The following is a 102,626-nucleotide window of genomic DNA, read 5'->3' on the forward strand; positions in this document are numbered from 1 at the left end:
ACCACAGGGTGCTATTGATCCTGCACTCCAGGCGCCGGCTTGCAAGAATCATAGAATAATAGAATCTCACAAGGGTTTGGGTGGGAAGGGACCTTCCAAGCTCATCGAGTCCAGCCCCCTGCCACGGGCAGGGACACCTTCAGCTCCATCAGGTCGCTCAGAGCCCGTCCAGCCTCACCTGGGATGTGTCCAGGGATGGGGCATCGACCACCTCTCAGGGCAACCTGGGCCAGTGTCTCACCACCCTCAGCGTAAAACATTTCATCTTTGTACCTAGTCTGAATCTCCCCTCTTTTAGTTTAAAACCATCAGCCCTTGGCCTGTCACAGCAGGCCCTGATAAAAAGTCTGTCCCCATCTTTCTTATAACCCTCTTTAACTAATGAAAGGCCAAGAGGACGCTGCTTCTTGGAATTGCACCGTGCAGGTTTCCCAGCAAGGCTTAATGCTGCAAGATCATGGAGATAAATGGCTTGTGGTTCTCCAGAACCAGTTTCACTTGGGGAGCCATGGTGACAGTCCTGAAATTACTGAGGACATTGCTGTCACAGAAAGGAAGACTGAGGATGTATGACAAGAGGAAGGCAATTAAGATGCTCCCGAGCTATCCGAAAGTGTGATGCTCCATTCATCTGTGCCAGGAGCCCTCACATTTGTCAAAGCTTAAAGAGAATCAGACATAACTGACCTGGGGGAGAAAACCACCGCTGAGAAGCAATTGACAGTTGTACAAATGAAACAGGTCAGATTCAATTCTCTGTTCACAAAGGAAACCATGAGAAATCACTGAACCCAAGTTTTTTGGTGATGATGGAAGGAACTAATGAGTCTGGAAGTTTTATGAGCAACTGCCTGGGCTGTTGGAGCAGGTTGATTATTGGGGAGGGCATACTATTTGTCATGATAACTATACCATATATTTGAAGATTTCTAAAGGAAAAAAAAAAGCTATTTAGAAATTGCACCAAATTTTATAGTCTTAGTCTGCTTTTGCTCAAGATAAAAGATTTCTAAGGGACAACATTTACATTCAAGCTAAGCTTTTTGTGGTGCATTCAGAGTGTGGTAAAAGCCCCATATCACTCAGTGCAAAGCAGCCGTCTCAGCGGGCTCTTGGAAGATTTTGGCTCCAGCTGAAATTGTGCATTTATTTCTGGAAATCCCCAGTAAAACTGCTGACACGTTGGCCCCAACATGGGCCAGTGCCCAGACGCAAAACTCCCTACAAACCTCTTCCTCACCAATATTTCTTCTTCTTTCTTTCCACTAATCTATAACAGAGATGTTATTTGCATTCAGAGAAGAGACCTGCTCAGAGCTGGCTGGAGACATGGCAGAGAGAAGCCAGGAAGATAATGAAAGCAGGAGGAAATGCTGGCTGAGGAAGCAGAGGGAGTATTTTCATTCTTGCAGTGTCACAAAGCCTCTGACTCCCACCTGGAAGCAATGAGGTTGGTCTTAAGGATTTAATACAAAGACAAAAAGGTCACCTGGGCTGGAAAAATCTGTACAGGATTGAGGATTTAGCTAGACCAGCTTTGGCCTTACAGCCTCTAGGGTCATCGCCATTCCTATTCACACCCATCCAACCATGAGCACCACAGCTAGGCTCTACTCTGTGTGATTCACTTGGAAACAAAGAAAATCATTAAAAAGGTGATAAAGTCTCAGGAGAGTGCATATATCCTGTGACAACCTCCCTCTTCTTAAAGCTGGACACAAAAAATTGCCCATATCACAGCGGCTGAGACAAAGACCGTTCCAAACCAGCAGGAAAAAGAGCTGTGCCTTCCCCCAGTTAGCCAAACGCAGTGGGAAGGACATCCCTGTGCCTGTAGCACCACACGCATACAGAGCTGAGGGGACCCTGGAGATTGCCTAGCCCGAAATCTGCACCAAGGGTTGGTGGGAAATGGCTTCCCTTCATCTCTTGGGTCGTGAGACGGGCTCTTCAACAACTCTGCTTGCCGTAGCTCCTTGCTTGACTCTGCGCCCAGAAATCACCAAGCAATCTCGTGCTGGCAAAGAACATCATGCTTTAATGTGAGTGAACAACGTCACCTGAAGGAAGGACAGAGAGTTCTTCTCTACCCTCCAAAAAGGGAATCTTTCCCCATTCCTCTTGTTCTTTTTTCTTCTCTACGCTCATCACTGCCCTGGGGCCTGCTGGCTTGGATTTCCCCATGAACCCCTCTCAGATGTTAGGATTGACCCTGGAAGACATCGTAGGGCAGGAGAACCAGGTCCTGTCCCAGCGAGGCCCCGTTCACACCTGGCACCACCTGCAATGGCACATGGATGTCTCCTTGGCCTTGGATGGAGTCCTTCAGGCTGGACCTGCAGGGCCAGGAGACACACATGGACCTCACCGAGGGGGCCCTGGGCTGCAGGCTCGTGACTTTTTGGAGCATGAACCTCTTGGCAGTGCAGCCATGTAAGTTCTAATGAAAAGTTTTCTGTTTCCCTGGGTTTTTATTTCAGAAAGAAAAAAAAAAGCAGTTTTCTGGTTTTAGTTCTTGATATGCTGCCTTCCTCTTTGCTACTTTATGGTGTTAAATAGCTGCCACGTTTCACTCCAGGGGAGAGCAAATCCCTGTATTCCTGCCCCAAAAGGGCAGAAATCAACACGGATGTAGTCACAAGTGAAGCCACTCATTCTTTTTCTGTCCTCCTTATCTCTGGTTCTTGAATAAGATTTCTCCTTTGTCTTTCCTGCCCTTGATCTCATGTTTTTCTGTTCCCATCATCGCCTTATCCTCTTTTCTTGCTTCCTCGGGTTTCTGGAGTCCCTATCTTTTATGCACAGAACTAGCAGCTCTCTTTAATCAAACACAGCAAATAAGAAACTCTCAATTACAAGTGTCGCCTATGTCACAATTTATTCCTGGCTTCAGGATTTTGAATGCACTTATTCTTTCTGAGGCTGAACAAGTCTATGGGGAATTAGGCACAGAGGATTGGATTGCAGAGAGAAATCACCCCAAGGAGTAGCATCACCTGTCTCCAGCAGCCCCAGATTGTTATCTCTGGGGATTCACCAGCTGAGAGTTTTATCCCGATGCTTTTGCAAGCCGACAGGCACCAGATGCTTAACAGCTTGCTGGGAAGTCTTCCCTGCCCTCCCTGCGGTACATGAGGAGACTAAGCAAAAAAGAGGATGAATCTTCCCTGGTGGTTTTCACATCCTCATTTTAGTACAGAGAAAAAAAAAGATGATTATGGAAGTCATGAAGAGAAGAGGTTGTTTCGTACAGGGTTGGAAACCAGCTCAGGCAGCCATGCCAAAGCTGTCTTGGCAGAGTCAGACTGTCTTCGGCATCGCCTGTTCCCTCTGTATGTGCTTCAACCCTCCTCCTCCTCTCCGGCCTGCAACAACAGGGCATGAATAGATGTGCCAGGAAACGCTGTCTTCTCTGAATTCTTGGATGGCTGATGGATGGGGATGTGGGAATGTTGCCCAGAGGGAGAGGTGGCCACGCACACGCCCTACCTGCTGGGAAACTCCTTTAGGGCAACAGGTCAACCTCTCAGATGGGTCCTAGTGGCCAAGAGGGATGAGGGCTGTCGGGGGTCTGAGCCATCATTTGAGACTCCTGCTCTGGGAGGATGCTGATCCCAACCTAGAAATGCCATGTCCTCTCTGACTGCAGGCTGCCCCACAGACAGTGGCCATCAGAGATGTGTCCATGATGTATTTGGTCAGATGAACCTCCCTGCAATGCTGTGGCCATGCTGTCCAAGCCCACCTGCAGCTGGTGATTTTGTTTTAACCAAAAGAACTCATTTTGCTTGATTTGGAGGGAGACTAGCTTACTTCTGGGAAGGAGGTGATGCCCAGAGGAACCAATGCTGCGTTCTAGAAGAGACACACAGCAGTTTCAGGGCACAACAGAAGCATCGCCCTTTTATTTTTTTCTTCAGAAATCAGGTATCCTTGATCTAGCTTCTTCCCTTCATGGAAAGCAAACATGGAAGTGAAATATATTGTCTGAAAATTAAAACTCTAGCTCTCTCTGCACTATCAACTAGCCAGGGTCGAGCCACAAGCTCCAGGCTTTGATCATTATCTTCTAGATTGCTTCATTGTTTGCTCATTCCTGGAAAGCTGTCGTGTTTTTTCCCAAACTGTGCCTGAGCGTGGTTTGGAGGACAACACAGGCCAGAGGTCTGATCCAAACAAGCAGTTTGGATGCAGCCCATCAGCTAGGGAAGGGTGCAAGTTCGTCTCTACAGACATGCGGAGGCTGTGCTTCTCACCCTCCCCTAATTCACTAACAGAGATACAGCCTTCAGCAGTAAGCGCAGTTGCACAGGGGCTTACCGCAGAATAAACAGCTTGCTGTACGATTTAGTTCAGTTCAACCGCTCCTGAGCAGCAAAGTGGGTTGCAGTGAAACCAAGCTGCAGAAAGATATTGTAAATCTGTGGGCTGAGAGGCTGCGGAGAATTCTCCGATGCTGCCTTTTGGGCTGTAACTACCAAGCATGTGCTTTCATCCCTCGGGGCCTCAGATTCCCCTGCAAAAATGATACTGGTCTAGTTGCCTACCAGAGGTGTCCAGTGCAGTTTGATACGCCCTTGAGCATCCAGGCAGGACCCCAGCTGCCAGCCGCCGAGGGCAGAGGCTTCTTGTAGGTCCTGTATCATGGCTGCTCACTCCATTCAAGTGGATTCACTCTTGATCCAAGCTGCTCTGTGCTTACATAAAGCTTTTCATGCACACTCATGTTCATGTAAGGCTTCTCATGCACACACGTCCGTAAACCACAGCGCCAACGACGTCTGTGCAGCCACAGTGCTTCAGTGATTCCCTGCACTCAGGGTGAGGGCTGGCCACGGCTGAATTTTGGGGAAGGGGAAAAAGAAAGGCCACTGGACTGCTGGCTGTGGTATGTGATCAAAAAGGTTCTTTCCCGCTTCATAGGAAACACGCACACATCTATTCTATCCCTTGTAAATCTGCCCTTTCTCAGGGGCTGGACCCAGCACACTGGCACTTTTATTTGCATTTTGTTCCTCTGGGCAAGAAAGAATAAAACAGTCATTAAGAAATGCCAGCGAAGGAGAGAAAATAATCTCGTAGCAGAATGACAGCTCTTTGGGCCCGAGCTTCCCCCAGCCGAGGTTGAGGATGGATGTCTGCAGCCCTGTCTACTCATACCTACTGCACCAGGGCAGCAAGGGGGTCTGCAGAGCAGGGAGACTGGGATCTGGGCTTCCTTCCTAGAAGATAAGCCTTGGGGGCTTGCACAGTTCCTGATAGAGCAGGGCTCCAGATCTTCTCTCTTGACGGTGAGTTTGCAGGTGCCCAGCACCACAGCTGGAGTGATAGAAGAGGTTAGTCGAGAGCAAGGGGGTCCAATTCCTCGCTAGTTAAGCTCAGTCTCATTAAAGTTGCAGCAAGGTATTTTGGTCCCTGAAGGCTCCCAGGAGTTTGTTGCCTGCAAGGCAGCATATGTGCAACCCCTGGGAGATGGGGAAACCTTCTAGCAGGCACCCACCTTCCCACAGACCAGGACATGGTGGAAAACAGCCAGGCAGGTGGGCTTGGGGTACCCAGACCCGAGGATATATTTTCGTGAGGATGGTCTAGTTTTCAAAAAGCCTGGATTGTCTGGCTCACCCAGAATGTGCTGCATGACTGGGAAGAACTGTTATCTCCATATTTACACAGGAGGCTCTGGAGCCATCAGGGATGAAGGGACTTATCCAACGACAAGGTGACAGCGATGCAGATAGGGACAGAGTCCCAGTCCACCCCTTACACATGACTCCCTCAAGCCCCACAGAGCCTTTGCCCTTGCTCTATGCAGTGCTGTAAGCCGTGATTGCAAAGCCATTATCAACACTCTCCAGAGAATTTAATTTCTTATTGCTATCTGTAAAGAAATCAGAATACAATTAATATTACCCCAACTCCTTTCTTGCCTTCTCTGCTGAGCTTTTCTCCCACAATCTCCTTGTGTGCTCTCCTCTCACGGCCACCTCAGTTTATTATAGCCCATTCACTTGATGGATGCTGAGGCTTAATGATGACATGTACATGACGGAGAGACTGGGAAGCAGTTGGCAATATTCACTCCTAGATGGAGCCCCGAGTCCCCTTGAAGCTGAATGTTGGAAGGGAGCAGGGAAACTGTAAATACAGCTCTGGTATTGTTTCCTATGGGAATTTCTGGATATTTCACACTTTGGGTCACTCAAAGCAGTCCAAGCAAAATCTAGCCTATGGAGATGTTGCCCTATGAACATCCAGTGAGATTTGGGTCGCCTCAGTGCTGACATCTTGACTCATCTGCCTCCTTCTCCTGGGCATGGGGAGGGGCAGAGAGACCTGGAGGCCACTTCTTCCTGCCTCAGCATCATTTGTGTAGACAATCCTCTGCTTATCCCTCTCTGCGGACTACAGGGGAAGCCTTGGCCCTAGCTTATCAGATACTGAACACGCAGCCAGGTACATCACTTGAGGCAGTCTTGGCTGAGGCATCTGCCCAAGCACAACATCCTTCCACTCGCGTTTCCTCTCCTACTATAAAACGTCATATATGCATTAGCATAGAAGAACTGGAAAAGGGTTAATTTTACTGGCACGATCTATAGGCATGAGAGACTGCTTGTCTGGCTCTCCTCTGGGTGATATAAGGAAGAAGTGATGAGGCCAGCAAGACTTCTTATTGCTTGAGTGTTGCTTTTTTGCATGTCTCTGAATGTCCTCACTCTTGAGGTCTGAAGCAATTGAGAAGAGCAAGCAGTGATCCTTGTTTGGTGGTAGGGGTGATGAGAGAGGATGGACCAGGGTCTGGTGGAGGCTGAGAAGACCCATGCCTCTCATGACGCTGCAGCAGACCCACCCCACCATCCATGCTGTAAGATGAATAGACCCCAAAGGCAGCAGCCCAGATGGTCTTGGGAGCAAAGGGACACCAGAGTGGTCAGCGGAGAAACATCGGCCTCTGCTCCTGGCCATGAAGCCACCCCCATCAGGGATTTTACACAAAATCATGGCAGGGTTTAATTTTTAACCAACTTTTCCCATAGTCACAACATTAAACCCATCATTCCTTATCCCTGAGAGGTGCTGGTAATGGATAGATAGAGAAATCTTTGTAGACCTGTCTGGGTTTCACTTGGCTTGCTCCTTCTGTCATCCGTCCAGCAGTTTAGCTGTGGCTGTAGCTGATCAAACTGCATTTCTGCCTGCTTAATCTAGTAGAAAGTAAAGAGATATTTTTTTGCCCTGGCCTCAAAGCCTCTGACTGTGACCACATTAACGTCAAATGCAGGTGGATTCAGGCTGCCCAGGGCATGCTGGTTTCCGGCAATCGCTCTTCATAGCAAATCTGCAAGCAAAGTGCCGAGCATCCCAGCCTGCCCTCTGCAAACGAGAGCTCCCAGGGCCCTCAGCCACGATGAGTGACTTCTTTCTGGGAAGCTCCAAGATTGAGCCCAAGTCCTTCACTGAGTATTTAATATAACTGAAGCCTTGCACAGCACAGGAAATTCAGACTTGCTTTTGTTTTCAAAGACTTTGTTTTTTACAGTGTCAGGCCAAGGACCTCAGCTTTTGGCTGCCGAATCTTACTGGGAGAGGTGGCTACTTATTGGATTCCCAGCATCTCTCAGAAGCTCCAGGCATGTTCCATCCCTTCTCTGAAAGATCCTGGGTTCTCTGGATTTGCTGAAGGTGATGCTGATTAGCTTGAAAGGAAAAATCCTTCCCCCCCAAGGTCCTCTGGCTTATGGGGCCAGGATTCGCTGTAAGGTGGACCATGTTGCTTAGAGTGTTGGATTGTCTTGAAGACCCTGCTATGGCCCTCTGCTGACCCATATAACTATTTCCCTTGGTCCAGAGGGCAAGGTCACCCTGGCGAGCCGTTGCAGTGCTCAGCCCATCACTTGGCTCAAAGCCACCTTTTCCGTGCTGCTTCTCTTACAGCGTAGCCCCAGGATTCCCACTGTGCCTTCTCTGCACGTGTCCAAGGGACCCTAAATCATTTTCTCTGCTGCAGGGTGTGGGTTTAGAGGCCATACAGTGATCAGGCAGCTCAGGAGGTCATTTGCTGAGGACTGCGTGACAAAGTCCCCAAAAGCTTGGCTGAAGAGCACGGAGGAGGCACAGTAGCATCCTTCCTCGTCTTAATGTCCTTCTCAGGCTCGTACAGTGCCTTTCTCCAAAGCTGGATTGATTCTGAAGACTAGTAACTAGGGTCTGGGGCGGGGAAGGACGGTGTCTTCAGCATGTGCAGGCACTTACACACAAATTCACAACATTGTGCTCCTCTGAGGTCTTGTGCAAACCAGCCGCTTGCTCTCTTTTACCCCCGGCACCCGTGCCTCTCCCTCCCATCCATCTCCACTGAACAAAGCGCTCCACCATACATCGGTCCCATGTTGTGCTCCTTCCCAATCTCCTCTTACTCTACGCCTGGGATTTCCCTGAAGGTTGCCATTTCTCCTTGGCTTGATTTATACAGCTGCATTAGATAAACAGCGCTCGCACCATCTATCCTTGTTATGACAGCCACGCGACATGCACCGTGCACTCATTTCTCTCCCCGCTGACCTCGCCAGTCTTCGCTGGAGCGTGCTCGGATGAAAAGCAAAGGGGGAGAGCTGCAGTTACGCTCTGCATCGATCGGGAGCATCGTGAAACAGCCTGGAATCATAAGCACTGCAAGTGCCCTGGCGAGGGGTTGTCATTCCTGCAGCTAAGGAAAAAAGTGGGGACGGACTTTTTAATAGGGCCTGCGGTGACAGGCCAAGGGAGGGTGGTTTTAAACTAAAAGAGGAGAGATTCAGACTAGGTACAAAGATGAAATGTTTTACGCTGAGGGTGGTGAGACACTGGCCCAGGTTGCCCCGAGAGGTGGTCGATGCCCCATCCCTGGACACATCCCAGGTGAGGCTGGACGGGCTCTGAGCGACCTGATGGAGCTGAAGATGTCCCTGCCCATGGCAGGGGGCTGGACTAGGTGAGCTTTAAAGGTCCCTTCCCACCCAAACCCTTCTGTGATTCTCTGATTGTGGAATTCTCCATCCACTCCAGAAGGCCACACTTTTAGAATTGGTGTAGAATCATAGAAATATAGAAGGGTTTGGGTTGGAAGGGTCACAGAATCACAGGCTGGTGGGGCTGGCAGGGCCCTCTGGAGCAGGTACCCCCAGAGCAGGGGCACGGGGCCGCGTCCAGGCGGGGGGTGAATGTCTCCAGGGAAGGGACCCCACAGCCTCTCTGGGCAGCCTGTGCCCCTGCTCTGGCACCCCCACAGCAAAGGGGTTTGTCCTCATGTTCAGGGGGAACTTCCCGTGTTCCAGCTTGTGCCCATGGCCCCTTGGCCTGGTGTTGGGCACCGCTGAAAAGAGCCCGGCCCCATCCCCCTGACACCCGCCCTTCAGATATTTATAAGCATTGATGAGACCCCCCTCAGCCTTCTCTTCTCCAGGCTGAACAAGCCCAGGTCTCTCAGCCTTTCCTCACAAGGGAGATGCTCCAGCCCCTGATCCCCTTGGCAGCTCTGCGCTGGCCTTGCTCCAGCAGCTCCCTGCCCTTGAACTGGGGGGCCCAGAACTGGTCCTTTAAATCTCACCTACCCCAACCCCCTGCCATGGGCAGGGACACCTTCAGCTCCATCAGGTCGCTCAGAGCCCGTCCAGCCTCACCTGGGATGTGTCCAGGGATGGGGCATCGACCACCTCTCGGGGCAGCCTGGGCCAGTGTCTCACCACCCTCAGTGTAAAACATTTCTTCTTTGTATCTAGTCTGAATCTGCCCTCCTTTAGTTTAAAACCATCACCCCTTGGCCTGCTGCTACAGGCCCTATTAAAAAGATTATCCCCAACTTTTTTAGAAGCCCCCTTTATGTACTGAAAGGCCACAATAAGGTCTCCCCAGAGCCTTCTCTTCTCCAGGCTGAACAACCCCACCAAGAAGGGAGAGGTTGAGCAGCCTTTCCTTCCTCAGCCCAGAAAAAAAGTCACATGGTTTCCTTTTTTTCCTTTTCTCCCTTGAATGATAGAAAGTGACAGAGGATCTCCTCCTGCCCCAAATGAAGCTTTGAGTATTCGCATGTGCTTTGCTTCCTGCCGTGACTTCGATGCTGCGCTGCAGATGTGCTCTGGGTACACGGTCGGTGGCTTTGTCAGGGTCCCGAACCCCCACCCGAGGGAGGGGGGCGTGCGGCACACGGAGGCACCGTCAGCACAACAGGGTCTCTTCCCAGTCTTTTACTCTCCGACCCTTCCAAGACAAATCCCTGCTACTGTGACCCCCTTCACTATATACAGCACCGATGCCCTGGGGCCCAGGCTCATTTATACCCGTGGATCGTCCTGTGGTAGGGATTATCACTCTGCTACCCCGCTAAATGGTTGGGTTTGGGTTTTTTTTTTTCATGCAGAAACCACCAAGCATGTGGAACCAGGAGGGCTGCTTTGCCCTGTGTTTGCAATGCATGTTTCAGCCATTCTCAGCTGTTCCTGGTGCTTTGGTGCTGATGGAAGTGGATGCTGAGGGTGCTGAGGTCACCCCAGGGCTGGTGATGCTGGGACTCTGATAACTTAAACTTCTGCCCTGCTGTGTAAGACAGAGAGCTCTGCCTTGCAGGGATGAGCCCACTTTGCTGGCCGACAGCATGTGGAGGTGATTAACAGAGGGAGTAAAAACCACTTGTACAAAGAGGAAAACGTGGCACTCATCCTGCAGCTGTGGAGGGACATGGGATTTAAAAGCCAGATGAGGTTTTCCCAGCTCCTATTCTGTCTAGTGCAAGGAGTCCCCATGGTATAACATGCATGGTGGTTGCTGCACCTGACCTCAAATAGCACCTGCAACTCTCCAGTTCCTGACGGAGCCCCAGTAGATGAAGCCAAGGAGGGCCTCGAGCCTTCTCCTCCACAGCTGTCTGTGGTGTCCTGGGTTCCTTTCCACTTCACATTTCATCTGTTTGTTTCACTCTTGCCTTTGCTTTTGTTCAATTCTTTCTCCTTCCCTATTTATTATTAATATATACATTTGCTGCCTAATTTTCTCCCTTGTTTTCTATTATTTAACTATAGCCAGACTACAAGCAGGGTCCCTCAGCTCAAAAGATGCTTTTAAATTAAAGCCGCAGCTCTATGTGGCCCAGAAGAAATTAGAGATGTGTTTGAAAGCCTCTGTCTCCTTCCAGGCCCCCCCCCGTGTTGTGCTTTCCAGCATCCCCAACACGATGGGGTCTGAGGGTGTTCAGGATCTGCCGTGTTTTACAGAACCGTATCCTTTAAGTCTTGGCCATTTGGTTGGTATGTGTCAAACTAAACCTACAGCAGGTCTGCTGTCTTTGGAAGGTTTTAATCCTGCAGCCTGCAGGGATATTTTGCTCCTCTGAGTAGTTTACATCCTGCCTGACTCGGTGGAAAGGGGAGCGCGGGAGGGGGCTGTGTGGAATGGGGGGGTGGGCTGGGGATCCCGCAGCGGGATGTGCTCCTGGTCCCACAGCGACGTGCTGAGGAACGTCCCCTTCCCATGCGTTTCCCAGCACCTGCACAGCCTTCTTACTTCCCAATCCAGAAACAAGCAGAAGGAGCTGATTCCCTCCAGGAACCCAGAAAATATTTATTATTTTACATTTCTGGAGAAAAATAAATATAAAATTTCTCAGTGGAAGGAGGCAGGGCAAGCCCCACATTAACCCTTGTGCATCCTCTTCCCATTGTCCTCTCCCAGAGAGGCTTCATGTACAGAAACCATCGTGGTGCTACCAGACCTGGTCCATCACAACCTCTCTGGGGCCTCTCCTTGGTGGCCCTGCAGCAGTGCCAGGTCCTGTGTGTCCACCATGATGTGCCAGCCTGTGGGATGCTCTTGCTCAATGGGGTATGCAGGAACATATTTTAAACCTTGAGGACTCCAGTGTCTTAAATAACACTACACAGCTGTGTTTGTGTCGCCGAACCTAGGCTGTAATGGGAGCTGAAATGCTCAGTGCACAGGGAGGCATGTGGACGGCTGCATTTAGGGGGTTTAATGTGCAAGATGAGTTGCATCCCAGCATCTGTACGGGGGGTGAGGAAAGGTGCTTGTGGCTTGAAAATCTTCATAGGCCTCATCACTCACTGGCTCGTTTCTCTGCCCTGTGCAGATCTTGCACTTTCAATGTCTCCCAGCCTCAGAAAACCGGGGGTGTGAGAGCAGTACCCTCGGGACAGGCCCAGAGGGTGGGAGTGGGGTGATGGAGACCACACAGGAGATCAGGCATCGCACTGCTGGGAGATGTTATTGCTTTGCAGGATGCTCCCTGCAGCCAGTACCTTGCCTGAGCTGCCATTTTCAGGGCATGGTTTAGGAGACATGGTATTGTTGGGTTGATGGTTGGACTTGATGATCCTAGACGTCTCTTCCAACCCTAATGACTTTATGATTCTATAGATTCCTGGCTTTTTTTAGATACCCCTCACTCCTGCATCCGCTGTTCCCAGTGTTGCGTTAATGGTAGGAGTCTGAGGAGTGGCTGGGGAGAGACCCTACCGTTGAGTCATGAGGTTCAGACAGGACCCCCTTGCTTTCTAAACACCTTCTCAAAGAGGAGTCTAAGTGCGGCTAAGTCCAGTCTTAGTCTCAGACTTGGTCAACGGTTTATTTTCTAAGGGTTGTAGAAGTGACCGCTCATCAGAGTATTTGTTGTTATTAACCAATTTGCCAGATGTCCCGGCCGGTCGCGTTCAGTGAGAACGATCACGGCTAGATTAATGAATAGTGCAATTTATTAAAGCAACAGACACACAGGCTCTTTGGATTACCGGCGATAAGATTGCTGGTTACAAGATGCACACAAATACTAAGAAGATGAGTTAACACTGCTAGGCTACAAATACATTAAGCAAATATGAAGCACTGGAGATTTAAAGTGAAGCTATAGAGAGGTTCCTAAGCCTTCCCGGGGAAACCGTGGAATACCCAGAAGTTTTGATCTTACCCAAAGGCATCTCGGCGCGGGGGAAGGAGGCTCAGCCCATCAACTGGTCCCAGAAGTCAGAGTGGTACGCGATGGTGTCTTCGCCAACACCCTCTTTCTCTTCACACATTTTATACTATTTTTTACCTTTCGGGTGGAGCTGAGTGACTCTAGTCATGCATACCTTTATTACGATTGGTGTAAAATTTCCTCGCTTTACTTTTAAAAGCATAAACTGGAAGAAATTCAAAGCGCGTGCCCAGTGAGGGGTGGTCGCGCCTTAGAGGCAGGTAACTTTTGGGATGGAGGTGTGCTTTGGTATTATAATATAATGAGCAAAGTTCACCAAAAGGACAGCCTTTTGTCAAAAGCATGATGGACTGTTGGCCCAGGGTGGCAAATATGCAGCGTACCAGCTCCATGGTACCGCGAGTTCCCATTTATCCCAGAGCCTGGCCATGATGCCTCCGCACCGCTCCACCCTCCAGACAACTCCTCTTAGAGTCAGTACGCCAAGTTCTCCTGGCGTTGCCGACATCTGTGGTTACAAGGGAATTTCCATGGAATGGATTCCTCACATGTCAGCTGCACTTCACCCTGACAGCTTCTTCAATGCTGTACCTTTTCTAAAAACAAGTTTAATTTCTAAGTCACCTCCAGCGATTATTTCATACCCGGAATATCTGCAGTTGCTCCCTTGAGGTATGAGGAATCCAGGAGACTTTGCAGCTGGGATTTCAAGGAATGACATTGGCACACCAGGCTGTTAATCACAGCTTTTCTCCAGTTTTCTGGACACAGTAAAGCTGTAATTTCCTCTGGGCTCGCCTGTCATTATCACCAAGGTCCAAGAGCAATGCTTTGCCCTGTGTGCCTAAACATCTTCAGTCCGGGATGAACCTGGGACACCCGGCTGTGTCACATCTCTGCTAGAGGGGACAGTCACAAGAGCTGTGCCCCTTTCCGCTCTGGATGTAGGAGATCCAACAAGAATCCATGTGAGACCTTCTGGAAGGGACAGCAATACTTGTTTTAATCCAGATGGGTTTCAGTCGCTTGCTCCTAGATTTCACTCTCTCACCCTCTGCTACCGACACGTCTGCCAGCACCAAGGCGTGCGTGCCTCAGTCTGCTCAGGACCATCTACATGCAATGAGGAAGATCAAGGCTTCAAAATGTCTGGTCCTCCCTGTCTCTCTTGGATTCCTCTTCATTGACGATGGCAAACATTTTTTTGGAAAGGCATCTGTAAGGAGTATCTTTTGCCTCAAAATCTTGCTTATTTTGGCATCTGTGAATCTTAAGCAAAGCTGCTGCATCTCCTTGCTCAGGGGCTAGGCATGGTTCCAGCCTGTCTCCCCATGGGACAGCAGGATGAGGGCAGCCCATGGGGCATCAGCTGTCACCTCCTTTGCCAGCTTTGGTCTGCACCAAAGGGTGGTTGTGTAGGAGTGTGCAGGAGTGTGTCCATCAGGCAGGGTGGGAATAGGGCTTTCCCCAGTGTTCCCAGTTTGTTCGCTGTCAGTGGTGTCCCCATTTGTCAGTGTCTCATCCATACCCACCTGGCTTCAGTGTTGCTACAGGTGCATTCACACACAGGCGTTTCCCATCTGCCTCCACCCAGACCAACCTCAGCACCTCTGCCACAGACCCCTGGGAGGCCCACGGTGGGATGCACCTGAGGGCATGAAGCCAGCTTCTCCTGTTCCCACGCTGGAAACTCTTAGGGGATGAAGAGAGAAGATCTTTCCCCATGCCTTGCTTCTCTAGAGACTTTCAGAAAGCAAATAGACACAACAGCTGATAAGAAGGCTTGTCCTTGGCTCTCATAACCCATTCCTCTCCATCACTTCTTCTCCCCTCCATCTCTGTGGGGTTTCCATATGCTCTGACATGCTTATCTTTCTCTCTATGCCTCTGTCTACTCACCCCTGGAGGTGTAGATACCATCTCTATGCTATCAAGGTCTTTCATGTTGCGTTCTTGTCCACCATGCCAGCCTCTCAGCCCCCAGGTCACTACTTTACCCATGTCTCTGTGTTTTCTCCAGGGTTACCTGATGGAAAAATCTATCTGGAAATATTTTCAGATATCTACCTGCATGTCTCTTTCCACCCTCACATCCCACCTTGAAGGTCTCCCTTGAGAGCTACCTACAAACAGAGCTGAGACTAAAGGAGCAGGTGATGTGCAAACCCACCGTGTCTCAGCCTGGCCAGACCCATGTCCTCCCTGTGTGGTTGCCTGTCCTCCTGCTTGCAAAGATTTCTGAATATCTCTGTATTCGTGCTCTGCTCCAGAGCAATCCTGCAGGCGTAAGAAACCAGAAGCTGGGGGGGGAAACAGGCTTCTATCAGCCCGTCACTAGAGATCCTAGAATCACAGAATCATTAAGGTTGGAAAAGATGGGTGCAAAGTCCCCAAAACTACATGAGTGCAATTTGGCTACATCCAGTCACCAAAGTATAGTGAGATCACGGCACTGGGAGAAGGAGGAGGCAAGGAGGGTGGAAAGGGAAACCTGTCTTTAATAGCACGTACAACAGCAAGAAGGTTGCAATAGCAAGCTTAGCTGCGGAATGTGTTTTTTCACAGAAGTTTGCTCAGAAATTTGAAATGGTGTGCATAGCTTGGAACCATCTCAGGTTCTGGTCTCTTTAGCAAATGACTTTTTAACTAGAAAAGCGAGGTGAGAGGGATTATAATTTTATGGCAGCCTTTATCAGCACCGTCTGAAAGCACTTCTGTCCTTCAGTGCCCTGAAAGCAACAGATTAGGATGAAGCTGGGAATATGCTCAATGATGCAGTGTCGGCTCTTATCAGATCCAGAGGATAAAGGATGTTGTTCCCTCACTACAATCATTTCAGAGCCTTCTACAATGAGCTCCCACACAACTTCATTATAAGTACATTAAGCCCCAAGATGAATTTCATATTTCATGAGTAATCATTACTCAACCTGTCTCTAAACACAGAAGAGACTTCCTGATTTATTCTGCTCTGTTTGTCTTGGACCTTCAAGTAAGCACAACTGGAAGAGCAGGGGGGAGGGGACTCGGAAATCAGTGGGAAAATGCATTCATTTTAGCAACATGGGGAGATAATTTTATGTCTCAAAGTGCAAGGGATCGTACCTTCTCCACAAAGGACAGCAAGTGAATGCTGGTGAATGCCAATTTAATTTAAAGGGATGTTATGAGTTTAAATCTCTTATAATGAAGGCCCAGAATCTTGGCCAAATCCCATAAAATTCTGCCTTTATATTTATTCTTGTGCAACCAGGCAGTTGCCATGTCCCCCACATCCTGCCATGCCCTTGGCCAAGGGACAGAGAGGTCACAGAACCACAGACTCCCAGACTGGTGGGGGCTGGAAGGGCCCTCTGGAGCTCACCCCATCCCACCCCTGCTGGAGCAGGCACCCCCAGAGCAGGGGCACAGGGCCGCGTCCAGGCGGGGGGTGAATGTCTCCAGGGAAGGGACCCCACAGCCTCTCTGGGCAGCCTGTGCCCCTGCTCTGGCACCCACACAGGGAAGGGGTTTGGCCTCATGTTCAGGGGGAGCTTCCCGTGTTCCAGCTTGTGCCTGTGGCCCCTTGGCCTGGCGTTGGGCACCGCTGAAAAGAGCCCGGCCCCATCCCCCTGACACCCGCCCTTCAGATATTGATAAGCACTGATGAGACCCCCCTCAGCCTTCTCTTCTCCAGGCTGAACAAGCCCAGGTCTCTCAGCCTTTCCTCCCAAGGGAGATGCTCCAGCCCCTGATCATCCTGGCAGCTCTGCGCTGGCCTTGCTCCAGCAGCTCCCTGCCCTTCTTGAACTGGGGGGCCCAGAACTGGCCGCAGCCCTGCAGGTGTGGCCTCACTGGGGCATAGCAGAGGGGGAGGAGAACCTCCCTCGCCCTGCTGGCCACACGCCTTTCCATGCCCCCCAGGGCACCGCTGGCCCCCTTGGCCCCAAGGGCCCGGTGCTGGCTCAGGGTCACCTCGCTGCCCCCCAGCACCCCCAGGGCCTCTCAGCAGAGCCGCTCTCCAGCAGGTCCCCCCCAGCCTGTGCTGGTGTGGGGGGTTGGTTGTTCCTCCCCAGGGGCAGGGCCTGGCACTGGCTCTTGCTGAATTCCCCGAGGTTCCCCTGGGCCCAGCTCCCCAGCCTGGCCAGGACTCGCTGGATGCCAGCACAGCCTTCGGGTGCATCAGCTGCTCCTCCCAGCTTGGGACCATCAGTGAACTTGCCGAGGTTACGCTCTGTCCCATCATCCAGGTCACTGATGAATGTGTTGACCAGGCCTGGACCTAGCACAGACCCCTGGGGAGCACCACCAGTGACAGGCCTCCAGCCAGGCTCTGCCCTGTTGATCACGACACTCCAAGTTCTGTTGTTGAGCCAGTTCTGTGTCCGCCTCACTGTCCTCTCATCCCACCCACACTGCCTTAGCTTGCCTGTGAGGAGGCTATGGGAGACAGTGTCGAATGCCTTACTGAAGCCAAGACAGACAACATCCACTGCTCTCCCTTCATCAGCCCAGCCAGTCACGCCATCGTAGAAGGCTATCAGGTTGGTCAAGCATGATCTTCCTTTGGTGAATCCATGTTGACTGTTTCTGATAACCTTCTTTGCCTCCACATGCCTGGAGATGACCTCCAGGATGACCTGCTCCATCACCTTTCCGGAGATGGAGGTGAGGCTGACTGGCCTAGAGTTCCCCAGCTCCTCCTTCTTGCCCTTTTTGAAGATTGGAGTGACATATGGTTTACTCCAGTCCTCGGGCACCTCTCCTGTCCTCCATGACCTTTCAAAGGTGATGGAGAGTGGCTCAGCAAGAACATCCACCAGCTCCCTCAGCACCCGCGGGTGCATCCCATCGGGGCCTGTGGTCACCCTGGTTCCCCACATGGTCACCACAGTCCACCCCAGAGCAGGCTGCATCCCATGGATGGGATGGTTGTTCTTCGATACACAGCTTATTAATTCATTTTTTTTCTGAATGTATTTTGAGATCCAGCTGAATGAAGAAAGGTTTGAAAATGGCAGGTCCTCTGTGACCCTCAGTGTCACAGATCTGTAAGGAAATGTTGACCCAAGTAACTAGGACTGCAATCTATGAACCTCTTGAAAAGGACAGTCAAATGCCACGCAGCACTTCAGAGCAGGAAGCGAAGAATCACAGAATCACAGGGAGTCATTGGATAAATACCTAACAGGGATGATCTTCTTGGTTTTGGTCTGAAGGTACAACTACTGCTACAAGTAAGGCCCACCCAAGCAAGCAGTAGCATTTCACGGGCCGTGAGATATTTCTTTCTTGCCTCCTGTGGTCTGAAAAAAACCACTAGTTTGGAAAGCAGAGCTGTCTCCTACCTCTCCCTGCCATGCATCAGGCAGACCCCAAATGGTGGTGGGTCGATGATCAAACCCAAGAGCAAAGCCAACCCTTAAATGAGAGCAATATTTCCTGCAGGGCATAGTCTTTTCCTGACGATCTCCTGTCCAAATAGCAGTGCAGCCCCTGGCCCTACTTGTGAGCTCTCCCAGAGTCAGTGTGTGGCTCCAGCTGTTTGTAAATCTGCAGTTTGCTTGCAAGGCTGAAACTCTAAATTTAGAGACTCTGTAGAAAGTAAAATTTGTGGGTGATAACTGTTCTGCAGTGGAGAAGCATCTGTGCCTCTTCTTTAAGTGGGTGCAACAAGATACGGCCGCAGCACAGAGAAGCAATTCAGATTCCTCCTGAAGCCATGAATCCCTTGGCGCTCCTGCTCTTCCTTTCATTTGGCATGATGGAAGAGGCAGGTGGCCCTTTCTTTGCAATAATTCTGTTGGGGTGCAGCTGCTTCAGTGTGAGACCATCTGGAAAGCAGCATCAGATGATGCCACGTAGGTGTGATTCAGTGATTCTCTGTCTGCTACAGCATTACAGGGTCTGTGAGCCTCATATTGCCTTGTTCATGGGTAGTCTCTGTCAATTTAACGGTTGGACTCAGTGACCTTAAAGGTCTTTTCCAACCTAAATGATTCTATGACTCTGCAGGGCCTGTACTACTCGGGTGGCAGGTCTCAGAATCTGCTCCCACTCCCTGTGCTGGGGTGGGAAGCTTGGCTGAAACCCTGGGGTCCGCGGGCTTGCAGAGCCCCCCAGGCTGGTGGCTCTGTTCCTACCCCCAGACCCAGATGTGTGGTCAAAACCCACACAGCAAGGCAGCGAATCAACTGGTGGCTGTGCCAGAGGCTAATTTCATGCTTGCCTGCACAGTCCAGTGATCTCCAACAAGAAGCATGATTTTTTCTTACTCATTTCCATGTCAGGGTCTGCTTTCTTTCATGTCAGCAGCTGGGGAACAAGGCGCAAGACCAAGACACGTGTTGTTGGACATGGGTGCTGCCAGATCAAATCACAGCAGCGCTTTGCATTGCTCTATAACCTGTCTCAGACACTGGACCACAGCAGAAACCCCAAAAGCAAGTTCTCCTGATCTCCATCTGCTTTGAAGCATAAGACTTTCTTCCCTTTTGCATTTGCAGCCATGCCTGATGTAATTCTGGGCATTATCAAGATCTATATGAATTTTACATCCTTTTAACACCCAAATAAAGCCTTGGCTTTAGCTCTCCCGCCCGCCAGCGAGATGCGCGGGTGAAAAAAGTTCTTCGGGATAATATTTCGTACTGAACGTGTTGCCTGCCAGGTTCACTCACCATCACGCAGCTGGCAGCACCGGCACGGCGGCGATCCTGGCAGTGCTGCCAGCTCCTGAGCAGTGCCAGCTTGCACAGCTTCCCTGCGGGGTCCCAAGACATCCCCCCCGTTTTGCTGCTCCTCGTCACTTCAGTAGGGACTGGAAAGGGCAGCTTGGAAGAGGCTCAAGAGCTTCATATCTAAGAAAAGCCTTTGCCTTTATTGCAGTCTCCTTGTGCTTTGGATTAGACAGATGGATATTTGCATTTCCCATTCCTAAACCCTTCCGCTGGTGGGCCCAGGGATTTATAGTCTGCTTGGGCACCTCACTGCAGCTGAAGATTTTTTCCCTGCTCCTCCACCTACATCTTTTACCTAAATGACACATTTTTCTCCTAGAAACAACCTATTTTTCCCACCTCCTTACAGCTATTCTGTATAAGAGGTGGCTACCACATCCCCGGTCTCACAGGCCAGATTGTGCACCTGAGCCCTCCTCCCTTGGCACATCCATTTTGCTCTCGGCGTTGAATTCCAGCGTTATCGATTTCAAGCCATTTCTCCAGTCTTCCATGAACGATTTGAATTCTAATCCTGCCATCCGCAGCACTCGCAACCGCAGGCAGAAATTTTATTAGCTCCTCTTTCTCGCATCATCCGAGTCATTAATTAAAATATTGATTAGTGCCAGAGACAGGACAGACCCTGGTGAGATTCTGCTAGATAAATTCTTTTGGGTAGGCAGTAAACTACCCGTAACCCCTGGAAGTGAAGCTTTCCAATTAAGCATGCTCTTTCCCCTTCTTTCTTCTCCTCTCTGCACAATAATTTCATATGGCTGATGATAACTAGCTTATGAGAATATGGTGGGATAGGGTCAAAACACTTACTTAAGCCAAGAGGTAGCACAGCCTCCCCGGATGGGCCAGTTACCTGCCCAAAGGAGAAATTAAATGTTTGATACGGTCTGTGACAACCCATGACACTATTACCCAGCGATTGTACATGGATTAGCAACTGCTTCAGCATCTTTCTGGTGCTCAGGGCTGAGCTGGGTCTGGATTGCCGGATTTCTCCATTTTCCCTTTCTAAGATCCTCCAGAAACCCCCAACCTCTGTGAATTATGGGGTTAATCGACAGCAGTTCAGTGACTCCTTGGCTGATCTTTTCAGTAGCCTAGTGGGAACTTCCCAGACTTCCCTAAACTGAGTATTTCTACCTTTCATATATACATATATGAATTATTTGATTTCCTCTTCCCCAGCTGGGAGGCTGAGTTTTTCTCTCGCAGCTCTGCCTCAGTCCTAGGCTACAGCCAGGAAAACAGATTCTCGGTGGTTTTGCTACAAACCGGGTCTCTTCAATAAGCATTTTCTGGGAACAGATTTCAGATTGCTGGAGGCAGTTTGAGTGAATTTTAATAGAAACATTCAGTGGGTTTTGACACACATCTTTTGTTGGCATCCTGCAAACAGTCGCCAAATCCGCATGAGACCATCCCTATCCCCTCTGCTAAAAAACCTGCTCCTTTAATAACAGATGATGACCAGGAGAAACCCTTTGGGCTTTAATTGCAGCAGAGAGGTGGCCAAGAGCACACCAGGGAGAGATCTAGCTGAGATAAATAGACGAATGGGATGCTAGGTTATTTACAAGCTTTAGCTTTGCTCTTTTCCAGAAGAATGAGCTTTGTGCTTAGCTATAAAGTAGCTCTCAGCTCCATAAACGCCTTGGATCCTTCCCCACTCAGACAGACAGCAACAAACCAGGTTCGCTGAATCTTTGGCAAACTCTGCTGATGTTTTCGTTCCCCAGCCTGCAGAGATTTGCACCAGCAGTGAATATTCACGGGCTGAAGACTACGGCCCAGCAGATAGGCCGTTCACTGGGGGGGGTTGGTGTTAAAATGCCAGGACCGGCACCAGCACAGTTGTCTTCAAGACGCAATGTGCTGAAAACCCTCATGGAGCAGGAGGTTTGGAATCTGGGTTCCTCTGCCCCAAGCAAGGGTTCTAATCACAGGGCAACTGGATGAAAAAAGAGAGGTGCAGTGTCTTTCCAGGCAGGGATCTCCCCCCCACTTCCCTGGTGTTTATCTCTCCTGGGTTCAAGCAGCTCCCAGTACTGCACCTTGACTTCTCCAGTTGGAGGTGCTGGTCTCCATCCTTGCCTTGTGTAAGAGACTGTAGGGAAGGTTGTCCCAGCCATGAGCAGGTCCCTGCTGTGTCAAGCACTGAAAAACGCGGCCGTGCCCCTTTTTGAGCTTTCATTTATGCTTGGTGGGACTGCGAGGCACCCAGCTCCCCCTCTGCTGATGGATGGATGGAGTCTGGGTGTTGCCTAGGGACACTCAAAGAACTGCTGCATTTAGCTGTCTCAATTTAATACAGTTGGCAAGAGCAATTACTGAATTTGCTGCTCTCACCATTTGCACTGCCATTTGTCACTCCTCAGTAACGAGGTAGGCATCGTTCCTGGCTGGAACGCTGGTGTCACATCTTCTACCCGAGTAATCGCTGGCCTCTGGCAAGAGGGCTGGGAAGGGCTGGGTTATCGCTCATCAAGGCTGGAGGAGGTGGCCTTGGCCATGCTTTGAGGAAATCAGACGATCCTGGGAAACTTTTCAAATTCCTCCCTATCCTTTTTTTTTTTCCAAGTATGCATCTCTGCCGAGTGCTGTGTTGATCCCCACCCCCTCTCTCATCCCATTTCTGCCATTTCCCCAGCTCCTATACAGCTGAGCAGTGCCTTGGACACACAGACCTTGTCCTGGACACAGCCATGCTCCAGACCTGGGCATTCTCCCAGTTGACGGGGGTTTGAGGAGGGAAACTGCCCTCCACGGGTGTTAGCACCGAGCACCATCACTTTCCTGCTCTGGCCAGCCCTAAGGAAGACCCGGCAATGCCTAACTGAGCTCTGCACTTTCAGAGATGTATGAAGGAACCAGAGACCAGAGGAGATAGCAATGGATTTATTATGGGTTTAGAGACCACGATCTACGAGGGAGAGGTTGAATCTGTTGTGTTTGTTTACTCCAGAAAAGGGAAGGCCAAAGGGTAATGGAAAAGTAAAAAAAAAATAGCAGGTTGCTGTCAAAAGGCTAACGATCAGGTTTTCCCCTGTGTCTCCCAAGGAAAGACAAGAGGAAGTGTGTTTATTTTGCAAAGGAGAAGATTTGAGCTGGCTGCTCCAACCACTGGGCCAGGCAGGGTGGGCAAAAGGGGAAGGCCAGCTCTGAGAGGGTTGGTCTGGCTTTGTTTTAGTGTCTCAACTCCATCTGGTTTGCAGGTGCCAGACAATAACTTGCTGAGGTACTTTGGGATGGGGTCTCACTGTCCTGGGTACCGTCGCTCTACCAGCATCGTGCTATCCTGCTACTGAAGGATGCTGTGCAGCTGTTGGCACAGAAAGCTTGTTGGGGCTGGATGAAAAATGCATGGGTCTGGGTTAGATCTGCCAAAAAAAGATGGATTCAGGGCTGGTTGCAGAGGAGGAGGAACTGGGTCCATCAGGGGAAGGTTCCTGGCTGGAAACCTCAGGCTGTTAGGGACCTCAGGTCACTGCAGCAGCGGTGCTGGTGGTTGAAGGCTCCTCTGCAGGACAGAAGCACCTACCTGCTGGCCAGACCTGTTGTTTAGGGAGGTTTGCTGCTTGTCTGGAGCCCAGATCCATGATGTTACAGAACAATTGCTAAGGCTCATCCAAACCTCCGGCTTCCCTTGGTTGGTTCAAGGAAAGGGAACAGCCGTTCAGGGCTTCAGGAAAGCAGATTTTTGCTTGTTTGGACACTTCCTAGGCAGAATCCTTCATGGAGGACTGGGGTTCCCAGGAGAGTGAGGCAGTTTGAAAAGAAAACTTTTTAGAACCCAGAACAAGCCATGACCTTGGGTGGGGAGAACAATAATTTCAGGGGAAGGCCATTGGTAAGGGGCTTATCAATGAGGTAAAACACAAGAAGAGAACAGACCACAGGAGTGAGAACAGGCAACAGAGGAGGAGTGCAAACGCATTGCCTGGTCTCTTAGGGACACAATCCAGCTGGAGACAAGGCCAATGAGGGACAAAGTGGTAACAAGAACGGGTCCTGTGGATATTCTACCTGTCAAGAAAAGATCAGTGAAAATGCGGCTTCATTGATGGATGGGGAAAACAGCTGGTATCAGATGCTATGGAAACGACTGAGACTCTCAACACACCCTTTTAGCCTCTGTCTTTACAGAGGAAGCCATCTCCTAGACCTTTGTGTGCCCCAGCATGGTTGGGGAAGTAAACAGAGAGCCCAGGGGAGTGGCAGGACTGCTCAGAGACGCTGGAACATTTACATCCACAGAGTCAGGTGGGTTTCACCAGAGGGTGATGAAGAAGCCGGCCAACAGGTTTGCTAAGTCGCTATCGTCTATGAAAAATTGTGATGATCTGAGTCCCAGGCAACCAGAAGAGGCTGCGAAGGTGTGGGCTTGTGGACAAAGGGATGTTAGACAGGCTGAAAACTGGTGGGACTGCCAGCCTCCGACAGTAGTGATTGGTGGATCTACATCCAGCTAACGGCTGGTAGCAAGGGGAATTATTGATCTTCAGGAATCAATACTGGGGCTGATATTGTCCAATATCTTTATCCACCATGTTTACGATAAGGCAGAATGCATCTCAGCAAGTCTGAAGGAGTTACTACATTAGAAGGGGTGACATGATGAATGGGACAGCTTCAACCCAAAGGAATCTTGAGAAACGTGATGGTTGGGTCAACAGAAACCTCTGGAAAGTTCATTAAGAAGTGTGAGGTACTTTGCACCTGGGTCAAAATAAACCCACTCATGGTTACAGGCGGGGAACTGCCTGGGTGAGTAGGGACCCACCGAAAACGATTACGGAGCATGCCAAGTTGAATTTAGGCCAACATGCCTCTCTCATCATGACAAAGGCAAACCACATGCTGGCCAGCATCAGAAGGATCTTGAGGGGTGGTTTTTTCCCCTATACTCAGTCCTGATGAGCCCACACCTGGAATATATGTGAAGTTTTGGGCTCCCCAGTTCAGGAGAAATGGGGAAAAACTGGAGAGGACCTGGGGAGGACCTGAGGCACATGGTCCATGTGAAGAGGTTGAGGGAACTGGGTTTGTTCAGTCTAGCCAAAAGGATGCTAAAGGCAATCTAACAGTATCATAGAGCTACCTGAAGGGCAGAGAGATGGAGTTAAACTCTTCTCAGGCACAGCAGCCAGCATGACAAGGGGCAACAGCCACAACGTGGAGTTTGGGAGCTTCAGGCTGGACACTAGGAAAAGCAGTTTTCACCAGAAATGTGGGGCAGCCCAGGCACAGGTCACCAGGACAGCTGTGGCATCTCCATCCTTGGAGGTTTTTCTAGGTCAGGTCGAAGTTGCGGCTGCCTTCTGTGAATCACAGAAGGGTTTGGGATGGAAGAGACCTTCCAAGCTCATCCAGTCCAACCCCCTGCCATGGGCAGGGACATCTTCACCTCGATCAGGTCGCTCAGAGCCCCGTCCAGCCTCACCTGGGATGTGTCCAGGGATGGGGCATCGACCACCTCTTGGGGCAACCTGAGAGTGTTGGTGATGGTCTTGCCACTAGATGACCTCCAGACATCTCTCAGAATATTTTCGTGATTCCTAACCCTCAAGGCAGGATGGCTGAGCTCTTGAGGGGCTCCTACAAAGCTATATTGAGTGACTGCTTAAACTAGAAGCTGCATTGTACTGCAGACCAGCCACCACCACTACATTGAAAACATATGTATGAAGACTGTCAGCATATGATGAAAAGATGCTGTAGACCACAGATGAATTTGCAAAGGATTGACGTGAACAGAGTGATTTGAAAGTGATAACTCTGAGCAAAATCAGCTCCCAGCCTTGGAAATAGTTTCCTGCAGAGCTATCTGTCTCCGCTAACCAGCTTGCTGCCTTTGCTGGAACCGCTGCCACCCATCCAACTTTACTCACACCCTGCAAAGCCTTCATGTAGTTGGGGAAAATAGCCTTCCCTGCTGTTTTAATTCATTCTCTTCATCTTGTGCAATTGTCACCAGCCCTAAAGGCACTGTTTTACCTTCACTTCTGTGACCCCTGGCACTACAAAGTGCTGCCCAGAAGCATCCGGTGCATTCACCTCCTGGTCTGGCAATCTTTGCTATACCTGCCTTGCTGTAGGTTCTCTCCTTTAGCCTTCCTGCAGCACAAAGGAGCAAGGCTGAAGAAAGCCAGTGGACTTATGGCACAGCTGGATTGACTCAACCTCCTCTATGCAATTTACGGCTGTTGCCTGAGGTATATCCTTAAGTGCTAAAATCTATTTTAGACTATCTCCAGGGGAATATCTCCTCTGGAGAAAGCCTGGCAAAGCGTAACAGCGCAGGGTGGATTTTGCTGACGCTACACCTTCCTCTGCGTCTTTTTTTTATTATTTTTTGCAGTCCTCCTACCTGCCTGCCCTTTGCTCTCCATCAAACGCTCCTCCTCCCACCTTGGTGCTGACAACCTTTTCATATTTCCTGGTTTTTATCTCCCTCCCTGCTGACAGCGGGAGCTAGCCTTTCCAAACTGCCTCTTTTTAATCTTCTTTTGCAAGTCAGTCCCTTTCAACACTGCTCTTAAAAAGCACAGAGGAGGGGAAGGGGAAAAGTGATTTTATTTCTCTTTATAGAAACTCCAGCCAAAATTAATGGAAATTACCACAGCAAAAGCATAATAACAGGCCTATAGTTGACCACAAAGCTAAGACATGCTGCTTGCAATTGCCTTGGATGCTTACCAACAGGAAACTCTCCTCTGCTGGAGTGGTAACGAGGAAAGGAAGAATTCAGGCTGTACCAGCTTGTGCATTCCTTGAGAAAAATCTCTATATATGTGATAGGCGTTTTCCAAGTAGAAAATGGGTGCAGAGTCCCAAGCCCAGCAGTGGGAACAGTCCATGCTGGGAAAGAGCTGGGCAGGACATCCTGGAGGTTGCTTCTGCACCCACTGCGAGCCCAGCAGAGATGGCCATCATTCCAGCTGGACAGCCGAGGGATGGTGCAGCCCGCCTGCCGCACGAGATAGCACAGCGAATCCAAGAGGGGGAGTTCACCTCTCTGTTTATTTTTGCTGATGTTGTTTATGAACAAATTTACAAGTCAAATTGCTGCAGGGCGTGTCCCCTTTTCTTCTCCCCCTTTCTATAAGCAGCACCACTGCTTTGGAAATCATAGAATCATTAAGGTTGGAAAAGACCTCTCGGGTCATCAAGTCCAACCCCCAACCCAACACCCCCAGGCCTCCTAACCCATGGCCCCAAGTCCCACGGCTACACGGTGGTTGAACCCCCCCAGGGACGGGGACGGTGACTCCCCCACCTCTCTGGGCAGCCTGTGCCAGGGCCTGACCCCTCTGGCAGGGAAGGCATTTTCCCTCACACCCAACCTAAACCTCCCCTGACGCAGCTTGAGGCCGTTCCCTCTCGCCCTGTCACTGGTGACTTGGGAGCAGAGACCAGCCCCCCCCTCACTCCAGCCCCTCTCAGGGGGCTGCAGAGAGCGAGAAGGGCTCCCCTCAGCCCCCCCTTCTCCAGGCTAAACCCCCCCAGCTCCCCCAGCCGCCCCCCAGCACACTTGTGCTCCAGACCCTGCCCCAGCCCCGCTGCCCTTCTCTGGACACGCTCCAGCCCCTCAAGGCCCTTCTTGTCCCGAGGGGCCCAAACCTGAGCCCAGCACTCGAGGTGGGGCCTCCCCAGGGCCGAGCACAGGGGCCCCATCCCTGCCCGGCTCCTGCTGGCCACACCAGTGCTGACACAAGCCCGGGGGCTGGTGGCCTCCTTGGCCACCCGGGCACTGCTGGCTCATGCCCAGCCGGCTGTCAGCCAGCACCCCCAGGGCCTTCTCTGCCGGGCACTTCCCAGCCCCCCTGCCCCAGGCCTGGGGCGCTGCCTGGGGTTGGGGTGACCCAAGGGCAGGACCCGGCACTGGGCCTTGTTAAACCCCACACAACTGGCCTCGGCCCATGGATCCAGCCTGTCCAGGTCCCTCTGCAGAGCCTTCCTGCCCTCCAGCAGATCGACACTCCTGCCCAGCTTGGTGTCACCTGCAAACTGACTGAGGGTGCACCCGATCCCCTCGTCCAGACCATTGATAAAGGAAGAGTTGCTGCAATGTGGGGGGCTTTCAGAAAGGCTGTACTGTCATCCATCTGAGGGTCTCCCTCTGATTTATAACAGGAGGCCTTTGCAAGAGCACAGCTACCCCCCTGAACCTGTCCCCACTGCTGCTCAACAGTCTGGCATGGCAAACCCACACAGCACAGGACACGCAAAGGGTTGGCAGCAATTTTGCAGAAGGATTGCACTGGCAGACCAAAACGCAGAGCCCAAGACTCCTTGGACCTGTGCCATGGCCACCAGCCAGGCTGTGCTACTCCGCTGCTCAAGCATGGTCTGGTCACCATCTGAAGTCAGCTGTCCTAGTGGTAGGGAGGTGCAGCCTTTCCGACTTTATATAAAGTCATTCTGCAGCCCAATGCAGGGGTATTCCCGGCAAAGCACACTGCAGCGCTTGACTTTTCACACCATACGAAACAAATCGTGTTGTTGTTAGTTTGTTGTGGTTTGGAAAGTACCCGAGAGTGACTTGAGGTTGTGCTGAACGAGGCAGGAAACAAGTCTGTGAGCCGAGGGCTTGTGCTTAGCCAGGAAAGAACCTTCTTCTCCACCGGATGCAGCGAGGATGCCACAAATCCATGGGCTGCCAAGAGCTGGAGGCACCACTGCGAACATCACGGCCCATCTCGTCCCTACTCTTGTGCAATGAACATCATTCCTATTCCTAGCCTGTTTTAGAAACAGATGCTCCCTAGTCATGTCTTAAAAACCGAGACTAGGGCACAACTCCCCCAGGTTTGGCTTTCTGATGCTCATGGTTAGCATATGCTACTGGTCCTTCCTTGAATGGGTACACCTACAACTCCACAAGCATCCACATTCATGTCTGTGTTTGAACACCTTCTTTTAAGCCAGAGGTCACTTCTGTGTGTAGGTACCTGTGAACAGAGCCGTAGCCTCTCTTAACCTTCTCCTCAGTGAACAAAAAGGCACTGCACAAAAATATGCAGAAAACCCTAAAGAAAAAGAATAATAATTAGCCTGTTACTCTGAGGGATGTTAACTGGGTCTCTCAAAATGGCTGGGCAAAGAGTCTGGTGAAATATCTAAACCAGCCACCGGCCTTTCCACCCTCCACCACCGTACCTCTGCAGACCCCAGACCTCATCATAGGAACACTTGCCAGGGTGTGAGGAGTTAATGAGTTTTCTCTACTGTGTATTTCCTTCCTCTTCTGCATATTTGGGCTGAACTTAGAAGTTTTGGTTTCTCTACTGAATTCCATTCTGGAGCCAAAAATTACAGGTTACCCAACAGTCTGTGGTTGCACGCTGACGGTATGAGACCAGCAACACGATTTGTGCTTGGGTGGAAAGGAGCCCCAAGATGGAAAGAATGCAGAAAATAACACCGGACTCGACTTTCACCCCATAATTACAGCTGCCTCTGACAGTAGCCCCTTCAAGGAGCACGGCAAGGCTGTCTGGCTCTGTGGTCAAACGGCTTAGCCATGACCTCTGCCCAGCCTGCAGGAGGCCTGGGTTCAACTCCCCTTTCCAGTCCTGCATCCCTGGGAAAAGTCCTGCCTTTCTCAAACTGCAAAACGGGACGGAGCCTTAACATTCACATGCTCCAGTAAGCTCCTGTGACAAGTACTGGTAAGGCAAAAATAAGAATTATTATTCTTATTGCTGCAAAATGTGGCCGTGCTGCCAAAGTGCGACAAGTCTGTGGCTATTGGAGTTTCTTAGTGAGCTGGACCTGTGGCTTCTTTTGGTGTCCACCCGCCCTGCCTCCCCTCCCCAGCGCCCTCATCCCTGCCCCTCGCCGCTAAAGCAGCATCTACGCAGCAGCTGGGTGAAGCATGAGTTGGTCCTTGCAAGGACCCACAGCCTGCGACAAAAATCCCATCAATGTCAGCTGGAGCTGGATGAAGCCTTCAAGGAAGAAAAACCATCTAACACCAACGAGAGCAAAAGGAACAAACACAGCCGACATTTTGGGAGCAAGGACAGACCATCATTCATTGAGATGTATGGGTTCAGTACAAAACCATTTCCTAAAAATGATTTATTAAAAATCCCTACAAACCCCTTCAGCGACGTGGTTAATGCTCAGTGCTGGCATTACCAAAACTCTCAGTAGGAGCAAAGGCTTTGGAGGACATAAATCCAGAAGTCTGCGGTTTTCAAAGGTGATGTGTGTCGACTAATCCACATGAAGGAGCAAGCTGCGCCACTGAGGTGGAGGAGGCAGGTGTAGAACAGCATATGGACAGATTCCCACAGCGCTACAGAAGTAGTACATCCCACCCAGAAGATTAGGAAATAGCCCCATCACCCATCGCTCCAAGCATCCATCCTTCACAGTTCAAGTGTGGGGTGATTCACATGGCTTCGCCTGCCCGGACATGGATCGCAATTCACATTTTTGGCATCACACTTTGGATTCTGGGCTCTTTATGGAGTTTCCTGCCAGTTTCTCCTTGTCTGGGTCTGCCTTTGTCTCTGCTGCTTTGCTGGCTTCCCTCTCCTGCCGTCTGAGAATCACATACACAGTCACAAAGCACAGGAAAGCGCCAACCTCAAAGAAAAACTGGAGACCAAGGAACCTGTGGTGCGGAAACACAATAAATCAGGGTAGCAAGGGTGTTCCTGCGTGCACCAAGGACCAACACCCAATGTCCCCAGGCACCCAGCAGATACCGAGCATGGGGATGGGCTCCTTGAGCACATTCGGCAGCAAGCAAGCAGCAGCTGCAAGCCTGGCTCCTGAGAAGGCTGGTAGGAAGAGGAGGAAGAGCTAGAAAGAGCTAGAGATAGCTACTTCTCTTTGGTGTTTCATCAACAGATCATATCTCCTGGTAAAAAGGAGGCATATAAAAACATGTCTGGGGGCTGAGGGTGACTAGGGCTTGCTGCAGCCACTGGGCAGGGAGTCACTTCACAACGAATGGGCAACTGGGGTGGAAGACCATCTGCAGCTCCCTTCCAGCCTCCCCACAGTGCACAGGCTGGATTTGGTGTCCTCTGCATGTCAAGCTGGGTTGTTCTGCTGGAAGAGTAACCCCAGGGTGCAAGACACCCTTCATGGACCCTGCACCACCTCACAGGCAGCTTTGAGGCTGGGGTCTCCCCTGCTGCTGCATTACCTGCACGGAGATGGCGTCAGGACAGGCTGCTTGTGTCTATGCTGGTGAATTAAGTAATCTTAGCATCATAGAATCATAGAATTATTGAATCACAGAATCATGAAGGTGGGAAAAGACGTCTCGGATCATCAAGGCCAACCCCCAACCCAACACCCCCAGGCCTCCTAAACCATGGCCCCAAGTCCCACGGCTACACGGTGGTTGAACCCCCCCAGGGACGGTGACTCCCCCACCTCTCTGGGCAGCCTGTGCCAGGGCCTGACCCCTCTGGCAGGGAAGGCATTTTCCCTCACATCCAACCTAAATCTGCCCTGACGCAGCTTGAGGCCGTTTCCTCTCATTCTATCACTTGCTACATGGGAGCAGAGACCAACCCCCACCTCGCTACAGCCTCCTTTCGGGTAGTTGTAGAGATAGAATAGCCCAGGCTGGAAGGGACATCGAAAGACCGTCTGGTCCAATGTTTCATGAGAAAGCGGGCCTAGATGAGATTATCTAGCACCCTGCCTAACTGCATCTTGAAAAGCTCCAGTGATGGGGAGGAGTGAAAATCTCCACCACATCCCTGGGGAGGTTGTTCCAGTGAACGATTGTTCTCACTACAATGCAGGGAGTGCTTCTGGAATCGGAGCTCAGCGGTCTATAGCATCACGTCAGCATGGTCCTTGGCATGGTTTTGGCTTGTGCCAATGACTTCCCTCCAAACCGCTCCTGTGCACTGCTGGGAGTTAGCACCGGCCGGGGGATGCGAGTGTCCCTCTTTGCCTTGTGTATGGCATATACAACAACTTAGTCCACGCTGAAGGTGGCCTGATGACATGTTCCCCCTGGGTTTCCCTCTGTACTCCCAGCCCTTGTCCCGACCGCCCATCCCTACCTTTGCCTGAAGAGGTTATTGTCGTAGTATCTGCAGGCTGCCTTCCTGTCGCACTTCTTCTCCCAGAGGATGCAGGTCGTGTCGATGGCGCTGCCGTACAGAACGGGCCCTGGCATCCACGCTGGAAGCAGAGGGTCAGAGGTGGCTTTGTCATGTTATGGAGGCACCTCAGCCCCAGGACAGACCCAATCCTGGTTACTTTCCCATGTCTTAGGGTGGAAAGTGGCTGGGGATGGTTGACTTTGCTGTGACCCACGAGGCCACTGGTCCTGCACAGCACACCTAGGGCTGGTTGTGTGTTTGCACCCCACCAAGATGCAGGAAGGCCCTTCTTTCTCATTGCTCTTTGATGAGGGGCCATCGGTCATCCCAGGAACGATGCTCACCTCCTCCACGCACTGCACTCCTTCCCATGACTGCAGTGGCAGGTTAAAATTAATTTCCACCATAAGGAAAATAACTAGTGAGATCACAGGACATGGTTTGCAGTCACCCTGATATGCTGGAGGCAAACATGGCAGCATCAGCACACAGCCAAGGGTTGTCCTCCTGGACCCAAACTTATGCCCTGCCCTCTTTTCTTTAGCTGTGTAGGTGTAGCCCCATGGAGATGCCTCTTCCCCTCCCCACCACGCGCAGCCCCCCTGACCTTGCAAGGCAGAATCTTTCCCTGGCTTAGGACAGACTTTAGTCAGTCTGAAACTCTGAATAAACAGCAATTCGGCAGCCTTGGGGCTCCTCAGGGATGAAATCCTCACAAACCTCCAAAAGCTAAATTCCAGGACAGCATTTCAACACGTTTTAATTTACCTAAAACTCTCAGCAGCATGAACTGTATCCCAACTGCAAACGATTTGTCTTCGGGCTGGATGCTCCTGAAAAAAAAAACAAACCGGAAAGTGTCCCCTCTGGCATTTGCACAAAGATGGATGTTTTCCTCCCTGGCATCACATGACACCTGACCCAAAAAGACATCCTTCAACCCAACCACAAAGGACCCCAGGCAGTTCGCATTTACATCAGCAAAAAATTATGTTTCATTCATTGGGGCTAGAAGATTCCCACAGCCTTTTCTGGGCCTGAAAAACCTACCAAACGCTGTAGGAGACAGGGAGGAGCTCAGCAAAGTATTTTTGCTTTTAATTTAATGAATCCGTATGAGTAACACACAAACAGAAACCAATCTAGCCACTGGCTCTGCCAAACGCAAGCAGTACAAGGGATGCTTTTAGTAACTGAAAGAGAAAAGTGATTTACCCAGTGGGGAAGTGGCTTTTTTTGAGGTGGGATGCCCCAGTGTATATTCTGGTGGCACCCCAGTTTTCTGAAATAAATACTGTGTTTCCTGCTGGGGTCACATAAGGAAGAGGACTGGATGGCAGAGGAGACCCCAGGGTCACCCCACCTCAGACGACTCAGCTTCCCTTTGCTCTCTGAATGCCAAGTGCACGCAGAGCTCACTCATGGCATAAAAGGTGATTTAGTAATGCCTGGTGGTGGAGGCAGAAACAGGTTCTAACCACAGCTTTTCCCTAAAAAGCAACTGGTTGGAGCGCTTCGACCACAGAAATGTGCTTGGAAATATCATTTATAGACTAACACAGAGATTCCCCGCTGGCTTTTCCCTCTCGCCCAGCACAGCCCCAGGCTCAGCCCCCCGTGCCTGCCCCACGCTCCAGCCCCACCAGCCCGGGGCTGGTGCCGAGGCTGGCTCCAGCCTGCCGCTGCCGGCCCCGCAGGCACCTTTCCAGGGGTGCAGGAAACCGGAGTCCCACTTGCTTCTCTGCACTCGGAAGGGAGGCTGTGTTCAAGCGAGACCCATCAGAAGGAAGGTAGGTAATTAAACTCCTTAACACGGAGCTGCATTAAAAAGTGCCAGAGTACTGTCGTGCTAAATTAATGCTGAGTTAATGGTGCATCTCGTTACTGAGGTATCAGCCGGGGGTGGGGAGAAGGAGCAGGATGGCTGCTGGATCTGAAGGTTGTGCTGAGACCAGGAATGGGGGGTGCGGAGGGCAACGTGGGGTTCCTGCGAGCCCCACGGCTCCATCGGTGGGTGGAGGGGCTGGGGGGCCCTGGCATGGCGCGACACCCACTCATCCACCGGCTGCTCCTTGCCTGAGCCTGCTGGCGAACCCCACGTTCCCTGCAAGAGCAACTGGCCGTGCAGCACTGGTGGCTCCATGACAAAGCCTCCAGCAGCCTGAAACCTCCACTTGCTGAAGTGGATCTCCAACAGCCAAAGAGGCCTCGGAACAGCCTTTGTAGTCTTAGGGCAGCAGGAGCTCTGCTAGTGCAGGGTCTTCAAGAGCAAGTCCTGAAGGTCTCTCCTGCTTTGACATTCGAGACTGGAGATGCTCGATGTTTCTGTCCTGCCCAGACATGCCAGGTCGTTGCTAGCAAAGCCCAGCCTGCTCCTGAGACAGACATAGCCTGGAAGAGGGACAACCACATGCACTGCCAGGTGACAGGAGCAGGGGAGCCCCGTTCCCCACTCCCTGCACCAACACACGTGAAAACCATGTAAAAGCAACGCGAGGAACCGGGCACGAGGTGCAATACAGGGCAGATTTAACCCTCCAGTCCCTCAGCTGGAGAAAACCTTCCTCCGCAATTCAAGAACCCCTTGGCTTTCCGAAAGCAACCTCTGGATGACTTTTCTGCTGTGCTTCAAGGAGAGGCTGCGCCTAGACTGTGGCTTACCTGAGGATGAGCATGAAGGACGGCGTGTGGGACGTGCTGGCGAGGATCCCTGCCAGGCAGGACAGGACTACGAAGGGCAGGAAGAGGTGGAAGCAGCCGGTGCCGCAGGTCCCCGGCTTGGCAAACCCCGCGAGCCCGTTTTCAGAGATGCACCTGCAGTTGGTGTAGTTCTGCAAAGAGGAGAGAAAACCCAGAGGCTGCTCACCTGCTCAGGGCCATGGATATACCAGGGAGAGCTGCCAGCCGTCAGAGGGAGGGAGGGTGTTCAGGTTTTGTCTGTAAATAATTAGCAGTAATTAGCTCTCAACACTTCAGGGAGCAGGGGGAAAAAAAAGAACAAGAAACCCATATCTGGGGATAACAGACCGAGCCGATGAGGAAACCCATTCTCCCATCCCCACTCGCAGCCTCCAACATGCTGCCACCTCCGAAAGGAGGTCCCAGTCCCACAGGCCCCACGGGCACCACCAGGATGTCACACGGGTGAGCACGCACAGCTGATGGGGGACCACAGCAGCATCGTGGTTCATCTCCTTGTGCTTCCAGAGGCCCCTGGAGGTGCCCCCAACCCAGACGGCATCCTTGCCTCATTCATGTGAGCCCCAGAAATGCCTCTGTACCCCTGAGAGCAGTGGTCGTGCCTCCAGTCCTGTGCTTCACGCCTGTTGTGCACCGAAGGTGCTTATGCACGGCTTTATTTCAATGTCATCCTTTGCCAGCTGAACACTTTGGCGTCCTGCACAAATCTGGACTCTTGGCATGGAAAAAATCTCACCCGCAGCTGATAAAACATTCAAGCCTGATGTGAGCTTACTGGCCCGCGTTGTATATTTTGGAGGAAATCTCCAGGGGAGCAGCACGGGCTCCATCACCTGAACCCAGCTTGTCCTCTGCTGTGAGACCCTGCACCCAGGGCTACGTGGTGAGCAGAGCTGGCAATCAACGCCAGAGCCCAAGCTCAGGGGAGTATTAAATCAGAAAAGACTCGCTAGGGGAAAATGTAAAACCTCACCTTTGAGAGAGGGTCACAAATAACCGGCTCAGCATTAGCCAAGGAAGGATGCCCTGGGGCAAGGGATATGGATTTTTTATTTTTCTCCAAATTTTAGTCACCTTTTTTTTTTAAAGAAACCTCATTATTTTGGAAGAGACCTTTAAATAAAATGAGCATGATCTTATTGTTGCTGGAGGGGGGCAGACTCACAGCAGGGTGGCAGCTTGCAGAAGGGTGCTCCTGGAGGCAGAGGCAGCCCAGGGTCTCCCAGATCCCCGTTCCCACATCGCTGCCTGGGGAAGAGGCCTGGCCGATGCCCATAAGAGAGACACACAAGGAACTGTTCCCAACTGAGAGCACGGGGGGGGAGATTTGGGATGAAAGGGGACACAGTCCCTCCCTCACACCTCTAGGAAAGAGGATTTAGTATTTTAAATTAAGACTGGGATTTATCTTCTCCAGCCATCTGAAACGAACTAAACGAAACTCATCATCTGGGCTTCTTCTGCAGTCACAGAGGGAGAGGTGGGTCTCCAGAGGACCCACCATAGATAAGTGCCTATGATAGCTGAGATGAATTTGGGCCAAAGCAATTAACAAAAATGCAATTAGAGAAATTAAAACTCATTTGATCTGTGCAACTGCAACTTTTTGCAGAGAATTTGATATTTAGGGGATATTTAGGGGATATTTTGGGGACTCTCACAAAGCCAAATGGAGACAAAGGGCTGGAGATGCACACGACGGAGGCACAAGACCATGCTCTGCCCCTTTGAAACCTTGGAGTATTTTTAGAGCAGGGAGCGTGACCCCGGCCCCAAAAACCTCCGAGCAGCAGGGACAAGCCACAAAGCCACCGGTGGCCCGTCCCCGTGAGATGCACCGTCGGGGCAGCGGTGCCGCAATGCTGACACAGCACCAGGGCTGGGAGAAGCCACCCACCGAAGCGGGGGGGAGGAGAACAACCGAGAGCAGCCCCGAAACCGCGACTGTGGTTTCCAGGCAGGGACGGGCAGCTGGATGGCACGTGGCCAGCCCCAGGTTTTTCAGGGCTGTGTGTCAAACATCCCTAGTAGAAACATTTGTTTTCTTAAGAGAAAAAGCTGCTCACCTCAAACTCTGCCTGATGCTGTCTTATTTCTTCCTTTTTTATCCCAGCTGGGACCTTCCAGTACCCTAGATTTTGGGGTGCGTGCTGACCAGCTCAGACCTGACCCCGCTGGCAGCAGAGGGGTGTCCCCGCTCCCATGCATGGCCCATGCACGGCAAGAGCAGAGAGGGGCTCGGAAACCCAGAAGCCCCACGGCACAAAGGTTCCCACAGTCCCAGGGAAGCGGGACCCTTCACCTCTCTTCAACAGCTCATGCTGGACCTGAACAAATAGCAAAGCTCTAAAATATCATCACTGCAAGGTCCTGCTTTTGGGCAAAGTTTGCCGGCTCCTGCTGTTGCCCATGAAATCCGGGGGCATCAGGCGATGCAAAGAGCAAATCGCTTTCAGTGGACAAGAGCTTTCAACGTGCGTTAAAGCCAAGCTTGCATTGTGCCAGCCTCCTCTGGAAGGGCTGCAGCAGAGCTGGGCACAAAACTGCAGGTTTTCCTGCGCACTGGTGCATTTCTAGGAACCCAGGCATTTGCGGCAATGAAAGCAGCAGGCAACAAGTGCCGCAGGTCCCTGCACTGGCAAAGAGCTGCTGAAAATGGTAAGAAAAGTGTAATAAAACAGGGAAAGCAGGAGCTGGGGGAATGCCATAAAATACTGCCATGGTTTTAGCTGGGATAGAGTTAATTTAATTCCCTGCAGCTGGCCCAGTGCTGTGCTCTGGGCTGAGGATGAAAACTGCTGATAACACACCGATGTTTGGCTGTTGCTGGGCAGGGCTTGTACTAGCCAAGGGCTTTTCCAGCTCCCCGGGCTCTGCCAGGGGCACGAGCAGCCGGGAGGGGAGGGGGCACAGCCGAGAGAGCTGATCAAACTGGCCACAGGGATGTTCCATACCATGTAACGCCATGCCCAGTGTGTTACTGGGGGAGCTGGCCGGGGGTGGGAGGCAGCGATCGCGGCTCGGGGACCGGCAGCGTCGGTCGGCGGGTGGTGAGCGGTTGTATCGCTTGTGCTTCTGGTTTTCCCCTTTTTCCCTTTTCCTTCTTATTATATTATCATTATTGTTATTACTATAATAATCATCATTATTATCATTATTATCTTATTTTAATTATTAAACTGCCTTTATCTCAACCCACAAGTGTTTTTCCCTCTTGCTTTTTCTCATCCGATTCTCTCCCCCGCCCCACGGGGCTGGGGGCGGCGAGCGAGCGGCTGCGGGGTGCCGAGTTGCCGGCGGGGGCTGAGCCACGACAAATGCAATAATACCCAAAACTGGAGAGGGACCGAGGTTGCTCTGCGGACACCCGAGCTCAGCTCCTAGTCCAGCACGATAAAGGAGCGGAGCTCAGCACCTGTAGCCACAGGACTGTGTGCCATGAACCCGCCGCCCCAGCGAGACGCAGCGTGCTCCAGGTACCGCGTGCTGGCTCGTGGCTTCGCACTTGTAACGACACCTTGAGATGCAGTCCCGGGGTGGAAAAAGCTCTCACGCAACTTAAATTGGGCCAAGATGCATCAAGAGGTGGAAAGGAGATTAAGCAAATTATCTCAGCGCTAAAGGAAGAGCTAATGCTGGCTTTACTAAGCAGCGTTTGCGTGGCATCAGCAAAGGAGCCCTGCTTTTGCTGTAGCGTGTGGCTACACTTAATAACGCGTATAATGAATGCAGGAGGGGGCCACGTCCAGGATCACAGGATGTCAAAGAGCTGGAGGCATCTCCGAGGAGGAAGAAGCAGTTGGAAAGGATCTGCTGTACCAAAGGCAGGCACAGGGATGCAGAAAAGCACATTTGGGACTAAGCTCTGGCAGAAAACGTAATTGTTATTAAAATGAAGTGTTGTTAATTAACAAAATGCTGCTAAAAAGTGCCCAGACAGTCCCGTGCTGTCATTATACCCTGTGCCAAGAACACAGAGGAAAACTACTCACCCTGTATGGATTGCTGACATTTTTCAGGCAGGTATTTGAATTGGCCAATATTTCCTTACTATTTATTTGTTGAACTGTATTGCCTGGAGACCCAACAGACTATTGGCACTGCGAAAACTCAGCCCCTGTTGGGGTTTTGGTGACAGGCAGGGAGCAGCAGAGGAAAGAGAAGCACGTGGCAGCAAAATAACCCGGCCAGGTCTGCAAACGAAGGGAGACCCCATTTCTCTAGCCCCCGCATCGGGACTCTCCCGCTAAATTATCCTCTCACACAGAGACCTGGCTTGGCAGCCGGTACTTACGGAGAGGAGGCACACGGCAACTAGTGACTAGTGACTGCAAATCTGCAGGCTGAAAGGTGGAATAACATTGCCCTAAGGAGGCCCTCCCAGAGCGAGCAGCGAAGGTCTGCTCAACATCAGCGCTATGTGTACTGGGGCAATGGTCCCTCCAGGCCTGGCTTGCCCAGAGCTGCTCCCTGAGTCCCCCAAAAGCAAGAGTTACCTCCTCTCTCCTCACCTATAGATGTAGCGTAGCTAAAACAAGTTCTATGATGGAAAAACCCAGGCTGCCTCTGCAACTGTGGGTAGCTGAGTGTTTTCAGCTGGTGTTTCCCCCCACTCCGCAGGAGGGCAGTTCAGACCACACGCAGTTTTGCATTTTGCTTCATTTTTTTTAAAAAAAAAGTTCATTCTAGGCTTTTGAGCAGTGTTTTAGGTAAAGGAAGTACTATTGGGCGAGCAGTCTGGTGATACCTGCTGCAAGACATCGATGTATGTGAAAATGTGTGCCACCTGCATGGATATTCTGCCTTCACAAGCCTGGAAAAATGAAAACACTCGGACTCTGCCCCGTTTCAGAGAACTTCAGGCATGTGATGCTTAAATTGGGAGCCTGGTTTTGGCAGGTCCCTATTCAAGGAACACAGATGGGACAATTCACAGCGGGAGCCTGGAGGTGGGCTGACTCGCCTCGTGAAGAAAGCAGCCCTTGAGTGCAAGAGGCACCCACGGACTTGGGGTCATGCTAGGGGCTGTGATTAGCCCTTCCCTGCACATCCTCCTGTCCCACCACAGGAAACACAGCTAAGAAAGGTGACCTTGTCGGTGACCGTTTAGGGGTGAAGGGAAGCAGAAGGTCTTTCATCTTCCATGCAAAACGTCCACGCAAGCTGCTGGGCAGCAAGGGAGATATTGAAGCCCATACCCTGGGCTGCATCCCCAGCAGCGCGGGCAGCAGGGCGAGGGAGGGGGTGCTGCCCCCCTGCCCCGCTCTGTGAGACCCCCCTGCAGCGCCGCCTCCAGCTCGGGGCTCCTCAGCACGGGACAGACACGGGGCTGCTGGAGCGGGGCCAGAGGGGGCACAGAAATGCTCCGGGGGCTGGAGCCCCTCTGCTGCGAGGCCGGGCTGGGAGAGCTGGGGTTGTTCAGCCTGGGGAAGAGAAGGCTGCGGGGAGACCTTATTGCGGCCTCCCAGGGCTTAAAGGGGGGCTGTAGGAAGGGTGGGGGCGACCTCTTTAGCAAGGCCTGCTGTGACAGGCCAAGGGGGGATGGTTTGAAACTAAAGGAGGGCAGATTCAGACTGGATCGAAGGGAGAAATGTTTTACGCTGAGGGTGGTGAGACACTGGCCCAGGCTGCCCCGAGAGGTGGTCGATGCCCCATCCCTGGACACATCCCAGGTGAGGCTGGACGGGGCTCTGAGCGACCTGATGGAGTTGGAGATGTCCCTGCCCATGGCAGGGGGTGTGATTACAGGAGATCTGAAGGTCCCTTCCCACCCAAACCATTCTGTGATTCTGTAATATTGAAGCTAGTGTTTGTGGAGCAAATCCTGACCTGGGCAGGGAGCAGTGGGTGGGGGAGGACACCTTGACATCCTAAAAGGTTGGATACCTAAAAGGTTTCTGCCTTGGCCAAAGACCTGTACTGGCAAGGGCTGTGTTATACTGGAGAGCCCTAAGAAACACCAAGTTCTCAAGCTTCCCACAGAGTCACGCAGAGCTCATCCAGCAGTAATGAACTTCAGAAAACCTAATTGCCAGACTTGAGCACTGCATTGGTCATCCCTCATTAGCCATCCCCAGCCAGGACACTAGCGCAGTGGGAATGACTCACCAGGACTGAGTTGTTGTCCTCATTGATATTTACGACTCTGCAGCCGGCGGAACAGGGTGAGACGTATTCAATAGCGTTAGAGCCGCAGATGGGGTTATAGGCGTTCTCAGGGCAGTTACACTGGAGGCTACACTCCAAGGCGTGGTGAGAAAATTCAGGGCTACAGCAGGAAGAAAATAGTAATGCATGGTATCGAGCATCAGTAATATGCATCTTATCTAGAAAACATGCCACATGTATATTGAGATCAGTAAAGAAACACTCGATTGCTTAAAAAACCTTCCCCATATGTAAGTGAGGACCCACAGAAATTCCACTCTAACCCCCCACGCCTTTGCTCTGCCTGAGCAAAGCATCCTGACCACGAATGGTCAAGGGAGTCACCCACTTCCTTCATGTTTGGCCCCAAATGAGGGGTCCTGGGGTATTCGCAACACTGCGCTGTGGGAGGTGGTGACCTTCCCGCTGAGGGCTCCGGCCGGCTTTCGCCGAGACCACAGGGTGCCAAACATGTGAATTCACAGCAACTTGGATCAAGCTTTGAGGGAAGACAAGAAGGTCCTGCCCCACATTTAGCTGCGTAGGGAAGCGGCCACAGCGTTGAAGGTGGGATCCCAAGGCTGGCCCCTGCCCAAATTATTTGCCTGTGAGTAACGCGCTGTGCTTTCCAAGTCAGAATTTTAATCTTATGCTGTTTGTGCCAAAAACGTGATCACTTCGGGTTTCACCACCAGTCAGTGAAGTTAGAAGTAAGGACGCAGCAGATCCAGCGTTTATTCACAAAAGCATTAATTTCTAGGCATATTTTATCGCCATTATCTCTTTCTCAAGAGGGAATAAACCCATTTCTGGGTATTCTGCTTAAATTCTACCTCCCTTCCAAGGAGTGCAGCTGGGTCAGGGGGTACCCACAGCCCTGGGAACGACCCACCCATGCCCAGCCTAGCTGGAGCTGTCGGTACCTCTTGCTGTAGGTAACGCCCGCAACCTTCTGCGTGGGGCAGCCGAGGAAGAGGAGGGGGAAAGCCACGAGCAGGCAGAGGAACATGCCAAGGACACACATGGCGCTGCATCGCCTGAGGGACATCTGGAACCGCTTCAGGATGGCACCACCCACCACGATGCCGACCATCGCCCCGGGGATGTTCACAGCACCTGGGGAAAGGCAGGTCCTTGTTTTGCACCCTCTGAGCCGTGTGAGTCCCTTCATTATAGCGAAGGCTCAGAGGATTTGTTGTTGGATTCCTACTTTTCAGCACGGGTGATCTGGAAGGGACCAAGGGTCTTGCGGGGACTGGTGGGATATTGCTAAGAATGAGCAATTTTGCAAAAAGAGCGGGACACCACAGCAAACTGGCTCTCTTATGTATCCGTGTAGGGAAGATGGAGGGACCAGTGAAAAACTATGCTTAAACCAGTAAATGTGATTTTTGCAGCGGAGATGGGAGAAAATAAGTTGGACACCTTCAAGAGCCGCCTGGACAGGGTGCTGGGCCGTCTTGTCTAGACTGGGCTCTTCCCAGAAAGGTTGGACTAGATGATCCCTGAGGTCCCTCCCAACCTGGCATTCTGGGATTCTGTGAAAATATCAATGAAACCTGGAAAGGATATTTAATTCTCCCATAATGTGGTAATGTGGCCGCTTCTGTTGTCATCATTATGAAACTGTGAAGGTTTCCATGACAGACTGGGAATTTTGCAAAATCCTCCTTTATAATGGGACACTGAAGTGCAATCTATTTAATTCAACAAAGAATCAACAGGGAGGTTGCCTTCAGCCCATAAATAACCCACGCAAGGAAGGGATTTCCAACTACAGAAAGATTTTTGGTCTAAGAGAAAAAGGCAAAGCAAGATTCAGTAGCTGGGAACAAAAACTAGATGAATTTAAACAAGAAATATGGTGCACATCTTTAACAGAGGAGGTGAATCAAGCCTGGGAAGAACTCAGCAGGGCCCATCAGTGGAGGACACCACAGCTTCAGCACTTAACCTTCCTGCCTGTATTCTGCCTGGGCTGCCAGGCTTTGCCAGTCTGCCCTGCTCGCTGTCTTCTGATTTATTTGTTGTAGGCTTCAGAAGACTCTTTCTCTGAGGATGCATGCTGCTTGTTCAAAAATATATTTTAAATACTTCTGTGTCTAGATCTCCGAACTCTCTGACTGATTGTAAGAGTAGGGCTTTATTCTTTGTATTTTTATTACCATGAGAAGCTCGCACAGGGAGATGTCAGCCCCGAACCGGGCATTCTGGATATTACGGTACAAGCAAAAGCAGTCTAATCTCATGAGCACATATCCTGCTTAACACTTATTCCTTTCCTTCTTAACAATACCAACAGCAAGCAATTAGCTCAACCGTTACAAGCAATTAGTCTAACTATAGCAAACATTTGGAAGAGTTTAGACACGATTATGGCACCAGCTGAGTGGTCTCTTGCTGCAAAGTGTCTTTAAAATGCATGCACACATTACTGCGGTTTCTAATTTTATTTACTATCGACATTTTTAAAGACCCTTAACCCAATGATCGATGTAAAGTAACGCCTGCTACAGAAACGTGCATAATTCATATCTGATGTTTCTTTGCTCCCTTGATGCGATGAGTCGGTCTCCCCTCCTTGATTACGGTGAACAGCCTTAGATAACAAATATTTCTCCAGGTCTTAAAAGGTTTTATTTAGCAAGCTCAGGCTGCAATGTAAAGGAAGGAAGGTAGATCTAGCTGAGAAATCATACGGGCAAGGATCTGGTGCCACGTCTGCCTGTAGGTAATGGAAGGAGACTGGCAGCTCCAGAGGGAAAGGTGCTGCTTAGCAATCTTAATTTTTAAGAGGTGCTCAAAAGCTGGCAAGCCTCAATAGCAACACTTACCGATGATCATGTTGGCCAAGGACGCTGTAAGGGAGAACTGTCTCTCCAGGAACTTCGCCATGAAAGTTGCTAAACCAGCAACCATGGCAGAGAGGTTGACCTGAGCCAACACCACCAGCAGGTAGACGGGATGGCGCAGGTTCCTCAACAGGACCAGAGGAAAATCTGAAAGGAAAAGGAGAAACTTGTGTATGAAAGAGGTGTTCAGCAAATTAATCCATGAAAAGTGGCCAAACCTTGATTTTTCCTACTTTTTTTTTTTTTTTTTTTTGGTGCAGGATTAACTCTTTAGGAGAGGTGAGCCCTTCTGAACGATTCATTTACAGAAGGGCAGAGTGTCTGCTTTCAGGGTTTATCATTTCAGGGCTTGATTGTGCGACCATTTGGATACTAAAAAGTCAGGATGAAGCATCAGGACATTGCAAAAATTAAACACCTGAAAACTGCAAAACAGGGTGAGAGAGGGAAACCAACGATCCCTCACCCCACCTGCCTCAGGAACCAGCCATGGGATGGGTGGAGCAACGGCAGAAGTTAGTTGTTGCAAAAGATGAAGCAAAAAAAGTAGGGTTTTCAGTGCAAAGCACAACCAGTCTTAAAGTGAACGTCAGAAGAGAGCGACTCCTCTCTGGACACGTCCCATCCCTGCAGGGCTCACCTCCATATCTGTTAATCCTTGTGACTTGCTGCTAAGGTCAGTTACGCTTAATTTCTGCTGAAGCCCACGCAGTTGAGACCAAGAACTGCTCTAAAGAGGCGTGCACGCAGGCAGCGTACGAAGGGTCTGTGCCAGCGCAGTGGGAAACTGTTGGAGGCATCAGCATCAGCGGAATAGAATAGAATAGAATAGAATAGAATAGAATAGAATAGAATAGAATAGAATAGAATAGAATAGAATAGAATAGAATAGAATAGAATATTTTCAGTTGGAAGGGACCTACAACGATCATCTACTCCAACTGCCTGACCACTTCAGGGATGACTACAAGCCTCTGAAACACTGACAAGCTTGGGGCATCGACCACCTCTCTAGGAAGCACGTTCCACTGTTTCATCACCCTCTCAGTAAAAAAAATGCTTCCTAAGTAAACTCTAAACGAAGCATCTTGACCCAAAAAAACTGATATCTCACGCCAGCGCTTGGGTGATATGCTCAAGTGATTCTGAACATCTGCTAATGCAGAGGACAAATGTGCCGCCTCCTGCAGCGATACCTCCTGCCGAGCTCGGAGCTGCCGGGGTCTTACCATGCCTTAGGAGAAATGCAGGTGGCTCTGCGATAGTTTTTCAGCCTCAGCTGAACCTAAATACTCAGCTGAACAGCAAATACTGCCTCTGCCTCCTGCCTTCAACGGGTGGACTGCACCGGGATGGCTGAGAGCAAGGTCAAAACCTGCCTCTTTCCCCCACCAGCCGCGGGCTGAGGGCTGCAGCGCCGAGTGATTGCAGGGCTTGTTACAAACACGCACGGCCCACGCAAACACGGCCTCGGTCCCTTTCCCTAAAGCTTTCTGGCAGGGCTTCTGCTAAAACAAATACGAAAGTAGCTGGGACGCCATTAAAAGTTAATTTATTTGTTTGCTGTGGTTGCAATTTCAATGTCCTTTTTGTTTCAATTATAAAAATGTATTTTTTGATTACAGGCAAGAAATGCTCCAGCGGATTCCCCTGAGGCTGAACCCTTACTGCTTGAGAAAAAAGATATCTTCAGCAAAGACAGCTGCCCTGCTCCCGGTGCCACAGGAATTGGGATGGCGACGCCGACGCCCGCCAGCTGGGAGGCTGCAGTTCTCCAGCCTGGAGGAATTTCTCCTTCGTGCACATCCCGAACTCACTCCCTGCTCATGCTTTTGTCCCCCTGAACCATCGCCTTTCCCCGGGCTCTTCGTCCGGCTTCGCAGCACGCGAGCAAAGGGCGCGCATAAGGGCAACTTCCACACAAACAGACGATGAGTTTCCCAGATGAGGGCTCAGAAAGTCAATATGCTGAAGCAGAGATAAGGAATTAACAGCGAGGATTAATGCAAGGGCCTGCCATAAATTAATGGTGTTAATTCTTCGCAGCTCACAAACATTCGGGACAGTGTTTATATCTGCTCCGGCGCAGAGGCACTGGGGGACTGCAGAGGGAGAACTGTCTGGTGCTTGTCTTGGAGTTGCCCCAAGCTGTGTATTTGCTTTATCTGCTCTAAAAAGTTCTGTGAAGAGCAAAGGTCCCTGCACGGATGCGAGGGCGTCCCCCATACGCAAAGGCAAGGCTCTCGTTCATGGGAGTATCGCCTCTTCCAGCCCAGCACCCCACCCTCAGGGTTAGGCAAGCAGCTGAAGATGTTGGGGAGCCGCAAACTCGGGGCACTAGAGAGGGTCCAAGCATGCAAGGCAAGTTCAGGGACCCTGCGACACTGGTGTGCTGGAGAGCCGGGGGGCTAGCGGTCATCTGGGGAGGGGACGAGCTGTGATGACATCTCTGCACTAGACCAAGGTGCACCCCAAAGAAGGGAGGTGGTTTTGCTCTTAAGTATCAATAGAGGTCTTGCTTTTTGAAGCTTACATACTGCAATATCTCAGACACACTGCAAATATGAAACCTCAACTCGCTTGCTGACAGGTCTCCCGAGAGCTCATCCAGCCTTTTGTGGGGGTTAGTGGCAATATTCCACCAAAAAGATTTCTTTTCCCTAGAGTTCCTCGGTCTTTTCAATTGAGCCGTGCCCGCTCTGCCACCCTACATCAGAGCTCTAAAGCCACGACACTGAGCAGGTCTCCCACTTCATGGTGGGAGGCAGCAGGACTGCCGTCCTCTGCAGTCACCGTCTCATTACTAAGCTGATCTTCCTTGCAGCTCCAGAGAGGAAGCTGGGCAGATGGTAAAAGCAAGTGGAAACGTTAAAATAATAATAATAATAATAATAAAAAACCTCCTTGAAACTATCTTTAGGCACCATAGAGAAACAACCAAGTCACAAGCCCAGTGTTTTAATTGCTTTGAAGATCACCTTTAATAGATTAATTCCCAGTATGTGCAACAGAAGCTGAACATCCTCCCAGGTGTTTTCAACAGAAGCCTAGAAATTAGCAATGAAAATGACTTCAGGCTAGCTAAATCCTACTTTCTTGATTACTGTGAGCAGGTCCAATGTCTGCAAAAGGAGCACGTTGTGAGTACAAGGAGCAGGGTGCAACCCAATGTCATCCAGCGCATCTGTGCAAGAGCCAAGACCGCTCCCCACAGCGCTTTGACTTTCCTCCTTCTGAATAACTCCAGCGAGTGGAGCCTGCTCCCTCCTTGGGTAATTGACCTCATTGTTTGCAAACGTCCCCAGTGTTTTGCCTGAGTATTTATCCAGTACACAGCTTCATCCTGTTATTGCTGATTGTGGAGGGAAAAGCTCTTCCTGTCCTTGAGGGAGAGTTCCGAGGGCTTTGCAAACTGCTTTCTGCTCGTCACACCTTGCCCCAGAGGGTTTTAAAGCCCAGCGGCTTCCAGAGAAATGGAGAATGTGAGGCATTTCGTGGGATGGGCTCCAACCCATCCTCATTTTTTTTCCAATAAAGTAAAAGGCAAAAATTCCCGCAAGCGTTATTTTGCTGTTATCTCCATGTGCATTGAAGCAACAGAAGAAATGACAAAATGCATTTCCTTCTCCATAATCATGCTTCACTTTGCATCATTTAAGCTGAAATAAGTGACTAAACACCACTTCGGAACATCTTCCTCCTCTATTCCATTCCTCCTCCTCCATCAATTCCTCTAAATTATAAAAAGCAATTTAAGGCTTGCCTCTGCCAAGTCCTTAAGAAAATGATGAACCCTTAAAGGCACTCTCCAGTCCTATTCTGCTCAAGGAGCATCCCTGAGCGCTCTGCTGAATCGCAGCCTAACCAGGCAGTGACTTTCTCACCTGGACTTTCCCCCCAGCCTTGGGCCAGGTTTGGAGCGGGAGCTGGGTTTTCCCCCCGCCATCAGCGCCGAGGCAAAGCCGCCCCTGTTCCCTCCAGCTGACAGGCAGAGGGACGCTTCCCAACAGGAGACGTTGCCTTCCTCCCCGGCGTTGCTGGTCCCGGGCTGAGTTTGCAGCCATCGCGCATGGGTGGCCCGTGTGAAAGTAGGAGGCCAGTTTGCAAAATGCTTTAACACCAGTGATGAGCCAAGTGTTGACCCAATTGACTCCAACCCCAAGCGCTTTGTTTGGGCCACACCGATGGTGCAAAGTACCTTCCAACCGAAAGGGGATGAAGATCTGCAGATGAGCCAAATAAAAAAGCACAGCCCTAATCTCCAGGCCCATTTTTCAACCTACTCAGAATCGCAGAATCGTTAAGGTTGGAAAAGACCTCTAAGATCATCAAGTCCAACCATCAACATAACACTTCCATGTCTCCTAAACCGTGCCCTGAAGTGCCGCTGCATTCAAACCCCTCAATCAGAGGGAGGACTCTGTCTTACGAAGGACGCGGGAGGAACAGGACACTGACATCAGAAAAACCAAGGAGGTACGACTCAAAGATTTCACAGCACAACCCCATCAGTTCCAGCCCTCTGAGACCCGCAAAGCGAGAACCCCCTCCTTTAGGAGCCGGGTCTTCCTTTTGTACTGGGATGTGGTGTGAAAAGGGCTCGTGGGAGGGCGGAACAGGGGCCAGACTGTCCTACAGCATTTCTCCATCACATCTGTTTTGTTCTGTCTCTCTTTTTAAACAAAAAGGGTATAAAATACCAAGGTGATTCAGGCTGGAAAACCTCCAAATGCTATTTTCATAAACTATTGTGCAGAAAAGAATAGTAAAAATAGAGGAAAGAAAGCTTGGCAACAGAAAGATGCAACAAAATAAGCAGGACAATCACCAAATGGGAGGTAAAACTGTCTTTCTAGTGACCTATAGATGAGCTAGCACTGAAGCTTTTAGACTTCAACCAAATTGTCCCCGTCCAACCATCACACACTAGCTCCCATCCAGGTTTTGGCTCTAAAAAGAGTTTTATATCAGAAATCCTGGTGATTTCAGCAAGATTGCTCTCCTGATAAAAAACACAGACACTTAAATTTTTTTCAGGACTGGGCTTTAGGGGATAAATTCTCAGAAATAATGAATTCGTTAGCACAGCTCCTGCAGCCCCGACAACAGGAATCCTGATGCAAGCCCTGAGCCAAACCTGCAGCTCGCACGGAGGTAAGATGTTTCCTTCCCTCTTCACCCAGGAGGAGGGAGCTCATTTCTATTCATTTTTCAGAGGCAAAGAGCGGAGTGTCAGTGTGAAAATCCCATCTGAGCGCTATAAATCTGTTCCCACGCAATCGTTTCCATCACACGGGTTTTCTAAATGACAGTGCAACAAGGTCAGCAGGGGAATAAACCCCTGACTCGCTCCTCTCGTTTAGCATTAGGCTAGCGAGAAAATGGTGCAACTAGCAGAATGAAAACCTGCCCACGCTTGTCTGGCTGTGCCTGCCCAGCACTGACCTTAATAAAACAGAGAGTTTCCAATAAATTAAAGGGATAATATTCAGGAAATATGGAGAAAGCTGATATGGATTGACTTCAGAGGGTCACTTTTCTTAAATAATTGCCAAAGTGTAGCGCATTTCCTTCAAAAAAAACCACAACCCCCAGCAGTAACCTCCACAGAGTGAAGCCCAGCTGATTCCCTTCAGCACAAAGAGCCTACTCATTTCTAAACAACCTAATTGCACTGGCTGAAGATCACCCTGTGCAAACACGCATCTGATTTTAATTGCGCACACCCTGGCTCCAGGCAGCGCCGGCCACCCTGAGTGGGAGGCAGCCCGGCTCTCGTGTTCTCACCAGCCTTGAAAGAGGGGGTCTCAGGAGGCTTTTGGGGACCACGAGCTGCCAGTGCTGCTGGGGGTCTGGTGCCTGCTGTGACCTGAGCGCTGAGCAATAGCAGCTGGATGCACCCAAGCTGCAAAACCCCTCTTTTTTGGGGGGATGTCTTTCCCTTCCCACGCTCTGCTCCAGGCTCACAGCTTGCACTCCTCTTTCCTGCCTGGCTTTGGGCTCCAGCGAGGTTTTGGCCTCCCATTCCCCAGATGAGCCATAAAGCCACCGAATGTTGAGAGCTACCAAGCCCAGAGGCTTTGATCAGCACGAGGTGGAGCGGGGTCGTCTGGACATGATGGTAAGCATCTGCTGCGAGCACACCAGCAAGAATCTAGAGACGTAATTAAAGCCAACAGTATCTCGAGGGCTTTCCTAGGAGTTTGGCTGAGCATGGGGAGGAACATCTCTTTTTCTTATCAGCATTGCGACCTACCCATTGCCAGGATGTATGTTTGTGCCAGCAGAGAAACGCCACCCGAGCGGGAGGCGGGGGACGCACACACTTACGTTTGATGAACTTGGTTAGAGAGAGGTTTTGCATCTGTTCGGATCTCGACCTGAGCTGGCTGAGCACATCCTCGCTCTTCTTGCTGCTACTCTCCTTCCCGCTCACCACCTGGGGACAGACAAGAGGCTGTCACTGCACCGACCGTGCCCAAGTTTCTACCAAACTCGCTTTTTTTACAGCTGTGCTGCTGAAAGAAAGGGAAAATCTCCTTCCCAAATCGTGACAGACAGCAGCCCGTGCTTCTTGCGGACCGAGTTTGCAATGTTTCTGGGCTTGGCCAGTGCCTCCCACCCGCGGCTGCTGTTCTGTGCCCACGCTGCCAGGCCTCTGATGGGGCTGAAAGCATCCGTGCAGATGACTCTGTTATAGGGGTAAGAGCCACCTTCCCCCCCTTTCCCCAACAGTAATGAACTGCACTTTGTAAACATCGAGCCGGGCCGTTAATATGGAAATTCAGGTTTAAGTCTTCGCATCGGGAAAGATGGATACCCTTAGGGAGAGGCTGTTCTTCCCGAGAGGGTCTGTTTTGCCCCTGTGCGCGGGGGAAGCAGGCACAGGAACCCACGCAGCGATGCACCCAGACCTCCACCAAAAGCAGGTTTGGACGCCGGTTTTGGATGGAGGACGAGCCTTTCCCATGTGTCTCCGTGTGTAACAAGCTGCTGTGCAGGTGCCTTCGCCCCTGCGACCAGCAAGGAGAGCAGACAGCAACTGGAGGAGGAAAAGATCCAGGCAAGGAGGGGGTTTGGGACGGAGGCAAAATATTTTTCCCCTCCTAAGCCGAGAGGGGCTGACCCAGAGCCACCCAACGCAGGGCCGTACCCTTTCCACTCTTCTGCTCCTGGAGATGCCACCTGAATTTTAGCAACTCCTACTCTCTTGAATGCTTTTAAATTTTTTTTAACCATATCTTTCCCACTGAACAGCAGCAGTATGGAAGGGATGTCCTCTCCCACCCTGGTCCATTAAAAGGGGCGATCTTACAGCTCTCCCCCTTCTCTATTCAGGGGAACAACGCTTTGCAGCTGGAGGTCAGATGCGTCCAGGTGTCTCTGCTTAATTTAGCCTCCACTGGTGCTTACAGCTCTGAGGGCATTAATCCAGGTGCTAACAGGGTTTGCACCCTGGGCATCACGCTGTCACCGCTCACAAGCAAGGAGGTGCTGGCAGAAAAGAAGAGGTGGGAGATAAAGGGCTTGGATCATCTAAGGTCCATCCCGGACTCATTAGAGGATGGCCAAGGAGGCCACCAGCCCTCGGGCTTGTGTCAGCACTGGTGTGGCCAGCAGGAGCCGGGCAGGGATGGGGCCCCTGTGCTCGGCCCTGGGGAGGCCCCACCTCGAATGCTGGGCTCAGGTTTGGGCCCCTCGGGACAAGAAGGGCCTGGAGGGGCTGGAGCGTGTCCAGAGAAGGGCAGCGGGGCTGGGGCAGGGTCTGGAGCGCAAGTGTGCTGGGGGGCGGCTGGGGGAGCTGGGGGGGTTTAGCCTGGAGAAGGGGGGGCTGAGGGGAGCCCTTCTCGCTCTCTGCAGCTGCCTGAGAGGGGCTGGAGTGAGGGGGGGGCTGGTCTCTGCTCCCAAGTCACCAGTGACAGGGCGAGAGGGAACGGCCTCAGGCTGCGTCAGGGGAGGTTTAGGTTGGATGTGAGGGAAAATGCCTTCCCTGCCAGAGGGGTCAGGCCCTGGCACAGGCTGCCCAGAGAGGTGGGGGAGTCCCCGTCCCTGGGGGGGTTCAACCACCGTGTAGCCGTGGGACTTGGGGCCATGGGTTAGGAGGCCTGGGGGTGCTGGGTTGGGGGTTGGCCTTGATGACCCGAGAGGTCTTTTCCAACCCTAATGATTCTGCGATTCTGTGACTGCATGTCCGAGCAAGCAGGAGGCCCAGGGAGGGGAGGATTCTTGGATGTGCATTGGATCCCTTGCTCTGCAGGCTTTTAGGGGTATTACTAGATGGAGGGCATTAATTAGATTAGAAATGCTACTACACATGTGTAATAGCAGAAAGTGTTCAGCGGAGTGTGGTTTTCACAGAAAACCACAGCATATTTTTAGCCAGAAGGAGAGAGCCAGTAGCCCCGTCTCTGGCACCCCATATCAGCTCAGCAACGGTGCTGTTGCAACTCTCGACACAAGTTTAATATGAGTCAGACAGATTAGTCCATTCAACAGAAATTAGATGTTCTTAATTCACAGAAAGAACTGGACAGCTCTTTGGCCAAAATAATCTTTTTTTCCTTTGAAACCAAGACCGATTATTAAACATAAGAGAGGTCAAAATGTCCCGTGCTGCAAATGCCTTTTTTAAAAAGGCAAAAGCGATAAAACTCTTTTCATGGTTTTTATTAGTAGAGTTTTGAGATTAACACATTTTTCAAATGGAAAAATAAAATCCAGCTTCCTTTCACTTTTCAATTAGGTTACAGGGCCTCTGCTCTAAAACTGCAGCGTTTTTCAGAAAATACATTCAAGCTGTTATTCACTGTGGCTTTCTCAGCTTCCAGTTGTTTATACTTCGGAGTGGTATAACAGCCTGCTGGGGACTGTCTGCACATCCAAAAAAACCCCAAAACAGACCCAAATTCCTCAGTCTGGGATGGCTCTGCACGAGCGTGACCCTTGCGAGCGGGACGTTTCTGTGCACATCTGCTGACTTAGCACGCACCCACGGAGCAGCTGCTGTCTGCACACGGAGCAAAGCCCTGGAGGAGGAGGAAAACTCCTCTCCCGGCGCTGCCTTCGCCCCAAAGTATTTTTTTTTTAATTTTTTTTTTGCTGCCTGAAAGGATCAGGAAATGCATTCCTCTGGGATGAAGCAGGCGCGTTCACATGCCAGGAATCAAGCTGCGGAGGGACCAGCACAAATCCCGCTTGCTGCGGGAAGGGAGGCGGACGGTACCGGCTCGACCGTCAGAGATGCTCGAGCCCTGCCAGCGATGCTGTGCTCCTGCCATAGGGGATTTCAGCATTACTCAGAGCGGGTGGTTTGGCGAGCTGGCATCGGTAGGTGCAATAACACGGGCTGGTTGCTCAGCACCACCCCGGGCCGTCTGCCCCAGCATCGTGCCAAGGGAAAACAAACAGATGTCGGAAACATCTTGCAAAATGCCCCCACACTTGGATTTTTCAGGATGATTCCTTAAAGGACTTTGTTTCCTGGTGCACGTCCACCAGCGGACGGGCTCTTGTTGCACCTCATGTTTTTGCAATGGGATTTTGTCTGTCGCCGTCACTTCCAGCCTCATGGGGGGATGGATGAGGCAGGCAGGTTTTTGAGGAAGGAGGATGAAACTCCCGCACGCTTTGCATTAGGAAGAACATCCCTAACCTGACCTTAACCTGGAGGAAGCCCCCGTTTCCCTGCACAGACATGAATAAATCAGGGCTGAGACCTGACTTTCTCTGCAGGAAAGGCAAATGCAGGCAGCTTGCCTGCGAGCTGGGCTCCTGCTTTCACCTGCCTGCTGTTGCACCTGCGAGAAGGGCAGCCAGAGGTGCTGGCAGTCTGGTTTTATTCAAATACACCACTGGAAAAAGGGATAAATGACCTGCTCTGTGACAGAGGGATTTTGCTTGCTTAATTTGAGGTTTCTGCAGAGTTTCCCTCTGGCTGTGCAGAACCTGGCACTCCCGGCTCAGTGAAAAACAAGGTCAGAGAAGCTATTTTCATATTAAACAAACAAAATGTAAAACCTCATAGCTTGAACAAGAATTATTTTCCTCCTGAAAAGGCCACGCTCCCTACAAACACTTCATTATGCCTCTGCCAGTAAGTGTGGGTCCCACCAGGGACCCTATTTCCTCGAGTGTTAAAATAACCAGCTGACAAGTAAATTACTCACGGGAAATGGGATGCTTATTTTCAGCCACCGTTTGCGCCTGTCTTTAAAGCTCCCTGGGGCAAATCTGGACAGAGACATCAGCCCATTCCTGTAACGTGCCAGCGGCACCACCACGCCCTGCCACTTGGCCCCCAGTTGCTCCTCAGATAATGCCCTGTATTCCCAGTCTGCCTTTGCCGGTGCTTTAGGAGCTTTAATGAGGCAGCCTCGGCGCATCGCAGCCCCACAAGCAAAGGTTTCCAGGCGAAGACTTAGATTTCCCTGTCTCCGCTCTTTAACCTTTCCCCATTAACTGATAACCCAAACTGAAGCAGGCATTTAAGAGAGTTCCCCATCGGTTATTTTCATTTCAGCTTTTCGTGTGCACTGGAAGCACACCGAGCCACTGCTGAATAAACGTGGGAGGTTTTGTATAAATGCAGGCAATCTCTCCCAAGACAGAAACTGGAGAAGTTATTTTTCACTTCCCCAGCGCCGTTGCACAACATCTCTGCGCAGAAGGGTCAAGCCGCTGCCCCAGCACCGTCCCACCATGCCGGACCTGGGATGTCTGCTGGGACCCCTGGGGACAATCCCAGACGGAGCTGTGAGCTGTTTGCACCCTGCAAACACCCTCCGCAGGTTGGGAAGTCCCCAGCGATCCCAGCGAAGGGTGGGAAGCTCCTTGCAGGCTCAGGCATGCTGTGCAATCCCGTGATGTAGCCAAGAGCAGCACCAGCATCCTCGGGGCATCCTCAGGACAGGGCAGGAGGGGGTCCTGGCTGCATTTTGACTGCAGGAGCTTCTCCTCATCACACACCTTCTGCTTCGGGACTGGAGGGACAGGCGTTGCCTGGACCTTGCCAAGCAATGCCACCTCCAGCAGGAACGGCAGTGTCCAAACACCTGCGGTGGACGTGTGTGGCCAGGACACAAACACATCTCTTTCAAGGTTTCTGCTTGCTTGCAGCCCCCTCCTGCCACTGTGCACCATGTGCTTTGGGGGATAAAACAAGCTGATCCTGTCTGCACGCTGTGGTCCTAAATTTGCCAGCTCCCCACTCCACAGCTTGAGGTTCTGCCCAGACAGATGGGGTTTGCCCTGGGAAATGGGAGGTGACTTCTTAACCCTCTGCTCTGCCGTGTACATCTCCTCCGGGATGGAGCTGCATGTCCAGCTTGGTGTTCCCCTCTTTCCCCAAGTGTCTGCTCCAACTCTCCAGCAGAGCAATTGAAAACAAAGCCTGGAGATATCGCACAGATGACAGAGGACACGTTCCCCCACCATCCCAGCAGAAAATCCCGTCAGACGCACTTTGCTAGGCCACCACACAGCCATCGCGCTCCTGCACGCCCTGAGCACTCCCACGGTTCACATCCCTCCAGCCCCACCACGAAGTGCCCCCAGAAGTCCAACTCCTCCATTCTGCAATGGATTTCATCTCCTAACCTCTCCCAGCCTCTCCATCCCATCCCACGGGAGATGACCTTGCCCCTTCCACCTCCCCCGTCAGCAACGCCAAGGAAGGAGCGTGGTTCCTTCCCACCCCGTTTCTGCACTTCGCCCAGTTGAAGCGCCGCACGTGAAGCTTTGATATGAAGGACCCAACACAAAAGAGGCATCACCCTGCTTATGTCTTCTGCTTGGCACCCACATGTCCCCCAGATGAGTGGGTACCTTGGGTTAGGGGATGATGGGTCATATGGATGGATTTATTTAACTCGTGGTCAAATAAAGAAAGGGAATGCAGTACGTCGAATCTCTACAGGCTTGGGAAAAGCAGAATACGCAGCACCAAATGGGAAACCATTAGCTAAACTGGAGAACATGGAAATTAGGAGAGTAAACACAACATGTCTAAATAGGAGAAAGAGAGGGGAGCATCCCAGAGGGAGGTACGGAGCTGCTGGGAGGTGCTGGTGGCTTCCTTGGTGGTTTGGCAGAGAAGCCATAGCTCATATTTTTCAGTAACCCCCTTGGCACAGCGAGAAGACGTGTACTGCTTAATCCACAGAGGAGAAGGAAGGTGGGAATTGTCCATACAGAGTGGGCTGGGACACCATATAGGAAAAACAAGGCAACTAGAGGTCTGAAATAACAGAAACCGAACCAAACTGAGTGCAAAGGGCACTTTAAACTTAGGGTTTAAAAATAAGTTCTGCTGCACAGCTGGAAATGTTGGAAATGAGAGGAGGATGACAAATAGCATCAGGTCTACCCATGCATAAGCATATGGTGCAGCCACGGAAGGAGTTAAGTGAGGGAGAACCAAGGATGGTGTTTCCAGGAGAGCTGGGAAGGGCAGAGCCTGCTGCACCAGCACCAGAGACCAGATCCAGACTGGTGCAGCACCAGGAAAACCAGCTTGTGGCTGGGATGGGTGAAGACCAGAGCTGTTGGGTTGGAGAAGCTCTTTGGCAGCGGAGGACTAGCTGCCCTCCCTCCCCCTCAAAAGGGAGGCTTTCTATAACCATGCCAACAGGGCAACGACTAGGAGGAAATATTTAGTCAGGATGAGGGGCAGACCAGCAAACTAAAAGGCTAGACTACAAACTGGAGGTTAGACAAAGCTTTGCAACATCCAGGGAAATAAGCTTCTGAAATGGCCTAACGGTGAGGCTTGGGAGGAAAGCACTGATGAGATGGACTGATATCCAGAGGGGATTGCGTGAGAGCGAACCGGAGCCGACAGGCCTCGGACACGACCAGGACATGTAGACCTGCTTCCCATAAAATCCATCTGAGCTTTCTCACGAGGCATCTGTTTGCAGGTGACTTTACAGGGGAGGCTTTGTCGGGGCAAGGAGGAAGCATCACTCCCCCCGCTTTGTCGGCGTTTGGGAGATGTTTGGTTCTACACGACTCCGGAGTGTCACAGAACGAAATCTGAACCGGGAGATAACTGGGTGCACAAGACAGATCTTGCACGCGAGAAATGCTGAGCAAGGGCAATGCTTCTGCTTTTGTTTAAGGCGCTCCCAAGAGCACCTTTCCCTTTTTCAAAGCCCTTTTCACATGGCCTGCGGAGCTGCAGGGACTGGGGAGGTGCTTTACCAGCTGCAGTGTGACAGACGGTAAGCCTGCGAGACAGACAGACACTGTGCCCGAGCGAAACCATGGGGAAAGCCTTTAGCTGGCGGAGTACCGCTGCCTGGCATCGCCAGCGACAGATGGTAACGCATGCCCTAAACTTTGGCTACTCAGCAACTGGAAAATGCTCACGTGCTGTAGCACCCCGCAGTCCAGGACACAACCCCGAGAGACGGTTCAGGCTCACGGAGGCAGGATTAAACTGGAATTATTGGGAGAAAAAAACTGGTCTTGACTGGAAACAGTTCATCCAGTAACAGCCTCATCTTCTCATCCCCTGCCCGAGATCCTGACAACTTCACAGTTTTGCTGTGATTGTCCCTCAAATAATAGGATTATTCAGGACACTTTGGTGGTAGAAACTTGCCAACAAGTTTCAAAGCCGAGGAATAAAAATGTTCTGGGTCTGGAGTGATTGATTTATGAAAAAAGACCGAAAGAGTGAACTCTCATCATTATGTTAACATGAAGTGCATGAGTCATTCCAGGAACTTCAGAGAAAGAAGCTAGAAAATAAAGTTAAAGCTGGAATGTGGTTGTAGAATAAATAATCTAGATCTGATGAGAGGGGGCAAATAAATCTCCAGACAGACAGAAGGCTGTGCTGTTATTCAGGGTTTGCTGGATGATGCCCGTTGAGGAGGATGGTCCTTGGTCTGGAGAAACCACCAAGGGCTCAGATGAGTTGTACAGAGTGAGGCAGGAGAAAGAAAAGAAAACGAAGTTAGGATGAGAATCAGAGAGGAGAAATAGCGCTTCGGGCAGCAAGAAGGACTGAGCCAGGGGCCAGGCTTTGCTGCTCTGATTTCGTTTGGTGGACTCTGCAGCGGGGAGACGTACCCAGAGCTTGGTGTGGACACGTTATTCCCAGGCAGCCGCTTCATCTACTGAGACATGCGTGGTCCCAGGGGTCTTCAGACAGCAAATGGCGCAAGGACAGCCTGGTCTGAGGCACCTGAAATTCCTTTTTGACGTCCAGAAGTGAAGCCCACAGCTGATGGTGCAGAAACACCTCAGCTGCTTCTGCAGACAGAGCAGATCTGTGCTTTTCCCATGTGTTGTTACGGAGGTATTTGCTGTGGGTGAGATATTGCGCTGAGGCTTTACAAGCATGGTGGAAAAGCACATTTGATGCTTCAAGTATTTGCAGCTTGTGGTTGCTCTGCTGGGAGATTTTTTTTCCCTGCTTTGGACAGGCAGAAACCCTGAAACTGAAGGCAGCCAAGGAAATGCCGATCGTCTTTGAAGCCGCAGCTGTATTCAGGCAGGGTTGACCCAAAGGTTATCACAATGTCTGTTCTTGCTGACCTGCTGGTCTGTAAAACCCCATGCTCACCCCATCCCTCCCGTCCCCTCTGCGGCACGTTGGGGACGGGGCTTCGTGCTGCAGAGCCTGGGCAGGGAGCTACCACAGGGATCCCACCTTTCCTCGCTGCACTGCCGCATCTCCATCCCAACCCAGAGCCAAGCACAAGAAGAAACAACAGCTTTGCTCTGTGCCATGGGAGGAAACCTGGAAGCAACCCTAAAGCCACAGCATGAGCCATCGCGGTTCTGGGGACCTACCGCAAACAGGGCTGCTCTGGCTGGGGTAGAGGAAGGGAAAACTGGCGTCGGTGCTTTACCAGAACTGAGCTTTGTGCCTGGAAACACACATTTCCTTCCTGCATCACATGCCTTGCCAACTGTACCCATCCCTCTACAGGGTTTTGCAATATATCCCCAGCTGATGCTCTACTGGAGGGGAACCGCGTCGCTAAAGCTCAGGTGCAGTTAATTCGGTGGCCCTGGAGAGGCCGCTGCCTCCAGCTCGCTGGAGGGGAAAGGCGATGGAAGGGCAGTCGTGCTTACACCCTTAGCCAAACACTGAGTTACTCCAAGGGCAAACAAGAGAAAGTGATTTATATCTTTTTTTCTGCTATACCTACAGAAAATCGCCCATGATAGCGCAGATTTCCTACCCAGCTCCGAGTGCTCCCGCAGCAGACAGATGTTTTACCCAGAACAGCATCTGGAAAAGTTTCTGTTGAGGCTTTTGTTTTTTTTAAGCAGGGCCCCTTGCTGCTGCTGGTGGTGCTGATACCCCCATGGGCCGGGCACCAGCTGGCTCAGTTGGCCCTCGCATCTCCCAGTCTGCAGGGCGGGGGGGAGCGGGCAGAATTTTGCCATCCCTTGGATTATTTTCTTCTTATTATTTTTTACTGTGAACATTTTCCAAAAGCTTTCTGGGGGAAAAGGTAAAATGGAGAGAAATTCAGGAAGCTGCAAAGGGATAAATGGGTGCTCAGCCACGTGGAAGCGTTCCCTACAGATATCGGCCAATAAAGCAGGTGACATCCTCCTGCTTATTTCTTAAATCAATATCCAACCAATCCTTCCTTAAACTATTCAAATCTGACCGGACTGATCAGAGTGCAGCACTTGCAAAAAAATACAGTTGTTTTGGTTTAAAGTACATTATTTTCTCTCAAGAGCCATTCATTAAATTAATATTCCCATCAGCCCTAATAAAGAACCTTTCTCCTAAGACGTAGCGTGCCACCCCTGCACACCGAGCAGGCTCTGCTAATATAGATCATCCGTAATGACCTTAAAGTGAGCCAAGCCTCACAAGGCTAAATCAGGCACATTGCATTCAGTCTCGCCCTCATCCTGCAACAGGGCGAGCGGCCTCTGCCCCCTTACCTCGCAGGACCACAGCACCTTTGCAACCCTCACAGGGTATATAACCCAGGAGTAGATCATTCTATCCCAGGAGGTGTAGCTGGTACAACAGGTCACGTTTTCCCAGGCAGGTGAAACCCAAATCTCCCTAAGAATCACTCACTCCTGCGGAAATACAGGCAGTGGCAGGAGAACTGAAGAATTATCCCGCACCAGCCAGTGCATGGACTTGTTCAGACAAGAAAGTTTCGACGCTGCCCCGAGGTAAAATACACATGAAAGACAATTACACAGGCTAGAGCACGGCCAAGACATCGCGACGAGCGCAATTTCACCTACTAAGGTGTCCCAGCAACTTCAGTAACATTCAAAACCATAGCATGATGCGTCCTGCAAAAGAGCAGCTTGTTTTGTATCATCCCTCCCGCGCGCCGATTGCCAGAAAACCGGGACCCGCAGCCAGCAAAGAGCTTGGGAAGCTCGCAGGCTGTTCCGCATCTTGGCGCGAGCACCGAAGCACTCAGGAGGGCTCCGGAGATGTAAAAACCCTGCTAGTAAACACGGAGCAAAGTACTGCCAGGGACACGCGTGCCCCGAGCAAACTGCAGGCAGGCGATAACAGGTGGAGGCAGCTAAAGGCTTTTCGCTGCCGGTTATCGCTGAGGACGGAGCAAGGGTGTTTAGGGGCTGAAAAGTGTCTAAAATCCCTTTGGCCAGCAAATTGTTCACAGTGAGAAGAGGGGGTGGGTGAAGCTGGGTGCCGGAGCAGCAGCTAACCCTGGGCCCCACGGACAGTGAGGGGTGAAAAGAGGGGGTTTTTTGTGGCGGAAACAAGACAAACCATCCTCCAGCCTCAGTATCTCAAACACCCCCAGGGTACAACCCACTTCTAAAGAAAGGTTCCTGATGCATTAATCATATTTCCTATGAACTGGGAACGATTTCCTCATCAGGCACTCGTGGCTCGTGCTGAAGGGAAACAAGGGACTTCGGCCCAGCATCTCCCACCAGCTCCCGAAAGAGATTCAGCAGGAGGAGCAGGACCGCTGCTTCCCTAGGGAAAGCAAGGAGTCCCAGCTCCACGTGAGCCAGGAGGGTGCCTGTGCGAAGGACCCCAGCCCGCACAGGGCTTGCCTACGCAGAGGGATCAACACACAGGTGCTATTTCAGTGCCCCACCGAGAAAATGATAACATCCATTAAGCCTCTTGCACAATGCTGGGTTTCACTACGGATCTGCTTAGCATACGAGAGCCTCTGGCACGGGAGGTGAGAGCAAGCCACAGCTCACATCCGACTGTGGGATGCAGCTAGAAACTGCACGGCCGCTTCCATGGATGTGTTTCTCACGGATGCAGAAGCCAGCGCTGGTGGCGAGGGAGGAGTGGGCTTAGAAAGGTATGAGGTATTTGTGTGCAGTGCCAAAAGGGCAGCCCGTAGCCCCTCTCCTACCTCTTTTGGCATTTCCCGCGGGAAGAAGAAATAAGGCACTGCAGACACGGCCACGAGACTGGCTGCGACCAGGAAACCAAGCCACCAGGCGCCGACCCACCGCGGGTCTTTGTTCGTGAGCTGGACTCCGTCTGCAACACAAATGGAGAAATGGGAGTTAAATCAAAGGTGAACGGAGGGACCCCAGTGCGCCAAAGGGATGGTGGTGGGTGGCCCCAGTCACCCCAGATGCCAGCGTGCTCCAAGGTGGTGGCTCCCAAGGTGGGGACCACCGGTTTTGGGGTCTGAGCAGCATTAGCACCTGACTTGCCCCATGGTGCTAAATCACATTTCATTCTTCGTTATCACCAGGGTGTCTAAAGACCCACTCAGGCAACGGGGACAGGGATGTGCTAGAGCTGGAAAGGCAAAGGGAAGCATCCCCATCACAGCTTTTTCAGAGAAGGGATATCCGTGTTGTGAAAAAGCCTGGAAATACTCACTCAAGGGGATTAAGCCATGGTGTGTGGCCATACAGAAGGAAAAATCCTTTCTTAAGGTTAAAACGGAGTTAACGCCAATTAACTTGCAGCATCTGAGAGCACCGGTTTACATTTTTACAGCCTGGCTACACGCACAAGGACCCCCAGTTCACACTTGGACCCTGGAGCTCTGCCCACCAGTCCGGGCCATCTGCCAGAGCCTGGTGTGCAGCTCAACCAACAGAAGCCAATCTTTAAAAATGCTTTAATAAGTTTTATATCCCTTTTCCCTGTCTGTCCGCCTTCAGTTCGGCCTCTCCTGTCGTCCTCAGGGCGCTCTGCCAAAGACAACATTTTCTGTGGGGAGGGCACTTGGCGTAAATAAAACGGGATATGCAAATTCAGTCCGAACTGAAAAATATTTCTACAGAAAAGGGGATACCTGTAAAAAGACAGCATTCATGAGCAAGCCCAGGAAATGCATCCTCCTGGAAACCCCTTCCTTAACTGTCAGGTTTAACACCAGCGAGCTGTTCTCGCCGGCGGGGGTGCAATGACAGCTGCCATCAGCTTACTGCATTTCGGTACGGTGGGTACAGCCACATCTGATCTCCCATCTCAGGCAGTAATGAGTGACAGGTCAAAGAAAATTGATAATCTGCTCCCTGCACGGCCCATTTAGCAAATCGGAATTTTAAATCCCTTCCTGAATAAACACCAGTGGTTTTTTTTTTCTAGAAAAACGTGAGGTTAAATTAGATTTAGCATTGAGCAGCCACGGCTCAATGCTTTCCCCAGTAGGCTGGAGACATATTTAAGCTAAAGACAGCTCTAAAACCGGGTGTTCTCCAGTTCTGGCTACTCAGGCACATTTCGCATTCAGTGGCCTTCTGCAGAAGAACTGAGCATCAGGGTGTGCAGGCAGCCCGCAGACCCTAACCCCCTTTCTTCATCCTTCAGAGGCAGATAAACCAAGACTCCAGACACCTCGCCAAGGCTCCCCCACTGAGGAGGACGGACAGCTGCAGCCATGAGCTTGGCGGTCGCCTGATAGGAGGAAATGTTGAGACTGGAGCGTGTTCCTGTGCTGCAAATATCACAAACGCAGAGACTGACAAAGTCCAGGTGAAAAACGCGTCTGGTGAAGTCGGAACAGGAATGAGTTGGAGGCACCGAGAAGGATCCAGAGCTGATGCACCTGTAGTGTCCACACCCGCTGCTCGTCCAGCTCCAGCCCTGATGCTCTCTGGTCACCACCCAAAGGAGCCTGTCCACCGTGAGGATATGCTGAGCTGTACAACGTGGGTCTGCTCTGTTAATTACCAGGAAAGCGCTTCTTGTTTTCCTGGCTGCGTTTCCAGAGCAGCCAAAAAGGAGATTACCACAAATGATGTGATAGGACAGCTCAGGAAACGCTTTTAAAAGAAATCCCTTTCATGCTCCTCCTTTGCCCTACCCAGCATTTCTCTCCTACTTGTTTTCGCCTTCCTCCCATCCTACCCTTCCCTCTGCTTCTTCACACCTCAGGGTCCTGGTACCCATTCTCCATTCCCTCTCTCTTACTTCTCCCCTCCATCTTTCTCCTTCACGTTTCTCTCTGGGTTTTGCTCATCCTCCACATCCCCACTCTTCCCTGGTGCCGGCTGGCGGCAAAATGCTCCCGCTGCTGTTGCTGGTCTGTGGCAGAAAATTCGTAGAAGAATGAAAATCGGGGCTGCTCTAAAAGCACAATGCGGGTGGGCATCCCGCTGACCAGACCTGGCAGCAGCCCAGGGGTGAGGGACCCCCAGGTCTGAGGGAGGAGGAAGCACTGATTGAAATATGGGATTCCAGCAGCCACGGGGCCAGGTTTAACCCTGCAGATGTGAGTGTGACACCGAGTCGGGTGGGAAGGACCACTTATTTGGGCCATCCACCCCAGCACTGGTGGGACAGGTCCCAGAGCATCCCCAGGTGATGGAAGTGGTTTAACAGAGGAGATAGCAGGTGAAGGGAGCCAGCCCCTGGCCCGCAGGTTGCACCCTCATCCCTTGGGGGTCGGGATGCCCAGAGAGGGGCTGGACCACTGCTGGCTCAGTGAATGGACAAAGGGTGCCGGCCGCTCTCCGAGGGCACATTCACTCACCTCCGGTGACTTTGTCAATGTCGACGTAAAAACGCAGCATGGCAGAGCCCAGCATGAAGGCCACCCCCGGCCCGATGACGGTCACGGAGAACAAGATCCCTGCAGAGGGGCAAGAGCAGAGAGGGGCTCAGCCCTGCGTGAAGGGACCAGGGGGGACAGGAGGTGCCTTGAGGCAGGACCACACTGGACCAGGGTCTACTGCATCTGCCTCCAGCACGGGCTATTTCCCTGGCAGCTTTCTTATCTCACACCTTTTGAAGGATAACAACCCCATGCTTTCCAGGCTCCCTTTGCAGGAAAGGTTTTGCAAAGCTCAACTCTTCCCTGCCACTTTTCTTTACCCTTCTAGAAAGACTGAAATACACCCAGGAACGAGATGTGGCCCTTGTCATAAGAAATCCAGGAAACGCAAAGGTTTTTTTACAAGGTTAAGGCGACAAAAGTTATCAGCAAACTCTCCTATGTGAATTATGGATTAAAAAATTAAGCACATGTAAGATTCAACTCCTATCTTTCAGGTCATCCTTTCAAATATGGTTCAGAGGTTTGGAGCATCTACCAGGCAAACTTTGATAGTGGTACTTGCAATTTCTTCACAGTAATGACCTCTTTTTGAGCCACCTTTGCTGTCCCATTCAGTTCAAAAGGCAGATAAAGCTGGAAAAGGGCTAGAAGGACCTACAAGGACCATCTTGTCCATCCCACCACCCTGGGACATCCCTTGCAGCTGTGTGCCCAAGCTGTTCTCCAGCACCACCTCGGCTGAAGGACACTTGCACACCTCCCAGGTGGTTCATCCTGCTTTTTTAGCTTCCTGTAGTTTTCTCTATATGTAAACAAAGTCTTCATTGCTGCATCTTAAGCCCATAGCTGCCTCCTGTGACCACGGAGATCACATTACCCTTCTCCTTGTTGAAGCCTTTTTGGAGGAGGACACGGTTATTGCGTCCCTCTCCGGCTTGTCTTTCTCGGTCCAAAAACCCCAGCATCTCCCCTAAATCATGTTTTCCAGCACTCCAGGTATGTCTGCCGTTTGTCCAAGCTTGTAGCAGATAAACTATTTCTGCAGAAACCTTCCTAGCACCGGGTAGAGCAGAAGGGCTATAGCAAGCTCTGCTGTCATTAATGCAAATTAGTACGTCTGGCTGTGTTATACAGGGCTAATTCTGGTTTCCCCTCCCCCCACAGCAGCCCCAGCCTTACCCAGATAGAGGGGGGAGTTCCCCTCACTGGCAAAGTCGTCGATGTAGGAGATCCCAAAGGGCTGGATGGGGACGCCACCGATGCCCAGCAGCACCTGGGCGATGAACATGATGAGGAGAACCTCGTGGTTCTCCTTGGCAGCGTGGGGGGTGCAGCCGGCATCGCTGAGGTTCCCCCGGGACCCCAGCACCCCAGGCTGGCACAGGTCAGTGGTGTTGCTGAACATGCCTGCGATGACAAGGGGAGCAGGTCTAAGGGGCTCGGTCTGGAGAAGGAGCTTCCCCGAGCAGCGTGGACGTAGACAGGTGCTCGGTAGATTGCAGGTGGGAAACATCAGTGACAGAAAATGCAAAGAAAGTGCAAATGTGACTGTGCAGATGTGCACAGCTAGATGGATGCACGTGCCACGAAAAGCCACCTCCGTGGAAAAAGCAGAGTTGAGATCACCTTCAGGACCTTCGACAGACCTTGCAATAAAGGCAAGTGAGCGAACTGCGCATTTCATGAATAGCTACTCAGGAGACGAGGATTCATTTTACGCAGAAATGGATTACAAAGCTGCCTCAGTGAAAGTGCTGATTCCAGCACCCTTATCTTCCTTAAAATACTGGGGGAGGGGCCGGTGCTGTTTATAGCAGGATTTCCATGGTTATGCCCCAAATCATATGCAACTTTGAGTGCTTGGCGCACGGCCACCTGCACCAGCACTCCTGAAACGCATGGCTAATTGTCTCCAAACTGTCATTAGCACCTGACCCCTGTTCCCAGCCGTGAATTATTCACTTATTAAGTCCTCCTTTGGTGGCTGCAGCTGTGTGAACCAGCTGCGCTCTCTCTGATCATCCAGAGAGAAGCTGCTTGGTGGAGGTTTCTAAAAGATCTGCAGATTCACGGCAGGATTTAGGAAGGTAACGAAAGAGTGGTTTTCTCCTTTCTCTTCTCATCCCTTCGCCTTCTTTCGGGGAGAAAAATCCCCAAATCCACCCTGACCTGCTCCTCCATGAGCGATTTACACCTGCATGTTTCTCACAGGAGCTTGATTTTCTAGCGGGGTCTACAACCTCAGAGCATTCCCTCAAAGACAGCTCAGCTAGGCATGGGAAGACAGGTGAGGTACCCCAAAAGCAGAAGTTAGGTGTGAAACCAACGCTTCCCCACCTCAGGCAACTTCATTTCACCCCCAAAGCTTCCCCGTTGGGTTGAGTCAAGCTCCTTCCCGCACCTCTTGGCTCCTTCCCGCACCTCTTGTTTCCTTCCCATAAAGGGCTTCAGAGTTCATGAGACCTTATCTTATCTGCAGTATGAAAGTAAGGGAGCAGTTCATGTGCATGAGGACAACTTGGCTCAAAGTGCGGAAGATGAAAGCACCGATGGCTGGGGAAGTCCTTTCTCCTACCAGGTGCTCTCTGCTGCATGGGTGTGCAGAAGACAAGGGGAATCAGAGGCACAGCCTACGTTTTGATGGTTTTCATGCCTTTTCCCATGGTTCCAGCTGTCCCCTGGCTCTGCTTCCCACCATCAGCTGTTGCCTCTCAGGACTGAGATTATTTTGTTCTCATAAAATTAAAATTCCTTGAGGACAAACCACAGCTGGAAGCTCCCGACCCCTTGAGGGAAGGTCATTTCCTTTATCTGCCCCAAAAGGCACAAAGTAAGTTCCTAGAGTACCTACTGGCAACGGACTGGTCATACTCGTAGGGTCCAGTTATGAAGTGGGGGAGAGACATGAGGAACCCGGCCAAGGAGACGAGGATGGCACCGCAGCCGATGAAACGGGGTCTGTGCACTCGGCTCCCGAAGTAACTTATGAAGACGATCAGCAAGGTGTTTCCAACCTGCAGCAGGACACACAGACCAAGAGGTCTCACAAGGGAACGAGAGGAACATGGAGAGGGCTTTCACCAGGTGGACTAGGAGAAACAAGCTGGTTTTCACCTCATTGAAGGAAGCGAGCAGCCCTGACGTCTGGCTGGAGAGGCCATATCGTCTCTCGATGGTTGAGATGGAGCTCTTCAGATAGCCGGAGACCAGGAGCTGGGAGAGCTGCAGGAGCCCGTGGCAGAAAACGAAGAACTGCCAACACAAAAAAGAGAATCCAGCATGATTAGTGCAAGCTGCAACATAAAAACCTGCATCTCCTACGCATAGGTGTGATTACTGAACATCAACCTTTGACCATGAGCCTTTGAAATATATACTTTCATTCCTGTCATCAGCGGTCTTCTGAAATTAGGTCAGGGCCATTAAATAGTCCTCTGCCAGAAACGACAATAGGGTTAGTGTTTGCAAGGAGAGTGTAGTTTCTTCAGCTGAAAGTGGCTTTGGACAGAGAGATCACTTCACTTGGGATACTGCTTGTTTGTGTTGGCCTTGACCCCAAGATCCAGCAGCAGAAGTGGAAAGTTGCACAACCTTCCCACTCCCACCCAGCCCGAGGCAGTGCTGGCACTCCCATCCCCAGTGCTGGCAGGAGCTCTTCTGGGACAGGAACGAGCCCTTCCAAACACAGCCATAAACAGCTTCTTTAGAGACTAAAGGCAGGAGGTCAGGGACAATAGTTCAGACTTTCAGTTTTCCTTTCCTTCTGGATGTAAAGGGCATATCTCCTTTTGGAAAATGTGACGATTCCTCTCCACTTCCAGAAGGAAACCTTGCCAAAGACCATCAGCTTCCAGAAAATCATCTGACCTCGTCTCCTCCAGAGTTTGGGACGTGCAGGTGCTCGGCTGCCCAGGCGAACACGTGGCTCGAAGTGCCCCACCAGTACTGGGAGCAGCATACATTTTCCAGCTCCTCACACAGAAGCATTTTGCAAGTGCCACACAAACTGTCCTGGGGTGGATGGAGACCACTTCCCCTTCATCCACAGCTTTGCAAAGTACTCGGGCAAAGGAAAGAAGCTGGCAAGCCATCTCCTTCCCTGCTGCCACGTGGCTCTCCACAAGCATCCTTCCAGTCCCCAAATGAGATAAAACAAGCTGACCAACCCCAGTGGTCGCATGCCCTAAGGAGACGGACCACTCATCCCGCTGCAGGACCGGCTGAATATCCCTGGGTCCCTGCAGATCTGCTGCCCTCAGCCTTGGATGCTGCCCGAAGCCACAGGGTGCAGCTTTTTGCAGGTGTTTTCCCAGTGACGGCCCAGAGCAGAGCATTGCTCCAGCTCTGCCTGTTTTGCAGCCAGCTCCCGCCAGGCAGGAGTCTCGCCCAGAGGAGCTGCTCAGCCTGGCCTGGATTTCTGCTACGTCTCATTCTGATCCAGGGCTGAAGTGAGGTCACCGCCTAACTGGGCTGCTCCGCAAGCAGAGGGGCTGTTTACAGCACAAAAAGGGAAATAGCGGATGGTCAAGCCCCCTCAGCTCCCCGAGAGCTGGAGCACCGGGGGATGGGTACCACCACCAAAAGTGATGCGTTGGCATCGTGCAAAGCAGGATGCAAACCAGGGCCTTCCCCCTTCCACGCTCGTGTCACCGCTGAGGGGTGCAATGTGTTTGGACCAGGAAAATGTCACCCAGCCAAAGGAAAGCTTTCCCAGAGTCAGCTTTGCTCAAACGGCTACGCTCCTGCAAGACAGGCTGGCTGTTTCCTGCATACACGTGTCCAGATGGAAATGTGGAGGGTAGTTTAATTTTTTCCAGGCATCCATAACTCGCAGCTTAATGGGTATGGAAATCCTTCATGGCATGCTGGTTTACATCAGCTCAGCAGCCACCCACCACTGCCCCACCTCCCCTTCAGCACAGGAGATCAAATTGGGCTGGGAACCTGCTGTTTTATTCTCCCCTATCTGGGCAGACTAAAATACAGAAAAGAGAGACAGCCCTGCAAAGGACTCGCAGTGGCTTGGTGTCAGCACCGGGCAAGGACCCCAGTTCTTCTGGCTCCAGGGCTGTTTGCTGTCAGCCATCAGATCACAGCACGGCTGGTGAGCTGCCAAGGAAAGAAGGAGCAGACTCATGGACTTTAGATCTGCTGGAGAGATACACATCCCTCCTTGGCTGCACGCACGATGCTCCATTCTGTCTGGCAGCAGAAACCACTTGTTTACATTTTTATATCCAACCAAGACATCCGGCTCTCCAACTTGTATGGTCCAGAAGGATGCTCGTTGCACGTGGAAGAGGAGGCCATTATGACACCAGCGTGACCCTCGTAAACAGAGGGAGACAATTCCTTGAGGACCACCTGCTGTAGAGCATAAGCTCAGCTTTGCTTGAGAGCCACAGGAAATAAATGCCTACAGCATCCCCAGGCTGTCAGAGGTCATATGGACATGCACGCCAACATGTGCTTCTCCTCTCCCAGGAGATCTCAGCAAGGCTAACCCTACAAAGCCTGCATTCATCTAAATCCTTCCATGCCAGCAGAGTCTGCTTCTTCATACTCCCAGCAAAGGGAGGGAGAAACAGCAGACAGCAGTGTTCTTAAGAATGAAGGCAACACACTAAAATCAAATGATGCCTGCTTATCAGCTCCCAGGAAACAAACCTCCCAACCTAGAGCATCTCTTTCCACCCCCTCAAATCACAGGCTGTGAATCCTGTCCCCATCACAAGCCTAACGTGGGCTTCAAAGGGGGGTGTGACACCAAGAGCTATGATTCAGGTCTCCTCCATTCACATGCATGGCTGCAAGCCTAGTTTTGGTTGAGACCCAAAGGTTAAGTCTATACTTGTGAATGAAACAGGCTGAGGACCATTCCCTGATGCCAGGGCCAGTGGGAACAGAATAGCCTGCATCCATCCTACCAAACCCACTGGTCGTTCAAAATAGGGCAGTTTCACCCAAAATGCTTGCTGGCAATGGTCTCCAGTCCTCAGCTTCCCAGTTTTTTGGGAAACCAGTAGCTGACCCAGGGCCAAGACATGGAGTAGGTGATAATTCAGAAGTACAGCCAGATGAGCTGTAATGCTGAGGTCTGCTCGGGGCCTCAGTATGCAAAATGCCCCCTCCATCGCTGCAGGAGCTGATCTGGGGACCGGCATCAACATGCCTAGCCACGCTCCCCTAACCTGTGCTAGGGGGAGGGTGCAGGGCAGGCTCGGTCCTGCCTTTGGGATGTGCCCAGCAACGCAGCCCAGACCACGATGCTCACCAGAAGAGGGTTTTGGTTTTCTCCCAGCGAGCTGCTGTTTGCAGCTTCCATCGTCCAGACCAAAACCCCACACTGGAAGAATAATCCTGCATTTTCTGCAGCCCACAGAGAAACCACCAGCTGCATTCCCTCCCTACCGCCCCCGCCCAAGTCTGCTTGGGTTTGGGGGATGCCCTCCACGCCATAGCCTAGAGGGCAGGACTTCAGGGGATGAGCATCCGGACTTGGAGTGCAGAGACCCCCTTCACTGAGATCTGCAGTGTGTTTTTATAGGCTTATCTTTCCCTTTTCTGGAAGAGAAAAGCATCACACAGAGAGAAGAGCTAAAGCCTGGGTCAACCAGAACAAGGAAGGGCTGGTTGAGGATGTGAGAGCTGGGGGTAGCCTTGGCTGCAGTGACCACGAGATGGTCTAGCTCAGGATACTGCATGGTAGAAGCAGGGCAACAGGGCGAGTTGCAACCTTGGACTTCAGGAGAGCCAAGTTTGGCCTCCTCAAAGACCTGCTTGGAGGAACCCCATGGGTTGGGGCTCTAGAAGGCAGGGGGGTCCAAGAGAGCTGGACAGTATTTAAGGACCACTTCCTCCAAGCTCAAGGTCGGTGCATCCCTGGGAGGAAGAAGTCAAGCAAAGGAGCCAGGAGACCCGCAGGGATGAGCAAAGAGCTTCCAGAGACGCTCAAATGGACAAAGGAGGCTTACAGGATGTGGAAAAGGGGACTGGCCACTTGGGAGGGATATAGGAACGTTGTCAGGGTATGCAGAGATGTGACGAGGAAGGCCAAGGCCCTCTTGGAATTAAATCTGGCGAGGGATGTCCAGGACAACAAGAAGGGCTTCTTCAAATATCTCAGTAGTAAAAGAAAGACTGAGGAAACTGTGGGCCTGCTGCTGGCCGAGGTGAGGCAGGATGCAGAGAAGACAAGTTACTGAATGCTTTCTTTGCTTCAGTCTTTACTGCTAAGGCTGGCCCTCAGGCATCCCAGCCCCCAGAGGTGAGAGAGAAACTCTGGAGAAAGGAGGACTTCCCCTTGGTTGAGGTACTGTGTCCAGTTCTGGGCTCCCCAGTTCAAGAAGGGCAGGGAACTGCTTGAGCAAGGCCAGCACAGAGCTGCCAAGGGGATCAGGGGCTGGAGCATCTCCCTTGGGAGGAAAGGCTGAGAGACCTGGGCTTGTTCAGCCTGGAGAAGAGAAGGCTGAGGGGGGTCTCATCAGTGCTTATCAATATCTGAAGGGTGGGTGTCAGGAGGATGGGGCCGGGCTCTTTTCAGCGGTGCCCAACGCCAGGCCAAGGGGCCACGGGCACAAGCTGGAACACGGGAAGTTCCCCCTGAACATGAGGACAAACCCCTTCCCTGTGCGGGTGCCAGAGCAGTGGCACAGGCTGCCCAGAGAGGCTGTGGGGTCCCTTCCCTGGAGACATTCACCCCCCGCCTGGACGCGGCCCTGTGCCCCTGCTCTGGGGGTGCCTGCTCCAGCAGGGGGTGGGACGGGGTGAGCTCCAGAGGGCCCTTCCAACCCCCACCAGTCTGGGATTCTGTAATGCAAGGGTATGAGGGCATCCTTGGTGGCAGGACATCCCAAGGGGATTGCAGCAGTTTAAGGAAACTGGAGGAGGAGGACAGTGGTCTGGGTAACACCAGGAGGTGTTGGGGTGGTTAACAACAGCCCAGAAAGAGCCCTCAGATATGCACTGTGTCCCACCGAGGGGGTGGGGGTGGTGAAGAGCTACAAAGGCATCTGACCACAGTGCAAACAGCAGGATGAAACGAAGGGAAGGAATTCCCCATGGGCTGCCTGGCAGAGCTTCCTCAGATCAAGCCATCGATAGCAGTTTTTAAACATTTCAATCTCTTTTCTTCAATGCATGCCTTTTTTAAAAGCGCTAACAGCCAAACACATTAGAGGGACCAACATCTAACATTTCTGCAGTTTGTGTTTTGAAAGAGAAAAGACCAAGAGATTTATAAAAACCTGGGTACCCAGAGGGTAACTGCACTAGTTGCTGCACAAAAGCTTTTAGACACAAGTCAGAAACCCAGAGCGAGCTGGGAAACATTTAGAACATCAAAATCAAGATGGAAATCGTTGAGAAGGAAGAAGCGAACAGGAATGTGAAGACCATTCATTGCATTTTCTCCAACTTCTCCAGCGATTTGAAGTCAACTAGTTTTGGGAAAATGTCACAGAAAAACTCGGCTTTTTTGCAGGATCTGCCAGACTTTCTGTGTTTCCCATTTCTCCATGGAGGACACCTGCCTGGAGGTGTTCAAAAAACATGTAGGCGTGGCATTTCAGTGCATGGTTTAGGAGGCCTGGGGGTGTTGGGCTGGGGGTTGGACTTGATGATCCGAGAGGTCGTTTCCAACCTTCATAATTCTGTGATTCCATGACAGTTATTTACTTTCCTAAGGCAGCGAAGTGGGAGATCCTGCAATTAAAGCTCTGCAAGGCCAAGTTTTCTTCTTGCTTCTCAGGGGATCACTGTGGGCAACCACCCTAACCACGGAGCATGTTTAGGCTGGGGAATATTTTAATAAGTGAGAAACAGGGAGCTGGTAATTACTAGTGTCTGATTTGCAGTTTGCCCATTGCAGCTGTGATGATCGTGGTGGGTGGTCGAGCCCCAGCAGTGTGGCTATCACAGTGCTCCTCTGGGACCTCCCATGACACTTGGTGCAGGGACGACCACGTGCAGCCGCAGATGCCACCCTGGCCCTTTCTCAGATCTGGGAGACAGCCCATGCCGCAGGGCAAGCAGATCCTCTGCACCATCTTTCTGTGCGATATCCAGGTACTTCTCCCAAGGACTTGAGGCTGGGGTCTCTCTACACCTGGACTGGGTCTGATGGGCTCCCCAGCGGCACGAGAGGATTGGAAGGTGACCTGGGTCTGCAGATGCCAGCCTTCTCCCAAGCCCCAGGCCCCAACAGCAGGTCACAGTCATGGCAAGACAGGAGCAGCCCCAGTGCTGGGAGCTCCCAGAAGCAACCCAAGCCTAGCTGTCCGGCACCTCTTTCCCATTATGGGCCAAGCCATGCTCACATCCCTTCCCCTCTATGTCAGTAGAATTAAAACAACTCGGAGAATCCAAACAAGCATTTGTGTAGGCTGAGGAGGACAGAAGGGAAAGCTTTTTTAATGGCTTTTTTTATATATAAAGATCTGTGAAGTATTACTATAAGAGCCTGCTCAGGCTCTATGTTGGGATAACACCAAACAGCACACTAGACCAGCGACAGAGGGTGCTTGGTACTGATGTACCCCTGCCAAAAACAACCCCCTTGCAGTGCCAGGGTGCAGAGCAACCTTCCTCCTCCGGAGATGTGCCACCGCCACTTCCCACCACCAGCGAGGCATGGAGAGTCCCTGAGACATCTCCCCAGTGCCCCAGAGGGAAGAGCAGCATCCCCGCCGGGTCTTTGGTGAGGTGCCCTCACCCACAGGCATCGACATCCCAACCCAATGTCTACACCCTCCACAACCAGCACCGGGATGAGCGCATCCCCGCTCTCCCACGTCTTGAACAAGGAGCTTCCCTGCAATTGTGCACTCTCAGAGGAACTTGCTGCTTTCCTGCTTTTCTCTATATTTTTGTATATATTTTTGCAGGCTTTGCTCTACTAAGCCTTGCATGGCATCGGCGAGGTATTGCTGCTCCCACTCTGCACGCGTAAAGACGAGAGGAACGTGCTCAATTCTAAGCAGCCAATAAATTGCAGGACTGGGGATTAAACACCAGTATCTCTTCTCTCAGTAGGCTGGGAAAAACTTCTTACAAAGCTTCCGTTGCGTGTCTAGTGTTGATCGTGCAGTTTGGAAACAAATCCTCCATGTAAGGGCTCTGAAAGCTGCACCGCAGTCTTGCCCCAGTTGTCACAGGGAAGTCCCTAGCTCACTGTTTCCATGTGTTTGGGAGACTTTCGCTGCTATTTTAAGAAAGGGGTTTGTGCCTTAACACATGATAAAATCCCGTGCACTGGGCTGTGTTTACAGAGAGGAGAAAACAGGTTTAAGAGGAAGCAGCTTGCTCCAGTTTAAACAAAGCCAGTTGTCTGTAATTGGGCACAAGCCCCTACCACTGTGCAGAACCACTTGTAATAAAGCCTTGGGGCAGGGACAGCTCTAGTTTGTTCTTGAACTAAAGCACAGAGCAGAAAACATCAAGGGCTGAAGCTCATGCAGAGGGTGAATGTCCTCAGCCAGCCCCTCCATAGCTTTAGGAAGTGGGCAGATGCACCCGTCCCTTGAGGAGGGGTGTTGGATCCACGGCTGCGTCTGCAAATGAACGTGGAAGACACCTCTGGGGCATGAAGGTCGCTGTGCATGGCCTCAAGGCGCAGGATGGCAACAGGCGGGGTCTGGCAGGGAGGAGAAACACGTGGTGGTGGGACCATGGCATCCCCCCCGGGGCCACCCACCTTCCCACGCGTGTCCCTGCCAGGAAGGGTTTCGCCCACCTTGCTGCTGGCACGGTGCCTGAAAATGTGCACGACAGACAACCCAGCAGTCACTGCACTAGCAACCACAGCCTTCAAATGTCCAAGTGGCCTTTCAGGTCTCCCAGGTATCCCAGTTTTATCAGCCAAAGCCTCTTATATTGACTACGGTGGATCAAGTCATCACTCTCAGTCTGCTTCCTCTTCATCTACAGGTGAGCCGTTGCTGTAACACACACATAGTCTTTCCAAAAGTTTCTCCTTCTGTAACACTCTCCATCACAGGATCCCAGACTACTTCTCCGTGTCTTTGCATAAGTGGCTCTTCAGCAGAACTGCTCTTCCCAAACTCGTGTGGCCGGCATGGGATGCAAAACACTCCCTGAAGCCAAGACAAGATGTTGCACTTCACTGGAAGGAGCAGCTGATTTAATCTGCTCTGATGGACTGCAGGAATTCACAGAATCGTAGAATGGTTTGGGTTGGAAGAGACATTTAGAGGTCACCTAGCCCAACCCCCTGCCATGGAAAGGGACATCTTTAACTAGATCAGGTCCAACCTGACCTTGAAATTCACGCCAGGTATCTTAAAGGCTCAGGGACCATCAGCCCTGGGAGCATTCCCCAGAAGGACAGGTTTGAGTTATGTTTCTCAGTTGCTTTTTGACACACGGCAATTAGTTTTCATGACACACTCTTTCTCTCTGCAGATATACATATATATATATATATAAAAAAATTGCAGTGCTGTGATTTTTGGTCCTTCAGCCACTTCAAACACACAAACCACATTGCGCAATGGTTTTGTGTTCCTGCAAGAACTATTCAAACCCTGGACTTGAAGTTATGCTTTCTGGGGAAGTCATTTAGAAACCGGACAGGGTGACCTAACTTCTTGAAAGAAGAAAAAATTAAAAAAAAGAACAAAAAGGACATCTGGGGAAAACATCCTGTGCTGAGTGTAATTGTGTGCTTGGTGACATGCATGGTCAGGTCGTCTCTGCCTTTGGGGTAAAAACAAGTCCTTCGGCAGTTTAATGTGAAACATGGAATTGGAAAAGAGGATCTGGTCTCCTTGGCTGTGGGCTGCAGGCAGGATAACGCCTGGCAATGGCTTCAGCGAGGCTGGTCCCAACCTGCTGCCATTCAGTCATCCCTGCAGCCTCCTGCAATGCTGCCCTGACCGGGAGGGATCCGTCAGGGTTTCTCTGCTGAGTTTCCCAAGCAGAAATTCAGCAGGAGGGTGTCCAGCAGGAGCAGAAATGGTGTCCACCAAAGCCCCTCACTTTCCTCCCTTCTCGGGGGAGGCTCCAGGGACCCTTCAGCAAGCAACAAACTCCAGCAATCATGGGCAGTTTCAGAGCTGCCCATTGCCCTGCCCAGGTCTGGCCTGCAATATTCTCCATGAATACTCATCCTCTACCTTCACAGACATCTTGGCTCAGCAAAATAGGTGTTGATTCTGCTCACAGCCCCGGGCTGACTTTGCACCTCAGTGGCTTTAATCTTTGAAGTTTCAAACCCCTTTAAAATTCCTCTGCAAGGAAAAAATCAATGGGATTTTATTCTCAAGATAACCTTGCAGGGATATAAAAAAAATATCAGCACTGAATGGACTGAAAAGAGGATCAGGGAGAAGCCTCAGGACTATACGGCACCGAGCTCTACCCTCTCCTGTGCCTCCAGCCTCTGGGAACTCTCTGCCTCAGTGACTTCTTCTGAGCTCAATTCCCCTCTGCTGCGAGGGATGAGGGTGATTAAATTACCAGCATTTGTAACAAAAAAAAACCCCAAACCCCAACATCTTCCCCACAAAAGTGACAGAGAAATCTTAAGCCTTTAACACTGGCTGTCATCTTTTGCTCTACAACCTAGGGAGACTTTCTAATGAGTCAGGTAATTGGCTTCCAGCTACTCTGAATGTATCATTAAATTGGTAATAACTCTGCCACTCTTGAAAAGGTGCAAATTATTCAACCAAAGGAGAATGAACCAGCCCGTGGTTCTGCCAAGAGCTCCTCAAACACTCAGCTGGAGACGACCTGAGGTTGCACTGAGTCCAGACGGACACTTACAGCGTTGTATTGCCGTGAGTCTTTGAAGAAGCAAGATTTATACGACTGGCTCTGGCTTACATTAAAATTAAATGAAAAGACAACAGAATGAGGAATCTGATCTCCCAACTTCCCAAGTCACTACCAACTCTCCTAAGTAAATGAAACCATCGTTTCCCGCACACGCTTGCAGTGACATGCTAAGAGAAGCTCATGTTAAATCGCTTACGTGCACACTGCCTGTGTACAAAGAAAATCCCCAAACCTGTGGCTGCATAATAGCAGAAAAAGCATTTTCCGTCTTGCTCTCCATTTACTCACCCAGCAGTTCTTGATCCGCTCCCTCATTATACCAGCTTTGGCTCCCCCAGGCCTCTGTGTCTCAAGCTCCCACGTCGCAGTTGTCTATTCCCGCTGCAAAACTCTCCCTACCTGTCATCTCCGGTTGTTTGAACACGAGCATCTTGAAGGTTGGTGTTCTCAAGCCGAACGACGTGCTCCATTGACAGCAGCGACTGCCACCCAGCCAGACCAACAGTCGGCTGAGTTTTAGTTTCCTGCTTCTTTGTGATGTGTAAGAGCACAAGGTTCCCAAAATGGCCTTTGAGTCATAAAGAAGATGGAAATATCAGCTTGATTCTGAAGCAAGCTGAGAACTCTCTTTTTCCAGCAACACCGTGGTCAATGCTGATTATTAGTTCTGCTTTGCAGATCCTTGCCTGCACCTGCAGGTGTGAACGTTCACACCTTTTCTCTTTCGAGTGTTGCTACGCTTCTCCAATCGTATCTTGCAGCAGGCCACCACTTGCACCAATGGTGTGACCATCATCATTACACAGGATTTTTTAAAAATGCCATTAGCACAAAGAGAAAAGGATTCCCCACCACCTCCCTGAGCTGAGCATCACGGGCCCTCCTTCACAAACAACTGTGCGTTCGAACACCGTTGGAAAGATGAGCTGAGGAGCCGCTCTGGTGCCGACACGGCCATGGGTAGGAAGCGAAGGGCCGTGAACGTCCGCAGGCAAGCTCAGGATCAGCGTGCCGATCCCACACAGGCAGCACTGGCCCCACCACCAGAAGATCCCAGCTTCTACTGCACCCAGCCTCATGCCTCTTCCCAGCTTTGAGAAGGGGAGAAAAAGGGACCTTCATCCAGGGTTTCCCATGGATCAGAGGTTTGGGTGCTCCGGGACAGAGAAAAAGGGACCTTCACCCAGGATTTCCCATGGATCAGAGGTTTGGGTGCTCCAGGACAGAGAAAAAGGGACCTTCACCCAGGATTTCCCATGGATCAGAGGTTTGGGTGCTGCGGGACAGAGAAAAAGGGACCTTCACCCAGGATTTCCCATGGATCAGAGGTTTGGGTGCTGCGGGACAGAGAAAAAGGGACCTTCACCCAGGATTTCCCATGGATCAGAGGTTTGGGTGCTGCGGGACAGAGAAAAAGGGACCTTCACCCAGGATTTCCCATGGATCAGAGGTTTGGGTGCTGCGGGACAGAGAAAAAGGGACCTTCACCCAGGATTTCCCGTGGATCAGAGGTTTGGGTGCTGCGGGACAGAGAAAAAGGGACCTTCACCCAGGATTTCCCATGGATCAGAGGTTTGGGTGCTCCAGGACAGAGAAAAAGGGACCTTCACCCAGGATTTCCCATGGATCAGAGGTTTGGGTGCTGCGGGACAGAGAAAAAGGGACCTTCACCCAGGATTTCCCATGGATCAGAGGTTTGGGTGCTGCGGGACAGAGAAAAAGGGACCTTCACCCAGGATTTCCCATGGATCAGAGGTTTGGGTGCTGCGGGACAGAGAAAAAGGGACCTTCACCCAGGATTTCCCGTGGATCAGAAGTTTGGGTGCTCCAGGACAGGGGAAACATGCCTTCACATCCATGTTGGCAAGTCAAGCCAGTCCTCTGCCTTCCCTGGGGAGCCCTCTGACCATCAGACTGCTGTGCAGAAGTGACCATCACCCCCTGCCGTCCCCACCACAACCAACTTTTGGGGCTTCTCCAAAGGGCTTAATGAAATCCGGTCATCTGGTTGCCTGCACGGGCCCTGGCAGAGCTCTTGGGTGGAGGCATGGAGGAGCCGTCTCCCTGCACGCCCCCAGACACCCAACAGCAAAACTTACACCAGGGTCAGGCAGCATCGCAAGGTGGGTGGCCTGAGTCACGGCTTAGGACATACGTTTTCAGTGAATAAATTCAAGCAAGGGCAGGGTTTAAGCCAACTCAATGCCATTCCTTGCCTAAATGGGGGCTAATACCCAAAGCTTTGCAGGCTGCCGTGTGCTGAGCTCCAAGAGCAAGCACCAATCCCCCTTTCCGCCTCTGCTGTCCCCGTTATGTGCATGCATTTATCATGGATATCATTAAAAAAATTATTTCCATGGAGACCGAGGCTCATAGCTGCTTTAAGATCTGGGATTTGCTTCTCTTGAAGGTTTGCTTTGGGCTCTGGGCGCTTCACTGACAGAAGTTAAACATTGCAGAAGCTGAAAGTTAAACTTGCATTGCAACATCACAGGCTCACGGCTTGGTTTTGGACGGATCCAGCTGCATATATAATGGCGCTTCTGCTGTAGAGAGCGCCCAGACCATTTCCCAAATACATTTTGTAAAGAGAAATCCTGTCAATGTCTTCTGCAGAAGGCTAAACTCCTCTTTAACTGGCAAGTAATCCAAGGAGGAGGTGGGGGAAGTTATACAAAGCGGGAGGTATTTACCTTGATACTGAGAAATGGGCTCCTGAAGAGTGTTTTCCGGGGCTGATCCGGGTAGCTGCTCTTTGTAGCGGTACTTGTCATTCTGTCAGGTCTGCTTTATCCGCCTGCCAAAATAAATCATTCAGCACAATGCTAAGTTGCTCTGCCTGAATCCGCCTTGCTCAGCGCAGCAAAATCCTGTCGTGCTTTGCAAACACCCACACAGCAGGCGCAGGGTCGTCGTAAGCAATTGTTAATTATTCCTGGTTTTTCATTTTCTTTTAGCGCTTCGCTTCTGTAAAGCAAACAAGCAGCACGCAAAACACCAACGTGCTAATCACCAGGGCACATGGGAGGTTAAAAAAAAAATCGATCATTTCAGCTCAAAGCAACAAAGCGGCGCTAGGCCAGGACCTTGGTATTCCCAAATCCCAGCCATACCAGAGCATGACTGGGGTCAACGCTGTTCGACGTAATCAAGGCCAATATTGTTTAAACTGCTGCTACTGTTTAACAGCTTCATCAATGACCTGGGCGATGGGTGCACCCTCAGCTAGCTGGCAGGAGGTGCAAGACTGGGAGGAGCGACTGCTACCCAGAGGGACCTCAACGGGTTGGAGAATGTCATGAAGTTCAATCAGGAGAAGCACAAAGTCCTGCTGCTGGGGAGGAACAACCCCAGTCACCAGCACAGCCTGGGGTCCAACCAGCTCTGCAGAGAAGGACCTTCGGTTGAACATGAGCTAGCAATGCTCCCTCATGGCAAGGAAAGCCAACTGGGTGGCATTAGGAGGAGTGTTGATGTGACCTCCAGAGTTCCCTTCCAACCTCAGCCATTCTGTGGTCCTGTAATCATCACTTCAATACCCCTGGAAGGAAGGAGGGCAGCCTTTACTGCCCCGAACTATGGGACTCTGATTGCTCTGATTGACCCCTTCGAGTCATAGGATCATAGAATCACAGAATGCCCTGAGTTGGAAGGGACCCACAAGGACCATCGAGCCCAGCTCCCGTCCCTGCACAGGACACCCCAAATTCACACCGTGTCTCTGAGGGCCTTGGCCAAGTGCTTCTGGAATATCGCCAGGCTGGTGCCGCGATGCCTCCCTGGGGAGCCTGTGTCAGGTCTCCACCACCCTCGGGGGGAAGGACCTTTCCCTAATGCCCAGCCTCACCCTCCCCTGGCACATCTCCCTGCCATTCCCTCGGGGCCTGGCGTTGGTCACCAGAGAGCAGAGACCAGCCCTGCCCCTCCTCCTGCCCTCAGGAGGGAGCTGCAGAGCGCCATGAGGCTGCCCTCGGCCTCCTCTGCTCCAGCTGAACAAACCCAGGGACTCCAGCCGCCCCTCGTACGGTTTCCCCTCTAAACCCTTCCCCAGCCCCGTGGCCTCCTCGGGACACTCTCCAGTAGCTTTATACCCTCCATGTCCTGCGGCGCCCAACGCTGCCCACAGCACTCGGGGTGAGGCCGCCCCAGCGCGGGGCAGAGCGGGACAATCCCCCCCTCGCCCGGCTGCGATGCAGGGCTCGGTGCCCCCCAGGGCACGGCTGGCCCTCTGGGCTGCCAGGGCATGCTGTTCCACCTGCCGTCGGCCAGAGCCCCCCAGGTCCCTCTGCAGAGCTGCTCCCCAGCCCCTCGTGCCCCCGTCTGTCTGTATCCCCAGGGCTGCCGCGCCCCAGGGGCAAAATCCAGCACTTGCCCTTGTTAAACTCCATACGGCTGGTGGTTGCCCAGCTCTCCAGCCTGCCCAGATCCCTCTGCAGGGCCTCCCTGCCCTTGAGAGCGTCAACAGCTCCTCCCAATTTTGTGCCATCCGGAAAGTTAATTAATATTCCTTCCAGTCCCATGTCCAAGTCATTTACAAACAGATTAATGAGTGCTGGCCCCAAGATGGATCCTTGTGGAACCCCACTAGTGACCGGCTGCCAGCCCGATGTAACCCCCATTTACTATGACCCTTTGAGCCCGACCCATCAGCCAATTGCTCACCTGCTGCGTTACGTGCTTATCCAGCTGCGTGCTGGACATTTTGTCCAGGAGGAGACTGTGAGAGACAGTATCGAAAGCTTTACTGAAATCCAAAAAGGTCACATTGACTGGCTTCCCTTGGCCAGCTGAGTGGGTGACCTTGTCATAGAAGGAAATCAAGTTTGTTGGGCAACATCCTTGAACCACACAGGACGTCTTGGCTTCTTATTGGATCTCTAGACCTCCCCTAATCCCACCCTGAGGCCCAGCCACAAGGAGCATCCTAGGGTCTCCATACGGTGCCTGGGGCAGGCTCTGGTCTCCACCGTGTGAATCTCCTGAGCCTTATTCTCCTTCCATGGTAGTGCAGCTCCCCAGAGCAGCTCCTCCTTGTATCAAGAGAGGTACAAGATCTTTTTTCTATCTAATCTCTCTACAAGAGACATACAAGATCCTGAGACCAGGACCCAGCCTCTGCGCTATATATTGCACGATATCAAGCTCTCTTAGCTTTCTAGGTACGTTTGCAATGCACGTTGCACAGTGCCGCTACAATTTAAGGTCGATGCTATGGAGTGGGAAAATTACCCACAGCATTGAAGAGACGGGAGAAGGGCTTGAGAGGAAAAACCCAGCTGGGCGATAGCTCAGCTCTTGGCCAGTGCTGGAGCAGCCTTGGGGCGAGCGTGAGGGGTCTGCCCAGACGTGACCATCCCAGCACGGCGAGGCCAAGCTCACCAGCTGCAGCTGAGGTCACATTTGCTGCTAAATGCCCTCATGGGATGTAACTGGTTTCAGTTCCCCATCACACGGGGCGGATGGATGGATCAGGGCAAGGCGTGCAGAAGTGTGTGCATGAGAACAAGCAGCTTTGGAGACGCCGGCTGGCCAAATTGCCTTCCCAAGAGCAGGCTATAGACAACCATTGCTCTGCCTAAATGAGGGTGGGTTTTGGGGACCCCCCGTGGGCTCGGAGGCAGGAGGCACAGAAGCTCCTGCCTGCAGGAGCGGGGTTCAGCAGGCCCTCCTCCATCCCTCCCTACACTGGGTCTCTGATGGACTAAAGCCCTCCTTTCCTGCCTCTCACTCCCATCCACGATGTTTTCGCATCTCCCCTGGAAGAATCCTTCTGCCTTTGCTTTCTGGCTCCCAACCACCACCTAAGTTAACCCACGCAAAGAAATGCAGATCCCGGGGAAGCCACCGTCCCCTTCCCTGCACCGCTGACCCCCTTCCCTTCGGACCCGCGCTCCCTCCTGCCTGCTCACTGCCTACATCCGTGCAGTGAATGATGTATGGGAGGATGATGTCTTTGTTCGGTTTTAGTGCCCAGACTTCCTGCTCAGGAAGCTGCGTTGTTTGGAGGCACGTTAAACCCATTAGGCTTTAGCTTGTTGTTCAGCACACTCTAATAGATGTTTCCATCTCAGCGGCATCTTCAAGCTCTACAGCAAATGGGGTGAAAGGCTTTACATTATTATTTCGTGTAACTCTATTTCCCCCACGATGAGAGGCAAAGGAGCAAGTACCGTAGCCTCAGACAAATTAACAGATGTACCGGTTGATGTAAATCCTAGCAAGAGGAGACTGTCTTAACCGTGGCGTTTATACAACCCTTAAGTGCACTGCACAGGAGAGCTAAATTCAAGAGGGGGGCCTGCGTACCGCTGAGTTATAAGCTCCGTGGTGTCCTCTGCAAAAAGCAATCGCTGCCCTCAGCTCCATTTCAAGAGACAAGATATTGCTCCGACAAAATACAGGATGGGATCAATAAAGTAAATTCGTTCGTAAATTAAAGCCTCCATGAAAAGCTCCCCTGAACCTCTGGAGGGTTAAGCAGTGCAGGAGCAAAAGCACCTGCCTGTCTCCGGACCACGGCATCCAATATCGCCTGTCTCTGGGAGCAGCGCTGTGATTAATTATTTACAGCTACCGATTTTGCTGCTGGAGCCATTTGAAAGCTCAGGGGCAACACAGAGGAAAGGAAAAGGGTGCCAGGGTAGCAAGGAAGAAAACCAAAAGGAGTCTGAGCCCGGATTTCCAGGCATGGGCATGTTCATGGAGCTGGTAACCACAGCAGGCTTAATGCCCTTTTTCCCCTGGTTAACTATATTAATGTCTTTGCTAGCCCTCCTCCACAAAGATGCACTCAGGCAGACCTGCAAACAATAAATCCTGTGATCTGTAGGAGTATTTTGTCCCCTCGCCCATTCCTTCCAGGCCCTTCTTCAAATACGTGCATCCGTTAACCCTTCGGGGCATCCAGGAAGCTGCCACACCTGGAAATAGTCCAACCTCTTCCCTAATAGTCTTGTTGGTAGGAGAAAATGGTAGGAAGCACGGGTAGAAATGTTTTCACTAATCCCTGCCCAAACAAAGTGTAAAAGCCCCTCACCCTTTGCCGTGCACCACAATCACCCCAGATTTCCCCACTGCCACGGATGAGCCTGGTTCTTCTTTCTCCAGGGGAGTCCCTTACGTCAAGGACAACCCGCATCATCTGTCAGCAGCTGGTGGCCGAGGATGCACAGCCGAGTCTGACTCCGTCCCACCATGCACACCTTCATCTCACCTTCAGCAAGGTTTGCTGCTTCCATTTCGGTGTTACCTGAGAGCGTGTGCTGCCTATGAAAGAGGGAGGGTGGGTGAGCCACCAAGAGACCCGAGGGGAACCACTCAGCAGAGATCTGAAGTGCTGCAAAGGTCGCCAGCAGTTAAAAATGAGAATATCCTATCGCATTTAGACACTGTTCATCCACAACGCTTCTTTAAAAAGAAAATGAAACAGAAACGCACTTTGATCCCGCACAAAGGACAACGAGCAGACCAAATAAAAAGGCAGATAAGACTTAATTCATAAAAAATAAAATTGCATGAAGATAGCAGCACGCTAAGGTCAGCTGGTTCTTGTTTCCTTTGACTGGATCGAGCCATTTTGCTCAGCCCAGCTCTCCCGTAACGCATCGTGTCTCCTCTGGGGACGGCGTTTGCTTGGCAAGAGCCACATTTTTCTCCTAGTGGATGGACACCTCCGGATGGAAAGAAAGATTGTTTTTGATGAATGCAATTTCTCCTAGGTAAGGTCAAGAGGTCTCACTGGATTTGCTCCTCTGCAGGAAGGAGGCAGAGCTGGTGCTGCGGGATTAGTGCTGCAGGCTGGGTACGGCAGGGGAAGGAGGCAGGCAGGAAGGTTGAGATAGCAAATACCAGAAGATATACCCACAAAACCACCAAAACCCAACAAGATTGGTGTGGGCGGACTGTTCCTGGCTCAGGTCTGCAGCCCTCAGCTCCCCGACGGCCCAAACCCCCACCAGCATCCCAGGATCGAGGATGCACGATGGGAACTGCTATTCCTGCCTTGCTCCAAGCACCCCTCCGCGCTCACCGTGGCACTCGTGGAGCTCACACCAGTGCAACGGGAGAAGGTGAGAAAGTGCCACCCCTTGATTTCGGAGAGCCTGACCCAAACCCGCTCCCGGCCCAGCCCTGCAGGACCAGGACCGACAGCACCCAGCTCCCAGCCTCAGCTCCGGAGCAAGATGCTCCCCATCTCCGTGCCTCAGTTTCCCCGGGAACAAGCGAGGGAATAGACACCAGCTGCCCCTATAAAGTGTTTGGGGAGCGGTGGATAAACTGGGACGGGCAAAGGCTGTGGGTTGCGACAGTGGGGGCTGACTTAGCACAGCAGGCACCGCTCGCCGGCCGCGCCGGGGAGGAAAGGGTGCTGCAAAGAGCCCTGCTTGCTCCTCCCTGCAACTTCTGCAGGCTGCAACCAGCTGTGCCCTCAAAGGAACTTTGTCCTCAACAATAAATCACAAGCTGAGATGCTACTACAAGAGCTTGGACTTCCTAACGACCTCCTCAGCCTCCCTGCAGCAGAGCATCTGCTCCATGCCAAACCTCCTCCTCCAGCTCAAAACCGCACGAGGAGGGTGTCAGGCCAAGGTTAACCCACAAAACGGCGGGGCTTTTAAGCCAAGCAACAAAACGCTGTGTTTGGTCTTCAGGGTGCCGTGATGGGGGCAGCTTCGGTGCCTCTCCCAGCTCCAGGAGGTGAGTAAGCGCCTTCCCAGGAAAGTGTTTTGCAAGGCCTTTTTGCAAGCAGTGATACTGCATCTGCAGCATCGCCAGGAAGGACCTAACCCCGGCTCTGCGAGACCAGGCTCTCGCCGATGCAGCACCCAGCACCATTTACAAACACAAGCCCGAAATGACCGTCCCACCTATCTTAATTAGCTACCCGAGAGCAATTAGGCTGTGTTTGCACAACATACCATGATTATACAACGTGCTTAATGAATGTCAGAGGCTGCTGGTTGCCAGCTGGGGAATGCTGTGAGAGGGTTGGGGTGGTGGAAGAACCGGGCTGTGGCCACGGGCAGACCCCTGCCTGCAGGAGTGAGGGCAGAGGTGGCCCTGAGCTGCTTTCAGACCCCAGGGCAGCCTGGCAGCATCCCCTCTCCTTCCCGTGCCCCCTCCAGCCGGCCCCAGAGCCACGGTTTCTGCATGTTGGTCCATTGGTGCTGGCGATGGGATGTTCTTGCGAAGCTGGAGTAGATGCCACCGCTTGACTTCAGTCCTCTGCTCGTGGTGAGGCACTAATCAGGACAACGCGGCCGCTGGAAGCCTGCTCGGTGAGCTGATGGCCTCTTGCTGACCAAAGGGGATGCGCTTGCCACATATATGGATGGGAAGGGGTGTCCAAGGAATACAGTGGTGGGGCAAGGAGTGATGGCAAAGGCCATTCTGCTCTCCCTGAACACCTCCCGACAGAGGTGCCTTAGTGGCAGGGATCTCCTCCTCTTGGGATGGTCTTCCCCATGGAGAGCAAGCAGAGATGACACAGCCAGCGTCTGCTCCCCATCACCTCTTTGCACCTCACCAGCTCACAGGGCAGCTGCAGTTCTGCTCTGAGAAACCTCTCCGAGCATCTTCATCCAAACACTTCGCTATTTGTCCTCCTTTCCCCTCCTCGGCCACGAGGAGTGAAGCCCCACGGCGCAGCAGCTGCTGCAGCCAGCCCCCGCATTTCTGCGCTGCTCTCCCGAGTACAGCCGTCCCCATCAGCTCCGACACAGCCGCGTTCATTTACACGCGTCATCAGAGGGCAGAGGTGTTATCTCAGCCCAGCGACATAATTATGATGCCAAACGCTGCTCTGTTGGAGCTCTCAGTGGTGCGTTTCACTTTTTCTCCCAGCACGTCACAGGAGCTTGAAATTCATTTGCTAGGGAGCCACGGCCACCGGGAGGCTGGTGTTGGGTGGGACGCAGGGTGGCAGGACCCGTGACTGCAGGCGGTGTCGCTGACCCTTGGCACAAAGCCCTTTGAAGCCAGCGCTGCACCCTGATGAAGCAGAAAATTGCTTCTTTATACGCCTGCAAGTAAACTCTCGGGCAAAATTGCTTCTGCCATAAAACTCAGAGGGATTTTTTCCCGCGCTCGGCAGCGGTGTTTGGGAGTAGAGCTAGGTGCACGGTTGGCCAGGTGTCACCGAGGGTGACCTCTGGGAGACGACGCTCCCGGTGCAGGGGCTCAGCGGAGTGGCTCACGCAGCAGGACCCCAGCCAGCAGCTCCAAGCACCCACAGGATTCACTCATATACTCTAAGGAAGGTGATGGATGGATGGTTGTTCAGAGAGCAAAGTTGCCTGATGCTGCAGAGCCATCAGCTGATATTATTCCTTCGGCTACAGATGAAGGATTTGTCCTCAGAAGCCTGTTTTCCCCACATTTTTGGCCTGCATCACAGCATCCCTCAGGAAGGCGGTGCCTGGCACGACAAGCCCTAGGTACAAGGAGCCAGCAGGCCAGTCCCACACCAGCCGATGCCATCAGGCTACCATAAAATATTGCCATTAATTACAGCCTTGCTTGCCTGACATCACCGCTCCCAGGAGCTAGTGACCTGCAAAGCATATGACCCCCATATGTAGAGAGCTTGGCCAGATAATCCCCTAAACCTTTGCAGCACAGACGAAGATGCTCCACTTGTCCCCAAGCTGCCCTTTCTTTGACACCAGGGCAGCAGAAGTAGCCTCAAAACCTCCCAGTTTCTCTTGGATTTGCACAACGGTCCTGACTATGATAGCAGGGGACCGGGCTTGGTGTCACCAGAGTCCTGCTCCATTCCCGAGGACACAAATCTATCCCAACACCTTTATTAATAGCAGCACAGCTCCTGTTAGCTGAACAAGCACGCGCTGGGCTCAGCAGAGCTTGAGTAAATAACGGCGAATGTAACACAGCAAATTAAATCCCAGCAGGGGAGATGAAATGCCAGCAAATATCCCGCAATCTGTCTTCCTTCTGCTGAATTTCTGGATAATTTACATTCACCGGTGGTAAAACTGGAACTGCGTCAGTGTGCGTATTTGCGAGCGTGCCTGTGTTAAACGGGAAGCTGGCTCGGAAAACGCGAGTGCAAAGATGCTGTATAATCCAATGTGCCCACATCCTTCCCCCCCCACCCCGGAAAAAGACCGAGGGATAAAATAGATGCGTAGATGTGCCCAGAAGCTGCTCCCATCTTGCACCAAGTGGCAAAAAGAAAGTGAAACTGAGATCGGCCCAGCTCCGTGACTTTATAACGAGAAATGTGTCAGGGATGGCACATCCCAGAAAACCCACAAGACGCTAAACAAAAGGAAAACCGTTACTGAGAAGTTAAAAGATCAGAAGAAAGAGTAACATGGGTGTTGAAACCCCATGAAACGCAATCACGGGCAACGAGGGAGAGGCAGCAGCCCTGCTCCGGCGCCGGGCGGGACCGGGTGCCCTCCGGAGGTCCCTGCCAGCCCTGACCCGCTTGGGAAGGATGAAGCCTTCCTCCCCATTTTTGTGATGAGGGCTCGCACATCACGCGTCCTCGGGAAGAAGAGAGCGCCCGTCGCAAGGGTTGAGGTGGCCTCGGCTGCGAGGGGGGGGAAGCGCGCGGGAGCGCAAGCGGCTGGAGGCGCAGAGGGAAGGAATCGCAGAGGTGGTGGGCGAGGGAGGTGCTGCGGCTGAGATCCCCAGTCTCGGCGAGTTACATTAGCAGCAAGGCTGGCAATTGCGTAATGGCAGGAACCATTCGCCCGGTTTCATTTCCAAAGGCTGCCCAGGGCGCTCGGGGTCCGGCTCCGCCACCCGACCCCCCGCTCGCTCCCGCGGCTTCCCAGGCTCCAGCGGGTCGCATCCCGCCCCGTGCTAAACCTCGGCGCAGCTCCTGCCCTCGCTTCTCCCCGCGTCAGCCACGGGTGTTTCTGCGCGGGCGGCTGTGCTGCGGGGGAATGCGGCTCAGCTCAAGGGCGCGCAAGGCGTCTGCCGGAGACGAGGCTCCCCAAGTTTTACTCCTTCTCCGTACGATGCCAGGCGATATGTTGAATAAAAGGTTAGCCCTCTCCCTTGGACCATGCCAGGTGCTGAGCGCACTCTCGTACGGGGGGGGCGAACAGATGCGGTTTGTACTACAGAAAAGTGATGTCTCACATCCTCGGTGGGGATTTTCTATTCTAGCACCAACTCCTGTGTGTTTGGCAGGGAAATACTCCCTGCTTCAAGCAGCTAGAAACCTCAGATGGGAGTTAAAATGATGACTTAAGTATGAAAAGCCCTTTCCCCAGCGGGGACCTGTCTTTCCGTAGGCTGCAGACACGGTGCTCGAGCCCATGGAGAAACATCTGCCAACAGAAGGCTGAAGGAAGGTGACCCCAAATCAGAGCTTTTCTAATCTGGGGGGTTTATACGCCATAAATATCTCCCTGATAATTTTTTTCCTCCGTAGTTTACTGGTGCTTTGGCAGGACTGAAGGCTGAGAAAAAAGACAGGCTTTTTTGCTGAGCATTTCTAGAGCCGTAAGGCTTTGCAGTGCCGTTTGCGAGGCGCAGCTGGAGGAAACGTGTGGAAGCCAGAACAAGGCAGCAGCCAGCGCAGCTCCAGCGCCTGACGGACGCAAACACGCTCCGATGAGAAAAAACTAGCTTTTCGAAGGGGAAGATATTGCAAAATGAAAAGGAGACACTGGAAAAGCCTCGTGCCTTGTACACACAGCCTGAATGAAAGTCCCAATAGCTCCCTGCAGCGGAGCGTTCCTGGAGCAATCCAGATGTTGTTTGCTATATATTATCTATATCTTCTGAAAAAAAAACACCAAACCCCAGGATTTTTCATCTGCACCCATGCTCTGCCCAGGACCCTGGACCTGACCCCCCCAAGGTGATGCCGAGTACTGCGTGAGGAGCACCTACACACCAATTCCCTTGCTTCTGACCCATTTATTTCCACCACACATTCAAGGGTAGCTCCTTCCTCCCTACAGACTAATCCATAGATTAGCAATCAAAGCATCCCCAAATTTTTGGGGAGACACCAGTAAGCTTTGCTTCACCAGGAGCTGTGAACGATGCCGGTCTGGTGCAGAGAAATGCTGCTACGATGAACAGGGAACTGAGAGTAGAGCTTAGGAGAAGTGAAAAACTTCCTTAGCCAGCAAAAGAGAGGCGGAGGGGAGCTGGTTATAAACACCCAGGAGGAAACACTGAGGGTAGAAGGGCGTTGGTGACATTACAGGGCAACGCTGGGACAAGGAGCAAGAGCTGGCACAAGTCTCAGCCTAGTGCAGCCGCCGGAGGCTGGAGCTGGCACGGGAAAGGGAAGAAGCACTGATATTTTGGGCAGCAGAGGGAATTATTAGGGAAACGTTGTGAATTCATGCCACAATTAAATGTCATTCTTCCATTATTTAATATTAATGGACTGCAGAAAGTCATCTTTCTTATGCAGGGATTTTGCTGCTTTTCCTTTTGCTGCCAGGTTTTTTTATACCCTTTGGAAGAAGCATCTCCTGCTCACCCCAAGAGCAGGTACAGGCTGGCACACTCAGACGGCTCAAGGAAGCCCAGTGAAAAAGCAGATTATTTTCTAGAAGTCCCCAGACCGGCAGCTGGAGCCACATCTGGCCCTGGCTGAGCTGCCTGTCTGCAGCCCGGCCCCCCGGCTCGGGGGCAAGCCCTCTCCTGCATCCCTGGGGCAATCTTGTGCCGGGGTTTCTCCAGCCCACCACCCACTGCCGATCTCTCCCGGAGGATATTTCAGAGCCCTGCAGTGTCTGAATCACGTTCCAAAGCAGAAATTCCCCTCTGCAGCATCTTAACCCCGTTGTCTCCATTTCTTGTGAAAATTAACATTTTCAAAGCCTGGGGGCTAACGACAGGTCCCGGTAAGGAGGCTCCCAAGCCATCCCTCAAGTCCACAATTAGCAAGGTAACGGCTCAAGACACCAAGCATTTAATCCACGGGACGGATCAAGGCAGAGCACGTGCAGCAGGTTCAGGATAAATCCGGGCTCTGTTGCCAGCGAGAGCAGCGCTGTGCAGACCAGCACCCCCAGGGAGGCACCGGGACCAAACTGGGAGCCAGGAACCCCTGAGAAAGTGGGGTTGGGATCTACTTTTGACCAGAGCAGGATCCCTGGAGACCCCCGAGCGGCTGCAGGGGAGGCAGCAGCCCGAGCAGCCTGGCAAGGCTGAACAGCCGGGTTAGGAGCCCTCAGGTGAGCCAGGGCGAAGCATTCCAGAGCCTGGAAACGCCACCCACACCCAGCAGCAGCCGCAAGAAAGCTGGAAGTGTAGGAGGGAAAACGAAGAGAAATGAAGAGCAAGGTGCAAAATAACAAAATAATAAATAACAACCAGGAGGACTGGGAGTCAGGAGGGCTCCCACAGCCGGCTTGACGTCCGTCGTTCCCCCACCAGCCCTTCAGAAGCGTTATGAGCAAACTGCCCACAGCAGAGCCCAGCTGTGGACGTGCCCGTGCAAACAAGGAGGGGGCAAACCCTGGCTCGGGCTGCACGGCTTTTCGACGGCTGCTGATTCTTAGTGGATGGCAAAGCAGATGGATGCCACGATGGATGCCACAGCAGGGAGGCGATGCTCCTTGCTAGTGCTTTTCACCTTTCGGGCACCGTCTGCCCGAGCACAAGGCACCATAGACGGGTGCAGGGCAGGGAGTGGGGGGAGAAATAAAAAGCACTCATGAAATTTTCTGCAAATAACTGATAAAAGGCCCTTTGGGACAGATCGATATGGCTTGGACCACTGGTGAGAAATCAGATCCTGATGGGAGCTTGGATAAAGGATGCTCCATTGCCCGCTGGAGCGGTACCAGCAACCGGGGGTGAGCTGCACTGCACTGCCTGGTGTATAGCAGCGGCTATACAGGGTTATCATCTACAGCTGGTAGGGTGAAATATAGACGTGAATTCTTATGAGCTCCTGAAGCAGCTCAGCTCTGGCCTCTTTGTATGGCTGGGTGTGCTTGGTTCTGCTCATAACCAGACCTAGGTGTCTCTCTTTTTTGCCTCATTTGCCCTTTTTCTTTTACTCCAATGTTCTTGACCAGCATTTTCTTTTTTGCCACGGTCCTGGAGCACTGAGAGCAGCAGTGAAGAGCTCAGACCTGCTCGGGCTGGACACGGGGCAGCAGGACCTGACAGCATCGTGCTCCAGCGATCCCACCCCTTTCCCAGCGCACCGCAGCGGTTGCAGGTGGAGAAAGCCCGTGCCAAGGCTGCAAACCCGTGCATGCTGTGAAAAGGTGCCTGGGACACGTTCCCAGGTGAGACAGGAGTGAGGGGTGGATGTGGCCTTCTGACACAGCAACTACCCAAAACCACCAGAGGTACAAGAGATGTGGGGTGCGGCTGTACACGCGCCTTGCAGAGAGCCTTGGGCATAACGTGCCTTTTAAGCGAAGAGAAACCTGCTCAGTAACTGGAGCAGTAGCAGGTCTTACAGCCTCTGTAGATCATAGAATCACAGAAGCATTAAGGTTGGAAAAGACCTCTCGGGTCATCAAGTCCAGCCCCCAACCCAACACCCCCAGGCCTCCTAACCCATGGCCCCAAGTCCCACGGCTACACGTCCTTTGAACCCCCCCAGGGACGGGGACTCCCCCACCTCTCTGGGCAGCCTGTGCCAGGGCCTGACCCCTCTGGCAGGGAAGGCATTTTCCCTCACACCCAACCTAAACCTCCCCTGACGCAGCTTGAGGCCGTTCCCTCTCGCCCTGTCACTGGTGACTTGGGAGCAGAGACCAGCCCCCCCCTCACTCCAGCCCCTCTCAGGCAGCTGCAGAGAGCGAGAAGGGCTCCCCTCAGCCCCCTCTTCTCCAGGCTAAACCCCCCCAGCCCCCTCAGCCGCCCCCCAGCACACTTGCTCTCCAGACCCTAACATGATGAACATAATGATGAGCAGAAAGCACCCTGAGCAACCCTGAGGTCTCCCCAGGTAAACCTCTGCTCCCTCTCCCTACACCCTGGATGTACTGCCTGGGATGGGGCAGCCTTGCCCCTGGCTAACCAGATCTGCAGGGGCTGGAAGCAGAGGGGTGCAACAGCCCCCACGCAGGGTGGGACGTCTCCCCCCGTCCCCGTCCCCGCACAGCCAGCCCCGTTGTCCCCACACCCACCATGGAAACTACAGCTGGAACCCGACAGGAGCGGCCAGCGTGGCCCAGGAGCGATCAGCCGGGCTGTGCGAAGCTCAGCGCCTTCTTCCAGCCTCTAACCTCGCCTCTGAGTGTCACAATCAGGGGTTTCGGGGAGGACAGGCTGGTCCCACAGCTGACTCCCAGGAGGCTATGCCCACCTCCAAGGCTTTAAGCACTGGCCGGCTTAAGGGACACACCAGCTCCACGAGAAATCAAGAAGCCTGCTTCACCCGAGACGGGTCCCGCTAAGGAAAACTCAGCAGGAGGCTGGCGGGAGCAGCAGCTCAGCCCCCGCCGCAGGGCTCGTCCCCAGGCTAAGCCGGCACCTCTCCGGAGCAGCAAATGCACGTAACAAGAGGGACGCATCCCGTAGCTGGGCTGTCTGCATCTTCACCCACAGCCTGCAGAGCTGCAGAGAAGTCGTGTCCCCCCCTCCAGTGTTAACCCTTTCCTGCTCCCTGCCACCAATTTTCTCAGAGGTCACATCACCTTTTTCTAACCAACACGACGATCCTGCCCTTGAACCGGTTCCTCTCCCAAGCAACGCACTCCCGGAGAAGCTCGGGTCTGCCCGGGGTCCCCGTGTGGCACCGACACTGCGCCCACCCAGGCACAGGGCAGCTCCACACTCCCCTCCTCCCCATGGGGAGGTCTTGCCTGCCAAGACCTAGGGTGAGAAGAGGCGTTGGCATAAAAGAAGAAGAAAAACTACAAGAGAAACCAACTATTGCAGCCTCAGGGGTTGGGAAAACTCCCTGCAAAGGGAGACATGAGGGGAGCTGCCTTCTTGGATAAAAAAAAATGACAAATAAATAAGTGCGAACAGAGAGGAAGCGACAAAACACATGTGCAGAAAGCCGCCACGGAACAGGCGCGCAGAACATTCGTAATTGCTCCTTTTTTTTTTCTCCCCTCCCGCTTTAGTTTTTAAGCCGCTGGGAAAAATCCAGCTCCTGAGCCAAACGGCTCCAAGGAGTCTTGCAAAACAACGCGGGGAAAAGCGGCGTGAGAAACTTCCCATCTAGCGAACCCCAAACCCGCCCCTGCAGCTCGCCGGCGGAGCCCGAGCGGGCTCAGCCCCGAAGCCACCCGCAGCATCTCCTCGCAGCGGGCGCGTGCTGCCATACTCACAGTTCCAGGACTCTCCTGATCCCAGTCCCGCTGCGCCGGCGGCAAAAGTTTTCCTCTGCCAGCAGCTGCTGGGGCCATCCACTACTTTTACTTCCCAGCCTGGAGGTGGGGATGGGTGTGTGGAGGTGGGGCTTAGGCTGTAATTTCAAAAGCCAGAGTACATTTTAACCAAAACTTTTGCAATCTCTCAATAGGACTACTCTTTTTTATTTATTTATTTATTTTTCCCCCCTTCTGAAGTTGCAGCCCAAAAATGACAGAGCTGCCCCTGTGGTTTGCTGATACAGGGCTTTGCAAACCGCTCACGCTGTCCCAGTCCGAACCCGTCTTTGCTTTTGCGCCGTCTCCCAGCTCCCGTCCCCTCGCCCCTCCGCGCCAGGGTCCCATCCCTCCTGGGCTTTTCCCTTCCGTTCATTTTCTTATTCCAGTCACTTTATCTGCATTTATTTCTTTAACTTTCAAAGCTGTGGCGTTAGCCTGGGATTTGCGATGGGGAGTGCTTGTTTATATAACCCCGGGGTTATTTATTTTTCAGTAACTCTCGCCGTTGCTTTTTTGCACTTATTCCTAAGGCATTTCCAGATAAGACATGGAGGAGTTACACAACAGGCAAACCCGGTTAAATCTGTGACAGGGAAGCTGGGATTTCTCCCTTTGGGGTTCTTCTGGTGCCTTGCTGTGTTTGGGGTGCAGGCACGGGACGGCTGCGTCAGGCATCAGGGTTCTTCTCTCCTTGCCTGAAGCCAGGTGGGTGCTCTGCCTGGCTGCTGGCACGGCTCCATCCCAGCCCCACCAGCCTTCGCTGGGTGCTCCTCCTCCTCCTCGCCCCTGGTTGCTGGGTTTGCTCCATCTGCTGCCGCCGGCTTAGCTGGGGACGGTGACCCGTGGGTGCCCGCATGGAGCCGGCCCCGGGCACCGCCGAGGGAGGCGAGCTGCTGCCTGCGCTCAGACACCATGAACAGAGACGGGGCGGGATGGGGGAAGCCGACAGAGCTACCAATTTGTTCTGCAAATGCATCGGCAAAGAAAAACTCGGTGGTCCCTTTTGCGTGAGCAGGAGCGCGGCGGGGGGCGCGCAGTCGGGACCTGCCGCCGCGCGTCGCCAGCGAGGAGACACCCACAACCTCTGGGTCGAGGCGGGGGGTTGTAGCGTGAGGCTGTGGTCCCCACCGGGAGCTGGCTCTGTTTAACCCGTAGGCTTGGAAATAAGTCCCAGCACCCCAAGGGAGGACGCACATCTTAGCCACTTTAGGAGCTTGGCCCACCCTGGGGGGCCCTTCTCGGTCACCTCTGCAGAAGGAGGTGATGGAAACATCACCAGCCACTGCTGGAGATGCTGCAGGTGCTCCAGAGCGCGGCATAAGCTGCCTGTCTCAAAACAGGTCCCTGGATGTCCATCGCCCCGACCTCCAGCCCTGCTGGCCTTTTGCAGCTTCAAAAACCAGCATTCCCCTGGTTTACTGGGAAACCTGGCTCTCTGTAACGCTGCTTATGTATTTCCCTGCTCAGAAAATCCGGGAACGTCTCTGCAGCCGTCTGCAGGCGGACCAGCTCAGGCATGGAGCCCGATTTATAAAGCCTTTAGATGGAATTGGGAAGATGGGCCCCGTCCAACCCTCCTCCTGCCGCTGTGGCATCGTGGTGGGAAGCCCAGGGGCTGCTCAGGGACCTGGGAGCTTGCAAAAAGGTCAAGGAGGGGAAAGTTTTGGTCAAACAAGCCCAGTTATGGCTCCTCCGAGGCTCAGCCGTGCCCTCGGTGCAGGGGAGCCCAGGTTTGGTAGTGCTCCAGGACTGCTGCAGCCATCGTTGCCTCCCTTGAGCTTTCGATGGGACAAAGAGGGCACAGCAAGGCTGGCGTGAGCTACAAGGTCTGGACGATTAATGCTCCCCTTGACAACCCACAGCCTCTGGAGGTAACATTTTCAGGACCAAATGCCACGAGACTCCATGACCTGCTGCTCTCTCAGTAGCTCACGCACCCTAATCCTGCCAACAATTTTGCAGGTTCACCTTAAAGTCTCCATAAAAGCCATTTGTGCGCATCTTTTTATATATAAAAAAAATCCAAACAGGTCGTTTTGAACCTCTTCAAATGCCTGGATTTCAAAAGCTGTGGAAGGTGAGTTCATCCCTTCACCTGGTGCTGCCACTTGGTCAAAATGCTGGGTGCAGACGGGTGCACAAGCCCAGGTGACGTTCGCCAGGGCAAATTCACGCTCGGATGGCATGACGCTGCAGCCTGGAGACGCAGGCAGCTGCAAAGCCGCATCCAAGGAGAATAAAACCTACCAGGGGAGACCGAGAGACCTTTGGTGGGTTCCCCTTTCTCTTTTCATCCCAAAAGCCACAAGAAGCTCCCAGATGGAGACTCCGAATGGGCTATTTTCCAGCTCAGGGTTGGGGTGCAGCAGCAGCCGAGAAAGGCACAGCCACCTTTTCCTCCTGGCGTTTCTTGTTGGGGTCTGACGGACGGGACAGACCAGCCACGGGAAACGGGGCACGCTGGGCAGAGGGACTTGATGGTTCCCAAGGGAAGATTATCTCATTAAATAATAATTAACCAACCACTTTATTAGCTCTACAGCAGAGATACATTTTGCTAAGTAGGAGACAGCCAAATCAGTGCGCTCAAAAATCCTCTTCACCCAAACGACCCTGAGCTGTCCTCCCAAGCAGGGCTGCATCAGGCAGATAATGCACTGCAGAGAAAACAAACTTTATCAGCTCTCGTAGGCTCTGCGATATCTCAGGGAGGCATTATTAGACCTAAAAAAAAATGTATTATTAATATTTTACAGCTGCATAACTCCTTTCTTTCCAGGGCGGCCGGGCAGCGTGCGCAGGCAGCCCCCCAGGACCCACCAAACATGGTTAATTTGGGGGTGGGATGTCAGAGCTCCTTGACAGGAGGGAATAACCCGGTGGGAAGAGGAGACCCTCCAGCTGCAAAGGAGCAAGAGGCAGACACCCAAAATGGGCTGGACGAGGGGACCCTCATCCCCCATGCCTAGAGAGGGGCAGGGAAAGGTGGACACCCCTTTCAGCAGCGACATCACGCTGCGATATCGCACGAAAGAAGAGCACCATCTATTGACTCCTCTTCCTCAGCACCTCATCTCTAGCTGCTGTGAGCCGGCGCCAGTTTTGCAAGCGCACGGGCGGCTGCTGCTCCATCCCAGGGCCTGGATGCCTGCCAGGGCACCCTCAAAGGGCACAGGAGCGTTGCCAAACACCCTCGCCTCGCTGGTCCATGGCACCGGTTGCATCGCCATGGTCAGCCCGGCTCCTCCTGCAGCCCCAAAGGCTGCTCGCCCGTCTCTTCCCTTGCAGGATGCAAAGAGCTTTCTGCAAAGCATGAGAGCTGGAGGGGGACTTGGCTCTAAGCTAAGGGATGCCGCGGGACAGCGGGTGCACGCCGCTCTCCTGGGCAAGGGGCGTACAACAGCCACCATCCCCTTGGGCTGCCAGGAATTCCACGAGCTAGTCGTTCCCTGGCTATATGAGAATTAGCGATATGAACTGGGATTGCATCACGCGGGAAAGGGATGCAGGAAAAAAAGCCCGTGAACTCGCTGGAAGGAGAATGTTCCTCCTGGTGCGCTAGCCCCGTGGCTCGCAGCTCGGAGCCGTCTCCTGCCTGCTGCTGCCACTCTCTGACCAAGAGCTTTCCTGCAGCTCTTTCAGCTTTTAGGTCACTGCAAGCCTTTGACCTTCAAATATTTGGACACACAGACGCTGAGTGCATCCCATGGAAACGAAAAGAGTAATTCCGATTGAAAACTGAGCACCGAGGAAGTCCCAGAGACTAAAACCTGAATGGGCTACACGAAGTGCCTTAATAAAAAGAAATATACCGTTGTCATTACAGCCAGTTCAGCGCCGTTAGAGCCTCCGGAGGACGCGGCGGAAGGACTGTTTCTTGGAACAAATAAAAGCAGTTTGCAGCAAACGATAGCAGCACTTATCGCGTGCAAAGGGACTATAAAATGTCATGTGTCTGAGATTATAAGTGTCCACAGATTAATAAATCGGGGCTTCCAGCCTGGAAGCAGCCGCGTTAGCAAGCCCGTGCCTGCCCAGGCTCTGCTGGTTACCCCAGCTCTGCTCTAGGTCCAAGAGCTAAGCCGGGTTTGCGAAGGAGCAGCTCAGCATCCCACACTGGAAACGGGACTCAACTCTGTGGGGCTGAGGCTGATCCTTTTCTGCATGTGGGGTTAGGAAAAACCAGCTGGGTTAGGGCTGGGATTTCACATCTGAGCTCTGCTGGCACCTTAGAGCGAGCCAGCCTGAATCCGAGGCGCAAATGTTCTGAGTCCTGCAGAAATTGTTTGCAGAGCTGGGATTTAAACTGGGTGGCCGGAGTGTGCCGGGGGCAATTAGCCACCTTGCTTCTACGTATGTCGGGGCTGCTTTCTGAATCCCTGCCTCGCCTCGTAATGCCTGCAGGAGCTGCACCGAGAGCCGCCGGCAACCGTGGCACAGATGTTGAGGCAGGCTGAGTTCAGAAGAAGAAAGCCAAGGACAAAAACAGAGGCTGAACTCATGGTTCCCTTTCCTGTCCCTCAACCACGGGACTTTCCTTCCTGTCCTGAAGAAAGAGGAATCTCGTGGGCTGTGCAAATGCAGTGAGAAGCATCCTCGTTATTCTGCTGCTGAACTTCATCCTGAAATTCTTCTGGAGCAGCAGAGGAGGGCGATTTTGAGGCATATATTCGACTGAAAGGTCAATTCTTACGAATGGGCAGTGCTATAGAGACACAGAGGAGAGCAGATTGCGACAGAGTGGGGTTTCAACATCTGCAGCGACAGCTGGGAAGGGGCAGAGAGAAATCCTGCCCTGGGTAAGGAGAGGGAAAGCAAAAGAAAGGGAAAAAGGTCAAATTTCCCCATTCTGTTCTTGCAAAACTGCCGGCCCGCTCGCTTGGGAGTCACAGCTTTGGGACAGCAACGCCCGCGACGTGTGAGATGCCTCTGGTCTCAGAAAATCTTTCACAGTATGAGAATGTTTTAGATGAATAACACAGAAGGAATAATGTTTCCTGAAGGATGTGCTTTGACTTGAACCCCTTCCAGCAGGGGATTAACGCCGCCCTCAGAAGCTGCCTGAGCTCAGAGCCTTTCTGTTGCTGCGTAATTGCACAAGATGCTCTTCTCGGAGAGTTTCAAGTCTATTAACGCACTTCGCTCCTCGGGGACGTGGTGTCGGAGAGGCTGCAAATTATGGACAGAGGCCATCACGCTGTTTGTAACTCAAGTTTCAAATAAGCAAAAAGTAAAAAACAAAACAAAAAAAAAAAAACCCAAAAAAAAACCCAACAAACCCAGCTTGCAAGTCATGACGCTTCGCAGCCCAGTCCAGATTTCCACCCCTCGCCACGTCCGAGGGCTAGGTGCTATTTAGGCGACCTAACGGCATTCTATAAAGGCGAATGGCTAAAATGTGAGCATGCACGTAGCAACAACGCACTGAGAAACATCCGGTTTTCTATTTTCTATCCTTTTTTTCTAACGAAGCGCGTCACACAAGCCGGAGCGCTGCGGCAAGCGCGGCCTTTCCTGGGCCGGGAACATCAGCACTTCCACCCGCCGTCCTTTCAGCACGGCCTCCAAACGCAGCAGGTGCTTCGCATCGCCTTCGTTGGATATTAAGCGATGGCAGCAGATTTACTGAAGCTTGATGTACGGAAAACAGCCCCCTGAGCACATCCAGCGTGGGCAGCTTGGTCCGCATCCGACGGGGACATGCAAGGTCCTGCCATCCCCTAAAGCCTTTCTGTCCACGCAGGCTTGGAATTAGTCTTAATTGCTTCTGATGACCTGAGTGCCGACAGCAGCGCTACGAGGAGGGGCAGAGCTCCTCCTAAGAAGGATCTTACTGAAAAGTAATCAGTCACCGCGCCAGGGCTGCGAAGGGAGTTCAAGGCGGGCACCGCCGGGTGCTTAATAATTGAGCGAGCTCCTGCTTCTCGGAAGCATCTGTAATTTGCAGCTGTTGTTAAAGCGAAGCTTTACGTGAATTTATACCGAAATTCTTAAAAGGGCTGTGCCTTTATCATCCCTCAAAGTTATCTAAATTATAATGCATTTTGTCTCTGGCTAAATAAATTGCTATGTAAGTAAATGTTATTACGGCTTGGCTAAAGCGCCACATTCTTCCCGTTTTCACCATTATCCTTCCCTTTTTTTTTTTTGAAAGTGTTTAATTGAAATGTAATCCCGTCAGGCCCAGACCCAGTCAAACCTAAAGGGATGAGGAAGAATCGTGGCTGGTTTCTAGAATGGAAGAGTCCTTGGGAAGGAGAGGCAGGCTGCACGGCCCAGCAAGGAGAGGCGTGCTCTTTGGCCTAAAGTCATTTAAAATAATCATTTTGACATTACAAAAGTCCATCTGGGAGAACTTCAGTTAAAAATCAGAGGGACTGAGAGATACCGTCCTTCAAGAAATGCAGCCCATGAAATGAAGGAGGTATGAAAACCCTCCGGGGAAGAAAAGGGCTCGGGGATTTTGCTCTCTGCGATGCCGCCAGGTATCGCGGTAACGGGAGAGCGATGCGGCGAGGATGCAGGGCACAGGGACCCGCCGATCATCTCCAGCAGGCGCCAAACTGGGTTTCCCCAAAAAAAGTGAATGCTGCAGGTTAAAGATTATTTTCTTTTTTACCATGTCCTCACCAGCGCTGCAAGGACGTCCACCAGAGCTGGAAGGATGGCCACCAGAGCTGGAAGGACGGCCTCCAGAGCTGGAAGGATGGCCACTAGAGCTGCAAGGACGGCCACCAGAGCTGGAAGGACGGCCACCGGAGCTGGAAGGATGGCCACCAGAGCTGCAAGGATGGCCACCAGAGCTGGAAGGATGGCCACCAGAGCTGGAAGGACGGCCACCGGAGCTGGAAGGATGGCCACCGGAGCTGGAAGGACGGCCACCGGAGCTGGAAGGATGGCCACCGGAGCTGGAAGGATGGCCACCAGAGCTGGAAGGATGGCCACCGGAGCTGGAAGGACGGCCACCAGAGCTGGAAGGATGGCCACCGGAGCTGGAAGGATGGCCACCGGAGCTGGAAGGATGGCCACCAGAGCTGGAAGGATGGCCACCGGAGCTGGAAGGACGGCCACCAGAGCTGGAAGGATGGCCACCGGAGCTGGAAGGACGGCCACCGGAGCTGGAAGGACGGCCACTAGAGCTGCAAGGACGGCCACCGGAGCTGGAAGGACGGCCACTAGAGCTGCAAGGATGGCCACCGGAGCTGGAAGGATGGCCACCGGAGCTGGAAGGATGGCCACCAGAGCTGGAAGGACGGCCACCAGAGCTGCAAGGATGGCCACTAGAGCTGCAAGGACGGCCACTAGAGCTGGAAGGATGGCCACTAGAGCTGGAAGGATGGCCACCAGAGCTGGAAGGACGGCCACCAGAGCTGGAAGGACGGCCACCGGAGCTGGAAGGATGGCCACTAGAGCTGGAAGGACGGCCACCAGAGCTGCAAGGACGGCCACCGGAGCTGGAAGGATGGCCACCAGAGCTGGAAGGACGGCCACCAGAGCTGGAAGGATGGCCACCAGAGCTGGAAGGACGGCCACCAGAGCTGGAAGGATGGCCACCAGAGCTGGAAGGACGGCCACTAGAGCTGGAAGGATGGCCACTAGAGCTGGAAGGATGACCTCCGGAGCTGGAAGGACGACCTCCAGAGCTGGAAGGATGGCCACCAGAGCTGGAAGGATGGCCACTAGAGCTGGAAGGACGGCCACCAGAGCTGCAAGGATGGCCACTAGAGCTGCAAGGACGGCCACTAGAGCTGGAAGGATGGCCACTAGAGCTGGAAGGATGGCCACCAGAGCTGGAAGGACGGCCACCAGAGCTGCAAGGATGGCCACTAGAGCTGGAAGGACGGCCACTAGAGCTGGAAGGATGGCCACTAGAGCTGGAAGGACGGCCACCAGAGCTGCAAGGACGGCCACCAGAGCTGGAAGGATGGCCACCAGAGCTGGAAGGATGGCCACTAGAGCTGGAAGGACGGCCACCAGAGCTGCAAGGATGGCCACTAGAGCTGGAAGGATGGCCACTAGAGCTGCAAGGACGGCCACCAGAGCTGGAAGGACGGCCACCAGAGCTGGAAGGACGGCCACTAGAGCTGGAAGGATGGCCACTAGAGCTGGAAGGATGACCTCCGGAGCTGGAAGGACGACCTCCAGAGCTGGAAGGATGGCCACCAGAGCTGGAAGGATGGCCACTAGAGCTGGAAGGACGGCCACCGGAGCTGGAAGGATGGCCACCGGAGCTGCAAGGATGGCCACCAGAGCTGGAAGGACGGCCACCAGAGCTGGAAGGACGGCCACCAGAGCTGGAAGGATGGCCACTAGAGCTGGAAGGACGGCCACCGGAGCTGGAAGGATGGCCACTAGAGCTGCAAGGACGGCCACCAGAGCTGGAAGGACGGCCACCAGAGCTGGAAGGACGGCCACTAGAGCTGGAAGGATGGCCACTAGAGCTGGAAGGATGACCTCCGGAGCTGGAAGGACGACCTCCAGAGCTGCAAGGATGGCCACCAGAGCTGGAAGGATGGCCACTAGAGCTGGAAGGACGGCCACCGGAGCTGGAAGGATGGCCACCGGAGCTGCAAGGATGGCCACCAGAGCTGGAAGGACGGCCACCGGAGCTGGAAGGATGGCCACCAGAGCTGCAAGGATGGCCACCAGAGCTGGAAGGACGGCCACCGGAGCTGGAAGGATGGCCACCAGAGCTGGAAGGACGGCCACCGGAGCTGGAAGGATGGCCACCAGAGCTGGAAGGATGGCCACCAGAGCTGCAAGCACAGCCACCATCATGTGGAGAGGAGGAAGCCCTGGGAGGAGCTGGTCTTCTGCTCCATGGTGGCATTGCCTGCCAACACTGCTTAATGCCTTTTTCACACCAGTGTTCACCAAAAGGTCAACTCCAGCTGTGAGCAAAGTTAAAACCTACAGCGGAGGGGAACGGACAGAGCCAAAAATGGTGAAAAAGGAGTTTTGGGAGTGCTTAGATTATCTGAGTATTGTAAAATTGCTTGGGCCTTACTTTGGAGGACTTAAGGACAGGGCCATTTCCAGTGCTGGCTTTGGAAAGTCACGGCAAGAGGCTGTAAACCTGGAAGAGCACAGAGCCAAAGCAGCTGAGAAAACAGGCGG

The 102,626-nt window shown here is 52.3% G+C and overlaps 2 protein-coding genes across 4 annotated transcripts; both read right to left on the bottom strand.

Annotated features, from left to right (window-relative positions):
* Positions 1–29,690: 29,690 nt before the first annotated feature.
* Positions 29,691–93,679, bottom strand: SLCO2B1 (solute carrier organic anion transporter family member 2B1). 3 transcript variants are annotated; one of them, XM_064441600.1, is made up of 15 exons: positions 93,468–93,559; positions 78,915–79,018; positions 66,538–66,675; positions 66,275–66,437; positions 64,603–64,830; positions 63,400–63,498; positions 60,814–60,944; positions 49,793–49,901; positions 43,445–43,609; positions 41,534–41,726; positions 40,572–40,731; positions 34,425–34,594; positions 32,532–32,596; positions 31,722–31,842; positions 29,691–30,304 (listed from the first exon to the last, which is right to left on the bottom strand). In XM_064441600.1, the coding sequence occupies exons 2-15, from the start codon at positions 78,993–78,995 to the stop codon at positions 30,130–30,132; spliced, it is 1,998 nt and encodes a 665-aa protein (XP_064297670.1). In that variant the 5' UTR covers positions 78,996–79,018; positions 93,468–93,559; the 3' UTR covers positions 29,691–30,129. The 3 variants fall into 3 exon arrangements, with proteins under 3 accessions (XP_064297670.1, XP_064297671.1, XP_064297672.1); XM_064441601.1 differs by lacking the exon at positions 93,468–93,559 and adding an exon at positions 92,826–92,896; XM_064441602.1 differs by lacking the exon at positions 78,915–79,018 and having other exon boundaries at positions 93,468–93,679.
* Positions 93,680–100,124: 6,445 nt separating this feature from the next.
* On the bottom strand, positions 100,125–102,284 carry LOC135313188 (calphotin-like). Its single transcript, XM_064450627.1, has one exon. The coding sequence runs from the start codon at positions 102,282–102,284 to the stop codon at positions 100,125–100,127; it is 2,160 nt and encodes a 719-aa protein (XP_064306697.1).
* Between the last annotated feature and the right edge of the window lie 342 nt (positions 102,285–102,626).

This window comes from Phalacrocorax carbo, chromosome 1 (assembly GCF_963921805.1).
Source record: "Phalacrocorax carbo chromosome 1, bPhaCar2.1, whole genome shotgun sequence".
NCBI classification, from domain to species: Eukaryota; Metazoa; Chordata; class Aves; order Suliformes; family Phalacrocoracidae; genus Phalacrocorax; species Phalacrocorax carbo.

Bases quoted from the DNA above. Each gene is read 5' to 3' on its own strand.
- SLCO2B1 (XM_064441600.1), bottom strand. From the start codon at position 78,995: ATGACAAGTACCGCTACAAAGAGCAGCTACCCGGATCAGCCCCGGAAA. The intron at 63,499-64,602 runs GTAAGGCTGGGG...GCCCCTCTGCAG, and splicing joins GAACTCCCCCCTCTATCTGG to GGATCTTGTTCTCCGTGACC. The intron at 40,732-41,533 runs GTACCGACAGCT...TTCCTGCTGTAG, and splicing joins GGCGTTACCTACAGCAAGAG to CCCTGAATTTTCTCACCACG.
- LOC135313188 (XM_064450627.1), bottom strand. From the start codon at position 102,284: ATGGTGGCTGTGCTTGCAGCTCTGGTGGCCATCCTTCCAGCTCTGGTG.